General features: G+C 42.0%; 3 pseudogenes; all 3 read left to right on the top strand.

Annotated features, from left to right (window-relative positions):
• Positions 1-24,964: 24,964 nt before the first annotated feature.
• Positions 24,965-26,054, top strand: LOC143390121 (atypical chemokine receptor 3-like; annotated as a pseudogene).
• A 9,155-nt stretch (positions 26,055-35,209) lies between these two features.
• On the top strand, positions 35,210-35,704 carry LOC143390125 (ubiquinol-cytochrome-c reductase complex assembly factor 3 pseudogene; annotated as a pseudogene).
• Positions 35,705-49,819: 14,115 nt separating this feature from the next.
• LOC143390067 (potassium voltage-gated channel subfamily KQT member 3-like) lies at positions 49,820-117,619 on the top strand (annotated as a pseudogene).
• The last annotated feature ends 26,560 nt before the right edge of the window (positions 117,620-144,179 follow it).

Raw genomic sequence — 144,179 nt, 5'->3', positions numbered from 1 at the left:
AACCCACAGGGGCTGGTTTGGGGTAGATGCAGACTGTTTTGGAACATTGTAGCCCTCTGCCTTCCTCTATTTATGAGTGCAAATCCCTCAGAAAACCACTGCTATCTCCAAAACCAAGTGGTCAAGTGATCTGCATGACAACTTTCAGTTTTAATGAACCGCAGAGAACTTCACCAGCAGGAAAATGTACATTTATGAAGCCTCAGTACAGGAACACAAAGCCTGGGTGACAGAAAAGGAAGCTTCTGGTCCTGAGAGGAGTGCATGAGAAGGCAGGCACCCCACGGCTCCCATCCCAAACATGACGCTAGAAGTGTGCAGAACCCCAAAGACGAAGACCCATTTCCAGACTTCAAACACAAACCACTACTCTGGTCCCAAACAGCACACCAAATCCTACATACCCTCATGCCTAGAACAAAGTGAGTAGGCCTCCCCTCATAGTTTCCAGAGGGAGAGGAAACAGAAGCAGAGTCACTGCACTTGGCATCCTAGTCCTAAGTACACTAGCACAAAGGACACAGAGAATTACAATGTGTTTACAAAGCATTAAAAAGTCAGTTGATCATCTACATATTAACCCCATTCTATCACTTGTAAAAGCACTAGTTTGGAAAAAATAAATAAAGACCTTCAAAAAGAAAAATAAAAAATGATTATCAATTTTTACTCTTTGTCAGCTAGTCTAGTCCCTACAACTTTTCTGGAGGTGCAAGAGGTGGGTAACTCACTGGATGGTAGGAGCCAGGATTGCTGCAGCCCCTGAGCTGGAAGGACATGGCAGGGAGGAAAAGTCAGCTTCTGGATTTTGGGAAAAAGAGATCCAGCAGAATTGGGCAGAGAGTGGGAACCTACAGTCCCACACACTGGGCATGAGAGGATAATCAACAATGGGGGTCCTCAGACCTGCTGGCTGAAGAGATTTTGTATATGGAGTACCCGCTGGCTGGGAAATGGGTAGCCAACATTCTGAGGTGGGGATGCAAAGTCCAGATTGCACTCAGTAGCTGTGTGTGGAGCTTTCCTACTTCACCTGATGATGCTGGTTGAAATTCTGCCTGTTGCTAGGGCTACCCTCCTTTTCCTCACAGCTCTCCCACAGGTGGATAGTGATGATTTCCTCTTCCTCTTCTCCAGCCTCACACTTCTCTTCCTCTTCCTCCTCCTCCTCCTCCTCACAACTGTGGTAGTCCTAGTAAGTCTGCAAAGAGAGGGAGGTGCAAGTCCAGCTCATGGCCAAGTCACCCAGGGTCCACCTTCCAGGAGCAGCAGCAGAAGAGAGATGTCCCCCAGTGAAGGAGAATGTCCAGGAAAAGGGGCCTAGGCCTCACTGGAAGTGGCCTCTCCATGGAGTCCAAGCATGCAGAGAGCTCCTGGATGGGGATGCTCAGTACCCTCCTTGGAGCACTGTCCCTGCTTAGAGTGGAAGGAGCACCAGCCTGAAGCCAGCTCATCTCTGCAATTACACTTACTAGGTTGTATGAACTTCAGTAAGGCTTCACTGAGCCTCAGATTACCCCCCTGGATTTGAGGATTCTACCTCACCGAGTTGTGCGGTTATAAGGTGCAGGCACTTGAACATGGAGGAGTCTGGCCTATAGTGCTCTGCAGCCTGGGGCCCTGTCTGCTTCTACCTCCTTTTGGAGTTCATGTGATGGTCAAAGCAGAGTAATTGCCATCCATCTCATTCTCCTTCCCTGTGTCCTGGCCCTGTGAGGTTCACTGATGTGCAGCCCAGATCTGAAACACCCCCAGGATGATCATAAACACCAGGAAGTAAATGCAAACAACAATCACCATGGTGGCAGGATTCAGGATGACTGTCAAGGGAGAAAAAGGACAAACAGGACTTCAGAGAGGTCACAGAGATTGAGGCTTCCCACCTGTGATTGGCTATCCTAGGTTGGTGCACTCCACCTAAACTTCAGAGACTAGAAAGCACCAGGAACAGCTTTCCGTGGCCTCAAACTTGCTGGGTCACTGTGGCTGTGGGCAGGCAATCATTTCCTCATGTGCGATGGGGAGTGGGAATGTACTTCTGTGCTCCCAGCCAGGTGGAACAGGAACATATGCCTAAACTCTGTGTGATGCTTAGTGTTTGCACCTAGGTGCCTCCCACCTCCTTCCTGTAAATGATTGAGGACTGAGCAGGTTGTGGCCTGACAGGTAAACAAAAAAGCATTGCTTAGGGTGAACAAACTGTGGTGGGGCAGCCATGTGGCTGGCATGTTCCACAGGATTGGCAGCATGGATCATGTTACCTGCAGTGGACAGGAAGAAAGGATCACTAGGGATGAGCATCCTGACTGTTTCCAAGAGGAGAAATGGGGCAGCAGCAGCTGTGAAAAATGCTAGTCTGAGTAGCCCCTGGGCCCTGCTGTAAGAAAATGGTGCATGTGTCTGTGACCAGAAAAAACAAACAAACAAAAAAAACAATACAAAACAAAAAAAAAAAACTCTTGTACGCACTTAGATACCACTGTAAATCTGAGGTTGTTCCATGTTCAAGAAACAGCACTTTTCTAATAATTCCTTTATAGTTAACTTTAAATATAATCCATCCATGAGAGCAGAGTGGCAAAGCAATCTCAGTTCCTAGTCACTTGGGAAGTGGATGGTGTAGACATTTCCCCTGCTTTACCCGAAAACCTAGAAACAGGAAAGATGACACAATTCATAATCTTTTATTTCCTTTCATGGTAAAGATGGTCAGTTGCTAATAACAACCCTGGATCCAATTCCCCAGACCACGGAGCCCTTGAGAAAAGAGAAAGCCATAGAAGATGCTGATGAAGGCTTCAGAGCAGGGTGCTGCTCTCCCTGCTGTGGTCTGACAGTGACCACTGCAAGCTGGGGCAGTGTTAGCCCTGTGTGTGGTGGGTCCCTGCATCAGTCCAAGGACCCAACTTCACTGCCAACAGGGCCAGTGACCTGACACCACTACAAGGATCCTTTAGTTAACCAGCTGTCGTTCTTTATAGAAGAGCGTCCTTGTGTCTCATGTGTGAAAACTTTAGCAATAACCTTGTTCCTTCCTGTGGTATTCCCTGACACTTGCTCTCTATCACCTCCCTCCAGGGTTCCTCAGGCTCTCACTCAGAATGCAGCAGATAGTGGAATGGAGAAGCAGCCCAACCTGTCAGTACAGACTGCACAGGTCTAACCACAGCAGGCCAGGCTGAAGAAGGCCACCACTCCTGGGGTAAGCCTCATTTGCCATGATGAGTGTGCTAAAGTGTGTCTACAAACATCAGGGCCAAGAGACAGGGCCCTCTGTCACCACCACAGCTGGCTCTTCTGGGTAGGAGTCCTATACACAACTCCTCCTTAAGTTCATTGCTGAGGTAGCAGCCATTTAGCTGAGAGCAGATGAGAATGAACTACCAGTTGGTCAGTTGAACTACCAGTTGGTCAATGAACTACCAGGTATGCCAGTTCCAGCAGCATAGGAATTACAAAGCCTTTTGGTAGCTGGCCATGGTGCCACACCTGCATTGTCCAGAAAAGTACCAGGTGGCTCAAGTTAGGAAGCTGGGTGGGGCCAGAGCAAGGGCCCCAGAGGCTAAAGGTAGGCGCATGGGTTGCTGAGCTAGCAGGCTAAATGCATGTGGTTTTCCAAATGGGGAGACAAACAGCATGCTTGGAGTTTTAGGGGCATATGCTAGTCCTTTGTAAGTTAGTGCCACATGTCCCCTTTTTGTTCAGAAAGGGGACGCTGTGCAACAATCCTGCCTCTCCACATGTTTGCAGATGGTGGGAGCCAGGTGGCCTCCAGCTGGCTCTGGCCTCTCACCTGTGAAAACCATGCCCAGGTCTGCAGAAATGGCCCAACCAGATTTCACTGAGACTGTGGGGCGCACCAAAGCTGGTCATATCTAATGGACACCCAACTCAGGCTCAAGCTCACAAACCCCTTTTCAGGAAAGCAAGAGAGCTAAGGGAGAGTCAAATTCAAGAACTGGGGGCTACTGAGGGGGTAGCTCAGTGGTAGAGCATGTCCTTGGCACACACACGACCCTGGGTTTGATCCCAGTGCCAAATAAACAAAGTAAACAAACAAATGAGAGCACTGCACAAATCCTGGGCAACAACAGCAGGAACACTGTCCTCCTATAGAGTGAGCCGAAAGGCATATCTCAGAGCCACAGATCAGTCAGGGAAAGGTGAAAAGACCCTGAATTGGTTTCCAAAGAGCATGATGACACCAGGAAAGCAAGTAGCCCTCTCGGGAACAGAATCTCCCAAAACCTCAGAGGGAATGAAGGTGGGTACATCAGCAACAGAGAGGAGTGTCCAGGAAGGGAAATAGGCCTCCCCATGCAGAGCGGCTGTTACCCTGGGGTCTTCAGATTCATCCTCCACGAGGTACACTTCTCATGTGATTGTGCTGTTATTTCCAAGCTCAGGGAATAGGAAAACCCCTAAGAGCTCTGAAATTTAGAAGCAGTTCAGGCAAAGCAGTGACTATACTCTGGTTGATCCTGGGTTCTTCCAGCTACAAAACCATGATGTTCCTTTTGACTGGGGGGACTGCAATGCAGGGCACCTTATTAAAACACCTGCCACCAAGAAAGAGGCTCTCAGGGCTCTGAAAACCACCTGGGAACCCAGAGGTACAAATGATGGTGGAGGGGGACCACACAGGTTCTCACTACTTTGGGACAGAAGATTGTGGCCCCTCCATGAACCACAGCCATCAGCACAGCTCTCACCCCCACCATGTGGAGTGTGGTGCTGGCCAACTTGGAAAAATATCATAATAATCGTGCCAAGTTACAGAAGTTACACACAATGTCTGCATGCTGTAGTCTTTCATTTAGGTAAAGCACTAGAAAATACAAAATAATGTATGGCAACAAAGAAGAGACCAGTTGTTGGTTTGGGTTGGGTGGCTGGGGAGTGGGGGGTTAGCAATGCATTAGGAAAGGGCTAGAGAAATCTTTGGGATAATAAGAGAGGGGTTCACTATGATTGTGGCAAAATAAATCATGGGTATATACATATATCAAATTTACCAAACTGCACACTACTAAACATGTGAAGTCTATTATAAGTCAATTATATTTCAACAAACACATCTTTAGAAAATACGGGGGGGGGGAAGAATAGTTTCCTGCCCTCTGGAACCTGTGTCCCTCCAACAGAGTGAATTCCTCACATCCGTGGACTCCCCAGCCCACACTGGGCAGAAAGCCTCACCTGTAGATGTCCCCTCAGGGGCCACTGCCAACCATTGGGAGAAGCTTGAGATCTACCCCAGAGTCTGCCTCAGGACTTCCGAAGAAGGCTGTGGAGGGGCCTCCCTCTCAGCTCAGGGTCGGTGCCACCGGCCCAGCCTGAGTTGCCCTGACTCCCACTATGGAGCATGAAGGGTGCAGCTTCCCAGCAAGGAGTCTCAGCCTGCAGCTCCACCTGCAGGAGAAACAAGGGAAAGCCCTGTGGGCATGGATGGCTCTGACCAGCATCAACCCAGGGCCTTCGCTTCCCTCCTGTGAGAGCTTAGGATCATGGGCCAGGATGGCTCCCAGCGCCCTGCAGATCCTTTGGTGCCACGGCTACTATGCCACCTTGACACTTACCGCTGCCATGAGCGGCCCTCCATCCTCTGGCCCAGGGACAGCGCAGTACCTGAGAGAACTGCCCATCTTGGTTGACTGCAGTCCAGGCCCTAATTCCTCTACTGCACCCTCCATCCTGGATGTCGGGGTGGGGGGAGCTCCCCCCCCACGCAGCGGAGAGGGCACTCCCCCCTCCACAGGGGAGGCCCCTTGGACTTGGGTGTCAGGGTGGGTTGGGGGGAGCTCCACCACCCCCCACCCCCGCACCGAGGGGAGTGGGCACTCCCCCCTCAGGGGGGAGGCCCTTCGGACCTGGGTGTCGGGGTGAGAGCTCCACCACCCCCCACACACAGGGAATAGGGCACTCCCCCCTGGGGGGGGGAGGCCCCTCGGACCTGGGTTTCGGGGTGAGGGGCGGGAAGCTCCTCCCCCCCCACCGCCCCGCACCCAGGGTAGAGGGCACTCCACCATCCCCGGGAAGGCCCCTCTAACCTGGGTGTGGGGTGGAGCTCCCCCCTTCTGTACCAAGGGAGAGGGCACTCCCCACTCCAGGGTGGAGGCCCCTCTAACCTTGCTGGTGGAGTGAGCTCCCCAGCACACCCAGGGCATAGGGGCACTCCCCCCATTAGGGGGGAGGCCCCTGTAACCTGGGTGTCAGGGAGAGCTTCCCAGAGCACCGAGGGCAGAGGGGTACTCTTCTCTCTAACCCTAACCTTAACCCTCCGGGGTGGGGGGAGGCCTCTGGAACCTGGGTGTCGGAGTGGGGGAACTCACCCCCACTACCCGCACCCAGCTGAGAGGGCAGTCCCCCCTCCTGGGGGGTGGCCCCTCGAACCTGGATGTTGGGGTGGGGGGGAGGTCCCGCCCCCCATCCCGCACCTAGTGGATAGGGCACTCCCCCCTCGGTGGGGAGGCCCCTCCTACCTGGGTGTAGGGGATGCGAGCTCTACCTCAGCACCCAGGGGAGTGGGCATTCCCCCCTCCAGTGCGGAGGCCCCTCTAACCTGGATTTGGGGTGGGAGCTCCCCCCACATCCAGGGGAGAGGGTACTCCCTCCTTGGGAGTGGCGGCCCCACTAACCTGGGTGTGAGAAGGGAGCTCTTCCTCAGCACCCAGGGGAAAGAGCTCTCCTGACTCCAGGGGGGAGGCCGCTCTAACCTGGGTGTGTGGTGGGGAAGCTCCCCATCCTCACCCAGGAGAGAGGGCACTCCACCCTCCATGGGGGAGGCCCTTCTAACTTGGGTATTCGGGGGAGCTCCCCCCATCCACACCTGGGGGAGAGGGCATTCCCCCTCCAGGGGCGAGGCCCCTCTAACCTGCGTGTTGGGAGGAGCTCCCCAGCGCACCCAGGGTAGAGAGCACTCCCCCCTCCAGGGACATGGCTTCTCTAACCTGGGTTTCAGGGGGAGCTCCCCAGCGCACACAGGGCACAGGGGCACTCCCTAATCCAGGGTGTAGGCCCCTCTAACCTGTTTGTAGGGGAGAGCTACCCAGCCCACCCAGGGTTAGAAAGGCACTCCCCCCTCCATGGGGGAGGCCCCTCTGACCTGGGTGTGGCAGGGGGAGAGCTCCTTCCCCCCACCCCGCACCCAGGGAAGAGTGCACTCCCCCCCTCCAATGGGGAGGCCCCTCTGACCTGGGTGTGGGCGGTGGTCGACGCTCCCCCCCTGCACCCAGGGGAGAGGACACTCCCTGCTCCAGGGGCGAGGCCCCTGGGATCTGGGTGTCGGGGTGGGTGGGGAGCTCCTTAGTGCACCCAGGGCAGAGGGGACACTTCCACCTCTGGGGGGGGCCCTTCTGACCTGGATGTGGTGGAGGGAGCCCCCAGTGCACCCCGGGAATTTCCAAACTCATGAGAGTAGCATTACATTGATATTAAATAGGCAATACCAAAATGGAAATTATAGAGCTCTCTCTCTCCTGATCAAGTGAGACTTAGTCCAGATCCACATATGCATATTAATTTTATATGGATATATATATAAAAACAGCACTATGATATATGTATATATATATATATATATATACATATATATATATATACATATATATGTATATATTATATATATATATATATATATATATATATATATATATATATATATATATATATATAACAGTACTATGATAATGAAGCACAGAAGTATTTTAGGTAACTAGTTGTTTTTATCTTGTAAAAGAAAAAAAAACATTTAAAATGAATAGCATATATCCACAGCGTATTTTCCTAACCAGTACCCTAAAATTGCTCTATCTGCAACTAACTACAGTTTTAGAAAACATAAAGGATAGGGTCATTATTATACAAAATACTTGTATGAAGATGTGAATTTGGTGTTAACATACCTTATATACAGAGATACGATAAATGGTGCTATAAAGGTGAATTAAGAATTGTATGCAAAAAAAAAAAAAAAGAGAAAATAGGAAGGATTTCAAAGTTGATAAAAGAATGGACCAGCAGTGTGACAAAAGGACAAAAAGAACAAAATGATATGAATGGAAAAAACTAAATAGTTCAGGTAAAGGAGTATTGAAGTATGCACTTTAATAAGCACTCTAATTGATTCTCATACAGGTATATTGGAGGGTTCACTCCTGATCAACCATTACAGAGCAACCTCCAACGATATCTGTATTCTAAGAAAGAGGAGAAAGATCAATAACAAGAAAATTACAAAAAGTTCACTGGTGAAGAAAAGGTAAGTAAAACCTTTGTGAAAGGCATCAGTCCTCCCTAAGCATTTTTAAATTTAAAATAAAGTATTCTTATTTGTAACTCTTGTTAACTCTGATAAAACCGCTTGGATGGCATGCATCAAGACTCTGTGTTTGATCACAGGAATGGGGAAAAAATATTGTAGGCTATGGCCCCTGTCCCACACAAGACTGCAGGTTAGACTGTCAGAACAATCATGACAACTAACTAGGTAACATAGTATATTAATTCCTCTTAGGGTGAAACAAGCTATAGAACTTTTGAGACAATCATTATCGGTGAAAACAGCTGTGAGGATCTTAGACTAACTGGCACTTTATTAATGGGGTAGAGTTCAAACAAGGAGAGGTGAATGGTACATCATGAAGGGGAACACTAAGGGACTACAGACCATATGATGTCTGGGAAGGAACACCAAGGCACTACAGACCATATGAGGACATCTGTGGATATATGCTGTTCATTTTAAATTTTTTAAAATGTTTATTTTTTCTTTTACAAGATAAAAAAAAAACTAGTTATCTAAAAATATTTCTGTGCTTCATTGTCATAGTACTGTTTTATATATATATATATATATGTGTGTGTGTGTGTGTGTGTGTGTGTGTGTATCTCATAGTGATATATATATATATATATATATATATATATATATATCCATATAAAATTAATTTGCATATTAATTTACAGGGCAGAGGGGCACTCCCTGCTCCAGTGTGTAGGCCCCTCTAACCTGTTTGTAGGGGAGAGCTACCCAGCGCACCCAGGGTTAGAAAGGCACTCCCCCCTCCATGGGGGAGGCCCCTCTGACCTGGGTGTGGCAGGGGGAGAGCTCCTTCCCCCCACCCCGCATCCAGGGGAGAGTGCATGCCCCCCCTCCAATGGGGAGACCACTCTGACCTGGGTGTGGGCAGGGTCGACGCTCCCCCCCTGCACCCAGGGGAGAGGACACTCCCTGCTCCAGGGGCGAGGCCCCTGGGACCTGGGTGTTGGGGTGGGTGGGAAGCTCCTTAGTGCACCCAGGGCAGAGGGGGCACTTCCACCTCTGGGGGGGGGCCCTTCTGACCTGGATGTGGTGGAGGGAGCCCCCAGTGCACCCCGGGCATTTCCAAACTCATGAGAGCAGCATTACATTGATATTTAAGAGGCAATACCAAAATGAAAATTATAGAGCTCTCTCTCTCCTGATCAAGTGAGACTTAGTCCAGATACACATATGCATATTAATTTTATATGGATATATATAAAAACAGCACTATGATATATATATATATATATGTAAAACAGTACTATGATAATGAAGCACAGAAGTATTTTTAGGTAACTAGTTGTTTTTATCTTGTAAAAGAAAAAATTTAAAATGAATAGCATATATCCGATACAGCCTATATTCCTAACCAGCACCCTAAAATTGCTCTATCTGCAACTAACTACAGTTTTAGAAAACATAAAGGATAGGGTCATTATTATACAAAATACTTGTATGAAGATGTGAATTTGGTGTTAACATACCTTATATACAGAGATACGATAAATGGTGCTATAAAGGTGAATTAAGAATTGTATGCAAAAAAAAAGAGAAAATAGGAAGGATTTCAAAGTTGATAAAAGAATGGACCAGCAGTGTGACAAAAGGACAAAAAGAACAAAATGATATGAATGGAAAAAAGTAAATAGTTCAGGTAAAAGAGTATTGAAGTATGCACTTTAATAAGCACTCTAATTGATTCTCATACAGGTATACTGGAGGGTTCACTCCTGATCAACCATTACAGAGCAATCTTCAACGATATCTGTATTCTAAGAAAGAGGAGAAAGATCAATAACAAGAAAATTACAAAAAGTTCACTGGTGAAGAAAAGGTAAGTAAAACCTTTGTGAAAGGCATCAGTTCTCCCTGAGCATTTTTAAATTTAAAATAAATTATTCTTATTTGTAACTCTTGTTAACTCTGATAAAACTGCTTGGTTGGCATGCATCAAGACTCTGTGTTTGATCACAGGAATGGGGAAAATATTGTAGGCTATGGCCCCTCTCCCACACAAGACTGCAGGTTAGACTGTCAGAATAATCATGACAACTAACTAGGTAACATAGTATATTAATTCCTCTTAGGGTGATACAAGCTATAGAACTTTTGAGACAATCATTATCAGTGAAAACAGCTGAGAGGATCTTAGGCTAACTGGTGCTTTATTAATGGTGTAGAGTTCAAAGAAGGAGAGGTGAATGGTACATCATGAAGGGGAACACTAAGGGAATACAGACCATATGAGGTCTGGGAAGGAACACCAAGGCACTACAGACCATATGAGGACATCTGTGGATATATGCTGTTCATTTTAAATTTTTTAAAATGTTTTTTTTTTCTTTTACAAGATAAAAAAGACTAGTTATCTAAAAATATCACTGTGCTTCATTGTCATAGTACTGTTTTATATAAATAAATATATATATATATATATATATATATATATATATATATGTGTGTGTGTGTGTGTGTGTGTGTATCTCATAGTGATATATATATATATATATATATATAATATATATATATATATCCATATAAAATTAATTCGCATATTAATTTACAAATCCTCTATCAGATTACAAATTTCTTGAAGGAAAGAACTGCTCTATTAATTTTTAATGGATTTTTCATAATAAAGTGTGCAGTAAATAGAGTAACCCTCTCTGTGTTAACTTCTACCACTGTCTATACAACATCTACACAGACTGTATGTGGATGGGCAGCCACACAACAGCACAGCCATCCTTAATACTAGCAGTGAGGTCACAGGGGCAGTGTGCAAGATGACTCCCAGGTTTACAGTCTAGCATCTGACATGTACATGAAGAGCAAAGTTCTGTGTGGCTATAGCCCCAACTTCTTTTTCTCTTTCACCTTCCCATGGATCAGAGCAGCAGGAATCCTGGCTACTGGAGTGAGGATCTGACCTCAATGCAGGAGCATCCTGCAGGACATCCCACAGGGTCTGCGGTGAGGTAGATACAGACTGTTTTTGGAACATTCTAGCACTCTTTCTCCATTATAAGTGCAGATCCTTTAGGAGACTACTATTATCTCCAAAACAAAGTGGAAACTGGTCAAGTGATCTGCACCACAGCTCTCAGTTTCCATGATCCACAGGGAACGTCCCCAGCAGGAACATGTACATTTATGAAGCCTCAGTACAGGAACACAAGACCTGGGTGATATCAAAGGAAGCTGCTGGTCCTGAGAGGCCAGGGACCCCACAGCTCCCATCCCAAACACAATGCTAGAAGTGGGCAGAATTCCAAAGACAAGGCCCATTTCCAGACTTCAAACACAAAACACTGTTCTGGTCCCAAAAAGAACACCAAATCCTACATAGCCTCATGCCTAGACCAGAGTGAGTAGGCCTCCCTTCCTGGTTTCCCAAGAGGGAGGGAACAGGAGCATTGTCCCTGAACTTCACCTCCAAGTTCTGAGTACACTAGCACAAAGGACACAGACAATTCCAATGTATTTAACAAGTAGTAAAAAGTCAGTTGATTATCTACATGTTAACCGCCTTTTACCACTTGTAAAAGCACTAGTTTGGAAAAAAATGAAAACCTTCAAGAAAGAAAAAATAATTACTAATTTTTACTCTTTGTCAGCTAGTCTAGTCACTCCAACTATTCTGGAGGTGCAAGAGGTGGGCAACTCACTGGATGGCAGGAGTGTGGGGTGCTGCAGCCCCTGTGCTGGCAGGAGGTGGCAGGGAGGAAAAGTCAGCTCCTGGCTTTGGGGAAAAGAGATCCAGCAGGGGTGGGCAAATGGTGGGAGCCTACAGTCCCACACATTGGGCATGGAAGCATAATTAGCAATGGGAGTCTGCAGACCTGCTGGCTGAAGTTATTTTCTACATGGAGGACCTACTGGCTGGGAGATGGGTAGCAGACATTCTGAGGTGGGGATGCAAGAGTCCAGATTGCACTCAGTAGCTGAGTGTGGAGTTTTCCCACTTCAGCTGCTGATGCTGGTTGGACAGGGCCAACCTCCTTCTCCTTGAAGCTCTCCCACTGGTCAGTAGTGATGTCTTCCTCCTCCTCCTCCTCTCAAAACTCATGCTGCTCTTCCTCTTCCTCCTCCTCACCACTGTGCTGGTCCTGGTCGGTCTGCAAAGAGAGGGAGGTGAGAGTCCAGCTCATGGCCAAGTCATCCAGTGTCCACCTCCTAGGAGCAGGAGCAGAAGGGAGATGCTCTCTAGTGAGGGAGACTGCCCAGAGATAGGGGCCTAGGCCTCACTGTGAGTGGCCGCTCCACAGAGTCCAGGCATTCAGAGAGCTCCTGGATGGGGATGCTCAGTTCCCTCCTTGGAGCACTGTCTCTGCATAGAGTGGGAGGAGCACCAGCCTGGAGCCAGCTCATCTCTGCACTTACACTTACTAGCTTGTATGAATTTCAGTAAGGCCTCACTGAGCCTCAGATTACCCCCCGATGGATTTGAGGATCCAAGCTCTCTGAGTTTTGTGGTTATAAGGCACAGGCACCGGAACATGGAGGAGCCTGCCCTGCAGTGTTCTGTAGCCTGGGGCCATGTCTGCTCCTATCTCCTGGAGCTCATGGTGATGGTCAAGGAAGAGTCATCGCCGTCCATCTCATTCTTCTTCCCTGTGTCCTGGTCGCACATGATTCACTGATGTGCAGCCCAGATCTGAAACACCCCCAGGATGATCATAAACACCATGAAGTAGATGCAAACAACAGTCACCATGGTGGCAGTACTCAGGAAGACTGTCAAGGGAGCAAAAGGACAAAGAGGACTGCAGAGAGGTCACCCAGATAAACGCTTCCCACCTGTCCTTAGCTATCCTAGGTTGGCATACTCCACCTGACCTACAGAGAGTAGGAAGCACCAAGAACAGCTTTGCATGGTCTCAAACTTGCTGGGTCACTGTGGATGTGGGCAGGCAATCATATCCTCAAGTGTGATGGGGAGAGGGAACTGTGCTGCCATGCTCCTTGCCAGGTGGGACAGGGACATCTGCCTAAGACCTGTGGTGTTTGCACTTAGATGCCTCCTGTGACATTCCTGCAAATGTTTGAGGACTGAGCAGGTTGTGGCCTGACAGGAAAACAAAAAGAAGTGCTTAGGGTGACAGACTGTGGTTGGGCAGCCATGTGGATGGTGTGTTCCTCAGAATTGGCAGCATGGATTATGTTCACCTGCAGTGGACAGGATGAAAGGACCACTAGTGATGAGCTCTTCTCTCTGTGGTCAGTGGCAGAGTGGCGACCCCTGAGCTGGTGGGCTGGCTGCGACCCTGGTTCTGACCCACAGGGCCCTGTGTGGCAGCCAAGACCCTCATTGGTGGCTGTAGATGTTGGGCAAGGCTGGCGCTCCAGCACCACTTGTTCCAGGGCAAGGTACGTGGCCGTGGAGATGGCGCCGCTGGGAGGGTGCGAGCCTGCTCTGGGCTCAGATATGGTGGTCTCAGTTGGAGACAGGCATGGGGCGCCTCCTCATTGGGCTTGGATGGGCACAGAATGGGTGCTGCCAGGGTGGCCTAGGGTGGGCACTGGTCGGGGTGCTGCCTGGGTGGCCTACGGTGGGCACATGTTGGGGTGCTGCTGGCCTGGACTAGGGTGGTCGCAGGTGCTGCCCGGGTGGCCTAGGTTGGGTGCAGGCTCGGATACTCCTTGGAGTAGGGAGGGCCCACATGGTGAGCTTTAATTGCGTGAGATACTGGTCCCCAGGCATTAGCAGGTAAATTTCTCTAGCCCTTTCTGCAGTGCCTCAATCTGTGTATATCCCTGGGTGATAAGTTGTTCACAGTATTGTGTTGTTCCAATTGTCTTTGAACAGTTGTACAGAGGGATAGTTTCATGTTTGTCCACCTTTCTGGAAGTACGATTGTTGTAGAAAAGGTCTGCAGTCTTTTCAATATGAAATCCCTGAAACAAAATCATTTATCCTTGGTTTTTCTTTTACCACTCCCAATTGTATTGGGAGTGATAAAAGAAATTCTTCCTGTAAGAATTGCTGTAGAGTGCAGACTTAATGCTCACCCAGAACATTTACTGACCCTGATAACTGGCACTTGAATATTTTACAGTACTTAACACTGTATTTAACAATTAAATTCCATAATGGGAAACTCTAAATACAAGAGGTATGTGCCCATTCCAAATGATCTTTTATCTTCAACTGAAAATCTTAACATTGATGTGAGTACTCAATGTGTTTAGATTTTCACATAAGGGAAAACAGGTCCACAGGCGGTTAAGGAAGAGTGCCATCCTGCGTTCCACAACCACTTTCTGGTCTGCACGCCTGCACATGGCCTTTTAAATTATCCCTTTCCTTTCTTTTTTTTTTTTGAATGACAGTAGTTGCTAGGATTGGCTTAAATAATGTAAAAACCCCACCACACTGTTACTGGTTATTATTTACTCTTATTCTGTTATCTTTCCTTTGCTTATAACTTTTCTCCCTTTGAAGGAACAGGAAGATGCTTTCTCCTTCACAGGTTTTCACTATTTCTCCCAGCTAGAATAACCTCTTATGTCTTATAGCATTTTTCTAAATCTTTGTTGTATTACTTGGAAGCTTCTGTCTAGTGTTAAACATAAATAAACTCCTTCAGACCACAGATTGTCTTTCTTAGAGACTTCAGGACATTGCATGCTCAACCAGTTAGAGCTGAGCTTTTTGAGTGAATTAATGTGTAAGATGACATTAACTAGCCAAGTTTGATTTTTCCTTTTCTTTTCTGCCACATATGTGTAGATGTTCTCCAGGTTCCACCTGTGACCTTTTCTACCTTTTAACTTTATCAGTTCTGTGGTGCTATCATTACTAAACAAATGGATTCTCAAGTATTCTCATATTTAACCTTGGGTCTGATTCAACCTACCATAACTCAAATGCAATACTCCACAACTAAAGTCATCATTACATTATCTAGAGCTGGATATGACCTAGGGAAATGCTTTTGTAACTTTTTTTTGGTGCTAGGGATTGAACCCAGAGTTGATTATGCACTGAGCCACCTCACTAGCCCTTTTTACATTTTTTTTTCTTTAGAGACAGGGTCTCACTAAGTTGCTGAGGCTCATTTTGAGCTTGCAATCTGCCTGACTCAGCTTCCTAGGCTCTTGGAATTACAGGTGTATGCCACTGTGCCTCTCCTGGGGCTAGTAGTTTTTGGTTTTGGAGTAAGTACATAAATGTTTGAAGAGTTTTTCATCTATATTTTTATCTTACTTTTAAGGTGATGTTACTCAGACCCTTTTGAAAGCACTTGTCTGATCCATTGCTGACCCCATTGTTTTTACATGGAAAAAAAATCACCCTTTGTGAAAATAATCTCTTCAGCAGAGGCTGTGTCCTATAGAGGGAAGACTGTCTATTAGAGAGGGGAGACACAGGGAAAAACACCTGACATGCAGAGGGGTGTTTTGAGTATTAAATTGACAATGCCCTTTCCAAACATGTAAGGAGGACTTTCAAATGACAATCAGGATAAGAGTGAATCTTTATGGAAGATAAGAATGAGGTTTAACATTTAGGATACAGAGGAAGAGTTACAGCATCAGTACAGGGCAAAATAAAGTCTGAACTAGAAGGCAAGATAAATAATTATGTCATTTCTGCATTTAGGAAAAAAGGAGATTTTAAAAGTACCTGTTGTGACTAGTTATGTGTGTGAGTGATAGAGTGCCTACCTAGCATGTGTAAAATCCTGGATTAAATCCCCAGTACTGCAAAAACAAAATGTTGGTTCACACTGTTAAGTACTGCATGGAGGTCAAGGAGTATGAGGCCTAGAAGGCAATCAAAATCACTTTTTAGTCTTAGAAGATGAAATTTACTTACCTTTGGAGTGAAAAACAATCAGTTTAAGTTTAATTATAAGAAATTGGAAACTTTCTTAAAATGCTTTACTTCTTATAATTCTTTTAATTGAATTAGTAGTAAAATTTGGAGCCTGAACTTATCCTTTGACTTTTCTTCCGATTTATAATTCATATGTTTTGCTAATTGAAAATTCTAATATTGAGTAATAGGTGACATTTGTCAGCTCAGAGATCCTGTTGCAAACCTCGAATGTGTTATGTATCTGTGGTTCTTCTCAGCAGAACTTAAATGCAATAGACATGTTGCCATGAAGTGAAAAATGTGCTAATGCTCACCTGGAAAAGCTGTCTTTTAATGCAGTACATTCTCTTGTTCATACTGATTCTTCTCATTTTTATTGCATACTTTATATCTCATCTCTTCATATTTAAAAAAATTGTCACCTGGTTTGACTATCACTTGAGAAAAACAAACTAGGAACTTTTGTGACTAACTTGTTTAATTGCTATGAGGGCTATATATTTAAGTAAAACAGTCTATATGGACCTCATTTAATGCTATGTCAGTAGTCTAAGTTTCTTTTGTTGAAATTTTAATCAGGACAAGTTTATTTACATATATTTCCTATAATTCTGCCAGTCTTATCTCTAAGCTTTGCATGTAATAGAACAAGTATTGCCTTTGAAAATGTAAAGACATCCACCCTTTTGCTCTGGTGTCCAGCAACCTCTGTGATACTCTTGATTTTGAAGTGTATCTCCTTCATTTCCTTGCAGAAATACTCAGCAATAAGGCTTGAACAGGGCTTTGTGTGTGACAAGTCTGCCTGTGGCTCTCCTGTTTCACTTCTGCACATCACCTGCAGGTCACACTCTGTGAAAGTAGTGTTCTCTGAGACTCCTACATAAGAACTGTGCCTGTTATTTTTTGTTGGGTGCTGTGGGATTTATAACACCCATTTTCTCATAGCTTTAGTGTTCTTGCTTGTGATATTGGAGTGACAGTGGCCATGTCAAAGAACTGCTGGTAAAATAAGAGATAGAATGCATGTGCAGGCCACTGCTTGCCTCCTGGCACAGGGTGAGCACTCCAGAAATGTGCCTCGTTCAAGATTACTGAGCACAGCACTGGGGCTCTTCCCAGGGCTTGTCAGCCAGGTTCGTAATCTACTCTGCAGCACTTTCTAGCCACACCCAGCCATATCCCATTGTGAAATGCCCATCCTTGCATCTAGGTGGTGTGGCGTGGTGCTTGCTCCTTGCTCTTCTATCAAACATCTTCCAGTATTGGTGCAGGCCATACTCCTCCAGGGTATATTCTCCGTCCTTACCACCCCAGGCAAAATGCGGTCCTCCTTGCCCTTAATCCCCAGGCTTCCTGTGTGTCAGTGCTACAGGAATTGTCCTAGTAAATTTTAGTCCTTTCTTGGGTTGTGGCTCCTTTGTTCACATTATGATAACCACATACATTTTAAACTATTCAAATTAATTATTTTTTAAAAACTTCTAAGCACCAGATATTTCATACATGTAGGCATGCATGACATGACACCAAGTTAAACAATTATGAATATTTTAAAGAATTACAGTTTTTCACACAGCCTGATGTTCTTCCAGCCCATTTTTCTTTCTCCTTTTCAGAGCTTAGCCGACATTGGAGCTGCTCCTTCTCATCCATGTTTTGTATATCCTATCTAGCACATATTCTCATTACTGAGATTCTACACAATGAAATATCATTTGGCTATGTTTAAATGTATACAAATATTTCTGTTCTTGGAGTCGTCACTCTCAAATATTTAGCACACATAATTGACTTTACAGAGTCTAACATTAACCAACATATCCTGAAATGAACCTACATCCTTTTCTTGGTGCCTTACATCTGTAATCCCGGTGACTGAGAAGGCTGAGCTAGGTTCAGAGCCAACATGAACAGCATAGTGAGGCCATATCACAAAATAAAAATTATAATGTAACAATATGTCACAAAGGGGACTCATCTGTTATCTCTTTCACATGGTAGACTTTTCTTTTCTTTTGTTTTTGTACCAGGGATTCAACACGCTGGAGCCTATCCACAGAGCGTGTACCCAGACCAAGCGGGCTGCAGTATCCATCGCAGGTCCACAGGGGTCGCAGCCAGCGCGGGAGACAGGGAAATTGCAGGCGGGCGGGCCTGGTGAGTTTGAAAATAGCCTTGCACGAGGGGGCGTGTCCAGCGCTAAGCCGCCTCTCTCTGCTAATCCTCCTCAGGCGGGAGTGGAGGCCCCACCTGGAGGCAGGAGTGTGGGCAAGCAATCTTTCTTTCCAGCCTAAGGTGAGAGCAGCTACCAGTGCAGGTGGCATGGGTTGAGCTAAGCATTTTCCCCAACTTCTCTAGGCCGTTTCTGAGGCCCAGGCTGCTGAACCTCAACCCGTGTCACTGCCTGGCTGAGATCTTTCCCACCAAGTGGCAGCTGCTTGGGCCCTGCCCACGTGGGCACCCAGGACCCCAGCTCCTGGTGTTCCAGCTGTACCTGTTCCAGGTCAAGTTATGAGGGAATGGGCATGGGCATGGACACAGGTACTGCAGGGGCCGGTTGGGCACAGGCCTGGAGTGCCTCCTTGGTGGGCTTAGGTGTGCACAGACCAGGTCCCTACCTGGGTAGCTTAGGGTGGGTGCAGGCTGGGCGGACTCTGAGTTCAGCTTGTGGGCAGAGAACCGGCATCTTGAACTTTATGAGCATGAATTTCTGGGTCACTGACTTTGTCCCAAACCACTGTATGCTTTTGGTAATTGTCAAAGCAGCACTTTGGTAAGTACGAAGAATTTCATAAAATAAATAAAAGTACTGCCTTTCAATGTGAAATTGATAAACTCTTCTATTAAAGGTGAAAAGAAATGAAAACTGTAAGCCATGGATGTTATATTCTCAGAGTAAAACACATATGAGCCATATCATTATGTAGAAATTGTAAACGTGCTCTAAATTTAATGCCAAATATTTTGCTTGAAGAGAATGTTGGAATTCCTATGTGGATTGTTATTGTTGGATGTTGCATAATATCACTGGCATACAATGTTCAGGCCAATTAATCTCATGTGTAAGTACATGCTAATATTTATGGTTCTGTTGAAGCCAGGCTGTGCAGGATGAATCAGAACTTGGCCATCTGTGTGGTATGTAAGGGGGAAGGATGCTCGGTGAAGCTCTTCTCCACGGAAATCTCAAACTAAAAAATATTTTCCTTACTAGTTCCTACTTTATGATCCATGCCATGAACTCAAATAGAGGCATTCAGATGGTTATGATAGATTGTCAGCTATGTTTGCAGCAAGGAAGATTGCCATTCTGTTCTAATATGTTAATAAAATAGATCTACTGCTACTGTGTTCATATAGAAAACACTGGTAGCTTATGTATTTTTGGTGATGAAGATAAACATAACAAAAATAATCAAAATGAAGTAACTAGTTAAATGACTTTCCATCATGCTAGAGGACAGGCAACAACTTGGGAAGCATGAGGAAGATGGAATTCTGTCTCCTGGGAATAGGTGACATTCAGTGCCCCTGAATGAGCATCAAGAAGGGAAAATTCATCAAGGTTACCTCCTTAACTTAGCCAGATTTGTGAACTAAGTTTCAGTGTCAAATTAATAATAAAAAAGTGGGTGAAGTACTGATTTCCTGTAATCCCAGACTCTCTAGAGACTGAGACAAGTTCAAGGCCAACCCCAGCAACTTAGTGTGATCCTGTCTCAACATAAAATAAATGGGAATGTGGTTCAAACAAACAAAAAACAACAAAATAAATAATACAATGGGCTAGACATGGGGAATACCTCATTCAGTCCCCTAGGCACTGAAAGGGATAAAAGTTAAAATCAACCAAAACAGTTTGTAGCTTTCATGATAGTAGGAAATTGGAGAGAATGATTTTTTTTTGTCAGCAGGGAGGTATGATTTTGAGGACCCTGTATTAGAAATTGCTTGCTATAAATCATTATTCTAAGAGAAGAGGAGGGATAAAAAATCCAAATCAAATAAGGTGATCTGGAAAAGATGCTCCTAATATTGAAAAAGGACAACATAGCACAGTGTGATGATATATAGATACAAGGCAATTCTGGCAAATAAAACAATGTGAATAAAAGGCACAAAAGCATAAAAGAAGACAAATAGTGACAAAATTATAGGCAGTTGAGTAGGCAGTGTTAAAAGATGAAACTGGAAGGCACTGAGAATTATACACAAAGAATTAACTTTTTGGCCATTAGGAAATTCCTGGTATTGCCAGAAGACAAAAATTAAAGACAAACTGGTGGGATTATGAATGAACCCTCTTCATGAATACAGTTGGTTCTATGACTTATGTGTGTGTGTGTGTGTGTGTGTGTGTGTGTGTGTATAATCTAAATGTACAACTTTCCATAAAATAAGAGTAGAAAAATGTCTAGTAGCATTTTAAAAAAAAAGACAGTTTCATGGAGAAACCTACCAAGTATTTAAGAAACAGATAATTCCAGTAATTTTTTAAGTTTTTAAAGAGTATTTAAAAAAAGAAGGAAAACATCCATTTTTTTTCAAAACAGATATTTCAGTGATTATAAATCCTGCCAGGATTGCATTATAAAAATCATATCAGACACTAATATTACATAGTGTGTATGGTAGGTGTACGAAAATGATTTTTGAATGAGTTAAAATATCAACTTCAAGAAGGCTGAAATGAGATAACATAGTTGACTTCAAGCATTTGAAGGGTTTCCACATGGAAGACACTTGTTCTCTTTACTTCATTAGGTAGTATTAGGATCATTAATGTCTGGAGTTGTTCAGATTTAAACAACTACCTCATGAAGCACTGACCTTTCCTTGTTTCTTTTTGTAGCACTAGGGATGGAACCCAGGACCTTAAGCATGCTAGGCAAGTAATCTATTACAGAGCTCTATGCCCATCCCCTTCTTGCTCTATAATAATGTAAAGCAGAACATGAACATATTGTAGGATACTATAAAAATATTGTGGAATTGAGTTTTCAAATGGTTTTTAGGCTATAATCCTTACAGGATTTTATTATGGCTTGATCTCCATTGTCCTTCAAAAGTGTCATATCCTGAAGGCTTGGTCCCAGCTGATGGCACTACTTCCAGGAGGTGGACCCTGTAGGAGGAGGGCCTAGTTGAAGGAAGTGAAGTAATAGGGTTTGTGTCCTTGAAGGTTATACTTGGACCCAACTCCAACCCTTCCCTTTCTCTCTCTTTCCTGGCAGCAATAAAATGAGCAGTTTGGTTCTACTACATTCTCTTTGCCATGATATTCTGTCTTGCCCCAAGCCCCAAGCAACAGATCCCAGCCACCATGGGCTGAAACAAAGCAGAAACAAATCTTTCCTCCTTTTAAGATGATTCTTTCTCAAAAAATCTGATTAATATAGATTCTAAAGGGTCACTTCAGAACTAGGAGAGGGGTGAAGGCAAAGGAAGAGAAAAGCTAATCAAATAAATTTTTAATCCCCTATTTTTCCTCTGTAATAATAGTTTTGACATTCTGGGATTTCTGCTACAATATATAATCAATAAAGAGTCTTTTAGGGCTGGGTATGTGGCTCAAGCAGTAGCGCACTGGCCTGGCATGCACGGGGCACTGGGTTCGATCCTCAGCACCACATACAAATAAAATAAAAATGTTGTGTCCACCGTAAACTAAAAAATAAATATTAAAAATTTCTCTGTCTCTCTTTCTCTCTCTCTCTCTCTCTCTCTCTCTCTCTCTCTCTCTCTCTGTCTTAAAATTTTTTTAAAAAGAGTCTTTTACATTCCATTGATGAGGACATACATAGCATGTGTGTTTGCTCTCGCTCATGCTCTCTCCTTCACTTCACTCACTCTCTCCCTGTGCACACACACATTCACACATTGCTTGCTTCAATCTTGGGCAATAACAGCTGTGTCTCTGTTCCACATCTCCCATGGTGGTGAAGGGTGAGACTGCAGGGTGGCCCGCCTGTCCCAGAAATACTGTGAGACTCCAGGCCCAGAGGGCAGAGGCAGAAGCAACAGGGCTGGATCAGAGTCCCTGAGTCTTCCCATTGTCCAAGTCTACTCTGGCCTGGAGGATACTGGAGGTTCCCAGCTGCCAGGTGCAAGGGATGTGTCAGAATTGATTTGGGGGAAACTGGAGGGGCCTAGAAGGACATTGCTCAGCCCCAGGAGGAGGTTTCTCTTATTCTGTGCCCTTGCCCTTGTCTGGGACCATTCTCATTGGACTGCACCAGGGCCACAGTGTGCATGCCCTGGCAGAAAAGCATCCCAGGTGTGAGGGAGTGGCACATGGGTTAAAATCCTAGTGCAGTCTATCAAAGGCTCAGGGTTCTTCATTTCTTTGAGCTCTAGGATTTAATTCTGTCCCTGCCAAGTACCCAGGCTATGCCAGTAGGGCAGAGAATTGCCACAGCCACCTCCAACAGAGCATTCTTGGGTTTCCATGCCTGTGGGGCTCCTCTACTTCCAGTGACTATGAGAGCAGATGAGATTTGGGGGAGAAATAATACCTTAAACTAAGTCAAACTGCAAATGTGTTTCATTTTAAGGAAATGGGAAGGAAGAAGCAGGGCTGCTACCAGGGGCCTCTGCACTGGAGCCATGTGAAAGAGCAGCGGCAGCATCCATCTGGGATCACAAGTGCAGGGTGAGGGTCTACACAGAAACTTTTTGTCCTAGGGGAGGTGGCAGGAGTATCTTCCATATAGCTTGGGGCTGGCTGGATAAACCGAGGCCAGTCCGGGAGGCTAGAAGCCCATCTCTAGCATCACCCTCCACAGCCTTGCTAGGCAGATATCCTTTTGGAATCCTTGAATCTGTCTTAGGACAGGACACCTGATGATGAGGGTTTGTTTGTCCTGATTCCATGTTGCCCCCTGTGAGTGGCCTCATGTGCCTGAATGTCAGCTTCCAAACACTGGAGGTCACTGGGCTTTGGGGACTTCCTGGCTGCTGGGCTGGTGATGTGGTTGTAGAGCAGAGGGTATATCACTACCCTGGGATGCTCAGGCCTTCTATCTGCACATGGAGCCTGGGTTGGACCACCAGGAGGGGATCCTACAACCACCTCCATCCCCTACCTCCCACAGAGGGAGCTGCCAGGCCTCCCATAGTCTCCCTGGTTGGGATTCAGGAGTGGGCCACCTGTTAAATTTTGAGACTGTGGAGGTAAGCAGCAGGTGTCCTCCATAGTTAGGGACTCTGTTCCATGCTTTCCTAAGGAGGGCCTGATTCAGCTGCATATCCTCTGTGGGCTCCTGGGCCCTCTTTGGGGGTGGAGGTTATGCAGCAGTAAAAGCCAGTTTCTCAAGTGGAGAAGAACCAAGATGAGGTTTTGCATTTCTGCTAAAGAGGAGAAGCTGATTGCTTCTCCTGGACAGTTGCAGGTGACAGATCATTAAGTAATATGTATTCCCCTACATATTTGGGGATAGGCCCTTTGTCCCTAAGGTAATGCTGAGGTGGGTGAAGCTGTCCTAGTGCAGCAGACACAATCAGGATAACCAATGCATCTTATGTTGGACACTATTGGGTGGAGGAGCCATAATTCCAACCTTGGAATGTTGCTGCTTTGGTTTCTGAAACAGTTAGCAAGGCCACCTGGCACACACTGAATCTTGTCCTGGATCCTGCAGAAGTTGCTATGTGTAACATGGAGTCACTTTGAGTAACCCATGGTAGCCTGAATTTCAGCTAGTCACCACCTGTGGCAAGTGACAGAACTGCCACCTACATAGAGGGGACAAATCAGGTCTGGTGTCCCTGTCTATCACTCCCCACAGCATGCAGTGAGGTTTGAGTGGGTAACACATCCTGGAAGGACTTCAGGGCTATCAAGGTACACAAGGACACTCAAGGATAGCTCCTGGCAGCTCTCACAGAATCTGAGGAAAGTCACTCTAGATCTGAGGCTACCTTTGACCGAACACTTGCTGGCTATGAGAAGCTGATCATGGGGCTTGCTGGCCTAAGGTTGGGTTAGCAGGTAGAAGCTGGCAGATCATCATCCCTCCAGAAAGGCAGTAGGCAGTGACCTCTGTGCTTTGGGTCTAGGCACACTTTGTTCCTGAAGCAGTTGAATAAAGACAGAAATGGAAAACTATGCAAAGGCCAGGGCCTGAGGCAGCTGGTTGGTTGCCCAAAGCTGATGTGGCACAGACAGCCCCCAGCCTATGGTTTTGGAGTGCATTTGGACTATGGGGCATCGCACACATGCTGGCCAAGCTCCAAGTGGCCTATTGGTTTAAGTGAAGTTGCTAATGATCTAGGTTTGCACATGAGGTTTCCAGAAAGGTTATAAGTGCTAAGTCATGTTTAAAATGCAAATTGTGTTGAGAATTTTAAATACTCTCATCCAAACACTGAAGTGGCATGCTTATAATTCAGCATTCCAGGGGTAGACCAACCTGCCATTCATGGGGGAATCACGATTCCCTGTTGAGAAGGAGCAGGCCTCCAGCACTGCTGTGGCCAGGCTCAGCAGCCTGATGTTTCTTTGGCCCTGTACCATGTTGATTTCACACTCTGGGCACAGCCAGGGTGATGGTGTCTGGAGAAGACAGACAATGAAGGATAGAAAACCAACATTGTGTCTGTCTTTGGACACTGTGTCATCGAGACTCTGGCTGTTTGTTTATGTGACACAGTTCTCATGTGATTGATTTCTTTTCTCCTTTCTTTATGAGACACCTCAGAACTTGGGCAAAATTTCTGGGTCTTATTAGGACCCCAGAAAAGTGTTTTGACTGGAAGTTGAGGTTCCCTGATGAGTGATTTCTCTCTCCCATCTCTCTGGGTTGCTGTAGGTCCTTCTCACTCCCCCTACCATGGATCTGCATCTCTTTGACTACACAGAGCCAGGAAACTTTTCTGACATCAGCTGGCCATGCAACAGCAGTGACTGCATCCTGATCAACACAGTGCAGTGCCCCACCATGCCCCACAAAAGCCTCCTGCTCTACACACTTTCCTTCATTTACATTTTCATCTTCGTGATTGGCATGATTGCCAATTCTTCGTTGGTCTGGGTGAACATCCAGGCCAAGACCACAGGCTATGACACCCACTGCTACATCTTGAACCTTGCCATCACGGACCTGTGGGTGGTCATCACCATCCCCATTTATGTGGTCAGCCTGGTGCAGGACAACCAGTGGCACATGGGCCTTGGGCGAGCTTACCTGCAAGGTCACGCACCTTATCTTCTCTGTCAACCTCTTTGGCAGCATCTTCTTCCTCACGTGCATAAGCAACGACCGCTACCTCTCCATCACCTACTTCACCAGCACCTCCAGCCGCAGGAAGAAGATGGCACACCACATCGTGTGCATTCTGGTGTGGCTGCTGGCCTTGTGCATGTCTCTGCCCGACACCTTGGAGACCGTGGTGTCTGATCCCAACAACGAGACCTCCTGCTGGTTGTTCTATCCTGAGCACAGCATCAAGGAGTGGCTGATTGGCATGGAGCTTGTCTCTGTTGTCTTGGATTTCATTGTCCCCTTCTCCATCATCACTGTCTTCTACTTCCTGCTCTCCAGGGCCATCTCAGCCTCTGGTGATCAGGAGAATCAGAGTATCCGGAAGATCATCTTTTCCTATGTGGTGATATTCCTTGTGTGCTGTCTCCCCTACCACGTGTCAGTGCTGCTGGACATCTTCTCCATCCTGCACTACCTCCCCTTCACCTGCCAGCTGGAGAACATGCTCTTCACAGCAGTACATGTCACATAGTGCCTGTCCCTGGTGCACTTCTGCATCAATCCTGTGCTCTACAGCTTCATCAACCACAAGTACAGATACAAGCTGATGAAGGCCTTCACCTTCCAGTATTATGCCCAAACAGGCCTCACCCAGCTCACCAACACCTCCAGAGTGTCAGAGACAGAGTACTTGGTGCTGGAGCAAAACTCCAAATGACCTGCTGTGCAGAGGCCACATCATGGAGCTTGTGAACATGGCTTATGGTCTTCATAAGAGAGCAAGGGAGCTTTGGGTTTGATGCCCAAGTGACATGAAGAGGAGAAGGTGTGACATTGTGCATCTTACTCTCTGTCCAGTGCTGTGTGTCAAAGTCAGCTTCAGGAAACACTTGACTGGACATCTATACAATAGAACCTTCTGCTCTTCCTGAAATTTTTATATGTTGAATTGTATTTAAGTCTTCATTTTCTCACTATTGGCATACTGCATAAAAAGTATTGGAAAGTTAAATGTATTTTAAATATTGCAAAGGAGGTATAATCCTGACATACTCAGATTGCTTTAGTTTTAAGATTAGTTTGACTTTAGTTTTACTAATGGTGTCATTTTTAACTAATTTAAAGTTATGTATTTATATACATGTATATGCATATATATAACTGTATACCATTCTTCACTGAGATATGTTCTTTATAAAAGTTTTATAGCTCTTTAATGGGTTGTATTTGCACAGGATATGGAACAAAAATGGCTTCGTAATGCTGTTTGGAACATTAATAGTTTTGCAGAGTTACATTTAAAACAAAAGAAGACTGTTACAGTCTACAAACCTGTGCATACAATGAACAGAGTTCTCTTAGTCTGTAAGTTGTTTCTTTAATAAAGAACATTGTTTCCTAAAAGTTCATTCCAGAAAGTGTGCCCAACATTGAGGTAGCATTCATGATGTTGCTATCTGGACACACCTGGCACACACAGTCAAGCTGAGCAAGAATAAAGAAAGAACTGCCACAGAGCAAACTGGAGGGTTAGTGTGGGTGAGTGGCATGGAAGGCACAGCATTCAAAGTGCTGAGCATGTTTTAGAAGCTCTTCAGGTGGTGTTGGGGAGGGAGGTGGTGGGCAGTGAGATATCTGGAGGCAGAAATGCAGGAAATGTGAGCCTGGATTGGCCAGGGCTCCTCTGCTCCTAGCACCAGTGTGACATCCCCTCACGCAATCCCTGCTGAGAGTTGAAGGCAGTACTGCTTTCACATTCTTAGCAGACCTAAGAAAAAGCTGCAAAGGAAATGCATATTTTCTACTTACCATAGACCAACTAATTACATTTGTCCCCTGTCATCTTCACCAGATATGTCCCAAGATCCCCTGAAACCTGGAAAGTATCTGACTCATTGTGTATATTTTATGTATTTACTATGCATTCTCCTAGACATACACATCTACCATACATTTTAATTTATAAAGTAGACACAGAGATCAACAATTATGAAAATTAGAATGACTATATAATTTTCTGTTATAAAAGTTATTTAAAACTTAGGAATTATGTACTTATAGAGTATCCCATTTAGCATTTTTTTGGGCTGCAAGTAACTGAACTGCAGAAAGTGAGCCTGTAACTAAGGGAAGGCTATTGGCTGTGCTTGAGGCAGTAACCAAACTCTGGCTTCTGCATTTCCACATGAACCTTCACTGGGAAGACTCCTTGGAGGAGCACTCTCAGAGCCACAGGAGCCACAGACTTCTACAGACCTGACTTTTAGGTGGGAGCTCAGGGAAGTGTCCTTCCCCTCTTAGCACAGGTGAGACCATCCACAGGTGGGTCTTCTTGAGATCCAGGGGCTACTGACCTTTTGGAAAGTTCCTGAACATATGGGCTCACCCAGACTCACAGCCTAGGGGTCTATGGGGGTTACAGATAGCACCACTTGCAAAGGCTGCACAATCTGAGTTCTGAGGCCAGGCAGTGTGGCATGCTGACTCCAAATCACTTGACACATGTACGCAGGTGTATGCACACTGTCATGAATGCTGTAATAATAGAGGATCAATAAGTGAAAATGCAAGAGAAAGGAAAAATAACACAAGGAGCTCACAAACTTGGGGAGAATCATGACGTGATTAACACTTATTACCATTAAAATGTGGCCATGTTTGCCCTGAGGTTTCTACAGGTCAAGTTCAAACAAAACTCCCAACCAGTGAATTGAGGATGAGAATGGAGAACAGAAAAGCTGAACTTAAGTTCAGTGTTCAGGCTCCTCCCATTCATTGTGAACCCCTCCTAGCCCAGGAGTTCAGGCATGTAGATGCATAGTGCTGGGTTCAGGTGGGGTTCCTTATCCATTCACAGACATCTCCTGTGCCACCCAACTTACTGACTCCTATTGCCCTTGCTGAGTGGGACCATGGACTACTTTCTTACTACTCTGTAGAGCCGGGTGACCACTCAGTAGCTTGCACCCACTCTTAGGTGCAGAGCAGTTAGGAGGTTTGTGGAGAGCAGAGCAGACTGTGCTGTTCCAAGCCATTTCACACTATGCAGAAAAGTACTGCCCAGACCTGAGCTACCCTGTTTTAAAAAGCAGCAGATTTCCCTGGGCTACACACTTCTGAGTGCAAGTGAAGAGGCAGAATGACTCATGCCTTGACAGACCAAGTGGATAACCACCAGATGCTGGGCATATAGAACTTACTGGAAAGAATTAACCCAACTGGGCACAATGGTGCATGTCTGTAATCCTAGCCTCACAGGAAGCTGAGGCAGGAGTATCACTGGTTTCAGGCCAGCCTAGGTAACTTAGTGAGTTCCTGCCTCAAAATAGAAAATAAAACTCTGACAGGTAGCTCAGTGGAAACATGCCATGCTACGAGGTTCAATCCCCAGAACCACATACAAATAAATAAGAAAGAAGGCAATGACCCAGCTGTGCATCAGCAACATAAGGCACAAATGGATACATAAGTGAATCAGGTTAGTAAAAAATTACTCCCCCTGCATTCACTAAATTAAATCAGATACACATGGACTCCTAGGCACATGAGAACCTCATCCAGGAAACCAGGACCATGAGCTTACCAGACACTGCAGACTCATCACTGGAACACCAGGAGAGGCACCTGGGACTGTGGCAGTGATATTTACTTCTTCATCTTGTGTTTTAGTAATCTGACTTTTTTCTCATTTTCCCTTCATTAGCATGGGCAGAGGTTTATCTATTTTATTTTTCAAAGAACATCTTTTTGTCTTGTCATTCATTTCACTTGTTTCTTTCGTTTGAATTTCATTGGTTTCAGCTCTGGTTTTATTTATTTCCTGTCTTTACTGTTTTTGGTGTTGATTTTTTTTCTTTTTCTAGGGCTTTGAGATGTAGTGTTAGAGATTTTGATATGTTGTATAAGTGTTCCCATTTACATCTTAGAATTTTTTTCTATTTCACCCTTGATTTCTTCAACTGTCCATTTATCAATCAATAGTGTATTATTTAGTCTCAATTTGTTAGATATTTTACTTTATCATTGATTTCTAATTTCATTCCATTGTGATCTGAGAGAATGCAGAGTATTATCTGTTATTTTGTATTTATTCTTCCTTTGCTGTGTAATTTATGGTCTATTTTAGACAATGAGCCTTGCTGTGGAGAAAAAAGTATATTTGCTCATTGATGGATGAAATATATATATATATATATATATATGTGTGTGTGTGTGTGTGTGTGTGTGTGTGTGTGTGTGTGTGTTTGTGTAATATCTGTCAATTCTAAATTATTGATTGCATTATTTAGTTCTATGGTATATTTAATTAGATTTTTTTGGGAAAAAAGACTCTGCTAAGAGGAAAAAAGATAAGCAACTGAATTGGAAAAATATTTTGAAAGGTCATACCTGACATAGGATTTGTATCTGGAATGTATAAAGGCATATAGAGATGTATACACAATTAAAGTTATTGAGGTGTACGTGTGTGTGTGTGTGTGTGTGTGTGTGTGTGTGTGAGTTTATGGATAGAATTTTATTTTCAAAATTAACCTTTAAATTATGTTTAATTGCAGGTGAATATTTAGGTTGTTTGAAACTTTCTGATTGTTTTGTGGTCCTGGTAGTTGTACACAGGGACATGTGTGTTCTTGGCAATAACAACAGCACTTACATCACATCCCAAGCCTTTTCATGTTTGGAGACAGGATGTCTAGATATTCCCTGGCTACATGGGAAAATGACATCAGCCTGCCTCAGCATCCCAAAGATCTGCAAATACAGATGTGGCCCTCTTCAGCCAGGGCATGTTGAGTCATTTAGGGAGTAATTGGACTGAACCAATACTTAAGAGACACTAGAAGTTATCATGGTCAATGCATATGGAAATTTTTCTGCTGAAGGAAATATTAAAATTACAATGGAACCAAGGAACTTCACACAGTTTACTATGTCATGTTGTAATAGTAATTTTCCAAGGAACACTGCACATCATTTTTTGTCACACACACACACACACACACACACACACACACACACACACACACACACAGAAATCACACATATACCTTTACCAATGAGCTCCATTCTCCTTTACTTTCTTTTCTCTTCATTTCTTGTATTGGGATGCACACTGATTTTTGAAGCCTCCCTCCTTGTGCCTATTATACCTGACATATACTGTCTTTGCTTCCCTGGTGTTACCTCAGATATTGATCTGCTTTTGTACTGGGTAGTAACTTCTTTTCTTGTAACTTATGCCTTTCCCTCTCTAGTTCCTTAGGGTATAGATTTCAGAGGGCTGCTTTTCCATCACAATGCTGTCAACAGTTTATATATTTCCATTGAAAATTGGGTGTGAGGTAAGAGTCTGATCCAGTATCAGGTGCCATGGAGGGTGACTGTTCTAGACATAGGGATGTACAGAGACTTGATGAGTGATGGGATCAGACAGAGGCAGGGAATGTTGAAAGTGCAAAAGGCTCGATCATAACATAGAGACAAGGATTAGCTCTATGTATTTGTCTGATGGTAATACAGGTATGATGTTGCTCACGGCTGGCCTGTTGAACCACGTCCCCAGCCTTCCTTACCATGTAAATATTCTTGCAAGGAAACATGGACCATTTTGGGTCAGCACCTCATCTATCTTCTGGTTCCTTTCATGTTTTCTGGAACCTAGTCTGAAGCTTAATGCAGCTTTGTCTGAGCAGATATCAACAGTGGCCAAAGAGAATGAAAACAAAAAATACAAAGAAAACCAAGGATGTCCACAAATCACCCCAAAATGGCCTGATCACACTACTATTCAATAATACAAAGAATATATTTGTTCTTTAAGTCATTGTACTATTGGATTCCTTGCTATACGAGCTTGGTTCTTACCCTAAAACATGCACTCCATATGCTATTCATAAAAGGAAGTTGTGTTTATTAGCGTTCTGCTGAAAAAAATGAGAGCAATAATGAAGTTTAACTGTATAATAAAGAACTAGGATGGCATATAACTTTAAACAGAATATGTGCATGTTTGTGTGGCACACACATCAGTTATTTATTTTTCTAATATCCTTTAACCAGAACTTCCATGGGATACTTTTCATTGATATTCTTTACTTAGTCCACAGTCCCCTTAATAAATGATAATCTCCTTCCCAAGTTCAATACTGCATTGCTCATATTCTATGTCTCATTATAGTGTGTAACCCAGTGTCAAACTTTCCTTTATGAGAAATTTTATTCTCAACTGTAGTTTGCCTTTTAAGTACATAACAGTTACTTTTCTGGCCTTTCTAGATACCTTTTCAAAGAGAGTCCTCCTCAGAGTCCATTTTTTAATTTCTCATTTTCGTATTACATAAATTCCCTGGTGGTTCATGTTCATTTTCCCATTCCTCAGATTATGAGTATATAAGGACAGTTCCCAAATCACATTTCTATGTCTAACTTTTATGTCTTGCATTTCCAACTGCCTAGCATATATTTCCAAGTAAGTGTTCAGCCAGTTGAGCAAACATAGATATTCATATATTGGAAAGATTTTTAAGGCACTTAATAGCAGACACTGTGCTAGGCATTATAGTGACCAGTAAAAAGCGTAAGGCCCCTGCTCTATGAAGCTTATATACTATGGGTCAGGAATTACCTAAAGAGCCTATGGGAAGGAGAACAGAAAGTCCAAGGATGTAAAGATCAAGATCTTTCTAGCTGAAGGGGGAAGTAATGGAACACATAAGAAGCAGGCACAGGATAGATTTGCATGACTTGTAAGCCAGAAATGTTTAAGCAAGCTTAGTCATCTTTGCCTTGAAAAGATTACTGTGGATCTGGGAATGTATCACATGTTTGGAGAGCAATGGTGAATTAAAGATAAAGATTATTTGGAATACTTTGTAGGCAAAATGGACAGGATTGGGCTATAAGTGAATATGGGGTGTCATGTAAGAGATGACATGATTCATTTCAAGGCTTCTGGGCGTGGAAGGTTTGTGGTACCATTCACTGAGGTGGGGACTGTTGGACAAGGACCAGGGGTAAATGCTAAGATCAGTGCTAAATAGGTAGTTGGATATCTTGACTGATACTTTATAGTATCTGGTGTGGAGATATGATTTTTAAGTTTTATATGATGATGATAACAAGGCTTGGGTGTGATTTCCTAGGAAAAGAGAATATAGTGAAAAGGAGCAAAGTCAAGACAAAAACTCCAGAAACCAAGGCCTGTTAGAGATTGTGCCAGAAGATATGGCTGAGAAGGAGGGGCCAGAGTAGCAGGAGAAAAACCAGCAGTGGAAGACAATGTTTTCAGAAGGAGGAAATACTGAACATTGTACATGCAGTTCAATAAATTAAGGAAGAATTACAAAATAGTCAAAGGACCTAGTGGAGTAGAGGCCTTGAGACATTAATACTACAGATGGAATGATGGTGTGGAAGCCAGTTTAGAGATACCTGAAAGGGAGGGAGAGAGAATAAAAGGAGAGGGCCAGCATATGTAGCTCTGGAAGGAAGATGAGATAGGAAAGATGCGAAGAGGAGACATGGTGTCCATGGTGGTGTGTCTTTTTTTTTTTTTAAAGAGAGAGTGGGGAGAGAGAGAGAGAGAGAGAGAGAGAGAGAGAGAGAGAGAGAGAGAGAATTTTTTAATATTTATTTTTTAAGTGGTGTGTCTTAATGGGAGCTTCTGGGACACATTTAAATGTGCATGGGAAGGGTCCAGTTAGGAGGAAAATGGAGATTCATAAGTTTTCTAAGAGGACTTTGCTTCGAATTCCCAACTCTCCAATCTTCCATAGTCCTCTCAGATTACCCCAAATGGAGATTTCTATTCCAGTACAAGTGTGAATACATTTGTAATCAATATTTTAATTTAATTCTTTCAGATTTACCCAAATAGAAACTAAAGGTATTTACTGAGAGTGATAAAAATTCTGTGAATGTTTATGTGTGAATATGTGCACATTCAGGCATGTTTGGGAAGGGGTGTTTGTAAAAGTTTCAAGACTCTAGGGAAGTAGTGTAGTCATATGTCACTAATTTGAAGTTTTGAAAACAATTCCAAAATCAGTTTTATTATTCATTCATCTTTCACATAAAAAGTGCACACTTTGAAAACCTTAAATTGTTATCACAACTTGAAGCAAAATAATTTTCAGGGAAAAAAGGAACTCTTTTCCATTTAAATCAGTCTTGGTATTTGCAGGTAAGACCGCAGATGTCATAAAACTCGAATGTCTAAACTTTTGTTTATCAAATGTAAATACAAGAATACTTAAGGAAATCAGCTTACATCAAGGAAGAGGTCTATAGCATACTGTCACCCATACTTAGTAGTCCACATGGAACTCCTTCTAGACAGAGACTTGGAAGAAGGGATGTGAAAGAATGCTAAGGAAAGCCATCTACCCTCAGGGGTAGATGGGGTTTAGTCATGGTCCACCATTCTGTCCTGCCACACCAAAGTTTGTTTCCACAATGTTGACAGGATGCCTCTAGAGCAAGACTGGCACAAAGTCAAAGAAAGAATTGCTGAGAAGACTGGATCATGAAGAAATTTCACTGTGACCAGAATCTGAAAAATTATATACAGTACCACTGAGAGCCAAAGAATGATCTGCATGAGATATAAAACGACATAAGTTAGACATTCTAGGTTCACAACATCACAATGAAGTCCACCAAATACCAGCAACAAAGAAAGTAGCCATGGATTATCACCATTGAAGTAGGGTTTCATTAACAAAGTGAATACAACATTAAAGTAAGTGTTTAACCTGATGGAGCTAAATCATGTAATTAAATGTTAAAAAGGGACACATACATCTGTGTTTGTGTGTGTGTGTGTGTGTGTGTCTGTGTACTGTCATAAGTGTATGTATACTGTCATAAAAGCTATGAAATGATGCAGAAACCAATGCATAACTTGAGTATTTTTAGCTCCCTTGGCTTTGAATTACACTACTATTATAACCCATAAAGGGACACTGGGTCTGGGAGCAGTGACACACGCCTGCAATCCCAGCAGCTCTGAAGGCTGAGACTTGAGGATCATGAGTTCAAAGCCAGCCTCTGCAAAAGTGATGTGCTAAGCCACTCAGTGAATCTCTAAATAAAATACCATATAGTACTGTAGATGTGACTCAGTGGTTGAAAGCCCCTGAGTTCAATCCACATCACCCTCCCTATGAAAAGTAGAAATTGGGCTGGAGACAAAACTCAGTAGTGCTTGCCTAGCATATACCCATGGCCTGGGTTTGAATTCCAATATTGGGAAAAAAATAAAAACAACTGAGTAGACTTGAAAGTAAGATTTTTTCCAAACTTCAAACTCATTAATCTTGTTTTTAATTTTTAGAGTGATAAGTGCAGCAGAGAAAAATTGAACTGAAGATTGTCTCCAAGACAATAAGAAATAACACCTGAAGAGTGTCTCTTTGGAATTTTGCTACTCATTTTTCAACATTAGGAATGTATTAGGAGTATGGGGTTGTGGCTCAGTGGTAGAGTGCTTACCTAGGACATGTGAGTCCCTGGGTTCCATCCTCAGCACAAATAAAAATAAATAAATAAAAGAAATGCATTGTTTCCAATCACAACTAAATAAAGGAATACATAAATAAGTGAAGAATGTGTTAGCTGAATCACATGAAAAGCTAATTGTTTAGGATACAATGTGTACTTTCCCCAAGACCATCATTGTAAAATGCCTCAACACATCTCCATTTCCTGTCCTAAACAGATCATATAACATTAATGCAGAAGAGCTCTTTGAAAACATAAAACATGCTGATACTCTAGATTTATTTTTTCATTATATTAATATGAGTCTTGATTATCTTTTTATTGTTAGTCTTAAAGAGACTACATTTTAGGCAATCAAAATCTTTTCCTTCTATGGATTCATTCTTATATTAAAAATAGTTAATTTTCTGAGTAGCGGTGCTGGGCGCTGGGGCTGGCGTGGGGTCCCGCGCTCTTTGCTCTGGTAACCCCAGGAGAGCTGCGGAAGCAGGAGATGCTGAAGGAGATGCCCGAGCAGGACCCTCGACCCAGGGATGAAGGGAAGAGGAACCAGCAGCTAGTGATGGCCACGCTGCAGGAGGCCGCGGCCACGCAGGAGAACGTAGCGTGGAGGAAGAACTGGTTGGTTGGCGGCGGCGGCGGGAGATCAGCTTGATGCCAGACCTGTCCGAGTGGGCGCTACGACCTTGGTTTGAGCGCAGATCACAAGCAGCCTTTCAGCTCCGTGAAACCGGCGGGGAATCCGGACCTCGGATGCCGCACTCCAGGTCCAGGAGAGCGGCCGCCGGGTGAGCATCATACCCCCTCCAACTCTGCGCTGATTGCTTTAACGTCCACATCATCCGCCAAAGTCGTGTCCGGGGTCGGTTGTGGTGAACAGAAAGAACCAATAAATTCTGTGGCTCCCAAGTGAGCCGTGCAGTCGCACGCCTACTGGTGCTGAGAGAGATGTGCGGGTCATCGCTCAAGCCGGCTTGGGGAGCTCTGCTGAGCAGGGCTCCGGCCTACCCCACCCCATTGTGTGAAGTTCTATGGGCTTAGTAACCACATTTTCAAAACAGGTCTTGTTATGTAAGCGTTACTTCTGGGGAAAACCAAGCGACATTCCCGAAATCGAAACTATTCTGGAAAAGCTTGTTAGCAATGGATACTCATAGATGACATCTGTTCTTTGAGGGAGGTTGAAGAGGGGCATCTAGCACATATATGCCTTCTGTGGCCATTACTTAATCTCTGGTTAAAGAGGTTTAGAGAGGCTGATTTACTAGGGGTGGTGAAAGAAGCATACTTTTAGTCAAGATCTGGTTCAACTCCCGAATGTTACAAAACCTGAGTCTGCCCTATTTTGTAAAAGGTCATAACTATCTCCAGGGTTATCAATTGATTATCCCTAACTCTGTGGCTCATACCTGTAATCCAACAGACCTGGGAGGCTGAGGCAAGAGGATCACAAGTTCAAGGCCAGCCTCTGCAACTCAGTGAAACCCTGGCTGAGAATGTGGCTTAGTAAAAAGCACCTCTGGGGTCAATCCTCTGTACCAAACAATATAAATAAATAAAGGGGCTGGGAATGTTCCTTCATATTACTCCTAGGTTCAATTCTGGATACCTCAAATAAAAATAGGCTAGCCTGCATGATGGTGCACATTTGTAATCCCATCGCCTGAGGAGGCTGAGGTAGGAGGATCTCAAGTTCCAGGCCAGCCTGGATAATTTAGTCAAGACTCCCGTCTCAAAATAAAAATGAAAAGGACTACAATATTGCTTAGTGGTAGAGCATTTGCCTATCATGTGCAAGGCCCCAAGTTCAATCCCAATACTAGATAGGGTGTGGGGGAATAGATTTAGAAATGTAAAGGGCCTGACATAGCAATGTAATGGGTCCTCTCCCCTCTAAAGGTTCACACTGTAGTTCTGAATCCAGTTATAGGACCTATGGGAAATGCCACTGAGAATGAGATAAATCACTGGGGTTGCAGCCCCATTGTAGTCAGGTCACTCCCCTGTTCATTTTTGGTGCTGGAGATGTTTGAACCTAGGTCCTCAGGCATGCTAAGCACATGCTCTACTAACAAACTACACCCTCCAGCTTCTTTTTTTTTTCTTATCAGTGGACTTTATTTATGTGGTGCTGAGGATTGAACCCAGTGCCTCATGCATGCTAGGCAAGCGCTCTACCCCTGAGCCACAACCCCGGCCCTTCCTTTGTTTTATACCCTGTGGTTCCCAAGCAAGACTGCAATTGACAGAAAACACTGCTTTTATTGAATTGAGTCAAAACAATAAATAAAAGTTGTATAACACTGTGATGAACAGTTTATAATCAGAGATGAATGCTGGTGCTTTTTTCAGCTGCTGGATTGTAGAGTCATGTTCAATACATTTGTTGTGATCTTTATGGTGTAAAAAAAAATAAAAATAGTTAATTTTCTTCCACATAATTCTCCAGGTTCACCATGTCCTTAACTCTCCTTTGTTACTAAAATATTTGTGAAAATCTCAAGGAAGAGGCTTGTCTTGATATGTTTAACAGAAAAGAAAAGCAAACTTTCTCAGGATTTGCTTTTTTCTTTTCTATAATGTATTAAAGACACCACAGTAGATATATTTCCTAAATATATTATCTTTATGTATAAATATTTAGAATATATATATATATGTATTATAAGTGCTCCTAACTGAAGTATGTTTACAACTATATAATAAACAGGTATTTACTAATTTAGAGTTTACACCTGGGTTTAAAAGATTTAACATATTCTTATATGAAATATATTTTTATAAACAAAATCTACAAATTCTAATAAGCAAGATTTAAATCCCTCCCTGAAATTTTGCTAAAAAACACCCAAACCAAAACCAAAATCAAAACAAAAAACAATAAGAAAACACTGCTTAGAAAAATAATCACTCAGATGGAGCACCTGACATTGGAGGAATTCTCCCATTTCCTTCATCTTTTGAGATGAAGCAAAACTGGGGTGGGAAAGAGAGGAATCATCCCATGGGTCAGTGGTGCCTTGATTCTCTAATTACCGTTTTCACTCTCAAGAGAAGAGGAGGTACTGGTTAATACCCAGAGCCAGAACATCTTAGCTGACTTCCACTACCACCTAACAACCAAATGAGAAATGAATTGAGACATATCCACCATTTAACAAGGGCCTAGAACTGACACCCACACAAAATGCACAGATGCCTGAAATGTATACAAAGAAAAGCAGTCATTTGTTGAGTGAGTGAATTCTACTACTTGATTAAACTTTTAGATCTTCCTCAAAAGAAAACTAATTCTTAGCTCTTTTACTAATGATTGACACCCACCCTTTCAATGTAAAGGGCAGGAGGAGGAAGGAACATGGAGAGCTATGGGGAAGAGAATTATCATCTATTCTAACATAAGAAAGTATCCATATAAGGAGAATATTTAGATTGCCTAAAACACAAGACCCATATTAACACAGTGGAAATATAAATCAGGAACATCAGTAAATTTTTTTTTGTTTCCAAAGAGCTCTTTTTCTGTATTAATATTTTTTGATCAAAATTAGTTATAAGGAATTTTCACATAAAGAGTATCTTTTATAAACAGGGCCAATATAAACCTTAAATTTTAGAATGATTTTATATTTATTAATTTAATTATAAGTCCAAGTTTAAAAAAAAATAAAATGTGATGGATTTCAAATGTTCAATCTCCAAACCAACTTATGAGAGGTTCTTGAAGGTAAGGATTAAGAATCAGATAAAATAACTGCTCACTGAGGGTTAATGGCAATCTAGCAAGGGTTTGATTACCAGCATGGTGTTTAAAACCTCAGTCATTTATAAACTACCACATTTTAAAAAAATATATGATGTCCCTAGAAGGAGATGATTTCTAATCTGTAACATACACTGAATCTGAAGACTGATATGTGCTCTTACCTGATGATTGAAAACATTGAATTAAAATTCTTGCATTCCCTAAGGTGCAATGCTATCTTGATAAAATGCTTAATGAGCTTCATCCTCTTCAGCTGGTTTGTCTCTAGAAGAATTTCAGATGCCATCCAAAATGTCTCCTGGTTAATGACTTCTTCATATTTCTTCAGGTTGTGACAGCTGGATTGTGACTTAAGTTTAAATAAATCATCTATATATTCAGTAGGCTCAATGTTGCAGAAGAGTTCAAAACTCTGCATGGAGAGCTGGGTGGCAACTTCCACAGTACTGAGCTGAAGGAGGGAAACTTGACCCTCTCGCAACAACTCCTGAGCATCCTCATCTGAACAAAGCACTTCTATCTCCATGTTGTTTTTCAGATAATACCTGTGAAAGCAGAAGTGTGTTAGATGTAGTCCAGCCTAAGCAGAAGCCTCATGATATCTGTAAAACGTAATCCTACTTTCTAAGGGAAGCTTGACATAATACAGAATTGAAACCTGGAAGAGCTCTGTTTACCCATGACGGACAGTGCAGTTTCTGAATCCATTGGTAGAAAACAGAACCCAGAAGTCAGAAAAGGAAAAGTACAAATCACTTGGGATTTCATTATTACTGACTGAGATACTTTTTCACCATTCCTTTTCTGCTGTCTAAACCATTCCATCTTTTTTTCTACGGATGAGAGAAAATATTTCTAAGTTTAAAAAAAAGGTACAGGCTCTATGTGTGAGCAGAAAAAGTCAGATCAGGGACATTACTCCATTTTGAAAGAATAAAAAGAAAACCTGACCATTGAGGGGCCCAAATTAGATCAGTAAAAGATCATTTAATTTAAAAAAATCCCCAATAAACCTAACAGCTATTCCTTCATGTGATCTTATGACAACAACCCTAAAGCAGAACTCAGAGCTAGTCCATCTCATTTTAAGCAACTTATTGAAAATGGCATTTAGGTATTTGCTGTTTCCTATTTTCTCCCTTCATCCCAGCCTCCTTCCTTCCTTCCTTTTTGGGAGGGCAGATGTTTTCTCTAATCAAAATTCTATAAATGAAGAAAGAGTGGAAGTCCCATTAAGCTGGTCTTTTGCAAATTTCACAAAATATCTCTGGCAGATAACAATGTATACTGGGCTTTTGACATTCATAGATGGAATGCTCTCCATTTTGATTACACATTAAGCATATGACAGAGATCCACACATATATTTTTTGAATAATGAATGTGAATCATGAACTTGCAGCTCCATAGTGATCTGAAGAATTCCACCATGATTACAAATATATCAATGTACATTCAAATGATAATTGAGAAAAACCAACTTCCTAAAATAAAACTATTTACTACTGTTGAGGTTGGAAATAAAACTGAAGGTTACAAACATTATAGTTGATAGCTATAAAACAAATTTTGAGCAAAGTCAATGGTAGTTTAGATCTATAACAAGGAAAATTTGAGCACAACAGAACCCTCCAGAAGAAAAATAGAATAATGTTATTTTTGTGAAAACTCAATTTTCAGTCTGTATTGGATCTGAGATCCTAAACCTAAGTACTGCTTTTCAACTTCTAGTTAGTTGTGGTTTCAAAATAAAATTACATATGCCCAATAACAGAAATGTCACTGAAAAGAATGACAAAATCAGCACTGCCTTCTTCCATGTACCATGGGGCACAGGCACTTACACGGCAAGCAACCAAGCTCTGTAGCAACTGGAATTTGGTTCCAGCATTCAGGGGTGGTTTCTGTAGTGTAATGCACAATGACTGACTGGACAGAGTTATTCTGCCAAATACACTGTCATAGATATCTCAGCCTAAAATAATGAAGTTCCTTGAAAATCAGGCCTATGGGAGCATATGATAATTGAAAATGATTAGAAGCACTGTTTGTTAATGCCCACATATAAATAGGAGGAAGCAGCGGGCTCTACTCTGCAACTGCACCTCAATCTCCCTCTGTTTTCTCAGCAGGTATTCCAGAGGGCAAGCCACGGGGGAGGTTACAAAATCACCCTCAGGAACGGACAGTTTCCTGGGACAGTTTCACGAAGATGGAGGTGACACCTCAAGGAAGTCACTGCCACACATGTAGGACCTCTGTGCTGCTGCTGCTGCTGCTATGCCATCTGCTGCACCAGGACTGCTCCCTGTGGGCCTCCCTCCCCAGGAGGGCACGTACCATGGCTGGTGGGCAGGCACAGAGGCTTTGCTTGCTGTGCCCTTGTTGGTTCTGCTCTTGGCGAAGGCACTGAGCTCTTGTCACTGTCCCACGGCAACCCTGCTGTGGGCAAGGTGGGCTGCAGCACAGAGAGTCCACTCCCTGTCCACTTCAAGCTGTGGGATTCCTCTGAAAGGCAATGAGGACCAGCCCTGGGCCTTCTACCTCATGAGTCCATCCAGCATCCAAGCACACTGAACTCGGTCCCTCCTTCCCACTTCACTTCATTCCCTCTTTGCCTAATTCCTTCCAGGTTGTCCACCCCGCTGGATGATACTTCCTGTTAGAATTATAAACATATAATTCTATTCCCAGAGAGACTGCTCCAGGGTCCTACTCAGCCAACACCTGTCAGGATGCTAATGGGATCTGGGAGTACAAGGCCAGAAGGTAGCGTTATTCGAGTTGCTCACTGCACAAAGTCCCCCAGCCAAGACAGTAATCATCACATATTATATCTGTCAATACTACAATGTTAACAATTTCCATAACTGTCACACAATTTTGTCTGTCAATGGGGATGATAGAATAAATAAGAATAAATATTCTTAGAGTCATTATATTGAACTCCTTATTCACCATTTGAGGTTCTCCTCATCTGTTCCTATGGATGTGAGATGCAATCTGATGGGGTTTCTTACTCCTACAACAGCTTCGCTACTGTGTGCTCCCTTTGTGCTGTCAAATAATTTTTTCTTTCTTTTTTTTCTTTTTGGCATGCTGGGAATTGAACCCAGGGGTGCTCTACCACTGAGCACCATCTCAGCCCTTTCTATTTTTTATTTTGAGACAGGGTCTCCACTATGCTGCCAGGCCTGGCCTGGAATTTACCATCCCACCTCAGTATCCCAAATTTTGATGACAGGCGTGCACCACCTCACCCCGCTAATTACATTTTTGTATGTTGTAGGTTCAACAATACAATTATATATTGTTCTATGCAATTGCTTTTTAAAATCAATTAAGAGAAGAAAGGAAAATATACTTATAGAGTGTCTTTTCTAATTACATAATTGCCTTTGTCGGAGTTCTTTCTTTTCTTCTGTGGACTGGAAGTGCTGTGTGGGGTCACTTTCTTTCAGCTGGAGGAAATTTCTTTAGCAGCTCTTGTCAGGCAGATCTGCCAGCCACACAACCTCTGGGTCTAGGATATCTGGGGACGGCCCACCTTCATTTGGCTGTGTCTCAGATGACCATGTTTCTCTTTGAGCACGTCATTCACTGCCTTCTGGGAGCGAGAGCTTCTAGTTCTGGTGAATATGAGCAGCTTTTCTCTTGCTGGTTTCTGCTCTCTTCTTTGTTTTTCAGTGGTTTAATTCTGATGGGTCTGCTGGGGCTCTCTTTGCACAGGGTCCTACTGGGTGTCATTGAGATGAATGGTTTTCCTCAAATCTGGGAAGTTTTATGCCATTATTTCTTCCAATATTTTTCCAGCTTCTTTCCCATTCTCCTTTCAGGCCCTCTCATCACGTGGTGCACTTAATGGTGTTCCCATTCTCTGACACTATTTCTTCTCTCTCTGGGGGATTATGTAAACTGTCAATTTGTGTTCAGATTCACAGATTTTTTTCTTGTGCCAGTTCAAATCTACCATTGTGTCCCTACCATGATTTTTTTTTTTTAGTTATTGTACTTCTTCCGAATTTTCATTGGATTCATTTTTTCCCCTTTCTGTCTCTGTTGGTATTCTCTCTTCAATGAGACATTTTCCTCATACCTTCCCTTACTTCCTTAAGTGGAGTTTGCTTTATTTACACATGTATAACGCTGCTCCAGTCTTTGCTAATTTGACATCTGGGCCCTCTCATGAGCAGTTTCTGTCACCTGCTTCTAATACTGCTATGGATGGATGACACTCTCCTGCTTCTTTGACCCTCTTCTATGGTAGTTTCTTGTTAAAAATTGATCATGTTCGTTTATGTATCACAGTAACTCTAGATGCTGAGTCCCCTCATTCATCCTTCCCTGGGCTTTGATTTCCTGTTTATTTATTTTGTGACTAAGCATGACTATGGTAGTGGAAACAGTTTCTCTTAGTGTGCATGCAGTCTCTGATGTTGATGCTCAGCAATTACAGCCTCGAGCAAACAAACCGCTCCTAGGGAAGACAGCAGGGCAGATCTCCAAACCCTGGCTCAAGTGATCCCATGGGTTAAGCTTCCTCTTGACTCTCCTTGCTGAGCCTCTCTGCAGGTCTCACTTTCAACTGTTAATTCCTACTAATGGCCAGATGACTGCTCATCTGTTTTTGGCAATGCCCTGGAGCAATTAAATTCATGTGCCTTTGCAGGGTGGTTTTGAGACAAGTTTTTGAGGTGTGACACTAAGATGACCCTTTTGCTCTGGCTCTCCTGGTGAATACCTAGCTGGACTGTGGTCTAGCCTGTTCTTGTGAAGTGAAGAGTGTCCTCTTAATTGCTGACCACCCGAATCTCCACGCCTTCTCAGTGCCTGCAGACTTGACTCTCACCACACTCTGTCCTGATGAAGTCAGTTCCCTTGGGCAGAGCTTCAGAATCCTTGTTCTCCTGACCACTCTCCCCCTGGCCAGAATTCAGCACCACTACTGCCTGGGCTGGGCTGGGGCCAGATGGGGAGAAGTGCAGTGGCCTGCCCCCAACCCAGGTAATGCAGCAGTCCTCAGCTGGGAGTCCAGGAAGGGGATCTATGTCTTGGCTGCACCCACCCAGAATGGAGCCCCTTTCACAGTGCAGCAGGGGTCAGCAAGGAGGGCAAGGGAGAAGCAGGCTGTGGCTGAAGGCCAGAGGCTCATTGTTCTTATTACAAGTTAGTAGATTTTCTTGATTCAATGGGTTTTTTTCATTCATTGTATGCCTGAGGACAATTTCCAGATACTTCAAATGGTTGTTTTAAATAATTTGCCACAGTTGTGGTAGCTTCACTAGGGAGGGGGTCCACAGACATCCTGGAGGCTATCTCGGGTACACATTGTACAATAGCTGGTGAGTTAAAGTCTATTTTATCGGATGTAAGTGTTTCCTCCTGTGCTTTCCTGGTTTTCATTTGTATGAAATATGCTTCAAAGTGTAAGGGACCAAGCCTAACCCTAACACCTGGGAGCTTCCTTAGAGTTCAAAAGCTCTGCCTTCTCCCTCAAAGCAGTCCCTTGAGAGGAGGGATGATGGTTGTCCTGGGGCAGGCAGAACACACAGGAGGCTGAGCCTGAGCCCCCCAGGGAATCTTCCTCGCCATCCTGAGCTAGAGGCTAAGGAGTAGGCAAGAGAGGAGTTGGCCTGGATCTAAAGAGAGGAAACAGGAAGTGAGAGGGGACCATGTCACTTGGAAGAGAAGCCTAGCCAGGCCAGAGAAGGGTCAGGTACCCTTTCCTGAAATAAACTGGAGCCTAATTTCTGATTGGTGGCTAAGGTGAAAGAGGGAAGAATATAGGTGTCTAGGAGAGCTCGTGTATGGGAACCCCACTTCTGAGTGAGGAGGAACCCCACTCCTGGGTGGACAAAGAGAGCAGAATAGCTTTAACAGGTATAGCATCCACCCCTGCCCCTGAACTTAACAATTACCACTGGGAATTTAACCCAGGGGTGCTTTACTATATAGCTACATCCCAGCCCTTTTTATACATTTCTTTCTTTTTTTTTTTTTTGGCGGGGGGTGGGTGCTACTGGGGATTGAACTCAAGTCACTCTACCACTGAGCCACATCCTCAACCCTATTTTATATTTTATTTACAGATGGGGTCTCACTGAGTTATTTAGTGCCTCGTTGTTGCTGAGGCTGGCTTTGAACTTTCAATCCTCCTACCTCAGCCTTCCGAGCCGCTGGGATTACAGGTGTGCGCCACTGTGCCTGGTTCCTTTTTTTACTTTTTCTTTTGAGACAGGATCTCACTAAGTTGCTTATGGCCTTGCTAGGTTGCTGAGGCTGACCTTGAACTTGAAGTCCTCCTTTCTCAGCCTCCTGAGCCACTGGGATTACAGATGTGTGCCACCCACATCTGGATTACTTTACATTTTTTTAAACTTTTTTGAAATTTATTTTTTGTTTAAAAAATAAATGTTTAACAGGGCATGGTTGTGCACTCCTGTAATCTCAGTGACTCAGGAGGCTGAGGCAGGAGGATCACAAGTTCAAAGCAAGCCTCAGCAACTTAGCAAGGCCTTAAGCAACTCAGCAAGACCCTGTCTCTAACAAAATATATAAAATGGGGGCAGGGACTATGTCTCAGTGGTTAAGTGCCCCTGGATTCAATCCCTGGTACAAAAAATACATAAATAAATAAGCACTGAAGCAAGTCAAATAATGCAGGGACATATCACAGTCATTCCTTTTTTCCTTCCATATTGTCAGTGTTCTCCCGAGAAACAGAACCATTAGGATGTATGTAGAGACATATGGAAGAGGGCTGGGATGTAGCTCCAGGATAGAGTGCTTGCCTGTCATGCTGGAGGCCTTGGGTTCAGTCCCTAGCACCTCAACAACAACAACAACAAAAAATACATAAAAGAACAACTGCTATGGAAACTGACTGCACAAACACAGAGGCTGAAAACTTCCACCATGCTCCAGCCACACTCGAGAGAACCAGAGGTGAGGGGTGTGATCCAGAGCCCAAATGCCTGCCAGTAAGAGCTGGGACCTAAGGCCTGAGGACCAGGATGTCTGAGACAAGAGCAGATGGACCTCCCAGCTCAAGAAGTGAGAGTAAATTTGTCCTCCTGTGCTCTGTGGGGGTGGGGGTAGGGACCCTCTGTGGATCATATGAAGCCCAGCCATGTGGGTGAAGGCAGATATACTGAGTGAGCTGCTAATCTCTTCTAGCAATATCCTCACAGACACACCCCAAAATAATGGTTTATCAGCTATCTGGGTATCTCTTGGCCTCATCAAGTTGACACATACAATTAACCATTTTGAGTTTGCCATTTTCTCTGTGTTTATTTAAACATATCTAATGATATTCAGATAAATGGGAGTTTGTCCTAAAGAGAGTTCTGTTCACTGGATTCTGATATTTGTATCTCCAGGGCCAGGAAAGCAAACATACACCAGTCTTCAGGGCTGTGGCCAATCACTGAAGCTCTCATGTCATGCAATCCACTGTTCTCAGCAGCTTAACTGTCGCCTCATCCTTTCTGTGAGCAAACCCATGAGACTGGCATTATTATCATTCCCGTTTTACAAATGAAAAGACTGAGGCTGATAGCAGTTAAGTGGTTTGCCCTTTAACCATGAGATCTGGGAGGACAGAAACCCTGATGTTTTGTTCATCACAATATCCTCAATGCCTAACACATTTTCAGGCACAAGTTGACCTCAATAGATACATTTTGGCTGTCCAGGTCCACGCGGGTACCAATAGTCAGGTCAGGCTGGAACCATGTTCTTCTGACCCTTTAGCTAACACACTGCATTGGCAGTGGTACAGAGGTTTGCATTGTGGGGGCTCCCCTTATCCCATGGGAACCACACTGAAGCTGCTCTCTCTGAGCTTGTTCAGACAGGAGGCTGGTGTCTCCTAGGCAAGGCAGGTAGCCTTAGATTCAGGGTAGAGCTCCATCCTGGCGGAACTGCTGCGGTTTCATTCCCTCTAACATCCTTGTGAAAATGACTTTGTGTTCAGCATGTCTACAAAGGAAGACAGGCAAGAAGGCTTCCAAGAGCCTGGTCAAGGGTCGGTGCTTCATCTTGGCTGATTGAGAAACAAGGAACAAATGGACAGAGGAGCGTGTTCCAAACACCTGTGGCCAGGACATTCACTGCAGCTCTCAGTTTACTCCCTGAACAATGGCAGGGTGACTGTAGGAGAGGACACTGAGGTTCAGAGGTGCAGAGACTGTCCAGAGTCGAGCCTGTGTAGTGTGACTGCCAGACCAGAGCCTCTCCCCAGTTAGCACCCCACAAAATTCCTTCCCTCCTATTTACCTCCACCAGCGTGTGAGCCCACAGGGTCCCCAGGGCCATCTGCTCTGCTGCTAACTCCAGCCCGCCTCTTTACATCTCAACCAGAAGCAAAGGCAACCTAAAAAGATAGGAAAGATGCGTACAGGAGCTGGTTTCCCAGAATGAGGTTGCTAACAACTGCCCCCAAGTACACATCTATTGGTATAATTTTTTGTAGCAAAAGTTTTGAGTAATATTGAAGTCAACTTGACCCACTGAGCTTAAAGGAGAAGAAAAGGCCTGGCTGGGGTGGAGGAAGAGCAGGTACACAGAAGAGCTCCGTGACTGAGGCCAAGGGGTGGGGACAGCTGAACACTGAAGGAAGAGACAAAAGCTGTGTCCAGATGGGCCGGGGGCATGGAGGGAGAGTCCTCCCTGAAGGAGAAACTTAGGCACCGGAGGCTGCGCCACATACAGAAATCTGCAGAGGCCCAACAGAAAGAGTACCTCGCAGGCAATGCCAGTGGCCCAGAATGTGAGATGCAGGCAGTCCAGCCATGCAGGCGGCTCTCTGAGAAGTGGGTTGGGAGTGTAAGGTAGGCAGGTGACCATCTGAAACATTCCGGGCAGCAGGATCAGTTAGGAACTTCAGCAAGGGCAGTTATGGGGAAGGTGGCCTTTCCTGAGACAGGTTGGACAACAACGGTTTTACTATGTTCACATTGACTCACACTCAGCTATTGCTGCAGGCAGAGAAGCCCAGTCAGGAGGGAAAAGAACACCGTGTACTGTGGGGTTCTTTTGTTTGTGTGCTTGTCTTCATTGTACGTGCTGCCTGAAACCCACTCATTAAAAACAACCAACTTCTTTACAGCTGGATTTAACTGAGGGGCCATATTCACTTCTGAGATGAGTTGGCTTTGATAGGTGAATGGAAATTCATAAGTCTGGATGGCAGTAAAGGAGATTCTGGACTGATGGATCAGCATGGGCAAGGGTATGGAGGTGTTCTGGAAAGAGCTAGCTTAGGATGCACTGAAAAATACATTCTGAAACAAAGGAGTTTGAGAGGCAACAGGAATCAGACCACGAAAGGCCTTGAACATGGCAGAAACACAAACTAATTACTAAGTTTTGTGAATAGGAGGCTTGTAACTGGATCTGGATTAGAATTTATTATTTTTACTAATTATTATTGTTATTTGTGTGTGTATATATGTGTGTGTTGCTGGGAACTGAACTAGGGCATGTCCCCAGTATCTAGTGTATGTTTTGTGTAATTCCAGAGGGTGGATACTTTCTTCAACCAGGATGGTATCTTAGCTGGATCTGTTTCAGATCTATATTGCTCTTTAAAAATAAATATAAAAATCATAACTCATCAGGAGTCATCTCTCAAATCCATTAAAAATTGACACTGGGGTTTACAATCAGTAAAAAAAAAAACAACCCTGTTCTCTCATTGGTTGCTTTAAAGAGTCATTTGAAATTTTTTCATATGATCTTCCATCAATTTTCACACTTGATCACGTCACATGAAATTTTGAATTCAAAACATTTCCTGAGAAGAAATAAAGACACAATTTTTAAAAACATAAGTCTTATTAAAATTTTCAGAACCACTTTTTTGCATGAGCATCATTTGGTCACCAGCAGGCATCTTTCATTGGCTTCATATGGCAGAGACTGAAGAATATGTTTGTAGGAGCGCTGCGAGGCCTCGCGCTGCTGGAGCAGGCCTCCCAGGCTTCCTCTGTAACGCCTGGTCACGCCCTGGCCCCGAGCGTCCTCCTCTGACCCCACCGGTAGCCCAGGGGAAATGCCCTGGGGCTCCTCCCACGGGTCAAGGAGCAAGTATCCTGGGAAGTCGGAGGTGGGCGTGGAAGGTCGGGGGCAGTCAGCGCGGCCCCCCGGATGCCGCCGCCCCGGCGCGCGGCCCCCCGGATGCCGCCGCCCCGGCGCGCGGCCCCCCGGATGCCGCCGCCCCGGCGCGCGGCCCCCCGGATGCCGCCGCCCCGGCGCGCGGCCCCCCGGATGCCGCCGCCCCGGCGCGCGGCCCCCCGGATGCCGCCGCCCCGGCGCGCGGCCCCCCGGATGCCGCCGCCCCGGCGCGCGGCCCCCCGGATGCCGCCGCCCCGGCGCGCGGCCCCCCGGATGCCGCCGCCCCGGCGCGCGGCCCCCCGGATGCCGCCGCCCCGGCGCGCGGCCCCCCGGATGCCGCCGCCCCGGCGCGCGGCCCCCCGGATGCCGCCGCCCCGGCGCGCGGCCCCCCGGATGCCGCCGCCCCGGCGCGCGGCCCCCCAGCCCCCGCCGCTCGTCCCCATCGCCCCCTGCCACTCTCCCCCCACCACCCGCGCGGTGCCCCGCTACCCCCAGTGCGCAGGCTCGGCCGCCCCAGCATGCGCCCTGGGCTCCGGCTGCCTGGCCCCGGCCGTCGCTGGCTGCGAGGCTTGGACCTCTTGCGGCCGGGCAGAGAGTTTCCTGCAGGAGCAGCGGCGGGGACGTTCTCCGGCGCCAGGGCGGGCGAAGGTTCCGCGCCCCGACTTTTCGGCGACCTTTGCGGGCCCGCCGGCGGGTGCGGGCAGCGAGCGTCTGCGCGGGGCGGAGGGATGCCGTGCCATGGGAGGGAGGGCTCCGTGTCAATATTTTTGTGCGGCCGCGGCCGAAGCTTGTGGCGCGCGGGCGGCGAGCGCTGGGACCCCGGCGTGGCAGAGCCATGGATGCCCGGGCTCAGGCCATGGACTCCGCAAAAAGCGGCAGACAGCGAGACCTGTAGAGGCGCTCCTGGGGAGGTCTGGGGGCCGGCGCAGCGGGCGGCGGCGGGGCTGGCTGGACCCGGCACCCTCGCTCCCCTCGTCTTCGTGCTCCGACAGCAAGGAAGACAATGGGAAGCCCCCGTCCTCCGCCTGGTCCCTGCCCAGACCCCCGCGGAGGAAGCGGCGCGAGTCCACCTTGCCCGAAGAGGACATCAAGTTGCCATGACCAACTTTGTCATTTTTGAAGCGCTGGAGGTAAGCGCCCCCTCCCCCCTTCTGCCCTTCTGGCCCCATTGGCGGCGCCGGGCTCCCCACCGGCCTTGTCTCGCTGGGCGCTGTCTGTTGGTCTATCTGGCCCGCTGAAAACATTTTCCTTGTGTGTCTATACCACGTTTTGTTTACCCATTCATTCTTTATTTTACATGTGAGGTGTGCTTCTGCCTCTTGACTATTGTATATGTAATGTTGCTATGAACATGGATGTGCAAGTCTCTTTGCAATCCTCTTTTCTGTTTTCTGTGTGTGTGTACGTACATATGTAGATATCTATATATGTATGTGTATGTGTGTGTGTGTGTATATACACACACACACACACACACACACACACAGAAGTAAAATTGCTAGATCACATGAAAAGTCTGTTTTTATTTTCAAGGAACTGTTTTCCATTTTAAAGACATGTGTTTAAGGTCATCTTGTTGGTCCTTGACCTCTAGATTGTTTTGAATTGACCCTCGGTAAGTACTCTCAATCACCTGTTGTAGCATACCTTGAACTTGAACACACTCCCACCACTGTCCATTGCTCACTGAGGCCCAGAGCCAAATAACAGATTCTCAGGATCCATGACTGGCCAGAGAAGTAAGTTGAATCTTAGCAAGTGTGAGCTTAAATATTTCTTAATTGTCCAGATCTTTCAGTGCCCCACTTGGAGATTACTGTCATCACAGTGTCTCATCAGTTCTATTGTAATTATACAAGACATTTTTTTTTAAATCAGACTTTATATTCCTTTGTGTAGGTACCACGTTTTAGTTCTATCTCCTCTAAAACCTGCAGAATTTGGTACAATACTCTGTTGGCAATTTTCTAGTGAATATTTGGTTTATCAGACAAGTGATTGATGGAAAGGTATATGGTAGAATTAGTGTCTTTAATCTTGACCATGGCCCCAGATGGCTGTTTGATCACATCTAAGCTACCAGCCCTCTTCTTGTCATGTCAGATTATAAGCTGAAAGAAAGAATGAGCGTAGGTTAAAGAACATTTAGCACTTACCTTGTGCTAGGTACTTTGTTAAGCACTTACATTAGCTCATTCCGCTTTACAGTAGTGCAGTAGAATGCATTTCACTTTTGTAGGCAATGAAACGATAGAGAAGGGAGACAGTTTGCTCAGCTCAAAGAGGTAGACTAGGCACAGGATGTATATTTCTTTTCCATGAGGCTAGAAAACTCATGTTATAGTTTTAGCCAGGAGTTAGGATAGTTTCATCATCACCAGCAATGAACTATAAGCTGTAAGGTTTAGAAGAATGAATAGCAAGATCTTGAGATGGGGTACTGAGACCCTGTATAAAAGAACCACATTTTAATTAGTAACAAATGGAGGGAGTTATCAGTGCAAGTTGAACAGTGGAGAAGGTTATGTGCTATCACAAAGTGTTTGAGAGAGACAGTTGCCCTGATTTGGAAGAAGGGGAGTTGAGGGAAAATGAGTTCCAGAGGATGAAATGAGAGGATGAGGTGGCTGGAGAAGATAAGTTCCTTCACAGAGGGGCTTGGGTTTTCCAGTCTCCAAGCAGAATAGGGAAATGTGACCTGATGGCTTAGCTGGTGTCAAGGCTCCAGGTAGCAAGATAGCATCCTTCTTCTTAGATTGGGCCCTCAGCATCCCCACCATGGAGCGTGTGCGGCCGAGTTTCAGCACATATGTTGCACATATTCTCTTCCCCCACTATGAGTGAAATAGAACATGAAGGAGAAATCAACAAATACTCTGAATCTCTTGACACAGAGAGCAAAACATATTGATGGTGTCCCGCAACTCTTGATAATTTCATTGAACTATATGAAGCTTAAAATTGATACGTAGGCCTAACCCTGATTAACATTGTTACTGTCATTCTGACTTGACTGAATAAACTGATATGGAATAATCTATTAAATATATCACACTTGAACAAGGAATGCAAATCATATTTCATCTATAATTAGATGGGAGACAAAAATCACAAAGAGACGATTTTAGTGAATATGTCTTGGTGTGTACACAGCATCACTAGAATTTTTTTCCTGTTCCATGGGGAGAAAGAAGTTGATTGCCTTTCAAGAATTGATTGCTGTCCAGGAAATGAGAGGCTGAGGGGTGAATTATGTAATGTTCACAGAGTGGGTTTTATTTATGGATTCAATGAAATTAGCTGTGGTCTTCCTAAAGTTAATGGCACTGGAAATGCACCATTCTATATTTAGCTGGAAATACCTAACTTTCCAAGTTAGAGACCTAATTGCTTCTCAGATTATAATGTGTTTGCATTTGTATCTCCTTCTCCTTTCATGGGAGCTGTCTGCTGCCTTTACTATTTGTGAATTAATGTTGCAAACCAGAGCTTGTTAGTGAAAAGGATGGTATATTTTCAGTTCTTTGGTGCTCTTGTTTCCCAGTCACAGAATAATCTATAGTGAACCTGATTATTGATAATAAATAAGAGACATAAACCAAAGTAAAAAAGATAAAGACAGTGTGTTTGGAGGGGTCATTGAACCAAACTGTAGCTAGGAAATAAGATAATTGTAGTTTTTAGCTCATATGGTTGTTTTGAAGGGTAAAAACACATGCTAAACCTTAAGAGCACATGTAGAATGTGTTTCAGTGCATTTTATTTGCTTTCATTATTATTAGATACATAGTTGGTATTTGTGGTGAATGGTGAGTGTGGTATGAATGTGAATGTTAAGAGCATAAATAGGCATGTAAATGATATGTTTATGTCTTTTTCCAGATGGTTGGCATAATGAAACAAAAGATGACATTATGGAATTGTTCTTATTTGGGACTAACATATCAGAGAATGTTTTAAGTTGTGGTTTCATTTTGTTTTGTGAGGTTTTTCTTGACTGTTGTTGGTTTATAGTATTTTTGGTGCTGGAGGTTGAACCTGGGACCTTGCACATGGTAAGGACGTGATCTACCATTAAGCTATACCCTAGCCCCTTTTTGTTGTTTCTTGACATATTAGTTTGATTTATTTCAGGTGATGTTCTCATAATGTATCAAAGCATCTTTTTATACTTTTAAAAATATAAATGAGGACCATACCATCATTTAGAAAATGCCTGTAATACTAGGTACTCAGTAAATGTGTGGGAGTATTTTTTAATGAGGATTATGTTTAGAATTTATTGACTCTGTGACACTGCCCTCAGACTTGAGTTATAGGGCTTTCCAAAAATGAGGTGTGAGTGCTGCAGTAGAATCATCCAGGGTACCTGAGGTGTGTTTTTAAGGTGCCAGCCTTTTGCCTCCAGCATTTTTGGAGCAGGTAGTTATGTCTTGAGTCACCTGGACTATTGGGCATGGGCTGCATGGTTATACATAGTATAGGGTTATCTATGTGGAGTTAGGTGCAGCTGTGGTATTTCACCTAAGTCATAGCTTTTTGTGGAATGCTTCATTACAGAAACTTGGTGGATTTCAGAGATGATGTACTTTATAAACGGAGTCTAGAGAGGCCTATGAGAGAATAACAGAAGGCTGACATTTCCCACTCTGGGCCAATTGTTTGTCTCACGGCTTTGCATAATGACTTTCTTTCTCTCCCCTCCCCACCTCTTCTCTCATGCACTTAGAAGGACTTAATGGCATCATTTATAGTTAGAGAATAAATGTAAAACTGATTTGTTCAAGAACACCAATAAGTTGCACTTAAAAAAGTAATGATTCATATAAGGCAGGACAGATTGCTACTTGAGGGAGCTAATGGCCAGTTGGTTTTAGAGTAGATTACCAAAGGAAATGTAGCTTTACCTGCTGACCCCTCAGTTCAAGGAGCTGTGTTTACAGTGTTGGAGCACTGTGGGGGAGGGCTCAGATTTTACAGCAGAAAGAACTGTGGATGTCTAACCTTGCAGTTGCTCTGGGCTCTGCACCCATGACTCTTGTGCATTTCCTGTGAAAATTTCACCCCACCCCACCCCATCTTCTAAAGCCCAGGAGATCTTTCTACACATAGCCACAGGCTTTACCTAGTAACTGGACAAGGGAATGATGAGAAAGGGCCTTTGGGATTTTTAGGGGAAAATTACTTGGCTTTGAGAAACTTAATGGAAAATATGTATTCAGTGCAGCTAGGTTCCAGGCACACACTGGAATAAAGAATTAAGCATTGTTTCATCTCTCAAGAAGTTGTCTAGTGTGAACCATCTGTGTGCAAATAAATGGTTTCAATTACTGTGAAAACAGCAGCAATGAAAGGGGCCACAAAGAATGGTGGTAGTATCCCTTGTTGTGGGTTAGCATCCACATATTAGAGAGAACATTATGCCTTTGATTTTTTGGGGTTGGTTTATTTCACATAGCTCCATCTATTTACTGGTAAATGCTATAATTTAATTCTTCTTTATGGCTGAGCAATATTCTGTTGTGTACATATAACTCATTTTCTTTATCATTTCATCTGTTGTAGAGCACCTAGGTTGGTTACATAGCTTGGCTATTGTTAATTGAGCTTCTGTAAACATTGAAGTGGTTGTGTCACTGTAATATGCTGATTCTAAGTCCTTTGTGTATAAATCGAGGAGTGGAATAATAGGGTCAAATGGTGCTTCCATTCCAGATTCTCTAAGGAATCTCCATACTGCTTTCCAGAGTGGTAGCATCAATTTGCAGTCCCACCAGCAATGCATCTGTGAACCTCTTTTTCTACATCTTCACTAATGTTTATTGTTGCTTGTACTCTTGATGATTTCATTCTGACTGCAATGAGATGGAATCTCAGTGTAGTTTTGATTTGCATTTCTCTAATTGCTGAAGATATTGAAAATTTTTTGACCATTCATATTTCTTCTATGAAGTGCCTGCTCAGTTTTTGTTGTTGTTTTGTCTTTGTGTGGGTTTTTTTCCCATTTATTGATTGGGTTATTTGTGGGTTTTGTTGTTGTTGTTTTGTTTGTTTTGGTGTTAAGTTTTTTGAGTTCTTTGTATATCCTGGAGATTAATGCGTCTGAGATGCTGGTGGTAAAAATTTCCCTCATGCTGTTGGCTCTCTGTTCACATTATTGTTTCCTGTGCTGTGAAGAAGTTTTTAGTTTGATACCTTCCCATTTATTGATTCTTGATTTTACTTCTTGCTATTTAGGAGTATGTTGAGAATGTCAGTTTCTAAGCCAACATGATGAAGACTTGGGCCTACATTTTCTTTGAGTAGGTTCAGGGGCTCTGGTCTAATGCCTAGGTCCTTGATCCACTTTGAGTTGAATTTTGTGCAGGGTAAAAAACAGGGGTTCAATTTAATTCTAGTACATATGGATTTCCAGTTTTCCCAGCACCACATGTTGAAGAGGCTATCTTTCTGCTAATGTATGTGTATGTTGCCTTTGTCCAGTATGAGATATGGGTTTTTCTGTGTGTATTCGATTCAGTTCTGCTGGTCTTCTTGCCTGTTTTGGTACCAGAAGTATCCTGTTTTTGTTAGTGTGGCTCTGTAGTACAATTTAAGGTCTGGTATTGTGATGCCTCCTGCTTCACTTTTCTCACTAAAGACTGCTTTGACTATTCTGAGTCTTTTATTTTTCCAAATGAATTTCAGGAATGCTTTTTCTATTTCTATGAAGAATGTCACTGGATTTTAATAGGAATTTCATTAAATCTGTGTATGGATTGGTAATATGGCCATTTTGACAATATTAATTCTCCCTGTCAAAGAGCATGGGGGATCTTTCCATGTTTTAGGTTCTTCTTCAATTTCTTTCTTTAGGGAAATGCAGACTTTAGAAACCAAAGAGCAGACTGGGGTTGTGGCTCAGTGGTAGAATGCTTTCCTAGCACATGTAAGGCACCTGGTTCAATCCTCATCAACACATAAAAATAAATAAATAAAATAAAGGTATTGTATCTATCTACAAGTTAAAAAGTTAAATAAAAAAGAAGCTAAATACCTCTGTGCTAGACACTAGATGAATCCATGTCCCTATATATCGTACACCAGGATTCATGTGCAACACCCAGGAACAGATACAGAACAGTAGAAACTTCCAAGTTGGGTCATTTGTTACAGGTTCCATCAATCGCCAGTAGCTTCCTTTTCATCTGTTTATTAGAAGCTTCTTTGTTAATAAAGTAAAAAAAAAGTGTTCCTTATTTCTTTTTGCTTCATAATACTCTCTGTATTTCCTCTTTTTGCAAAACTCAAAATTACTGTTTTTAAATGTGTTTTTGTCAATTACCATAATGTGAAAATATTTTACTTTTTTAAAAAACATAAATTAATTAGTTCAAACACTGTTCTTACCTTAGAAATATATCTAGCAAAATATCTCATTCATGCAATATTAATGTAGATACTTTGAAATTATTCCTTAAATGACAAATCCATATCGTTTATTATAGAACCAATATATTCCTTATTTTATCTCATAGGCCGCATGGGATTCAGAATGCATTAGACAATACACAGTTTACATATTAAAACTAATTTATGAAGTGATAACTCTGAATTGTGTTCCCTTTCTGATTACCATATATTATGTCGTCAAATTATTCACTTGATTTCATATGTTGACCAGATTGTAAATCAATTAAGAATATCCTTTAACAAGTTGGTACAGTATATAGTTCCAGACAGATGTTATTTATTGAGCACTTTGTTAAGCAATTTATTCGAAATCTCATTTAATCTGAGAATAATGCTGTAAGATAGGTTCATATATATATATAGTTAAGTAAGTTGCTGGAGGGCATACAGGGATTCAGAGGAGAAGATAGGATTGTGCAACTCCAGTTCACAAGCCGGCACCCCTCTTTACTACTTGATTTAAAATGAAACTTAACTCATCTTGATTCACCCACTGAATGGAGAAAGCAGATCATTTCATACAACTGGAGGAAGAGAGAAACAGACTCAGAGAGGGAGAGGGAGAGAGACTATTGATCAAAATTCTCAAAAATAATTTCTGCCTTTAAACTAAAAGCATTTTTATGAAGTGAAAATTACTCAGAGGTAAATATGGTCACACATCAATTTGGATCTTTTGTAAACATTGATTGTTTCACTGGCTTTACAATATAGCTAAGGGATTGAATTCAGTGAGGAAAATATACATTTTACAAACTAATAACTTTGCAATTTCTACATTAAAGTGTAAAAGTGAGATTTGATCAGCCTCTGTTTTTTGATTTACAAAACAAATCTGGCTTTTAGCAGAGAAGTTTATTTAAATTTTTGTGTTAATAAGGATTGCATCGTAACTCTCAGTTTTATTATTTTTAGACCATCACCATTGAAATGTAACAGTTAACAGGAAGTTTAGTAAAGTCATTGAATCAAAGCACTACTTTTAAATCTTTTTAATCAGCTCATTCTATGAACTAGTTCTCAGACATGGTGACTTGAGTTTTCATAAACATCCAAAGTGAGAAAAAGCACCATTCTGGTCTCTGAAGTGGTGTGTGTGCATATGAATGCAGTGTGTATGTATATATGTGACACTATGGCAGTTGTCTTGCACGCTATTATTTAAACTTACTTTGGGTTTCAGATCCAGCCTAGTTTCTTTTAACACTAGCCCAGAAGCCCAAAGATATACCTACTTTGCTTAAAATTAGTTAGATCCCTGAGGGCCATAGAAGGGGTCCCTAGGTTGTCACTTATTCTGAGGTCCTAATTTCACCACCCAGTAGGATGACAAAAGGCTACTTTGGCCTTCTGCTCTTGTACCCATGCCTCCCTCCACATTTCCCCTCTTTTGCAGTGCAGGTGAGCAATCTCTTTCATCACACTGAAATGCCCAAAAGGCTGTTCCCTCAGCGACTCACCATCCTCAAAGAAACTTTTCATGGTATTTTTCTAAATAAAGACAAGTACTTCCCCAAACAAATGTTGTTGCAAACTTTGAATCAATTTTTCAACCCACTATATATATCATCCCCACTATGTGTATCATCTGCAGACTGTCATGAACATCCTGACACAACTCTAACTAGGTGAGCTACAGATAGTTCACCAATGTTGATATCAATTTAATTATAATAACTAGCTTATTGGTAAGTAAATTGTATTCCCAAAAATGCAGATTATATTAATAATAGATTAATAATAGAATCATTTTTATTATTTTGATGATCAAAATTTGTAAAATTTTTAGTAGGGGAATAGATAGTTTCATGCTCTATTTTCAAAACAACAAATGCATCTACTAATATTCCTGGTATTTCAAAGTAGTCCAAATCATGAAGTATTTTGGGCACCTTCTCTACACCCTTGAGCACCTTTGTCCACTCAGGGAAGGACACTAATGGCAGTTTAAGCATGCTCACAGAGCCCCCGGAGTGTGGTGGATGAACTGAGGAGGGTTAGACAGCTTTTCTGTGAAGGGCCGGGTAGTGTATTTACTGGGCTTTGTGGACCACACAGTCTCTGTCACTAATAATGAACTCTCCCTCTGAGGACAAAAGCAAACAAAAGATACACAAATTAATAGACACAGCTGTGTTACAAAAATACTTTATTTACCCAAACAGGCAGTCCAGATTTGCTCTCAAGGTAACCCTCGGCCTTATGGGACTGATTCATAGACCACAGGCACCAAAACCATTTCATCTCTGTTGTATTCCCTTAAATGAAATTCCCAGTAAATGTTACTTCTAAAGACAGTTAAAGGGGTTTGTCTCTGCAGTCATGTTTTTATAGAAATTTATAGTCACTGTGGTAGTTGCTTAATTAATGATTAACAGTCACATTTGTATTACTGATTGGTTCCACATGTGTAAATAACTAATAAAAAATTCAGAACAAAGTTCATTCTATATATTCTATTCATCAGATGGTGGATAAAATGAAATCTCATCTGGTTAAAATAGATTGAGAGTTTGTTAAAGCCGGAAGTCATTTTTCTAAAGACAACTACAGTATTTGATCCCCATCTCTGCAGAGCTGATGCCTGTTTAGGCTGCAGGAGCAAAAGGCTTTCATCAGTAGGGGAACAGAGTAGTGTACTGTTTCTTTTTCTTTTATGTGAACTATAGAACCATTATTTTAAAAGCATTTTCAAATGATGTCATAACCTGCAATGCCCATGGGCCAATTCCAGAATTAGTCTCATTTTAGAAATGAGACAGGCCCTCCATGCTCCCTGTATCACCATTTAAGAAAGAATATTCTAGAGGTCTTTCATGATTTTGCTTCCAGAGAAAAACTGACAAAGCTGTCACAGTGACACCATGTTCAAACTGCTTCACATGCTAATTGCCATCAGTCTCCTGCTGGAGTCTCAGGTGTCCCTTTAATGTCATCTGCTGGTGTGTAGAAGCTGGGTGAATGAGGTCAGCCACAAAGGCATGCTGAGGTGCTGGGTAAAACAAAGACCTACCAGACTATTGTGAATAACTTTCACACATCTTTGGTCTTGGATTCAAGTTGGAAGCTCGGGTCCATCATATTAGAAGTTTATTGAAGCAAGGTAAGAGCCTCAGTTCAACCAGCCCTCTGGAGTTAGTTGTTCTTCATGATGAGACAAGAGACAGTCATGTCCCTGTTCTGCTCACCTGTATTTCACAGCATGCTTCTAGAAGGTTCAAATGGGTGCTCTAGAATTAGGATCAGGCTCTAAGATACACCCCCACACACTGCCTGACTCCTTTCTGCCAGTGCCTTTCACTCCAGAGAGAAAAACACTGTGAGATGAGAACGACTGTTAGCTACCAACTCTTTCCTTGTGTGTCTCTTGCAGGAGTCCTGTGGAATCTCTCTTCATTTGATGCACTCAAAATGCCAATCATCCAGGACGCCCTGACAGTATTGACCAACGTGGTGATTATCCCCCATTCAGGCTGGGAAAATTCACCTCTTCAGGATGATCAGAAAATACAGCTGCATTCATCACAGGCGCTGCGCAATGCCACTGGGTGCCTAAGGTCAGTCCCGCGACACAAGGACCTGCTCCTGCCATCTTCCCTGGGTCCTCCTGGGTGAGGCACTCTTCCTTGTAGTTTTCGCTGCTGCCTTCCTAAGGGTAGGATTGTTCTGCAAAGATGAGTGTTGATGTGGCAGTACAGTATAAGAAGCTAACCGAAAGTTTTTAATCCTGCACTGAACTGGTGTAGGCATCTTCCACTGCCCTGTACCTACACCTGTGTCTGACTTATTTAACATAATTCTTTTCAGTCTAGGGCCCCAAACACATATTTTATCTAACCAAATATAAGTCACTTTAATTGAAAACAATAGTTTTGGGTAATTTGATGTAATATCATGCATGTAGAATAACCAGACAGGCCAGTTGCTTGGGGAGTTAGACAACAGATGTGCAAGGACCTACTTAACTATCACCAGTAGCTGTTTTTGTTTTTGTTTTTCAATTCTCTGTGTGACTGTGCAAGTCTGTGGTTCTTAGAAAGAGCTGTTTCATAATGCCTGTTGTGTTAAATGCTTTTTTAGATAATAGAAGTTGTAAATATGTGGTAATTCTCTCCCAAAGCATTTTTACAAAATCATTCCCTAGAAATCTATTGAGACTTCTTAGAGCCTCTTTATGCTTTGTTTAATTTTCACTCCTACGAAAGAAAATAATAATCAAGATACAGTTATAAACTCTGGAACCTGTTCTCCCAAGGATGTTTTATTTTGTGTCAAAGCTGGAAATCTCCCCAGGATAAGGTTAATCATGGGATGGGGCTCAGGAGGGGGTAATTAAAAGCACCTTGTATTTCAAGACTAAATAATCTGTATTTCAAGACTAAAATGTACAGAGTTGCTTTTGCTGGGCTGGTGCAAAGCTGCCATTTCTCTTAACACTTATTTGGCTTCTAGGTATAAAAACATGTCTCTGCCAAGTAGGAATGAAATCACCTCAGTGACATTAATAATCGTCATGTCATGAATATTCAGAATAACACTCTCAGCCTAGTCTTGAGAAGGGCCTCTGTATGAATGTGTATGCAGAATGTGAGATAAAGAGACAGGCTCCATGTGTATCTCCACACATTCACAGCAGTGGGGACCCTCTAACAATTTTGTGTATCTTCCAGGTCACAAATTCATGAATTTTTGACATGGTTAGTCTCAAAAGTAAGCCAAATTTACAGTTTTCCAAAATACCTCCATTGTGGCATTTATTTTATGACTTCTTCAATTGTTACCCTTCAGAAACCTCTTACCTCACCAGGAGAAATATAACTCTTCCAAAGCTCAAGCTTCAGGCACTCCCACCTTTCATGGCTGATCTTTCTAGATCAGTTATTTCCACTTATTACAATTAGTTTTTCCCTCCCTGCTGCCGCTGACTTACCAAGCCTGTCATAGTTCTTAATGACTTCTGTGTGTCTCAGAATCAATGGCATAAGAGTAGAGACCTAGTTAGTCTATCAGTTGAAATCTGAGTACCACAGGAGCATGATTATGTCTTCTTGGTGTCTGACTCAAGGCTTGGGGATGCTACCATTAAGAGCATACACATGTAGTGCTGTGATGAAAAAGTAGCTGAAGAAGCTAGACTGGTGCATGTCAAGGCCCCCCTTTGTAAGCCCACAGCTGAGGTGAGAACAAGTGTAGGTTATACTCAGGAGACTCTTCATCCTTCTCTGTTCACTCAGAGCTTTGGCTTTTGCTGCTGGCTAGAAGTGGTAGCAACACAGGAAGCACGAGAAGAGAGCATTTGGTTTGGAAAGAGTTTGTTGTAGCCAGAGCAGGTTTCCTTAGCCAAGATGCAATCAGGGCTTGTGATTTCCCATGTTTCTGTGTTTATCAGGCGAGTGACAAACCAAAACTCATCAAAATCAGTGAAACTTTAACTTCTCCCTTAATTCATTAAACTTCCATCCTCCTACAAAAAGCAGTATGATTCCGCCTCTTATTTGTCTTTGTTTTTTGTCGTCATTGTGTGTTTGGGTACAGGGGATTGAACCCAAGGTGCTTACCCACTGAGCTACATCCACAGATCTATTTTTATATTTTATTTAGAGACAGAGTCTTGATGAGTTGCTTAGGGGCTCTCTCAGTTGCTGAGGCTGGCTTTAAACCTAGATCCTCCTGCCTCAGCCTCACGAGCCACTGGGATCACAGGTGTGCACCACCATGCCCTGGGCTCCCCTTTTGTTTGAATGTGTTTATGAATCATATCACTTTGATGATCAGGTTTGACTGGGAAAGGAAGAAAGCAGCCCTAGAGGAGGCCAAAATTAAGTTATCAAAGTGTGAATGGATATAAGCTTTCAAGGAATTTGTTTTTCCATTTATTGAAAACAATGTTGACAATATACCCAAATGGGTGTGAATGCCTACATCATGATAGAAGATTTTAGGTTTTAGTATGAGTTTATTTACATTCTTGCTTTTTCTAGAAACTCCTAGATCTTTATTCATATATATTTTTTAAAATCTTCCTAGGCTGCTTTTGCTTACAGTAGTTTTATCTTGTAAGCATTTACCGAACACTTAGTGTGTGCCTTGGGGAACCAGAAAGGAGACAAGAAGTCAACACAGCATCTCCTGCACTTTAGAAACTTGTGCCTAGTGGAAGAAAGGGCCATCCATACAGTTAGCCCTAAGGTGGTGTCCTACTCTCAGACTGATGTCATGGTTAGGGTACCACAGGAGGAAAACTGCCACGGGAGTCACAAACTCAGCCAGGTGTGGTCAAAAATGACCTCAAGGATCAGGTGATATTGGGCCAGGCATGGAGAGGACTGCCCCAATGGGTGCAAGGGAAAGCATCATGGCCAGAAAGTGCAGCTGGCATGGTCTGGTACAGGCCTGGGAGAAGTCCAGGAATTCCAAAGTGCATTGTCCTTAGAGACTAGACTCTTAAGTCAACCTTCAACAATTATTATTATTTATAGAATCTCTGCCTTCCAAGGACCTGAAAGTTTTGATCCAAATATAGTCAAGCCACCTACTAGGTGGCCTCTACTTGGCCAACATCCCTCTTGCCTTAAAAGGCCAATTGCTTTCTTCCTCTCTCCAATTCCTTCCTTTCCATTTCCCTCTGCTAAGGCCTTGCTGTGGTCTGGATTGACTTGTCTCCCAGAGTTGCTGTGCTTTGTCCTCAGTGTGTTGAAGAGGAGAGATGGTGGGGCCTTTCAGAGACGGGGTCTGGTGGGAAGGGATTGATGTGGTGGGGAGGACCTGGTTAGTTCCTTTGAGACAGATTGTTGTTAAAAGACTGATCCTGGTCCATGAATCTCTGTGGCTTCTCGTTTTGCCACATGATCCCTTCCATACAAATTCCTGCCTTTGTAGTATCACTGCCAGGAGGCCCTTACCACAGCTGAACAGATGGGATTGGCCAGTCCTGGACTTGCAGTCTCCAAAACTCTGACCTAAATGACCCCACCCCCCCTTTTTAATAAAGTACCCAGAATCAATTCTTTTTTGTAATAACAGAAAACAGAATAAGACAGAATTTAAGTATAGAGTGGCAAGTGGCTTGGACAGAGTTAGTCTCTTAGCCCAATCTTGAATCTTCATTTAGACAGTTATAGTTGCCTTTTCTTTTCTTTAAGAGAAGCCTGTTTTTAAGGAATATCCTTGACAATGACATTGACATGATTTTTACAGTACTCAGACTCCTTCATCATTGGATAAAGTTAAGATAAGTTGATATTTTGGGCTTGTTTCCATTAACTATATATTCAGGAATTGATAAAGAAAATGAAATATAAAAGAAAATAGAACTCTTCCCAGGATAGTACTTTCTAAGGCAGTGTTGCTTACCAGTACAGTAGGAGCATATGGTAGAGAAGATCTATCACTTCACTATTAAAAATCACTACTCTTGATTTTTGTTCCTAAAGAATTCATACGTGTTATGTCATCTTGGGTGAGAAGCCAAGGTTAAAGATTTAAGCAGTTGCTATAAAGAGATAACATTTTTATTGTTTTTCAGAAAGAAAATACAGTTTTATGAATGCAAATTTCACTGCTTCTAAATTTCCAAAAAATGCTTAGCAAAGGGAAATCTGAGTGAGAGAGATAAGTCTGTGCCTCTGTCATATGGAGCTGAGAGGCTGATGTCATCCTGCTTTTATGAGCTCCAATCTCGGGAGACTGTGCCCACTGTCTTGTGCTGTCTCTTGAGCAGTGGGTGTGGTCCACCATCTGTGCCAGTGGCTCCAGACCCTGCCTGGGGAAGGAGCCAGCTTCAGGGTACCTTCTAGAGAGAGGACCCACTTGCCTCCGCCTTCCCTAAAAGGCAGGAAACACCTTCATGGAAAAGTCCTGGCATGTTGACACAGCAAAAACTTAAGCACATAGCAAATATAATATGAAAAGTGGATGCCCTTAGTCCTTTTCCATTTAAAATTCATTTCGGATTAGGAAATGGATTTTTTCTCAAGCAGATCTATCTATTTGTTCCTGAAGTATCTATCTGTCACTGAGGAAAGATGACAGAAATGAAAAAAAAAAATCTCTTACATGTTGTTGGAGAAGCAGGGTGATGAGAGTGATGGTGGCTGGCTTGTGGGAGGGAATGGGTTAGTGTTGTGAGATCAAGAGCAGGACGGGAAGGGCTTCATTCCCTACTGTGCCCCAACTCATGCTCACCTTCCTCATTTCTTCCCCTTCTCTCATTGTGTCTTTTGCTCCAATTCTGCCTGATTCAAGCTTTAATGTCTGATATTTTAAAATATGGTTCAGCCTGGTATAGTGATGCATGCCTGTAATCCCAGCAGCTCGTGAGGCTGAGGCAAGAGGATTGCAAGTTCAAAGCCAGCCTCAGTAACAGTGAGGCACTAAGCAACTCAATGAGACCCTGTCTCTAAATAAAATACAAAATAGGCCTGGAGATGTGTCTCAGTGGTTGACTGTCTCTGGTACCCACCCTACCAAAATAAAAATATGGTTCGAAATAAATGTAACAAATAGTTAAAAAGACTGAAGACGTGTATGAAGGATATTGCTTATCTTTTCTTCTTCATTTTATTATTAAGAACTCTTCTGGTGAAAGGACTTCAGATAGCCTGTCAGGATGTTCAGATCTTAAAATGGATTTAGTTTTGTACCCATGACTATTTTGTTGCACACAGTGTAATCAGATATGTGTGTTAACCTTTGGCCGGCACCATCATCACCTTCAACTGAAAACACATATTGACCACCCCGTCTGAACACTGATGAGTGAGGTCAAATGGGCTCTGCCTCTGGACAAGTTTATGTCATCTGAGGTCCGCTTGGTGAGCTGAAAATGTCCCACCAAAATTCCACCCCTAACCTCAGATTGTGACCTTATTTGTAAATAGGGCCTTTGGAGACATAGTTAATATCAGGTTGTACTTGTCCTTGTAAGAAGAGAAGAGCCACACAGCGAGGTGAACAGGAGGAAGGCAGAAGTGAAGACAGAAGCAGAGGCTGGTGGGATGGAGTGGCAAGCCAAGGAGGCCAGAGATTGCTGAAGGCTTCCATAAACTAGGAAGAGGGATGGGATCCTCCCATAGGGCCTTCAGAGGCAAGATGACCCCACCAACATCTTGATTCTGGAATTCTAGACTCCAGAACTCTAAGGGAATACATTTCTGTTGCTTTCAGCCATGGATTTTGTGATGCTTCATACTGGCATCCCCAAGAAAGGAACACATCACCCCAGGAAGAAATGGAGAGACACCTATAAAACAAGGTAGTCACCTGTGGACACAGCACAGGGAGAAAAATGAGTAAATATCTCAGAAAAGAGACACGGCCTGTCCCAAAATAGTGCCCACACATGGGGACAAACAACCCAGACCAGGGACCTGTGTTTCTGTACACAGGCCATTTCCTTCCATGGCTCAGATACAAAACAAAGCAGTATGTGTGAGCAGGACTGAGTTCTTCAAGCCCAGATATGTTCACCCCAGCTGAAGAAGGTTCCATCTAACCTCTTGACTGAATGACCATTCAATAAGGGTCTCCCCACACTGTATCTAACTTATTGTATAGCTGCACTGTATTTAGTCATGGGTACTTGCGACTTTGTCTCCAGCCCGAGCATGTGCACAAGTGTGGGTTTGCTAGCTTCCCCAGCTCATTTCCTGGTGCCCCTGAGTTGTTTATTTATTTTTATTATTCTATTCCCACTTCAGCATCTTGTCCTAAAAGACAACAATATACAACCCTAATTTTTTCCATCTATTTTTGTGTACACAAGAATGTTATTAAGCCATCAAAGGAGCTGCACTGTGCCTGTGCTTATGAGTATAATTAAACTCAGACCCTCAATTAGTCATTTTAACCCATATATTGGATGAGTGATCATTCCCACATTGCCACTAATTCTAGAGTGACCTTGAGAAACCCCATCATAAAGTAATGCTAATGATAATCATGCTCTAGCTGGAATGCTCCAAGGACATTTATTTTATCTGGTTTACTCTTGCATTAGCCATGACTAAGAAGGGGAAATAGTACTATTTTTGTGTTAAGATCAGGTTATTGCCAGTATTTTTCATGTATTCAAAAAGAGTCTTAAAAGTGCTTTTAAAGTGTTGTGTGATGAACTGTGGACTGCCTTACCCAAGTCTCCACCAGGCCAAGGGTGTGCAGCTCTGCCTGGAGTACTCTCTGTCCAGGTTCTCTGGAAGGGACAGGACTTGGTATCTTTGGTGCGAGAACAGAGGAGACACTCACCCCTTACCCCATCCCTCCCCATCTCCCACACTCTCTCTGAAAAGCAGAAGTAGTTCTTTACTGGACATTCTCCATGTTTAATATGATCAGAATACCTTTTTTTCTTTAGTCAAGGCTCAACAGTGAAGGTCGTCTACTTTGGAGGGAACAGAATTCACTGGGGGCATGAGCAGGTGTCTTAAGAACTCATCCAATTGGTTGGCACCCACCAGAGCAGCCCCACTGGGGACAGGGCTTCCACCTCCCCAGCATGCCTAGCTCACTGACCCCAAGCCCACCCAATAGGAGGTGGTGGTCTCTGCTTGCATCAGGTTGCTCAGTTGACATGACAGAGTACTGAGGAGAGGGTGGCTTGAGTAATAGAGATGTCTGCAAGGATGTAGAGGCCAGGAGTCTGAGTCATGATCATCAGGGTTGGTTCTCTGAGGTCCTTGTCCTTACCTGTAGCTTTCTGTCTTCTCCCTGTGTCTTCCCATGGCTTTCTTTCTGAGTATGTGTCCAAATTTTTTCTTTTTATAAGGATTCCAATCAAGTTGAATTAAGACCATTGCTAAAGGCTTCATAAATTGTTTCTTCTTTAAAAACCCAGTCTTCAAATATAGTCGCATTTTGAAGGACTTCAGGTGAGGACCTCGAGTATGAATTTTAGGGAGATAAAATTCAGCCTGCAGCTCTCATAGTGGGTTTCCCTGTTTCTTTTCACTCTGGGAAATAATTTTTAATAAATGAAACATTCTTATGGCAAGGTCACAATGACCAGTATGAAGCATATTTGATTCATGTGCAATATAAATAAAAATTATACTTATTCTATAACTTTAAAAAAAGCTAATGTTATTAGTCTCTATTTCCAGATGGAAGTGATCATAAAAGTAGTCTATAGAAAATGTTCCATACATAAGCTAACACTTTCACAAAAGTTCCTGTATGAGGGACTTTCAGAAAAGTCCTTATATAGAAGACTATAAAGGCCGATTAATGAGTACTGGGCTTTTTTTTTTTGGCATAGTTAACTGATGAAATCAATAGTTTCATTTAGTGATAAAATATGACTTTCAGAGAATTTCTGTACATATTCATCATCAATTCTAATTGATGAATCAAAGAGTAAATAAAATGACCTCTGATTAAGAATTAGGTGGTCTGCATTTGTACCCCAGATTTGCAGCATCTTGTCCAGTGTCCTGAAGGAAACGTGGCAGCTTTATCTTGGCCTCAGTTTCCTGCCTTTGAAGAAAGGTTTGGCCTGCACACCTTCATAAGGTGACAAAGAAACTACAACACAGTTGGGGTATTTGCTAGCTGACCCCAGACATTCTCTAAGTGAGGATCCAGAAGAGATATACCCAAGTGGGCATATCTCTTCTGGATATTTCCACTTGGGTCCCCAAGTGGGTTCTCCTCAGGGAGTGCCATGTCTCTCTGGCCCAGCTGTGGCCTTACTGGTGTAATACTGGACCTTGAAACTGCAAGACCATCGGGAGGAAATTAATTTCTGAAAGAGCCCCTTCTAGAAGCCAATTCTGATGTTTCTATAACATGCATGTTGCCTAATGCAGCTGTCCCAATAATCCTGTGAGGCAGGAATTCTGATCCTGTTTACAGATCCAGAAGCTGATGCTCATGGAATAAGTATAACTTCCCCGAGACATACAGCTTGCAAGTGAAAGAAGAATGCATATAAAGCCCAGATTGCATGATGATGCCTTTAGGTCCCTGCCACTCTGCTGTGTTCCACAAGACAGAGACCAAGCGATGCCCCCAAGGATGTGCATATGTGTTTGTTTACAGTGAGGGCAGATGTGACACTCAGTCCAGATTCTGGGTCTAAACACCAAGTTGGAATTGATAGTCGATAAAAGAAATTTACTTAGAGAAAACACCTGAGAGGAAAATGGGAGGGAACCAAAGGAACTAGAAGAACCATCAAACCATGGCTCAGGTCTGACCCCAAGTTAAAGAGACAAGGAAAGAAGAAAGGAAGAAAGGAAGGGAGGGGGGAAGGAAGGAAAGGAAGGTGTGTTGGTTAGGTGTTCATCACTGTGACCAAAACACCGACGAAGAACAACTTAGAAGAGGAAAAAATTATTTTGAACTCACAGTTTCAGAGGTTCACCCCTTGATTGGTCAGCTCCATTTCTCTGGGCCTTAGGTAATGGGGAGCATCATGGTAGAAGTATATAGCAGAGTAAAGCTGCTCAGCTCATGGTATCCAGTAAGCAGAGAGAGAAGGAGAAGCTGGGCGACAAGATATAACCCCCAAAGGCATGTCCCCAGTGACCCACCTCCTTGAGTCATGCCCTCCCTGCCTTCAGTTACCACCCAGTGAGTCCTTTTAGATTATCAATCTATCAAATGAACACATCCACTCACTGGATTACAGCTTGTATAGTCTGTTTCATCCCTAAACATTCCTTTATTAACACAGGAAACACTAATATTCCAACCATAACATAAGGAAGGAAAGGAAGGAAGGGCAGGTGAGCAGGCAGTGGAATGTCTTAGACTTAAGCAGAATTTATCTAGACAATCAGAGAGTTCTTGAGCCCAGCCACCCTTCAAATGAACCATATCTCCCAGGAACAAGTCCACCTTGCCACTGCCGCTGATCTCCTCTGTGGCTGGGAGCATACAGAGAAGAGGAAGCCCTAGCATAAAAGAAGGCAAGGAAATAGACTTCAGGGTGCAGCAGCCAGGGCCCGTCAGTCAATGGCACTCCTGCAATCCGTGATCTGAGTGGTGTGTTTTCATTGGGTGACACATCAGTTAACCTTTTGATAGCACTTCCCTTCTGTACACACTAAGCTTATAAAATGCTATGTTATCATCAGGAAGCTACTGGATATAATATAAACATGAGTTGTATTAATCAACATTTGGTTTTCTTGGGGTACATTCTTTCAGACCCCTACCCTGTGCCAGGCCCTGTGGTAGGTGCTGCAGGTGATGGACAGAGGATTAATCCGTGGAATTTGTTGTTGGAAGCCCTGAAGAACATCATTAAAATAAGATGGTCTGATGTGTAGGTCCACACATGGCTGCCCTGGAGTGGGCAAGTTGCGGTGTTTTCCCAAATTAGTGCCTCAGGAGATAATAATACTGTTTAATTTCCATGGCTTCTCAACTTCTTCTTACTGACACATTTTTTTCAACACATAAAAAGTTGTGGTTTTTTTTGCCATTAACTAGTTTAAAATTTATGTCTTAGAGCTCCTGAGCTTTCCATCTTCAGGATTTTATATCTCCTTATCCTTTCCATTACAAAAAGTCTGAAAGGTTTTCTTTTCTTTTTTTTTTCAAATCTTCAAAAGATCTTCCTATCCCCCTCAAAAGACTACTAGATTTGTGCAAAGATCTTTCTGGCATTTACATTTCCTGGAAGAGTAATAGGGATTATTCCTTTCTAAATGTTATGTTTTTTCCTCCAAGCTAGAAAAATGAATATAATGATTTTACCTTAAATATAAATGATGAATATAAAACATCCATCAAGCTAGTCCATCTTAAAGTTTCTATAACTTATTTCTGCAAATTTAATCTACTTAATTATGAAAACTTACAGGCTCTAACTAAAATTTGTTTTATATAATTTATTCTATAATGTACAAATATGGGCATTTTTAAGAAATGAAGAACAAATATTAAATTTTATCTTTTTGCTGTGAATTCTCATGTTTCCTATCAGAATATGAATATTTAGATCTTTCCATTAGTATGAACAAATAACTTCCTTTAAAAAAAAGTTTCAATGAAAAGTTTAGCTAATTCTCAATTGGTATACCCTGATGTTTAACATTTATTCCTATAAAACATTGGTTTACAGGATGTTAATCCCTGATAAATATAAAGCTGATTCATTTCTAAAATTCTTTATAACTTCTTCATATTCGAAATATAATTTTTCTTCCTGCTGTCCCCCAAATCATATTTCATTGCATAAAGAGTAGCTTCCATGGAGGAGAAACAAATAAATTATCTATTAACCATAAATTAAAGAAGAATGGCTTGTCAGTTTTATTAATAGCATACATACTAAGCCTCTGCAGTCTTTTAACCCATCTGTTTTCATGCTATTTCTCTTTTCCCTGATCAGAGTGGCATTATTTTAAAATAAAGTCACAAAGGGAAGGTACTAGGGAATGAGATTGATCAGATTATGTTATGTTCATGTACAAATGTGATGCAATGAATTCATTATTCTAATGTCTAATTTTAATGCACCAAATAAAATAAATAAACAAAATAACCAAGCCATTTACCAGATTTGGGACAAAACAATCAATGAGGTGATTGCAGTGAACAGATATCAGACTGCAGGTGGAGTGCCCTCCGTCAAACTCAGATGGAAGTCCTCAGCTTGCAGGTGTGAGTCCTCTTGGAGGAAAAGAAACCTGAGCCTTGGGAGCCACAGAAGGCATTCAGCAAGCACCAGTTCAGAGGTTCCTGCCCAGCGTCTGGTAAATGCAGAGTGAAGAGTCGGATGCTCAAGTTCATGCTGCGTGCATCTCTTGATCATATCGTACAAAGCTGCTCATTCTAGAAACAGGATCATTCTTTTCCCCTTCATGGTCTTTTTCTTGAGTCTGGTGGACCCTTAATTAACCAAGAAGATTTTGCATTAAACTTTCATTGTTCCTTAGTTGACGCAGAATATTTAGAATAAAAGAGTAGAAAGTCTCCAGTTGCCATTCTGTCTTCATGGGCCCCCTTTCAGGGTTAATGACTTCCTCATGTGGGCTTAGTACTGTCCTCAGGAGTTGCACTGGGCCTTTGATGGATCGCTGCAGGGCAAAGGCTGATCAGCAAGTCTGGTTACCTAGGTCCCTTGGGTTCTGGGTTTCTCTCAACCAGCCTTTGCACCTGTGAGGTGGAGAAGAAAGGTGTGGGGTCTCAGAACATGACTGCTGATGGTGGGTGGGGATTTCACAGGAAGCAGAGGTGCCTTGGGGTGAGCTGGGGCTACTGCACTGGGTTTCTGCCTGGCATGATGAGCCCAGGATGTGTTTCAGTGATGAACTCATCATCATCTCATACAAAGCTGCTCATTCTGAAAACCGTAAGCTCCTGAACGTAGGGATCCTTATTCCTCCATTCTTACCTAGAGTTCTTGTTCTGAACTGACTGGAGTCTCTGGAAATACCAATTTAAAAGTTCTCCTGCATTAGAAGAGCCAAAGGGAGGACAGCCCTGCCCAGGTTGCATGCTCAGTCTGCCTGTTCTTGCCTGGGAAAGCTTTAAGCAAAGAAGCAACATTTAGTAATAATGTGTGCAAACGAGTTGACAGCCATCAACACTAGGCTGTCAGGACACTGTTTCTCTGTGCCATGAATTCATTTTTCAGTTGTTCAGTCTGCTAAGTGAAAGGACAGATGTGCCAGGAGTTCAGATTAACCTTATGTCCTGCTTCATTGTTCCATAGAGGTACAGACACATCATTATTCCCCATTGAGAGGCTCTAAACCAGCAAGGAAGATGTGCTTTGGATGCACTGATGGGAGTTAATAAATCCCTACAACTAATTATTTTTCTCTTAAGGTAATTTGTTACCAGACAGTAGCTATGTTTGCACAAAGATTTTTATGTGAGAATGGCCATACCCAGGAACAGGCAAGATGATTAATCATCCTCCATAATTCTCCATAATAGTCCTATCTGGACTTTCATGTCCAGAGCATTGTTCTTCCTGGGGCTGCATTTAGCCTGACATTAATTGGGACCTGCAATGTAATTGCTAATTGCAGGCTAATTTATATAAACAAACAAGGATTCTGCCAAATGAGTGTTGTCACCAGGTCTGGAATTTAATGGTCTTATACCTCTCTTTTGTGCACAGGTTTGGGTTAGACAGTGGGAGCAAATGAAGATTACTGCAAAACATAATTATTTCAAATCAGAGCAAAAAGCATGTCCTTTTTAAGGCCTGCCAGGAGGCGTGGTGTGTGGCCTGTCACATTAAGTAAGTGTTCACGCTTTCTGGAGGAGACTTAGTCCTTTGCTCAGAATCTGACTGGGCCTGAAGGGCAGTCTTTCCTCTCAATGTCTATGAAAGCAGTGCTGATAAGCTTCTTTCTAGAAGAGAAAGGAACTTTACTTATTTCTCCTCTCCAGGCAGCACTGTCATCCTGGCTAGCAAACATGATTAAATATCATTTGTCCTTGACCCCTGTTACTCCTAAGCAGCTGAAATAGATTAAGAGGCTGGCACTTCCTAAATCAGATGGAGTGGAATGTCCTCAGCCGGATCTGTGGTAATAGGCTTACAAAGAACTGATGCCGGAGTTTATTAGGACTTTCCAGGGCTTATTCCTATTTGAGGGGAGATTATTGAGACAGATTATCCTCTTGTTTTCTCTCAAGCACCCAGCCAGGATGCTCTGTGGGCTGAGATCCTCCAACATGGGTCCCAAAGATACGAAAACTGAGAATGAAGGTGCCAAAGTGTCCAGATGGCCACTGTGGACAGGGATGATTTTGGAGAAAAGGGTCCATTATGTCTCGCCTCTCAAGCTTCCTATCTCACTTTAGAAACTTACTGAACTATGAAGACTTTATGTAGAAGAAGTCAAAGGCCAAAGAGCACAATGAACCATGGAAATCAGATTATCCTGGCCTGTGGGCAAATCTGACTAACAGCAACAAGGAGACTCTCTGCCTAGTGGATGCCTGTTTGGGTTCTGTCACAGGCCTCTCTCCTTAGCAATTTCTCCCCTTCATATTATTTTTTTATTAAAAATAAAAAAATTAGATGAAATTCATACCACATAAAACTAACCATTTTTAAGTGAACAAATCAAAGAAATGTATCACATTAAAAGGTAGTACAAACCACCTTTATCTGATTCCAAAAGATATTCATCACCCAAAAGAAACCCCTAGAGCTATTAAGTAGTTACTGCCATATCCTTTCCCCTAGACCCTGGCAATTACCAATGCATGCACTATCTCTATGAAACTGTGTGTTCTGCATATTTCATATGAATTAAATCACAACATATAAGGTCTTTGACTGGCTTTTTTCAGGTATAACAATGTATTCAAGATTCATCCATATTGTAGTATGCTTCAGTACGTCAGTCTTTTTTATGGCTGAATAATAGGCCATTATTTGGATGTACCACATTTTATGTATCTACTCATTCATTGATGGACATTGGCCTGTGTCCACTCTTTGGCCACGGTGAATAGTGTATTATTAACCTGCATATATGTATTTGTCTTCAATTCACCTGGGTAGTTAATGAGGAGCAGAGTTGCTGGATCAAATGTAACTCTATGAATAGCATCTCAAGTAACCACAAAACTATTTTCCACAGCTCTTCTGTATACTCTCTGGTGTGGCCACCTCCATTATGTCTTTGAGTTGAGGCTCTTCTTTTTCATTCATTATCTTCCTTTTCATTTATCTTCATACCAGAGAAGGGTTTTGCCCTGTTTAGTAGATTATTGGGACAATGGCCTTGATGTCACTCACTCTGAATCCATGTTTGCAATAGTGGCCCATCACCTCTGCTCTATGCAGTAAAATTTTATTTGCTATTTTTTAAATTTGTTCCTACTAGTTATACATAACATAGAATGCACTTTGACACATCATACATAAATGAAGTATAACTTCTCATTTTTCTTGTTGTACATTATTGTGGACTTACACCAGTTGTGTAATGATAGTACATAGGGTAATAACGTCCAATTCATTCTACTATTCTTCCTAACCCTATGGCCCCTCCCTTTCCTTCTCTCCCCTCTATCTAATCCAAAGTACCTCTTTTTATCCCTAGCTCCCACACTTATTGTAAATTAACATTCACATATCAGAGAAAACATTCAGCCTTTGGTTTTGGGGGGACTGGCTTATTTTGCCTAGCATGATAATTCACTAGCTCCATTCATTTACCAGAAAATGCCATCATTTTATTATTCTTTAAGGTTGAGTAATATTCCATTGTGTATATATACCACATTTTCTTTATCCATTCATCTGTTGAAAGATACCTAAGTTGGTTCTGTAGTTTAGATATTGTGAGTTGAGCTGCTATAAACATTGATGTGACAGTGTCCTTTGGTTATAAACCGAGGAGTGGGATAACTGGGTCAAATGGCGGTTCCATTCCAAAGTTTCCTGAGGAATCTCTATCAGTGAGATCATTTCAGCTCAGGATGCCCACACATGACTCTCATCATACTCATCAGAACTTTATTCCCACCTCTTTACCTTTATATCAGCTTAAATGATCCCTATTCAGAGATACTTTTTTTGCCAGTTTGCCCCCTTGTAAATCAGTGCAGCCTTGAGGCATTTCCAAGGCACCCTGGGCTTTTCTGCTCCAGTCCTTGTCATGATTTGGAATGTCATCCTTCCCTGGGGGCCAGGATTGGAACCGGGTGCTCCACCAGCTGGCTTCTCAAGCATGAGAGACTCACATCTTTATTATTGTAGAAAGAATCCCTTTCACTGGAACAACTTCTGGCACCTTGTAGACCCCTAGTAAGTAGCTGCTAAATAAATGAGGGAGTGATATATGAGGGAATGGCCCTTCCCTCGCTGATGAGTTATCTGAGACCCACACAGTGCTCACACACTGCTGGTTCCCATGGGATCAATGGCAGAGATGAATTCATGGCATGGCCACCCCTTTCCATGTGAGACTTATCCCTTGGTTAGAGCCACACGCCTACTTGTTTTCCAGCGTGGGTATATGTGATATTTCTGCCAAGTGAAAACAGCTTCTCAATTATTTTTGTCAAACAGAAGACTAAATTTTCTCTTGGACAGCTGTCACTGGCCTGTTGAGTACATTTTGTCCCTGCAGTTTACTCAGATTGCTCCTGGTTCTTAGATACTGGATTCCTCATCTGCCTCATTTGGAGGAAGCTGTTGGACTGTCACCTTAACAGTACTGTTTAAAAATCCATAAATAATATCACTAGAGTGCTTTATAGGGGTAAAAACCCTCTTTAATAATCCCTATCATTCCTTAATCCTCAGGACAGCCTTACAAATGATATGTTTTCCTCCAACTTTAAATAAGAAAAAAAACTTACCTGGTTGGCCATTTATGCTGGCATTTTTGGTGGAAAACCATGCACCAGGATTCCAACCTGGGCTTCTGAATCTGGACAGAAAACTTTCCCCCTGGTGCTTCCCTGGTGTTAGCCTGTCCTTGCTCATCACTGTGGTCAGACACCCCATACCCCCCAGACACCCTAATAAGTAGAACAGCTATAACCATCTCATGTTCTTCTTCTTGGCCAAGTGCTACATCTACAGCTTGCATAAAATGGGTGATCACTCTTTCTCTGCACAAGCATATATTGAATTTCTAGTATGTGCCCAGGATTTTTCTAAGTGTAGAAACAAAGATAAGAAATGGTATTTATGACCTAAAAGAGTTGAGGGAAACCTGACCCATGCTGCATAATGAGTGCACCTAGTGCTGTTAAAAAACACCATGGAGAACTGGGAGGGCCCCCAGTGCCTTCTCCTGCGGGACTCTAAGAGGACCCTTCAGGTGATGGTCCTGCTGAGTGGGGTGGAGAGCAGGCCAGGCTGAAGGATCCAGGGGCAGGAGGGGCACAGTGCCTGTGTGCACTTTTGGGGGCCAGCAAGCGGCTCTGTGTGGCTCACCAGGGAGAGGTTTGCAAAGAGGGTCCTGAGAGGGGACAGTTTAGTGGGAATTGAGGTGGGTCAGTAAGGAGGGTCATGTTTCTGTGGAACCATGGAAGCTCGACTAGCAGGAAGTGCCTCTGTGCTCTAGAAATATGGCAGTGCTCACAAGGGGGAGGAGGAGACGGGGGGGTTAGGGGGTGGCATGGGGCAGGAGGGACCTAGGACAGCACTGGGCCCCTTTGCTTATCCTGGACTGTTTCCTAGAAGCTACAGAAAGAGCATCAGTCAGGGACAATATTGTTGTGGTGCACGCGATGTTGATATGAGATGAAATCCAATTGTATAGGAGCCGCATCCATTCACAATCTGACTACAGACCTCGGCTGGGTAACCTGAGGCAGCAGCTCTGTGTCTCAGTGTCTCTGTCTGTAAATCGGAATGGGCCTGTCATGCAGGGCTGGGTTGAGGCTAAAGCAAGATGGAATGAGCTATGCCAGGTTGGAGCCATCTTTACCTAAAATGGTGATATGTTCATTATGGATTTTTTGCATCAATTTTGATGAAAAGTTATTTCCTTAAAATATTATTTATCACAACCATGTGATCACACACAACACTACTGAACTATATAAAATGGTTAAGAAGGCAGTTTTGTGTCTGTTTTACCCAAATTTTATGTACAATAAAATAATTAGTGAATTTTTTTAGTGCCCTCTTAGCATTCCGAGCTGTAAACAGACAGTTGAGTTTCCATTTGTTTTCTTGTCATATTTTTCAGTGAAGCCTGAACTTGGCAGAAAAAAAGGGGTTTGATTATTGGGCTGCCAAGTCAATAATTGAGCCTGAGTGATAATAACGTGTGACAACAAATGTGCTGGAGTGAGCAAAAGTCAAGGGGGAAAGAGGAGGGAGGAGGAATAGAGGTCTGTTAGTTCAGACTTCCTCTCCAGCCCCAGCAAAACAGCCCACATAACAGATCCAGAAACTGAGGATCAGAAAGTCTCAATGTATTTTGCAAAGTCAGGCAGATAAAAAGAGTTGAAATGCCACACCAGAGTTCTCTTCTGCCCCAGGAATGCCTTAGGGAGTAGAAAATATTTCCATTATTTATAAACAAATGATGACATTGATATGAGTAAGCTCGTATGGGAAAAGATCAGGACCTGACAAGGATGTATCCTGATGTGCTCCTTGTGCTCTCCATACCCTCTACCTGGGTCCTCCAGAATGCCGGCTGCCTTCAACTCCAGACTTTTTTGCTTGAAATTCCTATAACATGCTTGAGATAGGAATGATATCCTGGTTTCTTTCTAATTTCCCTGTGGAATAGAGGTAAAGAAGGAGCAGGCACCAGGAGAATGTGCAACTGCTGGCTTCCCTTTTTATCTCCCTTCTGTAGCTAAATTACATTAATATTGGCATCACTTAGTCTTTCTTTCTCCTTTTCATTTTGTCAAGTTATCATAAATTTGACAGTCAAAAAAATCAGTCACAAGCCACCATGCATTTTCATTCACAGACCAACACTGGCTGTGCATGAAGACAGGTACCGTGGAGGACGGCCTGCTGCCAGTTTGGGCTCTGGAGTGCAGGCACAGCTGGCCTTGGGCACCTATTGGATTTCTCTTGACCATCAGTCAGAGGTGTCCTTCACAATATCATCTTTCATGGCTACCCATTTTTCCTTCACCCTGTGATCTTGCAAGCCGTTCAAGTCACTCTTTATTAGATCTTTGTCTGCTCTTAGGATAATTAAGCTTCCCTAAAGGATATTTTTACTGAAGTTGACTTCCAAAGATTAGAGCCCCTACCTTCTAGCTTTAGCCCTTTTATTCACCAAAAACTCTTAAGAGGGAACTCTGAGCACTCAGGAACGAGGTACAGTTAATCATATTAACATGCAATTATTGTTAATTACTCTGACCTTTTCTACTATTATATCCACCAACACTTCAAAAAATGAAAAAAATAATTGTCTTGCATGCATGTGCTTTTAAAGCAACCAAACAACATGAAAGGAATCAAATAAGCCTGCTTTCCTTCCCTTACTTTCTTAACCCAGAAGTAAACCAGTTAATTGTTTTATGTGTACATTCCAGAAAATGTATCTGTTTGTGGTTTGAAGACTGAATTGGTTAGTCATCTGAGATTAGTGTGGCTTGTGAGAGTGTACACCAAGCCATGGCTGTCACCCTTTGTCTATTCTAATTCCTCTTTGAAACTTAAATTATTGACATTAGGTCATATCTGTAAGGGACTCTGATGAACTCTAAAATTGAACTAGCTTCTGCCCAATTTGAGTTTTGTGCATTCTAATAGAGACAAAGAAATCAACTTATAATCAAGCATTATAAGAAGAGGCCAGAACTAATGTCTTGATAATGAAAATATCCAAAGTTTACATGATGCTATACAATAATTTTACAGCGTAATGAACAAAGGGCCAGCACAAAGTCTAGCTGCCTCACATGCTCACATCTGCTTGAACTCTAGTGGAAAAAAGTCCTCAGTGGTACCCAAGACTTGCTTCCTAAATATCATCAGCACAACTCATCGCTATAGCAAAGCTGAACTTATTCCATGCCATGTTGAGGGAAACACCACTTAAGAGAGCAGGAGCCATACCTTGTTATGGTTGGGGGAGGTCTCATGGGGAGTCTGAAGCCTGGTTTACAAAGCAGGGATTTCAGCGTGGTGCTTGCCAAGTTGAGGATTGGTGGAAGCAGGCTTCCAGAGTCTCCAGGTGTAAGCACGTATGTTGATAGTTTCCACTGAAGTGTTGGTGGGTCTTTTCACAAGTTTCTGTATTGAATTATCAAGTTCTCTGTCTGGTCAACAACCTCATGAAAGAGAAAATTATGCTAATCATGATGATTAAGTGATATTCATGAAGCAGATGTGCATGTAAATTCATTGTCCAAGCTGTGCATGTAGGGCAGCATGGATGTGGAGCCATAGGGTTATTCACTCAAAAATTATCTGTGTCATGAAGGACAGGAAGCTGGGAAGGAAATAAAATCACAGTAACACAAAGCTATCAATCATCTAAAATTCATTTTCACTTAACTTTAACAATCATTTGCACCCCAGTGTCCCAGTGACTTCACCTCTGGACTCCGACTTAATTATTCCCCCCCAACATGATGTGAGAGGAGAGGAGATCTCTAAGACAGGGGGTCATTCAGCTGGAGCCTGAGCCCTGTCCCATTTGTAAGCACACTATGTGTTCACAGATGCTGGGATTGTGGTACGCGCTGTAAGTGTCTGTGGATGGTCACCGAGGCAAACACAATGCTTACTCAATGAACAGCTCTAGGTCACCAGGAAACAACAACAATTAAGGATTTCTGAATCATACTATTTTTATGCTTAAGCCCAGTTGATTTGGACACAGGTCTGATCATTTCACTCATACTTAACTTTTGAATAAATCCAAAGCCCACAAAATGTTAGCGTGGCAATACGTAAGTGTTGTATTGAGTGGATAAGTAGTGGATATTCATGATTTAAGTTCATAAAGAACAAGCATCATAGATTCTCTCTCTACCAAAAAAAATCTAATGCTGAAAAAGTAGGGGAAAATGACCCCACTCTTATTTAGAAAAAATCATTTGCAATTTTGATTTCCCAATTATTAGAACATTGCCATATATTATACTGTCACAGGAGAGTGGGGTGCTGAAGCTCCCAACCTCAGGTCTCATGTTCTGAAAAAAGAAAATTTAAAGTCAGACACCAAAAGTCATGCAAGAGAATTTTATTTTAAGTCAAGACTTCTGCAAAGAGATCCTCACTAAAGTCCCCTGCACCTGCCCACCAGAGCAGACCATCTCTTCCCTGCTAGGAGCAGAGAGCTGCAGGTCTCCGTCTCACCATGCCAGGCCTCCTGCTCCCTGGTGCTCTCAGTGCTCAGCTAAGGCTGGCGACCCCTACTGCTGAGGCACCTGCCCCACCTTTAGACAGACAGGTGGGACCCTCAGAGAAGAAGCAAGAGGCCCTGTGCCATCTTCCATGCAAGATTCAGGCTGGTGGGGGGCCCTGGCCTCTTGTGGCCTGGTCTCATTAGCAGGTCACAGATTGCTAGGGACAGGGCTGGCAGTGCTCTCCTCCTGATCCCAGAATGGAAACCTCAACACAGCTGTAATCATAGGAATCTGTGCTGGCAAGTACAGTGCACTGCTGGGCTACAGCCCCATCCAGGATCCTGTATCATTCCCAAGAAAGTCCAAATGAGAACACAGCACAATGGACAGAGAGGTGAGCCCTTCATACAGCTCCACGTGTTCAAATTCCAGAACAGTCTTTTTCCCTCAGAAGCTGCTCTTCCTCCTTTTTATGATGTTCAATTTTCCTTTTTATTCTTGGTCCCTATCAAGTACCATGGAGGGGCCAGTTACACGTGCCCCTCCATCATTCTGAACTCAGAAGCATGTCAGCTGATCCAATGTGGATCTAATGTCTTCAGTAGAAAAACCATCATCCCTTTGTTATTTCAAGAGTTAACTATTTCAGTGTACCTGGCACCATGCTCAGAAAGGGCCTTTCAGAATCAACTCTATTCCTGGCCTCAGTGGCATCCTGTCAGTGGCAGCTGCTTTGAGAGCAGGTATCCACTTTGCACATTTGCAAAAATAAAATCTGACTGTGCTGTGCAATCAAGTATTCAAAATACCTAGCAATTTGCTTAGTTTACATTCATCCAGTCACCAGGAACCTCGACTTTTACTGTGAGGGAAATCATGGCTGGCAAGGGATATGAATGGAACACACATTTGCAAATCAAGCCCAGTAACATACATGCTGTTCCTTCAAATGACTAAATGCAAACGCAAAAGAAAAAAAACACTCAGCAACCAACATTGTCAAAGAGATCCCATGTCAGTGCCAGGGAAAAGCCAGAGTTCACCTGCTCACAGTTTTCTGAAACACGCTCCAAGCAGGGCCATTGACTTCTGGTCCATGTCTCAACCCCCAGTTCCCAAATTCCTCTTTAAGAGAGCTGTACATTCACTAGGATTACTCACTCCCAAGTCGATGGCACCACGGGAATCATTATGCCTGTGTTACTGACAGTTAGCTGTCACAAGCCATTGCTGTCACTGATTCACCCTGGCTTCAGCTCTATTATTTGAAGTTACACCTGCCCCTCCATCATTCTGAAATCAGAAGCATGCCAGCTGATCAAATTCTCCCAATATCCACCTGCAAATTTTCTAATACCTGAACCAATGTCCTAAGTGAAATGAAGCCTATGCTGTATCCAAATTGCAAAAGTGAAGCTATGAAAGTCAGACTAATTTTGTTTTCTTTTCCTTAAAGAGGCACAATGAATTAACAGCTGCAGCTTTACCAAAAAATAAAGAAAGAAAGAAAAAAAAAAACACCAAGTTAAATGTATGCTATAGCAATTTAAAAATGCATTATTGCTCAGAAAAGGAGAGGCAATCCTAGACTGACTCACCAGCTGACTCTTCAACCAAGGATAGAGTCGTTTGTTTTTTGAACTTGAGTGTTAATTTCAGCTTTATTCATAAAGGCCTCAAACTGGACACAACAAAGTGTCCGTTGAAAGATCGATAGAGCCAGGTGCACTAGTGAATGACTGTAATCCCAGCAACTGGGGAGACTAAGGCAGGAGGATGGCAAGTTCAAGGTCAGTTTTTGCAACTTATCTAGGCCCTTAGCAACTTGGTCAAAATAGAAAACAGAAAGGCCTGGGAATGCAGCTCAGTGGTAAAACCTGGGTTCAATCCCAGATCCCCAGTAGCAAACCAACCAATAAATAAATAAATAAATAAATAAATAAATAAATAAGGTGAGATATCTCCACACAATGGATTTTGTTAAACGATAAAAAGCAATGAGCTACTTGCTGAAATGACAGGGATGCTATTTCACAAATATTAGGCTCAGTGAAGAAACCAGACTTGACGTACAACCTACCAAACAATTCCATTTACATAAAAAATAAAAACAGCTCTAACCACATAAACGTTATTTGTTTTCAACCTGTAAGATCAAATTCTAAAACTGAGATAATAAACACAATGACAAAGTTAAGGAAATGTCGTTAAGCTCATCACTGGAAAAGGAGTAAAGACAAGGACAGTGGATGTGGAGAGGAGAAGGGAACAGGTTAGGAACGTCCTTACCAGTCAAAAAAATTCTGGCTACAATTGATGGAAAGGAGTTGATGTTGAAATAAAATATATTATACAAGGAATTAAAACATACACAGGCAGAATTATGGGTGGGTGTGTCTGACTGGAGCCAGGGAAAAGTAAGGTAGTAGCAAAAAACTCCATTTGTCACAGCAAGGAACCCTAAGTATTGTCCTGAAGGGATAAACCAAGACAAGTCACTAAAGCAGGCTGCATACTGGCAGGGAGGGACCACAGACAGGGAAAGGAGAAGTGGTCACAAGCGATGGCCCTAAACAGCAGACAGGTGGGCGGAGGTCAGAGAGAGTAATGGCCGCTTTCACTCCCAGCCCCTACAGACTCTATGTTCTATCACATGCACACACCATCTTAACAAAAATGAGGAAGAGAAAAAGTAGAATACTAAAAAGAATAAAAACACAAACAAATGGGGGGAAAAAACAGAGCAGGTGGTCCAGAATAAGACCCTTCCTTTAAAGGCACATATGTGTTCTAGGAATAATCTGGACAACAGATGAAATATTTTACCAACATTGCTAGAAAAGTGAATGATTGAGCAAGACACATACCATGAATCAAAATATAATAAAAAGGACAAAAACGTTAAAGGCAAAAATTAATGTTAGCATACATCAATATCCTAAGGCATCTGCTGATCATGAGATGAGGAAGGATCTCAAAAGCATAAAAACAATGAATAAAATGACAATAAATACACAAATGTATTTAACTGCATAAAAACACAATATTCGCTTATATCAAAAAAATCATAAGCAGCTGGGTGCAGTGACACATGCCTGTAATTTCAGCAATTTGGGAGGCTGAGGCAGGAAGATTCCAAGTTCAAAGCCAGCCTCAGCAACTTAGCAAGGCCCTAAGTAACTTTGCAAGACTCTGTTTCAAAGTAAAAAATAAAAAGGGCTGGGGATGTGGCTCATTGGTTAAACACCTCTGGGTTCAATCCCTGGTAGAAAAAAAAATCATGAGCAAAACAAGGTATGGTAGGCACACCTTTAATCCCAGCTACTTGGGCAGCCAAGACAGGAGGATCCCAAGACTGAGGACACCCTGAAAAACTTAGCTAGACCCTGCCCCAAAATAAAAAGTCAAAAAGGCTGGACACTTGCTTAGCACACATGAGGTGCTTAGTTCAATCCCTAATACTGTGAAAAAATCATAAGCCAAACTGAAAGGCAATCAAAAATCAGCAATCAAAATAACAAAGTTTATTTAAATATCAACAAAAATATATTGAATATTAACATTAAAACACCAAGAATACAGTTTTTCAAATGAGCAAAGAACAGAAAACCCCCAAATTATCTAAGAGCTAATAAATATGTGAACTATGTAGAACCTCACTAATAAGCAAAGTCATGTAAATTACACTATTAACAGGAAACCAGATACTAAACAGTAAGGATCATACTTTAGAACTTCACAGGAAACTGATCACTCAGTCAGCAGTGCTGGACAAACACCTGGCCATATGGGCAAGGGTGAGGTTGGATCTCCACCTCATCTCTTATGCCAAAATGAATCATTGAATACACAACAACATTGGAAGAAAATGCAGATGATGACTTGTATAAACTTGGCTTAGAAAAAGCAACTGAAGCATGATAACACAACCAGAGACCACAAAGTATAAGACAGATAAATCTGACTTTACAAAAATTCAAACCTTCTCAGCAAAACACTGGAAAACAGACCAGGGACTTTCTCTTTCAGCCATAAGACATAGCTTCAATCAGACCCTCTGCCACTGAGATTAAGTAACAGCACTGACTCCACTTGTTAAATATCCATTCAGAGGCATTGCATTTCCAACACAACCAGGTCTCACAGTCCCCTGCCCAGGAAGAAGGTCACAGCCTGAAGATGGGCTGCCATTCCGGTCACTATCCCTAGGTGGCGTTTGTGAATTCACAGGGCTGTGAGGCTCAGAAACCACATGAGCAGCAGGGAAGCATCAGAGCTCCGCTGAGCCTCCAGAGAGACAGTTTGAAGATCAGGGAGTTCATGGCTGCATGCGCAATACATGGCATACATTATTTTGTGCTAGGTTTTTATACTATTATTTTAAAACACATTTCAATTTCAAATAATAATTATAGCAATTATTTTAAAACTGAACAATATGTTATAGAAGAAACGTGTTTATTATAGATGCAATGTTTTTAAATAACTCCATATAAGCATATAAACTATATAAATTAAAAATGAAAATTTATTTTCTCTTGTTCTTTAGTGTCACAGATTTACAAATTCTTAACTTTATTTGTTTTGAATACTAAAATTTAAGAGATAATTTCATCTGTCTTTTGATTCATTACCATTAGAAATCATTGATGCTCCATTAAAAATGATAATTTACATAGTTCATTTGAGCTCCATTTTTCTTTCTCCTGCTCGTTCAATTTTCCCTGGCTACACAATTTTTAATAATATTGTTTTAAAATCTTTTAATAGACACCAATGTTTTAGGTAATCTAATTAATATCTGGTTCTTGACATGTCTTATTTAGGTGGTATCTAGTGATCCTTATTTATCTAGTGCCAATATTTATTTATGAATATTTACTTTATATGATGGGGCTACATTGCTATACAATTACAGTAAGTTTTGTATTTTCTTTCTATAAATTGACTACCTATAATGGATAAAATGTGATAATTTTGGTATGTATGTATTATTTAAGTAATAAAGCATTTGTGCAGGGCTGGGGATGTGGCTCAAGTGGAAGTGCGCTTGCCTGGCATGCGTGCGGCCAGGGTTCGATCCTCAGCACCACATGCAAACAAAGATGTTGTGTCCGCCGATAACTAAAAAATAAATATTAAAAAAATTCTCTCTTTCTCTCTCTGTCTCTCTCTCTTAAAAAAAGCATGTAGTGCAATTGGTCTCAAGAAGAAAATGCAATTCAATTAATAAATAATTTCTGAATAAAAAGAAAATCTTAAGATTCGAGGTTTAGTAAACATTCTTCTTCTTTTCATTTTCCATTCCCTTGTATGTGAATTTTCAATGCAGTTTTTTGATATAACGTTATTTAAATCTTGAGGATATCAGGCTAACTTTTAAATCACAGTGAACATTTTCATACATATCTCCATTTCTTATTTTGAAATTCTCCTTAGGACAAATTGAGGGAGTAGAATGAATCAAATACTGTTTGCAAATACCTTTCATACTCAGTCTACGTATTACTGAATCATATTAAAAAACAGTTTAAGCAAAGATGCTTCTAGAAATAAATACATGTATCAGTTTATCACCTTGCTCCCAGCATTTGATTTCTGTTGAAAAATATTGGCTATATTAATGAATATGTTATTTCAAGTTTATATTGTATTTACATACCAAGTATGAGTGAATATTGGAGATGACAAGGGGAGTGACTTTTGGTAAATGTATTTACTGTAACTTTCCCTTTGATATTTCCCTTCACAATTGTAATATTCATTTTGAGAATATTATATAAATCCTAGTGATGTCAGAGGCTTAAAAGCAGAAGCTAACTTCTGTTGAAATTGTAATAATTTAAAAGATAATTTCATCTGTTTTTTATTCACTACCTTTAGATGCCATTGATGCCCCATTAAAAATTGCAATTAACATACTTCATTTGAGCTCCAACTATAATAAAATAGAAAGCTAATACTCCCCAATGAAAAATCATGAGTGATAATATCATGCCTACTCTTTACATTTATTTCATTACTAAAACCTATGTCACTTCTTTTAATAATGTTTATATTATATGTCAAATTGCTGAGCAGCCATGCCTACTTCGATATCCATCATGCATCACAATCTCAGTATTCTAAACAAAACTTGTCATCTTCTAGTAGGTTTTTCTTCTTTTAGATTCTCTGTCCCAATGACATAGTTATCAAAATAATTTTCTATAAAGCCCCTATGTGTCATCCTTGACACTTAACCTCGGACAATCATCTATCTCAAGTTCAAGAAATTCTACTACTAAATAATTTCCAAATCTATCTCTTCTATTTTAGTTGCTAGTGTTTTACTCCAGGACCTAATAAATGTTTTTTTCAGAATCAGTGCATTAACATTTTAAAAGTAGTCCCTCCTCTTATTTTGTTTCACTTAGTAATTGCTCTATATTGCAGCAAAACTAATCTTTCCAAACTAGAATGAGATTGTGCTTTACTGCTTCTTTACAAATTCAAGGTAATTTAAAATGCATTACCATCATTCATTTGGTTCTTCATGATCTGTAGACTGGCTATGTTTATTGTGTACCAATTTCCAGGACACTATAAACCACCCCATCCCCAAAATATTACTTTCTGCCTAATGAATCTGATAAGCTCTCATAGGCAAGTTTTTGTTTTATTATACTTCAACCAAGTTTAAACAAAAATCTACTCTACAATCTTCTTCATCTTGTTTAGGATCATTATTCTTGTGATTTAAAAGGAAAATGATTTTATACATTTCACTTTTTGCATCTAGAAAGTCAAATTGGTTTGATGCCTGCAGTTACAATGTAAATTGGCTTTCCATATTTTCATTCTTTCTAAATGAGCTGAGAAAAGCAAACATGGTGAACTTCTTAGAAAAAAAAAAAAACACCAGTTTTTATTCATCTAATGCAACCAATTTATTGTAAAATAATTTCAGGACAGAATTTCTTGATAATGAATTTTACCCTCAAAAGTCAATCACAAAAATACATCAGTGAAGGAAGCACTTGCCTATAAAGAAGCTGTTCTATATTTTCTTTCTATTATAACACATTTCTCTGAAAGAAACTTTTTAGCAACCCTAAATATTATTATTGCATACAATACCATCTCCATTAAGTTTATTATGAAGTACCATATGTTTTAGTTTGGTGTTTTAAAGCAAAGAGAAGAGTACTTTAAAAAAAAAAGTAATGTTTTTATAAAGTAAACTTATTGGCAATTAAATTTAATTTATTATTTTATTTTCAAATATTGACAATTCTTGTTTCTCAAGAATTATATTTTTCTCTATTTTTAAATTAACCCAGGGAAAAAGTGTATATAGTGGGGCTATATACTTTACTCGGAGTATATAAACACAACTCTAGAGTTCTTTTAAAGTCTATCTTCTTTAATATAAATTCATTAGTCTTTTAATTCAATTAAATTTCAAAGATGTCAGAGCATAATTGTAATCAAACTGCATGCAAATTTAACTGAACTTCCCATTGAATCCCAAGAACTACCAACTAAAATTACTCATCTGGTTAAAAGATGAGCTCAATGTCCAGCACGTGGAAAGCATTTACTGAATGATGAATACAACCATTATTAGTACGTGCAACTTGGCAACCACTACCACTGCTACTTGATGACCACGGAAGAAGATAAGGAAAAAGGAGAGATAATATGAAGAAAAGGGAGGAAACAGTGGTAACAGAAAATAAAAGAAAGAAAAAAAATGTAAGAATCAGGGTGAGGAACAAGTAGGAAAAGGGAAGCAGGGATAGTAAAAGGGGACAAGAAGAGAGGAGACAATAAGTAGTACAGTCAGTGTTTCTTGAGACAAATTGTTTTGGGGATGAGGAGAATTAACAAAACTTAAACTGGAATTTGAGTAAGTATTAATTCTTCTCCAGTATTTGCTTTTTTGGCAGTACTAACACAAGATAATGTGCTCACATTAATGCTTTTGTGTATGTACTTCATCAAACATATACTTTTCCATTAATTGCTGTATTTGTTTTAGCCAAATCAATATGGGGTTTTGGGTGACTCAGCGGTAGAGCATGTGCCTAAGCATGCACAGGCTCTGGGTTCAAGCTCAAGCACCATAAAAATAAAAGATGCTTTGGTAAACTAAAATGATGTTGGGCAGTTACTTAGGCTATAAACTAAGTAACAATTACCAGTATTCAATTTTGTACATGAAAGAACAAAAATTTTGATGAGACTTCAAAACTCTTTCCAAATGCTGCCTATTAACTGCATGTTTGAAATTTGTGACTTATTTAAAAATTGCATTTAAAAAATTAGTTTGGTATTTTCACACTATATGAAGTGTCCTTTCAAAGGAATTTTATAAGGTCATCTTTCAGAACGTATATTTTCGTTGTACATGGAAACTTTTTTCATTGTAAAATAAGTAGATTTTAAACTGTACAATATTATCTAGCTATAAAAAACTATATATACCATCACAGAATATAGAAAATGAAAAAAAAAACAAATGATTTAAATGAAGAACATGAAGTATAGTAAAGGTATCAACCTTTATATATATATATATATATATATATATATATATATATATATATATATATATAAAATCCAAGAACTACCAACTAAAATTACTCATCTGGTTAAAAGTCCAGCACGTGGAAAGCATTTACTGAATATATATATATATATATATATATATATATATATATATATATATATATATATAGAGAGAGAGAGAGAGAGAGAGAGAGAGAGAGAGAAATATATACATATATACATATAGAAATCCCTTATATAATTAATACATACTGAATATAGATACAAGTTCAACATGCACACACATCTGTATATATTCCCCCAAGAGAGCAGGTATTCAACAAGGTGTCCAATTGTATAGGTTACTGCCTCAAAAAATGATGCCAAGAATTCACAGGATTAGAAAAATAGACTACAGCATCTAAAACAACAACAACAACACTAACAAGTATATTTTAAACTGCTCTGTTGAGGGAGTGAGTGGCCAGCTTAGTGCAGAGAAGAGCTAGAGGCAACACAGGAAGATCAGTTCCAATTCTTCTTTAGCTCTCCCCAACCCATTTTCCACCTCTTTGCCTTTGGACTGTTATTGCCTATCCTTTTGCCCTCACATCATTGTTGTGGGGATCTTCGTGGGCAAGAGTTCTTCTGGGTAAAGTTAAAGTAGGTGGAGGCTGACATGCTTTGTGCATTCAGTCGTTTACTTCTCTAATCTAACTCCCAGTGTTTGTAGATTGCAACCTGGCAAAACTGTCTTCTATCTACATTCCAACATAAAAAAGAACTTGGGGTGCCATATTGACCATAGTTATTTTCTGCTGGGCTATTTCAAAATCAGGTGATAGCTGTCTTATGATGCACTGCATGGGACTTTCGGTCAAAAAGTCCATGTCCCATGCCCTGTCCCACACACAAGATTCTTCAGCTTTCTTACAGTGATAAACACTTTGTTCTGGCTTTTGGTTCTTCTCCAAAACCAAAGAACCAATAAAGGTAGTGGAATAATTTTAAATAAATATAATAAACTATGATTCATGAATATATAAATGTAAGAAAAGAGAAAGATTACTCATGTCACCAGAAGTAAGTAATATTCCGGGCATCATAGAGATGGTAAAGACATGAGGTTTACTAATGCTCTTCTTTTCTAAGAGGGAAGATACAGCCACTGATATATTACGGAAACCGAAGTATTGTTTGTGTCTCTAAAGAGAAACAGAAATAAAATTATTGTATAAAACTTTAAACACCAGAAGAAAATATTATAGAAGTTAATTAAAAGTGCACAGGAAGTACAAGAAATAGAAAGAACATTACATAATATGGCAGAATAAAAACCTAGTTAGAAATTAAAACAAATGAAGATGGATTAAAGTAACCAAATAAAAGACAAGGATCCATAAATTTCACAAAGGAAAATAAAATCCAACAATGTGTTTTCTGCAAGAAATAGAAGACTTGGAAATGCTGAAAAGGACTAAAAACATATGCCTTATAGATATAAATCAATGAAAAGCTTGAACAAAAGTCTTAATGTTCTCACAAGCAAGGAAAAGAATTTTGCTTTGGATGTTTCACAGCTTTATGTGAGTTTACAGGTGATTTGTATAAATGGTCCTGATCCAATCTAAGTTAAAAAGCAATAATCCAAGAAGAGGGTGGCTAGTGGGGGTGGGGAGAGGAAAAAATAAAAGAGGAAAAAAACACGTGAAATAAAGAATTTATAATCAACATTCTGCCATCAGTACAGATGTAATAGTAGGCCAATCCTGCTTTCTAAGAGTAAGTCTAATTATAAAGAACCATCTGCCTTGTGGATCTCTCATCTTCAGATTTTATGATGTCAAAAATACAATATGTTTTAAATAATTGTATTTAAATCTATCCAGTGTATTTAAGAGAAAATAGAAAGGAGAATTTTTCCTTTCAGATTGCTAAGTGATGTTCATTAATAAAACATGTTATATGGAATGTAATGAAAGAGATCGGATAGAGAGAGTGCCATTGGGCAAGAAAGAAGTTGATGTGACATTGTGGACTACTCTCCTTACAGATCCTGTTGATATTACCTTTCCAGGCAGGAATTATACTGTTCAATGATTTATCATAATCATATAAGTTGAAAAGTGAGATTTTAGAACAAAAATCAATTGTTGATCAGTAAAAGAAAAATGCCTTGAAAAATGAGAGTGAATAAACGGTTAATCTTTATACTTTTTTTTAACTACAGAGAAATGAAAAACTTCCTCTTAGCATGAATTCAGAAGAAATCACTGATGAAAATAAATGTCATGTTTAGCCATTGTGCTTATTTTTTCTTCTGATTAATCATGCCACTTGAGAGTAAAAATAGTATTTTGAATATTCTAGCATGCATTAAGGAGGTCCTTTCCCTGAGAAATATTTTAGTGTTAGGGAGAATTTATAGCATGCAACTGATGTGTTTAAATCCATGACCTGTCTTTATCAAAGTGACTTTTTTTAAAGAATGTATTTCTTTTCACCAATATTTTTAAACTTTGTAAAAAAACCTTCAAAAATTATATATGTGTATAATACATAACACCAGAATTATATAATGGTAGTATTTTGTTCTGAAAATAAAATTTTAAATAAACAATGAAGCAAGAATCAGAGAGGAAGATAGGCAAGGGTTAGATCAAGAGAATGGTGGGATTGAAATGTTAATGCCTTCAGAGCCCTTTCTCCACCCATATCAAGAATAACCCTGCACCTGTTCCAACCTGTTGCTAAGATAACCTGTCCCAGAGATTGTCCCTTCCTATAGAGTTGTTAATTGCCTTCTGGCCCTGATGGCTCCAACTTGGCCCCTCCATCCCATCTACTGCTCACATTTTGGCTGTCACACTGAGCAGCTCCTGGGCCTAGTCACATAAGCAGGAAGGAGAGAGATAAGGGGAAGAGAGCAGGAGAACAAAGGAAGCCTAAGTCCAATAAAAAAAAAAGCCAGAATGGCCCCACTTCTAGAAACACCATCTATGGACCCCTTCTTCCTCCTCAGAGAAGTCTATGCTATCCCTTGTTAAATAAAACCTGCTTTATATGCTTGCCTTAGTGTGAATTTTCTAATGTTCTACTTCAACATGTGAGGGAGCAGAAGTTGTCACTGGGAACCTGCAGTATCAACAGCATAAAATAGAATTATTTTTTAGAAGACTTGAAACTGTAACTGTTTGATTAATCATTTACAAATATCCTTTATCTCAAAATAAACTTTAATCTCAGTATGTTACATCTATATTTTTAAATATATTTATAAGTTTCCTCAACTTAGCATATTTCCTCACTTTAGCATATTTACATCCTCCCCTTTTTTCTTTTTCTGTTTCAATTTCAAAATAGATTATATGATGTGGTAAAATGTTTTGTACATGGTAAGGGTTTCCCCCAGATATCCATCAGGATATTATTATTAATTCATTATATAAAGCAATTATGTTAATTTAAGTGCCTTATTTATGATGATGATATATGTATACCAAGAAGATATAAATAACCACATTTTTTTCAGTGCTTTAACAACTTTCTTATAATCTCTGTCAACATTACCCTAGTTAGTACACCTCAACATTGATTTACATTACTTTTCTAAGGTTCAGTTTTCCTCATAAAATTGGGTTTGTGGCATATTATTTTCCCAATAAGAAGCTTTCAAGTACATGTAAGAAGATTGTTGTACACACACTGTCTAAAGAAGCCCTCAGCATTGTCCTGCCCATCTCCAGAGTCTGTTAATATATCAAGATATCACTCTGAAACTTATGTTTTATGGTACAGATCATCCTTAAGTAGGAAAGTGATCTAGAAGGCCTAACCAGTCACATAAGCCCTTCAAAGCAGAGTCCCTTCTTTGGCTGGGACATAAATAAGAGATACTTGAAACACAGGAACTGATCACTGAGGGCACTCTGAGAATTGAAGAAGCCAAGCAAGAAGGAAAGGAGGAGGACTTCAATCCATGAAACAGGTCTCCAGTTGACAGCCAGCAAGAGCATGGGAACGACAAATATGCAACCCCAAGAAGTGAATTTTACAGTAGTGAGAAAAGTTTCAAGGGGTTCTTGGGTGTTAACTTCAGACTTGTGAGAATGATTGTTTTAAAAGATTTTTTTCTTTATTAAGTCATCAAGTTCATAGCGATTTGGGTCACAGGAGTAGAGAACAAATACATACACAAAGGCAGAAGAGTTAGAGAAAGACTTCTTGAGAAAGAAATAACTAACCATAATACCAAAGCTCAGAAGAAATGTATACATGGTGAAAGAAAGGGAAGTGAGAAGGGCAGAATGAAGATTCCCAGAGGCATAAGTTTGGGGTTTAAGTAGTATTTTGATACAGGGGTGTAGAGATGCGTGCAAAGAGAAAAAAAAATAACGGAGTCACAAAAGTCAGTTATTCTGTAGTAATAAATTCAGTGTTATTCAGAAAGCTATGGTACATTAATTGTGAACTCTAATCCATTAGAAAGTATGCTGGGATTTAAATACATGCACTTTAGTCCTGATATAGTACTAAGAACAGCCCAATGGAATAGAGAGTAGAGACAGATCAAAGGCTATTTTAACAATCCCCATAAGAAATAATTAGAATTTCAACTAATGAATTTGAATTTGAAAGCTACCCAGAAGATAAATAGAGTATGGAGAGGAAAACTAGGGAGGAAAGAGTGAAGGATTATTCCATTTCTGGTGGGTTTACTAAGGGACTGGAAATACTCCTCGCTGCTGTTCAGGGTTACAAATTTCAGGTAGAACTTTAGGATGAGAAATCTATGCATTCCATTTTAATGACATTTATGGAATTCAGCTGAGCTATGTATCAGTTAATTATTTTTAAATGAGAAAAAATTCAGCTAAAGAAATTTAATAGGCATTGACTACATGGGTATAACATTGGAAGAAAGGGAGATTTGGTCATCAAATGGATATTTGAGAATTACCAGCATGTTGATATAGTAGAAAACCAAAAATATTTAAGAACCCTGAGCATATGGGTATAGTAAAAAGTAAAAATGAAGTAACTATGAAGTAAAATAAAATGAACAGATGAAGAATAAGGAAAAGTCACTGTCACAATGGCTTAGAGAGGAAGTAACTTAAATGATTTTAGATGTAATAGAAGTAAAATAAAAATAATATTTTTCATTGGATTTACAAAAAAAGTAAGTCTTTGTGGATTATAACGAAACAGTCTCAGATGGTATGTGGGGGTCAAAATAGCAATTAGAGAGAGCTAACAAATTAACTGTAAAGTGAAGTAGTAAGTTCCCAGCTACACAATTATCAGAATGCAAACTTCTTTCAAGAAACTTGTGAATAGTACAAATGAAGATGAGTAACTGACTTAGTCTATTTTTGTGTTGCTATAACAACATACCCAATAGTAGATACTTCATAGAAAAAGAGGATTATATATCTCAGCTCTGGAGGTGGAGGATCATATTGTCAGCATCTATTCTATTCTGATAATGGCCTCATTGTGGATGTCATCACAGTGGTGTGGAACAGAGAAATCACATGGCAAGATAGCCAGTGGAAGATGGTAGGACCTAGGCTTTCTTTCTATATAACTATCAGCTCTCATGGGAACTAATTCACTTCTATGAGATTTGTCCCACTTCCAGAGATAGCATTCATCCATTCATGAGGATTCAGTCCCTATGATTTAGTTACCTTCCATGGTCCCATTTCTCAAAGATTCTTAATATTGCCATATTGCCATACCAGGGGCCAAAAGTTCAGCCCATTAATATTCATACAAATACAATAGATGATAGAATTGAGATGGTGATAATGATGAAGATGAACATGTGTGTGTAATTTGTTTTATATATATATACATATATATATAAAATTACATGAAAATTATATAATTACATATAAATCACATATATGTATATATAAAATTTATATATATATATATATATATATATATATATATATATATATATATATATATATAAAATTTAGACATGTGATTTTTTAAGTAATTTATAAATGGGCTAAGAGAGATAAAGGGTGGGAAGAAGAGAGTAGATAAAAGATGACCATAAGTTTGTCATTTTTAAAGCTCTCCCAAGAATTTATTGTTATTTTTTAACATTGGGTGGCACTAGTAATGAAGAGATTTACTAGCAAGTACAATTAAACAGTTTTTAAAAGTCCTTTACATTATAAAATACCCCTCTCTACATATTTTGTTGTTACTTGTGACTTGATTCCTGGACAGCTGCCTACCTAATTTCATATCTGCTATGATATTTTCATCTTCACATCACACATACCTAATCATTCAAATGAACTATAGAAGTTACTGTTTAAACCGTGATTAATGCAGTTATGAGAGCAACCACCACACAGGAAGTATCACTTCATTCAATCATCTTGAGTGCTCATCAAAATTTATAGATAAGTCAATCTCATCAATGTCAAGGTCACTTTTTTTTCTCTAATCAGTACATGATGTAGTTCATGGAGACATGCAATTCTCTAAATTCATTTTCACACATGATTAGCTTGCAGTGAGAGAAATATCACCCAGACCCTGCTACCCATACTTAAGTATTCTCCATTCTATCTGAGCTCTGCTAGTAAAACAACCTTAGAGACTGAAAATTAAGGGACTATATATAACACAGATACCCAGCATTTTATTGTCTAAATATTGAAAGCAAGCTTTAAGTATATAATAATTAAATTATTATTGTTTAGTGATAATAAATCTATTTAATGAAATACCTTGTATTTTTTAAATGAATGTAAACTTAACATGTAAGTGGAGAATACACTATTTTGTTAATGGAATTTTTTTAAAATATGCTATTACAAGCAAAATTCTGCAGAATTATAATTTTGTTAAAAATGTAGTTTTATATTTGAATTACTTTTCTTTTAAATTTTAAAGTTCACTTACATGCATATAAAATTAAAGGCTCTATGTTCTAGAAAAAAATATCTATAGGAAATAAAATATTTATCCAAAGACATTTAGTAATCATGTAACAAATTGAATCTATGGTAGGCATGACTGAGTTTTAGAGAAATATCATATTTGAAAGAAAATATTCCAGGTTCCCCCCATAATTTCACAACAATCAGAGATTTTCATAATTATATCTTGAACATCATCACTAGAACATATTCAAAAACGTAATTTTTACTAAAATCTACCCCTTTTTCTTTACAACTTTCCCAGATTCATTCAGAAGTTCTTTCAAGTGCCCTGCAGACTTAAGAACCACTGGTCTTTCTATATGCCCAGATTGCCTTCTGAGTCTGCATCACATAAGCTCTCAGAATATATCTGACAGAGAAGAACTCTCCCATCAAAGAGCAGGGATGAAAAGAACAAACATCAATCTTTGTTTCTGTTTTTTAAATGAATAGGGAAGAGGTATAGTTTAGAAACAATTTCACATAAACATTCCTACCTCCATAAAACTATGACTCTTTATTACATAACAAACATGGATTGAAAGGGCTAAATTGGAAGCACCTGGAGTTGATGCTTTGACATTTGTGGTCTTCCTGAAACCCTAGGGACTTTCTTCCACTTCCAAACTTTGCTAATTTCTAGAAATGGCAATGTGGGCCTGAGTAGGCTTTTGAAACATGAGCCAGCTCATGCCCCAACAGCCTGCTTTACAGATATCTCACTCCCTGTGTCATCATCCACCTGTGCTAATGCCCTCAGGAGCCGATAGCAGATAATAAGGAACAGCCCTTTGCCTCAAGTCCCACTGAATTAATTAAGCCAGACAATCCTAAACCTCACTACCCCACCCCACTTCTTCCTAATCATAGAAACCACACCAAGAGCTCTTGCCCAAATTTCCTCTCCCTTCTGTGTTTTTTTTCTTCTGTGCTTTTGAATGATGCCAGTGCTCCTAGCCCCTATGTGGCACTCATGTCATGGTGCTCCCTTTAACTGGAAAAAGAACATAAGAAGCTACCTCTTAAGTGGAAGCTTTCTCTGAGCTGTTGGCCCTTCCATACCTAAATAATAATGAAGACTATGTTTTAAAACACACACACATTTTATTTCTTGGAGACTTGAAATTGGACTTTGCAGATGCTCTAGTGTTTGAGATCAGCTGATTGATAGGCTGCCTCTTCCTCTCCCCTTCAAACCGAGTAGTGTGTATATTATCTCATTTCTATAGTAGAATTTTGGTACCAGAGATTGAAAACATTGGGCCCAGCAGCCCGCCACTGGAGGGCATGCCAAAATAGCATCCAAGGCAGTGTCCTCCACAGAGGGCATAATGGCGTGGAAGCCTCAGGAACTGGCTCAAAATTGCAGGAGTGCAGCACGGTGAGTTTAAAAACTGGTTAGCAGAGGGGGCGGTCTGAGCGCAGATTCCCCCTCTCAGCCATTTGGCAGTGAGTGGCGAGCTGCAGAGGCCCATGCCTAAGCAGACAAGCGGTTTGATGCTCATTCTTTTCAGCATAGGGTGTGGGTGGCTGTGAGTGGTTAGGGCAGCGGCTGAGTGTTTGTCCTTAACAACTTTTCAGCCCCCTGAACTGGCAGTCTGGAGTGGCAGCGGGGAAAACTGTCCAGACCCCATCTCCATGGTCCCCGTGTGGCACCTGAAACCCTGTGGCACCTGAGACATCAGTCAAAAGCACAGCAAGAGGCAGTGGGCTGGAAAGTTCAGTCCCAGTTGCCAGGGATGCTGGGCACTCCAGCTGCACCTGTTCCCAGCACCAGAACAAGGTAGGTGGGCCTGGATAAGCACACTGCCACAGGCTCCTGAGCCGTTCCATGGGCCCAGGCCAGGCAGGCTGGGGTGGGCTCGGGTGAGCACAGGCCTAGAGTGGCTTCTCAGTGGGCTAGGGTGGGGGCAAGCCTTTTGCACCTCCTTGGTGGGCTTGGGTGGGCACAGGCTGGGGTTATCTTTTAAGTGGGTGCAGGTCTGGGGCACTTCCTCTATGGCTTCAGGAGGGCACAGGCCTGGGGTGCCTCCTTGGTGGCTTCAGGAGGGCACAGGCCTGGGGTGCTTCCTTAGTGGGATCAGGCCTAGGGCATCTCCTTGGCGGCTTCAGCAGGACACAGACCTGGGGTACCTCCTCAGTGGCTTTAGCAGGGAACAGACCTGGGGCCCCTCCTCGGTGGCTTTATCAGGACACAGACCTGGGGCACCTCATCGGTGGCTTCAGGAGGGCACAGGCCTGGGGTGCCTCCTTGGTAGCTGCAGGAGGGCACAGACCCGGGGCACTTCATTGGCAGCTTCAGCAGGACACAGGCCTGAGCCGCCTCCTCAGTGGTTTCAGCAGAGTGCAGACCTGGGGCGCCTCCTAGGTGGCTTCACAAGGGCACAGACCTGGGGTGCCTCCTTGGTGGGCTTGGGAGGAAGCAGGCCTGGGGCACCTCCTTGGTGGTTTCAGGAAGATGCAGACCTTGGGCAACTCCTTGATGACTTCAGGAGGGTGCAGTCCTGGGATGTCTCCTTGGTGCCTTCAGGAGGGCACAGGCCTGGGGCACCTCCACAGTGGGCTCAGGCAGAAGCAGGCTTTGGGCACCTCCTTGGTGGGCTTGGGCAGAGGCAGGACTGGGGAACCTCCTTGGTGGCTTCAGGAGGTCACAGACCTGGGGCGCCTCCTTGGTGGCTTTAGGAGGGTGCAGGCCTGGGGTGCCTCCTTGGTGGGCTTGGTTGGAGGCAGACCTGGAGGAGCCTCCTCAGTGGGCTCAGCTGGGCACAGGCCTGGGGCGCCTCCTTGGTGGTTTCAGGAGGGTGCAGGGCTGGGGCACATAATCAGGTGGAGGCAGGCCTGGGGTGCCTCCGCCATGGGATCTGGTGGGTGCAGGCTGGGGTCTCCTCCTCAGGGGCTCTGGCAGGTTCAGTCTGGGTTCACTTCCTCGGTGGGCTCTGGAACTGACATATCTAGAAACTGCACTGTGTTTGCAGCTTCCGAGAGGGGAAAAAAAAAAAAACACACATGCAATGTTTAAGGGGCAAAATGGAGTGCAATTTGGCCATAAGGATAAGGGCAAGTTTGAGGAAGAGAATAGTAAGACAAGAATTCCAACAGTCATAACCAAATCATATTTGGCCATTGCCATGGAAAATATTCTTTTTGAATTTTTTAAATTGCATTTTTTTGACATTTAAAAAACTTTTATTTTCACTAAATTAAATCCACATTAAAACATTCTGAAAAGGTACAATTTTTTTTCATTTTTAGCAGAGTATTATAAAACATAAAGACCCCAAAGACAGAATACTTGACCTTTATAATTGAAAATCAAATTAGCAGTATATTAAATATTTACAAAACTCTCTTTTAAAAATACTTATACAGTTACATGCAATTTTGTAGAAATGACAAAAGAATGGCTAAAAAATGGAAGAATATTCCTTCATTCCTAAAAAGAAAGCACATCCAATAGAAGCTGCAAAGTTTTCATTCTTAGCATCAATGCCTTATCTCTGCACATGGGAGAAGTGATACATGTGACCACCATTTTTTCCTCTATGTGAGAAGGGATTTGTCCTGGCCCTTTGGCCTCCAATAGCACAGTAAATGGTTTTTTTGAGTACTGCAAGAGTGGACCACATGCTTCATATAAATTCAACTCTGGACCTGTTCAGCAATAGCCTCATTAGACTCCATTGCTTTCAGGTTCACCTGACTTGTTACTTGCAAATCATCTGTGCTTTGGAAAGGATGGCCATCGCTTCTTGACCTTTTGGCTAAGATCAAGTGTGGAAAGGATGGCCATCCCTGCTCAAGATCCACAGAACCATCCTTAGAGAGGAGGCTGAACAGGGAGATCATTTCCCTCACAACCTTTAGGAAAGGCCAGCAGTTACCAGGATAGGAGACTAGCATCAGACAACACCATGGAGGTTGGCTGCAAACACACTACCCTGAATGAAGAAAGGCCGCAGTGGTGTGAACAAGCTAACTCCCTTAGAGTTAGCAGATGGTGCTGGCTTTTTAATACCCTGTCACATATGTATATTCAAGAAAAATATTTTGTCTTTATTTTTATTTTAACTGATAGCTCCTATTTCCTCAGTGCTCATTAGCAATTAGAAGTTTTAATGTTAAACACTTTCCAATTTTTGATATTACCATGGAATAAAAATTAGAAAACAACCTGAAAATTGAGTATTTTGCTTAAAAAATCAGAAGGATACACTTATTTAACATAAGTCCATCCCAACACTGTTCTACCTGGGATTGTACATTTCTCTGTCCCCTTCAACACATGGCAGGCTATGAAGGCAGGTTCTGAAGAACACAGCACCATGCAAACCCATCTGGTTCTGGGTAGCAGGACAGGATGGCTCCCACAGGCCAGGATGTTGTATCTTCAACTGATTATGAAGTATTCTAGTGAAGTGAAAGGTGCTTTGGGTGCTTACTGACTGGTTGCATTTGGAGAAAGACTCATTAGCAGTAACTCTGCTAGTCAAGGTCTGCTCATCCAATCCGAGACTGAACATGGGTATAGGCTTGTGGGTGAGCAAGATTCCCTTTGCATCTGCTTCTCATGTTGAGTTGCTCAGTTTCTGACTACACAGCCTTGCACCACATATTTATATTCAGAGAGGACCAGAGATTTTCTGTGGCTGAGACATAGCCATTGCTAGGTCAGGACTGATAAACTGCACTCTGAATATCACACTTTAGATGGAAGTTTTATTTTAATTTTTGTTACATTAGGGTTAACCTCTAATATTTATCAAAACAGTGTTAAGTGTAACAACATTTTCATTTCACTATAATGACACTAATACTTAATAAGATTTTATTCTTTTGCTATGAGACAATTTGAATTAGGCTTTATTTAAAATATTTCTTTGTTTAAAAAAACCAACAAAATTGAAACTTTAGCTTTCAGCACATATCCAGCCATTGTGATAGCCTTCAGTAGTATCAAAACCATAAACATTTATGAACATTCTACTGTTCTTGAACACAACAGGACAAACTCCAGTCTGGTGCTCTCTAAGGCAAAGTTGTGTCAGCTCTTGATATTTGATTTTTTTGTAGTGTTGGATTAAGCGATCCACATCACTGTTACTTCTAGAACTATATGTAATACTGTGTACCATGAATAAAGATGAATACAGAGGTCAATTCTGAATGGCAAAGAAGTAAAATTCTACTAAAACAATACTACAAAAATTTACATAAAAGTATTTAATAAAAAATGTAAAAAAAATTTGCTTTATGTTCCTTGAAGTCAGGAAAATGATCTAAAATTTGAAGCCTCATAGGAGTATTGCAAGTTCAAACCCAGCTTCAGCAATTTAGTGAGGCCCTAAATAACTTAGAAAGATCCTGTCTCTAATAAATAAATATGTATACTTAACACTGAGCCACTCAGTGTTTAAGTGTTCCTGAGTTCAGTCCCTGGTACCATAAATAAATAAATATTTTTTTTCTAGGTAATGGTTATAACTTTCAAGTTTGTGCTTAGGTATGTTCTTTTTGAACACATTTTTTGCTGGTGTGTTATGGTTGTACATATTGATGGGATTTATTATTACACATTCATACATATGCACACAATATAATAACATAATTTGGCCAATATTTGAACACTTACATATGTAAGTCAAAATTCAATTTATGAATTAAATACAGTAAGCGATTAGCAATGATTGCTAATAATAAAATGGAGCTATTATAGAATGCACTATAATAAAAGTTACATGGATGTGCTGTGTGTGTGGGGGGGTGTGAGTGTGTAAAAATCCTACTTTGCTTTTCACCTTTTCATTTAGAGGAAGCACTTTGCAGCTTCTCATGGGCATGTCGAAATTGCCAAGATCACTCCTCCTGCAATACAGAGATATTATTAAATAAAATAAGGGTTTCTTGAACACAAACACTGTAATACTTCAACAGTCAGTCTGGTAACTGAGATGGCCACTAACAACTGGGTGAGTAGCATATACACCATGGATATGCTAGACAGAGGGATGATCCACTTACCAGGTAGAACAGGGTAGGAGATGCAAGATTTCATCACATTACTCAGAACAGTACACAATTTAAAACATGCAATTTGTGTATTTCTGTAACTTTCCATTCAATAATTTTAGGCCATGGTTGACTACGGGTAAAGGAAACCACAGAAAATAAGCTCACAGATAAGGAGGACTATTATACATGGAAAATATCACTGAGGATTGGATTTGGCACTTCTGGTGAAGTTAAGGATCACATAAATGAATTTTGAAGCTTTCCGGGGGGTGGGGGAGCTTCTCCAGTTATAGGAAAGGGTCCTCTGAAAAATGGCTGTCAACTTGCTCATGCCACCTTCAAAAGTCCTCTACTTGCCTACAGGTGCCCAGGGAAGATACATTCCATGATTTCTCAAGGCTAAAGTTAGTGGTTTCCTAGCTTTTTCTGTTCAGAGGGTTAGTTATATAAGCCAATCAGTACCGCTCATCCAGGATCTGAACAGGTACCTGGCTGGGTGACCAGTTGACCGGTAAGGTGCCACGTGGGATGCAGGAACATAACCTGGAGGGGGATGAGAGCTGCAGGAAGGAGGAAGATCATCAACAAAGAACTCAATTTCATTATGCAAGAAGACAGGGTGCAAGGTTACTGCAAAATGGTCAGTAATGTGCACTGATAAGCAATGGATCCTCCCTGTCCATCATTTTCTTCACAATGGCTGCCCCCATTGGGCACTGTGACCTTGCCTTATTACTATGTATGTTGCCAGTCAGGTTTTGATTTTATCTTATTGCCTCCTTTTTCTATAAGTAGCCACACACTTGTTTGTCAACCTGAGGGAAAGAGCTATGTTCTCTGATTTAACAGGTCTCTGTGCTGTGCCAGCTTCTTGGTGGGGACTCAAGCTGCCACTTTATGAGGGCTGCCTTGACTGTTCTGATTTATGTGGACTTGAGGAAGAAAAGTTCAGCCACATCCTTACAATGACAGGGAGATTGGCTCTGACCATTTTATGCTTTCTTCTTAGGATCAGTGATTCTATGGTTAATCAGAAGGAAAAGAACTGCCTTCACTGTGGCTTTGATAGATGCTTAAACTTCATATGTGGTCCTACTTGTTCCTCATGAGAATGCAAGCAGTGGACAACTCCCACCGCTTCTCACCTGGTTCAGATATCTTACTCATCATGCGCTTGGGTCTGACTTGTAGCTTCCCTGATAATGCATACATGTGTGTATGTATACACACATACATGTACACACATATAAGCATAAATACACACAATCATATATACATGTTATATACATATATATTATATGTTCACATATATTTATATATGAATAAATCCATTTATAATTGTCTTTTCCTCTCTAGGCCATGAGCTCCTTGGCACTAAGGCTTTTCCTGAGATACAGGATGTACCCTATAAATACTTGCCAAGTCAATGTATAAATGATCTGATAAAAGGATGTACCCTACCTCCATTTCACTTACCAAGGAAATTGACCTCATCTGAGTGACACACGGGAATGGCCAGGTGAGGCTTCTCTGCCCCTCACCTGGGATGCCCTGGCCTCATATCCTCCCCTCAGAGGCATGAGCCGGGCCCTCACTGCCTTGAACCCTCACTCCGTCCTGGCTGGAGAGCTCTTACCTGCTTCTTTGCTGTCTGGCTCCTTCTTACCCATCAGGTCTTAGTTTCAGTATCACCATCACCTTCATCTGGACAATGGAGACTGGCTTTCTAGTTGGTTTCCTGTGCACTCCAGAGGCCTTTCCTGGCCGCCCTACCTGCATCAGTTACCTGTGGCGCTCCCTCATGGCTCTCCCTTTGCCTTCTCACCAGATCTCTAGCAGTGCATGCATCCGTTTGCTGACTGTGTTGTCCTGACTTTGTCATGAGCTCACAGGAGGCCAAGAACTATAGCATCTACTCAGGTCGCTATCAGAACCTAGCACTCACAAGGTTTCAGACAAATCTCCTGTTGGATAAATTAATATGAACTTCATTTTTGGATGAAGAAACTGAATCAGAAAGAGCTTATGAGTTACCCAATCTGAAATAATAACTGCAGAGCATAGACATGAACCCATCTCTCTTACTCCAAAGCCCACATTATTTCTACTATACAGCCCTCCTTGCTCAGTTAAGGTGGGATGCATTTTATTAATCAGAATATCAAATGTTTTCTTCCTTCCTTCAGCATCGTTATAATGCTTTCAGTGCTCATCTGTGCCAGCCACTGTGCTAGATGGACATACAAACTGGATGAGCCAGTGGGCCTCAAAGCTTTTATTTTGGATGTTCAGCCTCAGTGCTATGGATAGTTAGAAGGGGTGATTCTTTGTTATGGGGTCTGTCCTGTGCATCTCAGGGTGCTTAACAGCACCTCTGGCATCTGTCCACTAAAAGCCCGTTGAGCTCCCCAAGATGGATCAACCAAATATGTCTCTAGGCATTGCCAAAGTTTCACTGAGGAATTGAAGCCACCCCAGGCAAAAACCATTGATTTAGTGGAAGGGTCCCTTGTGAGTCAAAGGTTTGATGATGACAGCCAAGTGCCATGGATGGGAAAGCGTAAAGTGTGCCAAGGCACAATGCATGATGTTTCACTTATCCTGCTCATTACCTTGAGCACCTAGACATGCTGATAACTGAGCCTTGAGGCTGGTACTCAGGCCAAGTTTTAGAAAAGAATAAGAGGCATGTAGATGAAAGAAAAGCTGAAAGTTCTCTCCAGCTGAGGTCACAGCATGTGCCTATTGCTGAATGCCAGGGAACTTTGTGGAGTTGAATGTGGCTGGAGTTTCCTGAGTGGTGAGACCTCAGGCCAGGGCCCAAGACAAGGGCTGTGTCTGCCAGGACAGAGCCACCTAGATTTCACCCTCTGTCTCCAGTCCATCTACCTGCAGCTTTTCTAGATCATATTTGGAAACTGTCTGTACCTAACAAAGAGGGGACCCAGGCTTTCCAAGGAAATTTGATGTCAGCTGCAAGAAGGGCTTTGCTTGCAAGACCTGCAGTACCCTGGGAACAAGTCCTGGATTGTGCACTAGAGATCTGTACAGAGAAGGGTAGTATTGGGCCTCATGTTTCAGTGGTGAACTTTGCTTGCATCTGATTGTGTTTTGGGGTCTTGGATTTCAGGCAATGCAATTAAGAAGTAAGCTGATCATACACTTTGCTGGAAGAAGAATTCTGTAAGCCTCTTAGGCACAAGAGCTGTTAGCAATTCAGAGCCAAGATTTCTGAATTTGTCCCTACACATCTGGATCTTAACACAGTCTGGGTATCCTCTATGACCAACACAGTATTAAGTGAACGTGGCCAAAGCAATTCAGACTCTGAGTTTGGACTAAAGCATTTAACTGACAAAGAATTAGGTCCCAACACAGATAGAACCAAGAGGGCCTGCTCATTATCATTCCAAAATTATGCTGAAATTTCAAATCAGAATAAAGCGGCTCCCATTCATTTGTCTTGCTTAATTTATTTGGAATTAAGCTCCTCCTGTACTTAGTTTCTGCCAGTAGGGGTAAAAGTGCAATGTTGAGTGTTTTGAGACTAGCATTAGGAAGCACTGGAAAATAATATATAAATCCCCAAAGCTCATCTCAGTTCATGTAAAAGAATAAAATTTAAAAAACCCACACAAACCTTTTCTTTTGTGGCCCAGGAAATTGTATCCACTATTTTCACAAATGTGGTAAGCTTTCCACTGCTTCTGTGAGAAGAGGATTATTTACCAAGATAATGATGATAGCCAGCATTTATTAAATGCTTCCTGCATCCCAGACAGTGAGCAAAGTACTTTACAAACATTACTGCATTTAACTCTTTGTCAGCTGTGTGAAGCACGGTCTCACTGTCTTTATTCTGCTTGTGAGGAAGCTGGAGACCAAAGAGCACAAGTTATGTGTCCTGGGTCACATGGTTCACCAGGATGTCTCTTCCCAAAGCCCATGACCTGAGGTACCATGCTGAGCATCCAGATGTACTGGGCAGGGGAGTGTGCTAGGCCCAAAATAACTAGGCAGAGGCTCTGCCTAGCAGATGTGGAAATGGTTTCTCCACACAGTGTGTTAATATATGACAGAGAGAAATACAACAGGACTTTGAAGCAGATGAGGAGTATCTAATTTCCAAGGGGGGACACTTGTACATAGGTTTGCAGATAGGAATGAGGTTGTCTGAGGAGGTGAAAAAGGGCACTGCAGGCAGGTGGACCTGTTTGTGTGGGAGGATCCTTTGGGAAGGACAAAGGGTTTGGTGAAGATAGAAAGATGGAGGTGTAGCAGGACAGGTAGGCAGGGGCCAAGAAGTAAGATGGCCTGAAAAGTAAATGCCAAAGCCTCTTCTTCCTTGGTGGGCAGGTTTGCCTTCTCTATGTTTTCAGTTCACTTCCTGCCTTATCCACCATTGACATCTTCTCTGCCTATTTGCTATTCACCAAATATTGGTCAGGAAGGCAGCTCCAAAAATTTTGACTTCAGCTCAGGGAAGATGAAGCTGGTTGAATATTGGAGTTTATCTAAATGTACCCTGGGCTGGTTATTCATGGGGTCCTTCAACCAAACTGCCATGAACAGTGTGGGATGAGATAGAATAGCCCCAGAGGGAGCAAGAAATAAGGGGTGCCCATTGCTTATTCTCATAGTCATCTGTTTATTTACTTATTTATACAATATTTTTTAGTGACTTCTATTTACCAGGCTGCAGGCAGGATGTGTCACAGATAACATCATGTGTAACACTCCCCAAGCCTCTATGAAGCAGTTGCAGGCACCTGTACCAGATGAGGACCTGGTGCTCAGGGAGTGCAGGAGTTCTTAGCAGGGTTGGCATTGTCACCTGAGTCCTACAGCCCCAACCCCAGGACCTCCCTCCACATAACCCTCGGCTGCAAAGGCAGAAGCCCACAGCTTTGGCGGTGACACTGGCTTCTCAAAACACAGAGTGGTCCCAGGCCCACAGAGAACTGATGGAACCCCCATACACATTCACCCTCTCATGAGACCCTATTTTGTGCTAAGCCCCATGTAGAGTACTGGGGAGGAAGCCAATGACTGGAGCCTATTTATGTGGGAAAATATGCAATATGACTCTCCAGATATCTTCACACAGAAATCACTATTTCTTATGTCAACTAGTGCATCAGCACAGAGGGTGGGAAATAGAGGGAAGAAATTCATATCTATTTATTTTTGGGGAGGGATGTATTGGGGATTGAACTCAGGGGCACTCGACCACTGAGCCATATCCCCAGCATTATTTTGTATTTTATTTATAGACAGGGTCTCACTGAGTTGCTTAGTATCTTGCTTTTGCTGAGGCTGGCTTTGAACACATGATTCTCCTGCCTCAGCCTCCCAAGCTGCTGGGATTACAGTTGTGCACCACAAGAAATTCATATTTAAAGAGCACCTACCATGTATCATGTTCTTTGTCAAATATTTGACCAACATCATCTCATTGCAACCCAGTGGAACAGGGAGTGCTTACCTTTATTTTACAGATGAGGCTCCTGAGGGTCAGGAACAGCATGGCTTGGCCAATGTCAGCCAGATGGGAAGGATAGACCTGACCTCAAGTGGAGGTATTATTTTGTACCAGGAGCTGATATTTTGTACCAGGACAACTGTATATTTTTTATCAACTACTTTTTTGTGCCAATAACTTTTGTGGAAGTCTGGCAAAACCCACAGACTCTTTCTGAGAATACTTATTTGAATCCATAAATAAAATATAATATGCAGTTATAAAAGAAACTGGTTGTTAAGTATTAAATAGAGTTAAATACTTAAAAATTTGAGCTGTCAAATACATGCTTCATTGTGTTGTACTAAAGGACAAGACCTAGTGGCAGGTTGAATACTATGATAACCTTGAAGCTGCCATGAGCATAAACAATACCTTGAACTAATAGGACATACAATTATCTATAATTTGTTTTGTGGGCAGTTTTAGGCATTGGAGATATTGGTGGAGTTTGTTACCTGTATTTGTTAATTGAAAGAGATGATAAATTTTAGTTAAAGGCTAGAATCTTAAAGGTATCATTTTCCGCCCAAGTTCCTGGACCCCCTAGATTCTGTCTGTGGATGGCAGGTTAAAGGTGCCACTTTATGGCTTTATGTTATTTAGTTCTATTCAAGGGGCATTTAATAAGGATCTGCCTGTGTAAGTCATATTTTGCAACACAATGTGGTAAAAAGGAAAGACAGAAAGTTATTGATACAGAGGGGAGAGACATGAAGAAGGAACAAATCTTTGCAGCATGAACTATGAGAAAGGCACCTCCCAGTAGGCCCTCTCATCCACAGGGGATGCATCCAAGATACCTATGGATCCTGAAACAAGGTGGTGCAGAGCCTGACATACACTGGGTGTTTTTTGTTTTTTACATATACACCCACACCTAGGATGAAATTTAATTTACAATTTAGACACAGTAAGAGATGAACAGCAATGACAAGTAATAAATATTTATAATAATAGGATAAAATAAAAGTTATGCAATGTCCATGCATTCTGTCAAAATATCTTAATCCTTCATTGCACTCTAGTAACATTTTCAGATAGTGGTAGACAGGAGATAGCTGAAACTACAGAAAGGGAAACCATAGAGGGGTGTCCGCCCTTACTGTATCTTATGTGTGCCCCACTTTAGCATAGGAGGAAGCTGGGTCCAGAGAGTTGAGGAGCTCTCCCAAGATGTGAGGTTGTGCACTGGTGCCCAGCATGTGAGCCCCACCCTGTCCTACACTGGGCATCACTTCCCATCAGCCTTTCAGAAGGATGTTGACTCTTTATAGAGGGATGGGAAGTTACAAGAGCCTAAACTTAAGGAGGAAAATTGTTCACTTTTGCTTATTTTGTAGCCAAACCTGGGTCTCTTGGATCAGGTTTGCCTTTCTAATCCTCGTGGTAGCAATACTAAAGGAAAGCTATTTACCCCTCTGAATGTAGATGCCATAGAAGAAAGTCCTTCTAAAGAGCCAAAGCCTGCTGGCTTAAACAATAAAGAGTGCTTTTGCACTGCCTTCCGCATGAAAGCCTACGCTTTCTGGCAGAACTCCCAAGGTAAGGGCCTCCTATCCTCCTATCCTCTGCCTGTCTCCCCGACTTCTGCTCTACTGAGCCCACCTCCTCCCCATCTCCCCTCCTCTCCTTTGAAGAACTCTTGAGTCCCCAAAGTGCCTCTCCCTTCCCTCCTTCTCCCTCATCTCATTCATGTTCCTCCAGGCATCAGGGCTCATAGGACAGGAGGCTCCCGTGTTAGCTGCTTTCCTGGCTGTCTCCAGGGAGCTGGGGGCAGGTTGCCAGGGTTTCTGAGGTGGCCCTGAAGGGCAAACAGCTTTGCAGGTCAATTTGAAGGCAGAGGCCAGTTGCACAGCCATCTGCAGATGGACGCCTCAGTACCCAGTTCTGGGGGGGGGGTCAGAAAAGTCCCCTCTGGGTTGAGGAGCCATAGGAACAATGGCCTTGTGTGCATCTTCTACTCATGAAGAGGGAGGACCAGCAGGAAAGCAGTGACTCCAGTGTCTGAGGCCACTGGGTCCTTGACTCTCACCATATTTCTGGGTACACTCTGGGACCTGTGAAGTGTGAATGGCACAGATAGTGACTTCCCAAGGTCACCAGGACAGTCCGGCAGAGAAAGAATCCCACTTCAGATCTATCAGACTTTGAGACCCTCAAAGGTGTCCATTGCTGTCTCATGGGACCTCTTGGGTCCTGTGGGACATATTTTGCCCACTTCACATGCCCTCCCCAGCCCTCTGGCTTCTAACTCAAACTTCTGGACAAGAAAGGGGGTGCAAGGAAGGGTGGGCGCTGTGGCAGCTGAAGGCCAAAGTGCGGCCCCACAAAGTGGAGACAAAGCCTGAGGCCTGGAAGCTCGTACTCCAGGGAGGGTCTTAGAGCTTCCTCACGTGTTGAGGCCTACCATTGACACCTGTGTCTCCCTCCCAGATGCTGGGACAGGCGATACCATGGCAGAAGACAGGGGCTATGGAAATGACTTCCTCATCGAGACATGATCCCCACTCTCAAGCCAACCCTCGGAGCCGTCAGGTAATGACCACTCCCATCCCCTTTGTGCCTCCCTGGCCCAGTTCAGCTCCCCAGGACATGGCTTGTAAAGTGCCCATGGGCTTTGGGCAGGGGCAAGAAGCTTCCAGTCACTTCTGGCCAACAACAAAGGATATTAAAACTCTGAGGGGGAAACTGCCTCAGGAACAATGGCTCTCCTTGGCCAATTATCTTGTGACTCCTGCTCACCTTACTAAAAACATATCCCCACTGCCCTCCTGACAGTTCTTCCAACTGCCACACTGTTTTTCCTATGGCTTTAACCAGCATTTATTCAAAAGAGTGTCAGAGGGTATACTGATAGGGAGTTTTCTTCCTTTATCAGCATTTTACTCAGAATGGCTTTTCTTCTTCCCATCTTTATTAACATTGTAACAAGATAATAAATTGGAGACCTTTGGATTCTGCGTTAGAGGAGACCTTTTGGATTCTGTGTTAGAGGATTCTATAATCTACCCTGGTGATTTCTGGTTTGCTTTAGAATTCTTCAAGAAAATCAACAAGCATGCTAAACTTCATAAGGGTGAATCCGAGGAACTCATTTGATTGTCCAAGAACCAGTCATGATATTTTCAGCAAGATTCCTGGTCCTATAGATCTGGAAAGCACAGGGGTATAATAAGCTGTGGACTTCAGCAAAGCCTTGGTCTCATTTCTCACGGCACCATCATGGACAGAATGAAATGGCTGGATGAGAACACAGCACCTGGATTCATAACCAGATAAAGGATCTTATTCAGAGCAAACTAGTTAATGACTGTGTTGACCTAGAGGGAGGCTCTGTAGGATTGCTTCATGTTCTGGACTCTGCCCTCTAATTTTTAGCATTTTCCCCGATGCCATAGTTCAAGGGTTGGCAAACTTCTTCGGTAAGGTGCCAGACAGTAGGTGTTTTAGGCTTCGAGGTCCTTAGGTCTCTGTTGCAAGGGTTCAGCTCTCCAACCATAGTGCAGAAGCAGTGGTCGTGCTGAGTTCCAGGATGGCTTTACCTTCAAAAGCAGGCAGGGGGCAGGTTTATCCTGTGAGCCTTAGAATTCTGACTCTCACCTTAAGTGAAACTAGGAAAAGGTCAGGCTTATAAAATGGCAATAATTTGGGAAAGAGGGCAAGTAATTGGGATGCTATAATCAACAGGTAGAAATAAATGGTGGTTACATGCTGGAGCCATGGGTCATGACAAACAGAAAGGATTTCCAATACTCCATGTCAAAGATCTGTGCAAACATGAGTTGGGAGGAAATGGGAGGGGCTGTGCCTCCTGACACCAACTTTTAGAATGTATGTTGATACTGCTTAGCAGAAGTTACCCTCAAGAAGGGACTCTCAAGGACCTCAGCAGCCCATCATGCCTGACCTTACTGCTTCCCAGGAAGATGGAGTGAGGGTTTGACTTCATCTACTGTTCTAGGTTCTCTATGTTACAAGAAGACTTAGAAAATCCAGAGACCAGAAAATAACTTTTTCTAGTGCCTAGAGTGAAAGAAATAAAGAGTCTATTGAGGAGAAGATATACCAGCTGTCCTCAAATAGAAAGCACTGTGACAATGACCAAGAGCATAGGACTCATAAGTGTACAGGATCAACTCTGTGCTCATGAGCTAGATAGCCCTAGGGAGGTGCAGAAGCTCTCTGAACCATAGTCAAATCACCCTAACTGATGTATTAGCAGATTGTTCATAAGTGTGATACTCAGCATCTGGTATGTAATGAATGCTCAATACATATTAGCTCTCGTCCTTACTACTATTGTCTCGTTGTTCAAATGATCAAAGTGAGGTAATCCTTCAGGAACGATGCCAGCAGGCCTAATTATGCACGGTTCAAAGGGATAGAACTGCAACAAAAAGCCAGAGTGTCCCCAGGTGGTTTGCTCTGCTCTCTCTCCCCAGCCCTGACTTTGCTAGCTTCCTGTTACAGTTCCCTTTACCCCAAGCATGACGCACAAATGCCCCTTCTTTGCCTTGTAGAATTTTGCAATTCCATCTCTATAAAAAAAAGTTCAAGGAGACGTTGAGGCCTTATGACGTGAAGGATGTGATTGAGCAGTATTCCGCAGGCCACCTCCACATGCTTTCCAGGATAAAGTACCTTCATACCAGGTAAGAGAGTTTCCCCTGGTGGGACTACATTCTCCCTGCCACTCAGGAATAAGTCAGGTGAACCTTAGAGCTTACTGCGAAAGGCATTCAAAAGAAATGGAAAACGCAGGGGAGAAAATTTAAGGACAAAAACTCTCATCAAGTATTGTGGACGTCAAGGCCAACAAGTACCAGACCAAATGGGCTGTGAAGATACTGTGTATCATTGACATGGCCCAGCCTAGGTCAGCACCTGATCATGGCTGATAAAGAGGAGGAGGCAAATGTTCTTCTGGCTCTCCCTGTGTTGCTTTGCATGCTGCAAAAAATAAATACAAAACCCCATTAAGTCCAGCTGGCTAATTCTATATATGTATTTTTGACCATATTTAAAAATCTAAGTGTTATTTATAATAGTGAAAATATGCAAATGGCATTGGTGTCCCACTATTAATTGCAACCATTTTAATTCAGCACCTGGATACTGTGCATAAACCTAGCCCTTTAGAATCTTCAAGGTGTTTATTGCATAACAGGTGCCATATTTCTGATGTGGAAATGAAAACTGAAAGAGCCAAAGATTTACCCAAATTACCCAGTGAGTATGGTGGCCTGTGGATATCACATATGCTATCATCACAAGTTCTATCTAAGATCTGCCTATATCTTGTGATGATCTTAACTGATATACTGTGTATGAATGACATGATCACAAACACAGACATACAGACACACATACACACAATACACACACACACACACACACACACACACACACACACACACACACTGAGAAATACACATGAGATGCACACCCTCTACCTTGTAGGGGACCTAAAGAGAAATTGAGGCAACTCAGATGAATGTGAGTCATTTCTGGGCTTGTCCAAATAATGTCTCCCCACTTGAGTCTCCTGCAGAGTTAACAGAGACACCACCCTGCAGGGGTTGGAAGTGAATGATGCCATCAAGTTGAAAATAAGCTTACTTTGCCTCACACAGTTTCAGGCAGTCAAAGCTCAGTGCCTGTTGAACAAACGGATGTGTGAGCGAGTTCTGAGTGTGACATTCTGTTCTTTAGGCAAGTGTGGCTCTCTGAGAGACCAAGGAGGGGAGCATGATGGCTAAGACAGACCTGACTCCACAAATATCAGCCAAATTTAATAAGCACAGACTAAATGGTGACAGTGTCATAGTTTTTAATATTCATCAGGAAAGTGTACTCCTAGGAGTTGTGGCCAGAGCTTGAACACCTGAATGACTGCCTGTGTTTCCCCAGCCATGCTGATACTGCAGGGAGCTAGATAGTCAGAAAAGCTGGTTTAGTATGAGATATGGCCTGTCCATGGAGATGGGCTGGGTTTCCAGTGGGTAGACAGAGATGGGTACTTCCAAATGCATGGTCTTAATGGTCCTGCTTCCACCCCAACTCTGCAGCATGAAGGGACACATTTCTCTCTCGTTCATTCCAGCTCACAGAGAAAGCTGGTGTCTCACAGAAGTCGAAGTGGGGTGCAGAGCCAGGATTGGTCCCATCCTGGTCATAGCCAGAGATGTCTGCAGATCAACAGGCATCTACACACTGAAAGATGGAGTCTAGGACTCATCTGTAAAAACTCCCTAATTAAACGGTTTGGGGAGGAATAAAAGAGCTGGGAGATACACAGGCTTGCCACACACATATGCCATTTCCTGTAAAAAATAATAAGATGCAGTCCTCACCCTGTCTCAATGGTTTGTCTGCCTCCTTCCCTCTCCCTAGGGACGGGAAAATGCTCTCAATGCCATCAGACAGAAAAGGGTGGTAATGTACTGTTGTGCTAAGTTCTCTTTCTTTCTGTTTTTCTCCTCCTCTGTCTCTTTTCCCTTCTCTCACATATTCCAAACTCACATATGAATTAAGCAGAAATAGAATGACTTGTTTTCCTTCTAAAACAAAGCTTTGTGTAATTTAATGTCTCCCCCTTTATTTTTTGCATCTTTCAGAATAGACATGATTTTCACCCCTGGACCTCCATCCATGCTGAAACATAAGAAGTCTCAGAAAGGGACAACGTTCACCTACCAGTCCCAGCAATTTCCCAGGTGAGACTTGTGTGCACTGACTGGTGGACCCTGTGGCCCAAGCCTGTGGAGCATCCCCACCCCCAATCCTTCAGCTGGATCCTTCCCAACTCTCTTCCCAGACCATGTAGATGATGCTTCTTTTCATGGTTTTGGGAGAAAAAATAACCACCTTGTTATGAAGCAAGAGGAGACACATAATTTTGTTGAAGCAGGAAATAAGAACACTTCCTGTTAGGAGCCTGGTTCCTTTTACTGCATCTTCCACCTGAGACTGGTGTCTCTCCCAGGACAAACGCAGAGAAGGAAATTGCACATCAGGCCCCTGACACACTGCAATTGGAGAGCGGTCTTACCTCTGAAATATTTGAGAGATTGAACAAGGAAGTGTCCTGCAGAAGGCCCACAGCTAGACTTTCATCTCTTTATTCTCAAATGTGTTTGAAGCAAGTGAGGAGTCTCCCTTAGGGACATCATGCACCTTCCATTTATAAGGAGAGCTCAGGGTGGTGGTCAAAGGCAGCTGCTCCTCAGCCACAGCCTGGGGGATGGAGTGAGGGGACCATGGACCCAGCAAGTATGCCCTGACTATAGGAAGTGACTGTCACTCTATTCTGTTGCTGCTGGTCCTAAAAATGACAGCCTCTGCTGCCAAGTAGTCCAATTTTTTTTAAAGAAAGACTGATATCCATATTTTTAAAGCAATTTCCCATTTTTATGTATTTTCAAATCTGGGCAGCACAAAGAAAACACTGGGGGGCCAGATGCAGCACATGGTCACTGGTTTATGGCATCTGCTTTAATTCACAGTTGCTCAGCTAAAGAGAGTCCAGAGATTTAAAGGGCAAAAGCTTAGGAGAGAGAAAAAACAAGAAGGGACATAACATGAGCAGTTCTGAGCAATAGTGAGTCTTCTCTCATCCATATAAAGTATAAAAGTATTGAAACTAAGAGCAAACGCACCACACATCTTTATCCCATTTCTACCAGCATCCTTTGTTTTGCAAAATATTCCAGAAGCAGTTTTTGTTTCAATTCTAAGTAAAATGGGCCACATGCAATATCTGTAGACCCACTGTATAGAATTTCAGAGATCAGATAACCCGTCAATACCTTCGCACACACACATTGCTCTCTCTAGTCAGAGGCTGAAAGGCAAGGGATGAAACACCAGCACTACCAGGTGCTTTAGTAACTTCAACACAAAGTGCCTTCAAGTTTTTCTGCAGTAAGGTAAGCATGAAACCATCAGTGGGGAAGCCTGGAAAACACCAGCTTTTCTCGTGAGTCTGGAGACTTGAGCCCTCTAGCCTTGGTAAGCAGGAGAGTGAGAATGTAGGTCTTCAGGGGTCATGGCCTCCTTAGCAGGAATGATCTTGCAAAGCAAAACTGTATATAATGATCTTAAAGAATCATTGGCCTTTTCCTAGGAATGAACCATATGTAGCCAGAACATCCACATTGGAAATGGAAGACCAAAGTATGATGGGGAAGTTTGTCAAAGTCCAAACACAGGTAGGTCGTTCCCTCAGCAGAAAGCAAACATGGGGACTAACTTCCAAATGCCACTTTTCATAGGGACACATGATACTTGAGCAATACTGACTACCACTCAGAAAAGGAGGTGCAGCTTCATCCCTGGGTTGGCCTTTATTGTCTGGCTGACCACATGCAAGCTAATCCATTGTTCTAAGCCTCAGTTTCCCCATTGTAATCCTCATGAAGTGGCTGGGAGGATTGAGTGAGCTGACACAGGTGAACTGCCTGGATATAGCTCACCGCCACCCCATGCACTCCACGGTGGTCCCTCAGAGATGTGCCCTGTCCCATCTCTCACCGCCTCCCCCCTCCTTTTTCTAAGTCCCTCTCAGGGCTTGGGTTGTGGAGTAGCCAGGAGGAGGGCAGGCTGTGGGTGTGAAAAGAGAAACCTACCCATCCCCAGCACCCATGTAGCATACATCTTAATGTCCACAGCCAAACAGCTCATATTCCAGCATCATTTGCCTAATTTTGCACTGACAGTTTCCTCTACACACATATCCATTCTTTTATTTTGTTCATAACCCACATTGGATCAATGCAGAAGAAATGAGAGAAAATTTGAATAATTATTCTGTATTTTGGCCCATCAAGAACGCTGTTTCTTCTAGAGGCAGAGGCAGGAGGATTGCAAGTTTGAGGCCAGCCTTGGCAACTTACTGAAACCCTGTCTCAATTAAAAAAAAAATAGAAAGGGCTGGGGATGTAGCTCAATGGTAGAATGTACCTGGGTTCCATCCCCAGGACCACACACACGTTTTTTTTTCTAATATTTATTTTTTAGTTGCAGTTGGACACAACACCTTTATTTTATTTATTTATTTATTTTTATGTGGTGCTGAGGATTAAACCCAGGGTCTCGCATGTACTTCCCAAGCACTCTACCACTGAGCCACAACCCCAGCCCCACATTATTTCATATTTTAAAACTTTAATGTGTATTCTCAGTTCTTTCATTTACCAGGTCTATGACCTTTGACAACTTTCTTCATCTCTCTGTGTCCCTGTAAAATTAAATGAGTCACAGAGTGTGTGAAATAGAGTCATACACCAGCTATTCTGTGGGTCAGACGTCATGAAGGCTTGGATGTCATCTCAACCCTTGGCTCATACTGTGCTTCATATCCCCGGATGATATTGTTCACATGCCAACATCTCCCAGAGAATTAAGAACATCACATACATGTGCATCTGGCTTGTGTATATAGTCTCCCCAAAATTCAAATACATTTCCCATTTAGGCAGACAAATCAGAGGTGGCTTCCACTGTACTCCCAAGGCTCTGGGTGGGTCTCCAGCTCCAAAATGTCCTGCTAACACTGCCCCTGCACCTCCAGGGTTCACATCAGCCTCTGGTGAAACATACTACAAGAATGCACAGGCTTCTGGGTAAAAAAAAAATGTTTGCAAATCATGAACTCCTACTTCTTGCTTGGAGTAGTAACAAAGAGCAAGGCCACCTCTTCCACTAGGGGACCATGAAGGCCTTTAACACTTTCCTCAAATCATCTCTCTGGTTCCAGCCTTTGCCTCCCAGAAAGGCCCTGCCTAAGCTATTTCCAGATTAACACTAACGCAGAGCTTGCTATGAGGCACAAAATAAATGATTAGTTTCTGTTATTTTTAAGAAATGCATGAATTCTCTTTCCTTCTGGAAACTTAATACATGGTATGCCCCCCCCAACCAATAACTTTGATGCTTACCCCAGAGGGAGCACTCATGCCCAGTCCCTTGTATTTTCCAGGTTCATGACATGGGGAAGAAGCTGGATTTCCTTGTGGACATGCATATGCAGCACATGGAATTGCTGCAAGTGCACGTCACTGAGTACTACCCAACCAAGGGGACCTCCTCTCCAGCTGAAGGGGAGAAGAAAGAGGACAACAGGTATTTTGATTTGAAAAACCATCATCAGCAACTATTCTGAGACAGGTGCCCCTGATCCCCCCAACAACTTCCACCAGGTGTCCATCGTTAAAGTCGGCCCCTATGGTTTTTTTTTTTGCACATGACCCAGTGAACCCGCCCCGAGGGGGACCCACTTCTGCAAAGGTTCGGGCCACTGTGCCTTCCTCTGCATCCACATAGGCAGAGAAGCCCACCGTCCTGCTGATCTTGACTATTCTCCAATCCCAAGTGAGTTACCACAACCAGACTGAACTGCACGGCTACTACTCAGACCACATCTCGCCCTGGCAGAGGCATAGCATCACGAGGGACAGTGACATACCTCTGTCCCTGATGTCTGTCAATCATGAAGAGCTTGAGTGGTCTCCTAGTGGCTTTAGCATCTCCCAGGACAGAGATGATTATATGTTTGGCCCCAGTGCGGGGTCAAGCTGGATGAGGGAGAAGCAGTACCTGAGGGTGAGACGGACACCGACACGGACCCCTTCACGCCCAGTGGCTGCATGCCTCTGTCGTCCACAGGGGACGAGATTTCGGATTCAATATGAACCCCTTCCAACAAGCCCTCTTAAAAGGGGTCACTGGCTGACTCCTCCTTGTAATGTAGACAGACTCTGTATAGTTCACTTACTCTCACATCCAGCGCTTACCAGTGGGAAACCAATGACTCCATCAAGTGCATGATCGTGCGTGGTGGCCCCCCGCAAGCAGGGGCTTCTCACGACCTTCTTCCTCCCCACCTCACCACAACAAAGCTGCTTCCTTTCAGCATGGTTTGCATGACTTGACCCAATATAAGTTGGTATGGCTAATCTCTTCCAGGACACACATTTATCTGCTGTTCTTCCTTTTAGTCATGACTGGACCAGTACCGGGAGAAATTATTGATAAGCCTAGCTGTTTGTTGGTTTGGTTGGCTGATTTGAGTTTTATTTTGGTAAGCAGAGAATAGAATTTACTTTTTTTTAAGGATCACTGCCCCTTTGTGTAAAATATTCTGGTAATTAACAGTTTTCTAAAGCAAGAAAATAATTTTCTCCACGAAAACACATGACATGCCAAGAAGCTTCCTAATGAGCAGACACAAAGAAAGATAGTCATCCAATTTCCCAAACCAAGAATTTTAGAAATGATTATGTTAACAGAAAGTCCACAAAATCATTTCAAAGCTCTCAAAGGGACCTCCGTTTTTCTGCCTCTTTCCTCATCTGTAAAAAGGTGTTGGTGACCCCAAGTGTAGAATTTCACATGTGTTACGAATCAGAGGGGAGAAATCACCACACACACACACACACACACACACACACACACACACACACACACAGCACATACACACCCAACACACACAAGCACACAAACTAAAGTAGTTCCAAAATTATGTAGGCAAAGATAATGAAATTTGCCAGAAGTGAAGTGCTCCTCTAGGCAGGAGCTAAGTTCAGTATCTTCAAAATAAGGTTCCAGTACAGATTCTTCTCCATATCCAAAGCAGAAATTACAATCAAGAGGGGATGCAGTAATTATATTTTCTAAAGGATTCCTTTTAAAAATGAGAAATCTTAAGCTCAGGTATAATGACATGGCTGGGGTCACTCTGTTGTCCCATGGAGAACCAGGACTCAAAGCCCCATCTGCTGACTCCCTCCCTACCCTATACTCTTCCCTCCTCTCTCTCATTAGGACCCAGAAATCATGCCAAGACACCAGTACTCTGTGTCATATGGGAAGGAATTGCCATATTTTATCCAGGGGAAGAGGCTATCTGCTTTTATTGCAAAATATGCTTACTCAATACATTGCATTTGGGATCCAGAAAAAAAAATTATACAAACAAGCTTGATCTATTATTAAGTAAGTAGGCAAAATCTCCAGAACCTCCAATTTTACTCCTACAGACTTTTTCAGTGAAAATAGTAGAACTGCACATAGCCATGACTCACTGAGGGTAAGTGTATGGCCTGAAGAGCACTATTGTAAAAGCATTAATATTTCACACAAATCACCTGTGGCCTCTACAGAGATGTTGCAACTCTCTCAAAGACTGATAGAAAAGGCTTCTGTTAGGCATGGGCTACATTAGCTAATGGACCATCCATAGTATCTATTGTCTTACTCTGCTCACCCATCTAAGCACTGGTTGTGTGGGTAGTTGCCATGGTGACCACCAAGATAATGGAAATGACCTACACCAATGTCTACATGCAACTGCTACCAATGTTCTCCTCCTTGACAGTAGCCATAGTTGCTATGGCAGACATTTGGTTGATGGTTTCATGAAGACCTCATCCAGGTACCCTGCCCTGAGTTGGAAAGAAATTGCTTATAGGTTGGTTCCTTTCAACCCACATGTCAATGGGTCATGTACAAAAGGCTAAAAATATAGTAGTGCTTAAAGCTTGGCTCCTGACTTTAAGCACTTAAAACCAAAGTCTGAACAAAGGCAGACACTGTGAATGGTAGAAGGGAGTTGTACATGGAGTGTCCCATGAATGGATGGGTAGTGACCTTGAAATTGAGGCAGGAAGAACACAAGAATGATCATATGCAAAAGACATGAAGCCCTCCCCTGTGGCTTTCCACTGGGCTTCATGGCATTCTGGGAGGCATAGGGTATGGACAATTTCATCCCTTCTTCCACTCTCTTCAACATGGCCTCAGTAATGCCACCGGGGCCAAAACCTAAGAAAATTTATGCTCCTCCGAAGGGTTTAGCTCTTTATTCTCATCCTCCTGGAATCTTTTGCCAAAACTGACTGTGCTGCCTACCAACTAACAAATAACTCTGCTGGTCTTTATGTATTTGAGTTACTGAAAGAAAAAAAAAGATGGAGAATGAATCAAATTCTCCACATATGCACAAATTATTTTTCTAATATGTCAATATTCCTGCAGAATCTATTAACATAAATATATTATAAGCAGATATGTTTTTCAAGAATTTGATAGAGTTCTTGGTCAAAAGAGTGAAATCTTTTTAGCTCTAAGTGGAAATATTTACCATGAACTCAAAGTTAGAAAGGGTATGCAGAAATTATCTTTTCTAAGGTAAAATTAGAGAAATCTTCTTAATGTTCTTTTAGTACCCTACTGAGAATTGGAACCTGTATCATTTCCCAAACCAAGGGTAGGCAGTCTAGCTTCTGCATGGGCTCCTAAGTCCAAGAACTGATTTTTTGTTGATTGCCATATGTCACCAACACCTAGTAAGTTTTCTTATTAGCTATCGGTGTGGACACAGAAAAATATGCATTAAATGAATTAATAATAAGAATCTTAAAACTGTTTTTCCCACCTAAGAAAACAAAAAAAAAAAGAAGAAGAAAATTGATCTTCTTCAATAATTCTGGTTAGATATTCCTTTTTGTCCCCCCAAAAATACATTCTAGGAAAGCAAACCAAACCTGTTCAAGTTGTGTGCCCACAGACAACATTAAAACAGAGCTGGTATTGAGGAATCAGGAGTTTAAGGACCAAGATGGAATATTTAAGTGATGGAGAGAAACAGTGTGCTTCCACAATTGTCCTTATGTTGGACAAAAGAATTACCCACAAGAATTGGCTAATAATATGCCCCAAGATTATAATACCACCAATGGCTTTCCAATTTTCCAGGATCACAGGGGTTTGGGACAAAACCCTTGAAGTAGTGACAAATTAATTACATCATAAAACTAGGAATGATCTTCTCAAGTAAAACTATGATCTCATTTTATTTGTTTGTCCTCTGTGTGTTATAATATGATGTATAAAAAAGGCAAGAGGTGAGACTAAGCGTGTAAAGCACTTGCCCAGCAGGTGATATCCCAGGCTTAATCTTCAGAACAACAACAAAAATAGTAAATTCAATAAATACAATAAAGCAAATAATTTGGAACCGGGGATTAAGCTCACTGATAGCACACACATGACTGTTCACGAGGTACTTGGTTCAATGCCCCACATCACACACCCACGCATACACACAAATTTTTAAAGAGGTCAAATTTTAGGAAGATCAAAATGAATAAAATAAATTAACTTAACAAATGTTAAACAAAATGAGTTCTATGGGAGTGAGAAAAAACACTTGAGATGAAGCATGAGTTTGACTATCAAACACTAGCACACAAGCAAGCACCAATTTTTTTTTAAACTGGGAGACAGAGAGAAACACTAAATTGAGAAAAAATCTTTTCAATGACTGTATTCATTCTTAGAACTGAGACTTCAGAGTTATTAGATATGACACTGATGTTATTAAGCTCTAGTTTTCATTAAAAAACAAACCAATACCACCACCACCAACACCACAGCAACAACCAAAAAACCAAACAGGAAAACCCCAAACTGTAGAGGTCAACACAAACTAATTAGTCAACAGTTGCACATCTATGTCTATCCGATTCAGGCACTTTGTGCTTTTAGTTGAAAGAGTAATTAGCTATAGAAAACCTCACATAACAGAATCCACTCATGATTTGCCAAAACTATTTTTATAATTCTATGATACTGTAATGAGAGTGAATAAAGAAAAATTAATTTCTTTATTCATATGACAAAATTTATTAATCACCACTCTATGCTAGGAACTGTGCAATCAAAATTCAGAGATTAGAAAGCCACAGTTTCTGCCATGAGAAAGTTAGGAATCTGGGGGCCTTGAATGTCAGAAGTCCCTTAAGACTGTTTAAGAAGAATGGAAAATATCTGATTTTATTGCCACAGACAACTCTGTGGCATGAAGAATGCTTCCCATCTTGGAAACGGTTGAAAGTTCAACCAGGAAGAAAGTGAGAGCACAAACTTTGCATCAAGATTGCATGAACAATCACACCAGCAAAGGCTGAGTGGGCTAAATGGGAGTTTGGATTTGTGTTTTGGACTTTATAGCTCCAGATAAGCTGTACAAGAAGTTGGCATCTGAAGAAGCCAGCTTCTCCCTCCTCTCTAAATCCCTGCCTAGATGGAGGCCAGGCAAGAAGCTGAGCTACTTGGTTTTTACCATGCTACCAAGAGAGGCTATGGTCATGGCCCCATCCATTTGAAGAGAATGGAGTCACTTAGTCTATGGGAACTGGCAGGTCAAAGTCTTTAGGAGCAAGAGAAGAAATTTGTCCAGGTCTTTGGAAATCACCTACACTTCCAACAGTGCTACTGACACACCTCTGATTCCCCAACCCTGTGCTTCTCCAGCAGATGTATGTAGCTGCCCTTTGGTCTCCATGAATAGTTTTTCAAGGCACCTAGGAATACAAAGATTTTCTTTGCTTTCCAAAATTCCTTAGGAAAGGAGTTAGGAAACTCCTTCTGAAAATTCTTAGGAATTTGCCTTTACTTGTTCTTGAAAATTCAATTATTTCAGAATGAACTTTTTAAAAGAGTATCTTTTCTTCACATCCAAATTAACCCACCATTCTTGTGTTACTGATATTTTACCATTTAAAACTGAACTAATTGCCCTATAAACAAGGTAGCAGGTAGCACTTCATAGACGCTCAGGTTAGAACAGTTTAGAAGATAGGCAATCTGCATAGTTTTCAAGGTTTTAAGAACTAGTAATAGTAATTCAAAGACATAAGAAGGATATAAAGCTGACCTGGGATGAAAGCTTGTGTTTTAGAACATTCAAACGTCTTTTAAATCAACTATTATTTGTCTTATTTTGCCAATTGCAAATAATGCAATCAGTTTATATGAAAAACTCCTAGTACAGTGACAACCCATGTGTGGAATTGTTATTCAGGTTCCTTTTAACAGTACATGTAGATTATTTGCCTAACTCTTTGATGTAACTTCAGGAAAAAAATGATGCTGGACATATGATCCCAATTATTACATGACAAAATCAGACTCTGTTACAATTACTTTTTATATAAGTACCACTCTATAACCAAACATGGTTACTCTTCAACAAAATGCTGAAGGGAAGGAATGTCAGGATGAAGAGAGGAGAAAAGTTTGATCCCAATGGCGGGGCTGGGACATTCCCCTAGACCCAGATGCTGCACTGTTCTCTCAAAAGAGGATTTACAGGAGGTAAAGTTAAAGAGGAATGATTAAATGTGAAAGAATTCCTGGTACAAGATGTGATGGCTGTCAGACCCACCCTGGTAGCAAGCTGGGAAACTTCCAGAAGAAAGTTAAAGTATGTCAAATGCTTCCTGGGGACTTTTTCCCAGACTTTATCAGCCTCAGCTTTGGCACCCCTGTAGGAAAATTGTGACTGGCTTTGACTTATTAAATAGATGCATGGAGACAAAATTTCATAAATTCTGAGATACTCAGAGCATGGGGAAATCTGACCATCCAGAAGAACTACCTCTCTTTTTTAGATGGGAAAGCAGAGGCTCAGAGTGTGGGGAATCACACCAGGTCTCTGATTAAATAATGGATGGAGTAGCAGAGTGAACTTCGAATGTAAGTCTCTTGAATCCTGTTCCAGATGTTGGAGACAAAAAAGTGTGACTGTGGAGCCCAGAAAATTAATGAAAATTTCCTAGTCCACTCAATAAAGTCCTAAACCAGACATACTTCCTGAGACTTCTTCCCATCTCTGAAATATGATCGATGTTCCCATGTATTCAAAGATGAAAATGTTCCTCCTTCCAACTCCTTCTATCTTCTAAAGGCCTCCTGTTGCTAGGTGCAGTTGAGAAAATATAAAGAACAAACCTTGACCACTTATCTGGCTATTCCCACTTGAACTGGTTCATCCATTTGGCCCAGCTTGAACTCATTTCAGCCCCAGAGTCACAACTCAGCTTGTACCCCCTTCTATGGGACAAGAAAATGGATTTTTCTATGGGTCTGATTTAAGACAATGAGATATGATTTCTTTGGGGATCTATATTACCCCAAATTGCCAGTTCTACCAAAGGTGTCCCTCTCTACTGTGATCTGGTCTCACCTGAGCACAGCCTGGTTCCTCACACCTAATCCCAGAGAACCCCCATGTTCACCAGGTCCTAACCAGGTATTCTAGGGCCTTCATCAAAAGCTATAAGAAGCAAATGGGATTCAACTTAAGACATTTTATGTTTGTGTAAGTAAGGTATTATTTTAAGAAATCACCAGGACTTTATTGACTCTCATAAAGATCTCTGTAGTTGGTTTCCACATAGGTTGTACTTGGGACAGATCTGCTAGAATCTGGGCTTTCTGCATTTTGATGAAGAGTAACCATGTTTGGTTACTCTTAAACTCCATGGAAGGAGTTTGCTTCTTCGGAGTCAGGCTGAACCAAATGCTACTAAGAGAATCAAGGAGAAAGGTGGTCAAGTTCTTGGATGGCAGTAATTGAAAAATTATAATGGTACCCAAGGCTTGTTCTTCCCAATAGCACTGTTCTGGGATTAAAATAAGTTTCAGGAAAAAAGAATTACTAGATCTTAACAGTCGAAATGGTGCCTTTATGAGAATAATCTTAGAATGGCTAACAATCCATCAAAAACCTGGCCTACTGTTTAGGAATGTATTTGTAATTGCTCTTTTACTTGTCAAAAAGACTGAAATTTGAAGCCTAAGAGTAATGACAAATGAGAGCATGTTTTATTCAACTTCAGTGTTCCCTTCTCTTTCTCTGCCCATAAGACTGAGGTCAAGGAAAAAGAGAGAAGCTTAATCTAATTTCTCTTCATGAATATCAGAAAACACAATTGTTCTCTATGGACCATTCCATCCTCATCCCAAGCCCACGAGGGAGACATTCCTGTCTCAGTCTCAGAGATGAGGAAACTGAAAATGGGAGGGAAACAGAAATGACCTTGCCGAAATTCAAACATTATAGAGCTGAGATTGTAATCAAATCCCATGGTTCTCCCACTCAAATTCTGCCTTCACCTCATTCCAAGTCTCCTGTGTCATATAAATGTTCCCAAATCAGGCCCTGTGTCCCCCCATGAGGCCTTGCTTTCCTCTGTCTGGTCATCTTTACAGTAAAATGACACACTTGTTTCCTGACTAGTCTACCAGCTGGTCCCTTTGACTCTAGGTTCTACCCTTCTGGTTCATCCCTTACAATGACATAGTGTCTTTAAAAAACAGAAATTCAATTATGTTGCTTCACTATTTAAACCTTCCCATCTCCCTTCTACATCATATATGGTTTAAATTTCTTTCAAACACATAATTCTTGATGGTTAGCCCACCCCACTGCCACCACCCCTGTCCCGTCCCCACCAGCATGTCTTCTATGTCAACACATTCTGTGCTCTTCTACTCCATAAAAACCTGCACCTGCCTGGACACACCAGTCTGTTAACTAACAATGTTCTTACTAGGTAACACAGTTCCTTTGGCCAAGGAAGCACTCATTCCCATGACTTTGCTAAAATCCACCACCATGGTCACATCTTTCCTGAATCCCCCATCTTCCAGACCACCCTTTACTTATGGCTTTGGCTGTGACCCAGCCAGACATCAAAATTTCTGTGTTTCTGTGCTATTCTTGGTGGTTTCAGTGTCAGCCTTTCCCCACCACTACTTGCTTGAAGATAGAAACTGAGTCTTTGCCCTCAGGACCTCAGAGAGGGACACCCAGTGCTAGAGAAGGAAGCAAGTGAATAGAGGCACTTAATAGTCCTTTTAGTTATGTACCTCAGCATAACAAGATAGCTACAAACTTAGAAGCTAAAAACAACACAAATTTCTTACTTATAGCACTGCTTCTGAGGACCAGGACTCCAGCTCAGCTTCACTGACTGCTCTGCTTTGGTTCTCACTAGAGGACAGTCAAGGGGACAGATGGAGCTGTGGTCTTATCTTAACTCCACTGGGGAAAAATGCTCTTCCTGGTCACTTCAGTGATGACTCAGTTCTGGGAGAGTTGCTGAACAGAGGCAGCCTCGGTTCCTTGCCGTATGGCTACCCGCTGCCCAACATCTGGATATAGGGAGACAGCTGGGAGAGCCCACAGGACAAAGGCTGCCGTCTAAAGTAGCATGATCGGAACCGGCACCCTGTCACCTTTGCCACATTTCAGTCATTAAAATGTCATAGGACTTGCTTCAAAAGAAGGGGAATAACATGAAAATGTGGATTCCAGGAGGGAAAAAAAAAATGGTGCCATCTTAGAGCCTGAGCCACACTAGATAATTAAGAAATTCCCAGCATCAGCATGAACTTGGAACTGTCTTAGGAGCTGGGGAAATTGGTACTCAGAAACCTCCTCCAGCTAACAAGGTTATTTGCCTCATCCCTGAAATAGACTTTATAAACTCCCAAGCTCCATTCCATTAGATATAGGAAAGTAGCTAAGTTTATTGAACACTTACATATGAGAAACATTTTACTAATGTATTCCATGAATTGTCTCATTAATCTTTGCAGTAAACCTCTTTGGGTTTGGTGTTATCCTGATCCCTATTTTGTAGACTGGAACACTGAGGTTTAGGAAAGTTGGTACTTGTCCCAAATCACATAGCTAGTAAGAGGTTGAACCAGAATTCAAACTCAAAGTCTGACTCCAGAGCCTTCATTCATAGCTGCTAATGCATTAGGACCTTTTGCTTAGAACAAGATGCCCCACTTATTAAGCAGGGGATGGATATGTCCACAGAAACTTAATGTGAGTCTACTTCCTGACCACCTGCATCTTCAGCAACTTCACAGTGGTGATATATCAGTCAGAGACCAAATCAGAAAAAAGCCATTCTCACACTAAAGAAATTGAGGAGATTATGTAGGGATGGCTTTCAAAATTTGATCAGGCTTTATGTAAGTCAGTTTGAGATGGTATCATATCACAGAGCTAGCCACAGCATGGAGACTTCAGCACACGCTGGCCACCAGAGTCAGAACCCCAGGAACTGATCCTTGGGAAAATATGGTCTCAATTCTATCAAAATCCCTGTGAGAACCCATGTAAAATGCACCAAAGAATAACCCAACTGGACACAGGCTTCTGCTCTTGGTTGGCTGAGGATTGCCCCTGGGATGTCAAATTCCCTACACAGGCAGGGTTCATTTTGGAGCAGCTGGGCAAGCTCTAAGATGATAATGCCCTTAGGTCAAGAAGCAGACACCTGGCCAATGAAGGTGGAGAGCTGTCAGCATGCTGGAACAGATGGCTACAACTGCAGGTGAATTCTAAGGCCAGCAGAAGGGATATGAAGTTAGGGTTTCACTAGCATCTGGCACATCAGCCCACTTTAAAATTCTACATGAACAAAGGTAAGCAAAACACCATAGGACTTTGAGTAGAGAAGCAACAACAATTTATTTATATTAAAAATGGTTTCTCTGGATGCTAAATATATAATGCTAAAAGGTAAAAGAGCAGAGAGGGAGATTTTTCCAGAGCAGTATCATATTAGCAAAAATCCAAATGAGAACCGGAAGTGGTTTGCCCCAAAAGGATAGTAGAGGAAGTAATGAGGAACGTTTGGAATCTGGGTCCATTTCAAGAGCAGAGGTGGCAGAATTTGTGATTGACATGGATGTCAATGTGTGAAAGAAAAAGGATCAAGGATAATGGTGAATTGTCTTTTATTTGAGTTCTTGGGTGGTGAAGGTATCATTATTTGAGATAGGGTAGATTGGGTATGGAACAGTTTCTGCAATAAGAGCATGAACCCTGTTTTGTACTTGTCGAATTTTAAATGCATATGAGACATTTTTGGTGGAAATGTCTAGTAGGCAGTTGGGTATGGAGTTAAAGATGCTATTCAGAGCCAAAGATATACCTGTCCCTGTTCCTGTGTCTATATCTGTCCATTCACACTCTTTAAGACAACATCTAAAGCCATGAAAGAGGATGAGATTACCCAGTGAATCAGCATTGAGAGAAAAAAAAAAGATATACAAGAACTGAGTCCTACAAGGTCAAGAGATCAGGGGCTTGATAAAGAACCAGCCAAGAAGTCTGAGCAAGAGCAGCCAAAGAACAGGAAGAAAATCTGGAGAGGGGAGTGTTGGGGGAGGCAAACTCAGAGTGTCATAAGGAGGGAGTGACTGGCTCAAAACACCAAGGACTGCTGATATCCATTGATGATATTGGTTACATTGCACTACCAAATAACAGGATCAAATTACCCTGCATTTCAGATGTTTTTGGTTTTAGAGAAAACAAAATATGGACTTGTCCAAGGAATCAGAAAGAGGTGGGAGCTGAGGATATAGTGTGTGATCCTCACAGGGACCATGGAGTCCAGGATGAGGAAGAAGGGAAGAAAGGGCCAGAGAAGGTGCTCAGATTTAGGAGCTTGGACTAGAGTTCCAGAGAAACCAATAGATTGTCTCTAGAGTTTCTTCAATGATAATACTTTACCTTTGTAAGTGATTTTCATGTTCCAAGAGAGTTTGATTACTTTGAGGAGCCATTACTTGCATTTCCAAGTATCAGGAAAATGAGATTCAGAGAAATTTAACAGCTTATTCAAGGCCACACAGCTACAGAGCCCTACAAGCAGGACCAGGACTATGGCTTTTGTTTCTGCTTCCTGTTCCAGAAATACTATCGCTAGAACAATATATAAATTTCACAGAAAACAAAGTTCAGAAATACAGACATTTTTGACAGGTAATGGGCTGTAATTATCAAATGTTTATCATAACCCAGGTTTGCATGACTACTATATCCTCATGGCAAACCTATCCAGGAGCTACAATGATGGTTTCTGTTTTACATATGAGAAAAGTGACTTTGAGGAAACTCATAACTGCCCTAAACTGAAAGACACATGCCTGGAAGGCAGGGGAACTTGGCCTGCTTATGCAGTTAGTTTTACAAAGAAAAATCACTGACTGTGTACAATGGTGTCATCCAATGTGTCAGCCATTGGCCTTGTGAAGATATTGAGCATTTGAAATGTGGCTACTCCTACTGAGATGTTTTGGCTGTGCAAAATGCATGCCATCTTTTGAAGAGTACAAATAAAAAAGAAACTATTGATATTGATGATTTTGGTTACATATTGAAATGATAATATTGTTGATCTCTTATATTAAATACATATATTCTTAAAGTTAATTTCAGCTGCTTTTCTTTTTTATTTTAAATATGGCTATTAGAAGATTTAAACGATTTAAAAGATCCCACTCATTCAAAATGTCAGGCATTGTATTAGATCCTGGGATATGATGGTGGATGTATATGGCAAATGAGAGCATTGATTATCTAGAAACAATCTGTTAATATCACTGGGATTCTAGTCCAAGCTCCTAAATCTGAGCACCTTCACTAGCCCTTCCTTCCTTTTCCCCCCACCTGGACTCCATGGTCCCTGTGAGGATCATACACTATATCCTCAGCTCCCACCCTTTTCTGATTTCTTGGACAAGTCCATATTTTGTTTTCTGTGACTCATGATTTCTTTTATTTCAAATATCCAGAAAATGAAAATATGTAATGACTAAATTATGTGAATTGTCTCCAGAGACTGCTTGGCAGGAGATGTGGAGTAACTGTGAATTTGCAAACCCTTACTGGGGTGACACAAATGGAATTTGCGCAGTATTTCTATTGAATGTCACTGGTACAGAGAATAAATTCAAGAGGAGAAAGCATTAGAAAATGTTATCTAAAGCCTGGTTGAATAATGACTTATTGATTCGCCCATTCATTCAAAATGTCAGGCATTGCATTAAATCCTGGGATATGATGGTGAATGGATATGGCAAATGAGAGCACTGATCTCATTGATCTCTTATCTTTGGCAGGAAAACAGATCATCATAAAGCAAGACAATTAACAAACACGATAGAGTTATGATCATGTGCAATCATTATAAGAACATCCTTTGGTTAAATATCCCATAGGGGGTAACATTTATACTAATAACTGAAGGGTAGGAAGGAGTCAGTCATGTGAAACACTGAAGAGCATTCCAGCCAGAAGGAACAGTCATAGAAAGGTCTTGGGGCCTGTCACTGGAAGCCTGTTACTGGAAAAATGTGCACAAGGAAAATAGCATTTTGAAATATGGCTGAAGACTTTGGAAGACAACACTTGTGTCAATCCTTATGGGCCAAAAAATTGGGAGTTTATTCTAGGTGCTGGGGACAGCCATGGATGGATTTGAAGCCAGGTTATGCTTTAAAGCAATTACCTCGACTTCATATTACACAATCTCTTTTACTTCAAACATCCAGAAAATCTATAAAGATTAAAAGTAGATGAGTGGTCTCCAGGGACTTCTTGGCAGGAGCTGTGGAGTAACTGAATTTGTGGACTCTTACTGGGGTAACACAAATGGTCTAATAGTAGAATTTGGTGGAGGTTGCATGACTTGGTATATTTACTAAAAACTGTTGGACTTCACACTTAAAATGGGTAAATTTAATAATATGTCAACTCTGCCTCACAAAACTGGTTTAAAAATAGATCCCTGTGAGTGACATAAGGGAAACTGATTCAGGGAAGCAAGAGTGGCAGGTTAGCAGGCAATTCCTATAACCTAGACAAGTTCAATGAATCTTGAGCTCAGATTGTAGAAATACAATGAACATGGCTATGTGGTTTCCTTTAGAGGATTTAGCCAGGGATTGTTACTTTTGCTATAAAGGACCAGATTGCAAAAATTTTAGGTATTGCAGGTCACCATCTCTGTCACAGCTAACTCAGCTCTGGGCTGCTGTGAGGGATGGCATCAATGAATGACCATGACAATGTTCCAATGGAAATTTACCAAAGAACACTGAAATTCATTCATGCCATTTTCACATGTCGACAAAATATTCTTCATTTTTTCCATCTATTTGAAGCTATAAAGGTCTCCTGAACTTAGGGTTCTCTTCACATAGATAGCCTGCATGGTGCTCCTGCTCCAGGCTCCTGCCAGCCCTGTCCAGCCCCAGTAGCCCCAGCTGCCTCAGAAGATTCCCAATGGCTGTGTGCCAGGTGATGCTGAGCCCACAGACCTTGGTGACAGGAGGGGAGAGTCACCACCTGCTAGCTCCCATGTGGCTCCTTCAATGTGGTCATTACAGTTGGGAAAGCTTTCCCAGCTCTTGCTGAATCACAGCATTGTCAGTCCCTTCATGGATTTTATTCAGCTTATCACAGGCATTTTTCTCCAATGGAGCTGATCCCTTTTCAGTGCACAGATTTTGGGGTAGGATTATTACTCCTTTTTTTCCCCATATTTTGCAAAGGATTTAAAGCAAAGTTATCAAGCCTCTCCCCACCCTCTGTATCTTTCCCTAAGAACTCATATAAATCCCAAGGCACAGACCTAGCAGTTAATCTTTCAGGCTGTTTAAGTTCTTTGAAGTCACTCATCCTGCTCAATTAGGATCTCAATGCAGTCTTCAGCCAGGAGGAGGACTTGTCCTCATATCTGTGATAGAGGAAACATGATCTTTAATTCAAAGAATTGGAATGAGAACAAAAGAATCCCCTAAATCATGGCTGGAAGCAAGGCACCCGCTAAAACGTTCTGCTCTCTGAGTCAGTGGTCTTCCCACCGTGGACCTGGAAGTAAATGGACAAGTTCCAAGCCTGGCTCTCCTAGCTGCACTTCCTGCCACCAACTACTCATCTGAGCCTTGGTTTCCTCAAACTAAAAACTAAAGATGATAGCCGGTAATGAGTAGGTTGCTTAAGGACCCAGTGGCTAGCTACCATACGGTCACCAATGGGACACTCCCATGGACAGTCCACAAGTGTTAGAGCCTCCATTTTTTTTTCTTCCTTAAATCTTTTTTGAAGGCAGACACTCACTCTTCAGTGTTCTCTGGGTGACAGCTTGAGATTAAAATCCAGAACTCTCCCATCAGCTTAATGATCTCAGGCCACTCTCTGAATCCCCAAGCCTCTGGATATCCACCTCAAGGAGAGGGAGCTGACACTGATGTGGAAGGGTGCTATGGCTGCCTTCAGGATATATCATCCAGACCTTCTAGCACTCAAGGAGGCCACTGACACCGGGAGGTGCTGCAGCACATGCTTTACTGTGTTCATGTTGTGCATTGTGATTATTCTGTATCTAACTGGGTGACTTTCAGCATGCTCATTTGCAGCCACAGGGCTGTTACTGATAGAACACAGGCATGTCCATGTCCTAGACTAATTTCACAAGACTCAAGGGCAGATTCTTGGATCCTCAGTCTCAATGACACTTCTTAGCTCTACTCCTGGGAATGTGACTGGCTTTTAACCCTCTGCCCACAACAATGCTTGGAAGTAATCAATTTTGTTTGTTTTCAACAATGGAACTTTTAGCGACACTCTAGGATATTTTGCAGGTAGGAGAATAGAACTGAATGAGCTGGAAAGTGACACTGTCTTCAGAATCTGAGACCAAGTTCAAATCCCAGTTCTCCCATTTGGAGCCATGTGGCTTTTGGCTGGAGGGGCTCTACTCTGATCCTCAGGTCTTTCTCTTGTGTAACAGATTAATCAACATCTCTCTGGTGCAGCATACTTGGCAAGGTAAAACAATAAAGATCTTGTCCCCAGAGTGGAGGCTCAATAAATCATACTATTAGGGAGGAAAAAAAAAAACAATAACAACAAAATTTTCTCTATTATTTTAGATTCAGTGGCTTGGGCCTTGCAAATTGAACTGAAAAAAAAAAGATAAACAAACAGGAATAAAAAGGTTTATTTCATGTGCTTAGGGCAGGCCTCACAGAGATCAGATGAAAATTCCCCAAAACACCCAGAGGCTTATATACCATTTCAATGAGAGATCAGTAAAATGGGGAGAAGATAAAGTCAAAGAAAAAACATTTCTAGCCTCTGGAGGTGGTAGATTGTGGGGAGGTAAATGCTGGGGACACTAATGGAAGATAAGGATAATTTTAGTGATTTGCTCATGCAGGGCCAGCTTAGCACCAATTTTCCATCTTCTTCATGGCTATGAGACTTTCCTGGGAAAGAGCATTTAAATTGTCCATATTTCTTATAAATTTATGCACATAGTCAGAGAGGGAGACCTTTGAGGAAGCGTCTTTATGTTCAATTCTCAATGACCTTCAGCTCCAAATAATCCATGTGCTAAAGCGGTTTATTTTGGGGTGGCTTATTCTGATCCCCTCCAGTACACTGCTCTTGTCCCATGGTTACATGACTTGCTTCTCTGCAGGTGACCCTGAAGAAGCAATGATTTACAAAAAATTATCCAATAATAACCATGAGGAATGCAGAAAAATAAAGATAATTCTGTTTCAGGGCAATTATTTGGACAGCTGGCTAATCTTTGTAATATATGATTTTGAGAGTTGTGATTCCATTCCATGGGGACATCACCTTGCCTACTGGAGTGCTGACATGTTTGACTGAGCAACATCACTTTGGTTGGTTTGTTGAACAGCTATGCAGCACCTGCCCTGTGCCAGACACTTCCCAGTGCATTTTATACATAACAAGTGCTTTGTCCTCATGTCAGCCTGGAGTGAGGGAAGTGAGGCACAGAGAATATTAGTAACCTGGACAGCTGGCAGGTGGCTGAGTCAGGAAGGAGACCTAGCCATTCTGACTCCTGAGTCCATGCAGCAGCAGATACACCAAGCCGTCCCATCATGTTCTGCATGAGTAAAGGTCCAGCGTGGCCCAGATCACAGTGATCAATCCAGCAATTAAATTAAGTCTGTCCAACCTTAAGCCTGGGCTCCTCCTGGTGCCCCAGCCTGTCCCTCCAGGCTTGCCAGGAGAGGCTGGGGAGGCTGGATGATCTCACTCTCACCACAGAGTGATGCCCAGCTGGTCAACTTGGGTAAGCAGTGAAGTTCCTTAACAAAACCCCCTGAATCTCCAAATCAGGCTTGTTTCAAATATCGAACAAGACATACTAAAATATTTTTTTAATCTCAAATTTATAATTACCTGTGTATCCCCTGTTTCTTTTTGCTACATCCACCAGCTTCGTTCCACATAGTGATGTGGCCAAGGGCACACAGAAAGCCAAAAGTGAAGGGAGGGGGTTTTCTTTCACATGAACAAAACCAACAGGAATTGCAGTCTTAAAGTAATAGATGTTAGCATATTCATGCTTAGTAAGTGGAAGAGAAAGGTAACAATGAAGCAAGCAATGAGTCAAAAAGAAAAAGAAATTTGTATCTAAATATAGTTATCATATAGATGGTGTAAATCTATAGTATCTATTTATGATAAATTATGATGTCTAGATATACAATCTCTATAAAATCTATATGTAAATTTATATAGTTATTTTGCTAGACAACCACTTTTTCTACTATAAGTTTGTGTCTGCTGGGATCCTGAGCTCCAGCACAGATGCAGAATAGAAAGAGGAGGAAGAGGAAAAGAGAAAAGATAAGAAGACAGGAATTCAGATTCCCAAGTAGCTACCACATCCCAGAGCCTGCACTGGGCCATCTCACTGAATCTTCAGGAAACACAGAGAAAGCCGTGACTGTCCATTCTGTGAGTGACACTCAGAGAGGCCGGTGGGCAAACCTTCCCCAGCAGCAGAGGCACTAGGAAGAGACTTCACCTAGTTCTCCACATTTCCTGGCCTTCACAGCCACAGCCCTTTGCTGACGAGAGTGCAAAACCTTTCAAAATGCAATTTTCCATGAAGAGGGAGAACCACCAACCAGCTCCCCACCCCCCACGCCCATGCCCAGTGAGTCCATGCTCACTATCAAATTGTTTTTAGTCAAGTGTGGATTATATACAAGAAATCAGTTTTGTTGTTGAATTAAGCTGAGACAATAATGGGATTAATATTGTTATCTCAGCTTAACCCGACCTATACTAACTAGTACAAAGCCTTTTTCAGATTGTTATTCTAATGACTCCCCATGTGCTGCTCTCAAAGTACTTTCTGCATCCATGTTTTTAATATTCAACCCTATTCCCTCTAAATGCCAACTTATCTGCTTCCAGGTGGCCAGGATCACAACATGCCAAGCTTCCTGCTGCATGGGCCCCCACTAAGGCTGTGCATGGGACTTGCCTATGTCCTGTCCCTTGGGAACACAGGTAGGTCTGGTCAGTTCCAGAAGTATCTGTTCTATATAGGAAATCTGAGTATTCATTGTGCTTTAAGAATCTCAGCAGTCAACATTTCAACCTTAACCCTAAATGAATCTGATCAAAATGGCCATTGTAAGTCCATTTTGTGTTTTTTTTTTTGTTGTTGTTTTGTTTTGTTTTGTTTCCTCCTCCCATTTCTCTCCTTTACTCCCCAAACATCACTCAATGGCACCCTACTTCAGGGGACAGTCCTGAGCCCCAGAGTGCTCCACAGGCCCTTCTTTTCTCACCTTCACCCGTTCCTACAAATCCCCACCTCTTTTTTCTCATAGGCTCCATTGCCTTGGCTTTCTGTCAGTTCTTCAAACTGATGTGCCCACTGTAGGCCTTTGGCTCATGCTACCCTGCCCGTGGAAGGCCCTCTTGGCCAGCTAAATCCTACCTGAACAAGATTCATCCTTCAAGTCAAGGCTTAATACCCCCTGTCTCACACACACACACACACACACACACACACACACACACAGTAAGACCTCCAGGTCACTGAGATGAGATCTGGCTCCTGCTGTCCTGACTCACAGTCCACACTCACAACACTGAGCAGACCCTGGTGCTCGAAGGTGTCATCAAGTTCTGGTGTTCTAACAGTTCCTCACTAAATATTTGATGGCTAATGATTGGATGAATGAGCAGACTACATGTGGTGTTTTAAGCAAATCACAATTTCAGATTATAATTTTCTCATCTATAAAATGGGCAATTTGATTTAAATTCTCTCTGATGTTACATCTGGATTATAATTTCTCTGATAAAACATTTTTTTTTTTACTTTAGTGTCTGGCATTAAGGGAGAATCCAAGAAAGAAAAGGGAATGGCCTTCCTACCTATAACAGGTAAATGGGCAGGGTTTCCTCCTGCGCTCACCATTCTTGGGCAAATTCTATGACCCTCTGTGCCTCCCCTCTTTCTCCATGGCTGGAGACTGAGTCTGCAGCTAATGCTCTGACAGTCACCATCATTATTCCCATGGGCAGCAGCTGACCTTATGGCTTGTTGGATACTTGGATTCTCTCACAATCTTATTAAATCACAAAGACCAATCTGACATTCCACCAGTGACAGAAGGTTTTATAATAGGAAGCATTGTCATTGGCCATCATCTCCTTCATAATAGTTTCATCTCTCTTTGCCTTTCCGTTGTGATGGTATGAAATTGGCTGTGCAGAAATGACGAATAACTGGCACTGTACGGAACAGAGTCAGAGAGCAATGCTCTCTTCTTATTTTTTTTCTTATTTTGACACAGAGTTATCTCTAAGTTGACAGGCTGTCCCTGAACTTCTGATACTCCTGCCTCAGCATCCAGACTTACTGGGGTTATAGGCATGAGCCACCAAGCCTGACCTAAATTTTTGATAAATAAGCAAATAATTTTTATATGCTTTTTGGGGGGAAGGGGCATGAAAGTTACTTTTAATTTTCTAAATTTTTATCTTTAATTAGTTAGAACACTCACATAATTCAATTATAAAAGGTACAAAGGTATATAAAGATAAAAAGCTTCCTCAGCCCACTCCTCCCCTTTCCTTAGGATGCCAGAGGCACCAATATGTGAACAAGTAGGATCATTTTTCATGAATGTGAACCTTATTTGAACTTCCAATTTTCTCCTCTTCAAATGAGAACACAGATCCTGTTCCGTAGGTAATCATAAAGGATGAGAGGTGATAAAATACTCAGTGTGAAGAATCGTGAGATGTGTCAGGTACCTTCCGTTGTAAAGATACCACTGTCTGCTTGTGTTTTGGTGGTGCTGCGGATGGAGCCCAGGGTCTCACACATACTAAACCAGCACTCCACTGAGCTACCCATTCCCCAAGGTGGTGTTTTTTTTTTCAATAATAGAATAATGAATTTATATAATCTATCCAGAAATTTATTTGAAAAATGCTTCTTATTCCAAAATTTGTGCTTTAGGGGTATTTAGTTCACACTTCAAATAGTGTTACTAAAATCCACCCAAGGATTTGCAATTAGAAAAAGGAGTGCAAGGCATAATTTTTTTTAGTAAAAGGAATCTGTTCAAGAATTATGGTCAGAAAATATAATAATTACGGCATAATTTTAATGTAATATTTATTTTCATATGCATAGTCCATAAATATGAATTCAAGAAGATGAGATGGACTCATTGAAGCCATTCCATTTATTTCTGAGAGATTATTTTGCAGGGATCATGTATGTTTTATTAGATTCTGTTAAATCTAAAATTGTTACTAATAATTCAATGAGAATACACCTAAATTTATGGAAGTAAAAACAACGTGAGCAGATTTATTTACTTAAAATAGCAAACTAATAATAAAAGAGAAAGAGAGAGAGAGAGAGAGAGAGAGAGAGAGAGAGAGAGAGAGAAAGAAAGAGAGAGAATGAATTATGGTCTGAAAGACTGAACCAGGCTGACCTCTGTGGCAGAAAGGTGTGGGCATCATGCCAGGCAGCAGCCCTTATCAGCCCTGTACCCTGCACAGAGGCTACTGCTGCTGGGTGGGTAGCCAGCAGGTCTGGGAGTGCCTCCCACAGATCCCAGGGGCTGCTCCAGGGCAGATATGCAAGTATAGTGCCACTTAGAGCACCTGAGGAGACAGAACTGGAATCTTCCAAGCCAGTGAACAAGTCATTTGAAAGCTTTGACCTGATTAATAATTTATGTTTGTCTCAAAGTTCCTTTTGTTGTAACATAGCCCCTCTACCTCTGGCAGCCATGTTATGGGAAAGGTAATTCATAGCCCCCTTGTGCCTCTAACCCTGAAATATCTGGTATTTAACCAAAATACTTTGATAACTAGTAAAAAGCCACAATGGTGTAAGCAGGCAAAAGTTGACCTGGCCTCAGCTTCAGTAGGATACTTGAAAAGCAGGAGGGAACAGGCTACCTCGCCATTGGTTGATGGATGGATAAAGAAATTATGGCCTATACGTAGAATGGAATGTGATTCAATTTTGAGAGAAGAAAATCCTTCCTTTTGCAACAACACAGATGAATTCTGAGGACACAGTGTTCCATGGAATAATCCCGTCACAGCAGGGCAATCCCTTGGTGTCTCCCTTACATGAGGACTCTGGAAGAGTGAGGCTCACAGGCACAGAGAGGAGAAAGGTGGTCACTGGGGTTGGAGGAGGACATGGAGTTTGTCGTTCAACGTGTATAAAGTTTCAGATCTACAAGATGAAGAAGTTCTAGAGCTCTGCCGTAAAACCCAGTGCCTATGGCTAACAATACCATACTGTGCCTGAAAAATGTGGTTGGGGGCAGACTTCATATTAATTGTTCTTATCACACTAAAATGAAATTTAAAAAGTGAGTGGAAGCAGCACGGACAAGCAGAGGGTTTTATCTTACCCTCTAGCTGGCTGTGGGTTTAACTTTTATGCATCTCAATTTTCTCCACCCTTCATATGGATAAATTACATGAAGCTGCACTTTCAGGATACTATTTTCCTGATAAAAATTTTTATTTCAGTGTCTGGAAACAGAGGCATTAATAAGGAGAAAGATGGGGCTCTCCCAGGAGCAACAGGTAACTAGGCTAACCCTGGTTTATTCTGGAGCACTGGGTACCTCTTTCAGACTCTCTGGGTTTTGTTTCTTCCATCTATAAAATGGACATATATCACCCTCTCCATCTAAATGTACGTGGAAAACAAGCATTATTATTATTTTTATTTTTTAGTTGTAGTTTGACCAATACCTTTATTTATTTATTTTTATATGGTGCTGAGGATCCAACTCAGGGCCTCAAATATGCTAGGAGAGTGCTCTACTGCTGAGCCACAAGTGCAGCCCAGTTAACATTTAATTATGGCTGCAGTAAGGACAGCAGCAGATACAGCGTGGCAGTATCTCCTCTAATGCAAGCTAACTGATCCTCCAGGTCAGTCATTTCCTCAGGAGGCCTTCTCCATCCCCAGCTTAGTGAGCTGAGAAGAGTGCTGACAGCACCCTGTTGTTCTCTGTATTGACATCTCTCACCTGTCATTACAGGTGAATCTCCTGGTGCCCAAGCCACAGACAGGAAGCTTCCTGGAGCTAGAGATGATTATTTCCAATTTACCTCATTGTATCCAACACCTAGCATCTTGCTAGGCTTCCCATGAGTATCTGTTGAATAAATGAATGAATGCTTTTGACATTTCAAAATCTCCTTTGATATTTTCTTGGATATCACAAACTTTGCCAAGTAGACAAGCAACCTGATGCTTTGGAGGGACCTCTTCTCTGCAGTTCTAGGAAGTCGATTCTAAGCCCTTTGTTAAGTTTGCTCAGTTGGTACAGTGAAGGCAAGTTCTTGCTGTGCTCAGAACCTCAGTTTCCTGACCCAGTTAAGGAGTTGGGTAGATGAGACTCTCTGTATTGTAATCATCTTTTATATTTATTAAGATGTAGATTTACAGGTCACACCATACCTGGGAGATTAAGATTAGGAGGTGAGGGTGCCTTCAAGAGAACTCTGGATCTGCCTTTCTCAGTTTCCCCCAGTGACCTTATTATACTGCAGAGCCTGAGGGCAGCTACAGCAAGGCTCCAACTTCTCTAGCTCCCTGAGGCTGGGAATGGGGACTTGCATTTCAGTTATGAAAACATTTATGATAGCAGGGAATGATGGATTATCCTGCCAACTCTGGAGAGACTGAAGCAGCCGACAGCAGGACAGGCTACACTCCGGAGCTTCTGTTAACTCCATCCTGCCCTCTGCAAGGCCCTGCACCAGGCTCTGCAGAATGTTGCAGAATCAAAAGCTGTGACTGGCACCTTCAGAAGCTCAGCCTCTTCAATGCCTAATCTAACCTGCAGAGCCCTACAAAGGTGCTCCCACTCCCATTTAACAGACACAGAAACCCAGGCACATGCCTGCCATTCAGACTGGAATTCAGGTCAGTTTACCCCAAGCCCATGATCTCACCCAAGGTTTTCCAAACTTGATGCATGATCAGAAACACCTGGAGCATTTATTAAATATGTGGCTCCCAGACCCTTGGCCTGGAGATTCTGGTTCATTTAGTCTTAGTTGTGACTCTGAAAGTACATTTCCACATGCCTTTGGTAATTCTTACCATCAGAAAACCTGAGGAACTGTGCTTGCATATTCAGACTCTATTGCAGAACCCATACCCCAAGGAGCTCATAGGACACGGTCAGGGCTTCCCACCTAGTGTATAGAATCAGGCCCTAAGGGGTTGTGCCCAGGAACTGAGGAAGAATGGGCCTCATCAGTTCTACTGTCCCTGCCCTATCCTGGTGGGTCACTTGTTAAAATTCAGAATCCTAGGCATACCCACCTCCCTAGTCTTCCAGAACTGTGGCAGCACAAATTTCTGCTGTTCAAAACCACCAAGTTTGTGGGAATTGGTAACAGAAGCCTCAGGGAACTATCATGTTTGGGATTTTTACTCAAAGAGTTGCCATGGCTTCAGAAAGACAGCAGAGCCAGGTGAAGGAAGACTGCAGTGGGTTGTTTGTTTTTTGTTGTTTTATGATTTGTGCTCACTGTTATCATTGGCTTATTATGCTATTAATTTTACTGTCTGTTTGCTCGCAAATAGTGTTTATTATTATTATTGTCTGCTTTTTCATCTCCATCTCTGGACAGATAGCTAGAAGTTCTCCTTGCTGAGCATTACCTCCTACAGCTCCTTTGCTTTCCACAAGTTTTCAGTGGCCATTTACAAAAGTGAGTGCTGCTGGCCCTTCCTGGTGGTGCTCATGGTGGAGAAGGCCAGCTGGTGTCAGGGCCACTGTGTGATTGCTTCTTTTTTCACAGTTTCTATCCTGAAGACAGTGGACCTGGCCAGATTCCCCACAAGTTACTGCTACTTCTAAACAACCGCATCAATGACTTATCAGGTGGATGGAGCTGGCTGCAAGACTCATGGCGTTTCCAATTTCTCTTGTGCCCTTTTAAACATGTCCCCCTGCACTTTGTTGTAAGGTAAGAAAATACAGAGATATCTTTTGCGTTTAAATATATTCACATTCATTGTCCCAGAAAGTTACTTGCTTGGTTTTACTGTAGAGGAATGGCTGTGTGTGCACAAAGGGGCAAAGACAAGGTTCACACAGCACAATTAGGGAACAGCATGACCATCTGTCATCAGGAAGATGGGCTATGTGTGATCAAGCTTTGGAAAACAGTCACAGACAATGCACAAATGAGTGGGTGTGGCCAGATGTTTCCTCTGCATTGAAAAATGTCCCAGAGACTTTGAGTTAGAAAAAGAAGGTCACAGGGACTGGGAATATAGTTCCCCAGTAGGGCACTTGCCTTGCCTATGTGAAGCCCTGTGTTTGCTACCTGGCACTGCAAGAAACAAAAAAGAAGAGAAAAAGGAAAAATTACAAAGTGACACATAGAATACAGTATTATTGATGAAAACATTGTACATATCTGGACACCAGATCAGCAATTTCTGGAGTCTGTGGTTTGGAGTAGAGACTGCTATTAAATGGAGAATTGTTTTATCTTGATTTTTTTCATTAAGAGTGTATCCATGATCCTTATATTTACAGAATTTTGGAAAATAGAAGTGAAATTATTGCCACTACTTCTTGCATTCAACAAATTCTTTATTGAGCACATACTGTGAGTCAGGCACTTTTGCAGGGGTTCAGGACCGCAAAGTAGACATATCCCTGCTCTCCAGAGCTAAGAGGTGGGTCAGAGAGTAAGTGAATAATTTGGAAATGCACAGGACTGATTGCCTGACCATGAGGACAAAGAATCAGGGTAGGGCAAGAGAGCCATGGGGGCAGAGCTGCTGCTGTGTGCAGGGTAGAAGGAGAATCTCCACAGAAACCAGGGAAACAAGGGTCGATGTTCACATGGTGGAGGGCAAAGGCCTAGGCAGTGTCATGGGGCATGAACCCAATAGGCGAGGGTGGGGTACAGAGGATGCTGCAGGTCACATGGGAGTTTATAGCCTGCTCAAGGATTTCCAAGTTTCCCTATGAATAAAAAGGGAAGCTGTAGTCTTGAACAGAGAAGCAGCAAGTTGGGAACAGCACCATAAGGGATTCGTCTGCTGAAGAAGAGATGGTGAAGAAAGCGAGGGCAGAAAGCCACCGAAACCTGCTCTCCTCTCCCATTTAACTGAATATAAAATGCTTTCCATGGAATGACAAACTCCAGCAGGCATTAACACTGGCTTTGCGATCTGTGAATATGAGCATTTCCTTAGCCGTGGTTGGACTTTTGGGTGGATTTTAGGTTGTTCCCAATATGAACAATCCTGCACTGATCATCTTTGTGTATAAAGTTTCTCCCTGTTTCAGATTATTTTATGAATGTAGACTCCCCAAAGTGGAATTTCTAAACCAACACTGAAAGTTTTAAAGATAATTATTATTAAGATTTACTATAATATCAGTACTATGTGCCAGACCCTGCATGGAGTACTTAATATGTCTTATCTTATTAAACTCACCCTGCAAATTTCAAGAAATTACATAGAGTAATGGGTTTCATTGTGGCATATTGGTACCTGCAAATGATATCCTTTGATGATACCACCCCCATCACCTACCCTACCCTGATACCGAAACTCAGTCTATGTCTCCATTGCTGATCTAATAGTGAGGACAAGGTTTGGGGAAAAGGAAAAGGAGTCGGTGATTTGCTAACAAAGGAGAAACATCGGGTATTCCTGTCCCAGAGGCTGTGATTCTCATTGTCAGGACATCGTGGGCTTTTAAAAGAGGAAAACAAGGGCCCAGGTCCAAATGTTATCAGCAGATATAATTAATCAGTGTCTATCAGGTGTCCACAAGGGAGCCCTTGCTCCAGGGCCTGGGATGGGAGCTTCTTTACTCTTGTGGTCAGGGACACTCTTCCATACAGTCGGGGACATGATAGATGAACCTGGATGGACAAGCCACCCCACTATAGGAACTGTGGCCAGAACTCAACACATGCAGACAATATGTTGATAAGTCTAAATACTGGGTACTAACAAGCCAGTTTTAAGGAAGTTTTAAAGACAAAAGATAGTATAAGGATTCTGAGATATTCAAATGAAAAAGATTACCAAATCCTTGGCCCTGGGACCTAGCATTTCTGGAATGTTCTAACTAACTAGAGTCAATGAAAACCAAGTAATATATATAAATTTTTTTAAAAGAGAGAGAGAAGAGGGGAGAGAGAATTTTTTTTAGAGAGGGGGGGAGAGACAGAATATTTTTTAATACTTATTTTTCAGTTTTTGGTGGACACAACATCGTTATTTTATTTTATGTGGTGCTGAGGATCGAACCGAGCACCCCACACATGCCAGGCGAGCGTGTTACCGCTTGAGCCACATCCCCAGCCCAAGTAATATTTTTAAGAGGGGAAAAATACCTTGAAATAATTGTAAGATTAATTCTTCACAAAATCTTTGTGCGTGACAATTTGCATACCAGGCAGTGATGGCCTGGTATCATATTTCAGAGTGTAAGTATTAGGAAGCAGAAGTCTGTTCAGTTAGTCTATATTAAAATACTGGCTGAAGGACTCCGGAAGCAAACATTTCTATGGACTTCTCTTGCTCTCAAATCTTTCTGAATAGTGGATGGAAAGATTTAAGTTAACACCAGCCTCATTCCTCACTTTTAGTCCACCCCATATCCTGAAGCTTAGAGTTTATAATATTATAAGAAAAAAATTATGTATTTAGTTTAAAAAGAGAAAAAGGTGACTATTACCTCAGTGACAATTTTAATCAAGTAGGTGCTATTATTATTTCCATACTAGTGATAAGGAAACTGAGTACAGTTTCAGAAGATCACACAGCAATTAAGTGGCAGAGCCAGGGCTCAGACTTTACTACAAAGTTTATGCCCTGAACCACCCCACTATAGGAACTGTGGCCAGAAATCAATACATGCAGACAATATGTTAATATAGAAGCTACTTCCTCCAACTACTAGGACAGAACATGGATATCTAATAGCCCAGTTTCCAAGGCTACTGAGCTGAGCACTGACTCCATATTGGTGGTCAGTCATTATAACTCTAGATTCCCTGGCTTCCAGCAACCTTCCTCCACTCCCCCCACACCCCAACACATACATACAGCTTGCTGTTTCTCAACTCTGTACTTTTGTTCTTGCTTTCAAAGCCCCCTCTCTCCCTGATATACTAATTTCCATGTACACTTCACTCTCTCCTTAGGAATCCCTCCTCTCTGGAGCCCTCCCTAACCCTTTCTTCAGGCCCTCAGCCCCACGCCTACAGGT

The sequence above is a fragment of the Callospermophilus lateralis genome, unplaced genomic scaffold, assembly GCF_048772815.1.
Source record: "Callospermophilus lateralis isolate mCalLat2 unplaced genomic scaffold, mCalLat2.hap1 Scaffold_89, whole genome shotgun sequence".
Classification (NCBI taxonomy): Eukaryota; Metazoa; Chordata; class Mammalia; order Rodentia; family Sciuridae; genus Callospermophilus; species Callospermophilus lateralis.
This window is presented reverse-complemented; position numbering and strand designations above follow the sequence as displayed.